Source organism: Heloderma suspectum, chromosome 6 (genome assembly GCF_057233095.1).
Source record: "Heloderma suspectum isolate Gila_16-S chromosome 6, 16-S_ref, whole genome shotgun sequence".
NCBI lineage: Eukaryota > Metazoa > Chordata > Lepidosauria > Squamata > Helodermatidae > Heloderma > Heloderma suspectum.
This window is the reverse complement of record NC_139463.1, coordinates 17,560,439-17,689,701: the sequence shown is the minus strand read 5'-3', so window position 1 is coordinate 17,689,701 and position 129,263 is coordinate 17,560,439. Positions and strand designations below refer to the sequence as shown.

The window sequence follows — 129,263 nt, the reverse complement described above, 5'->3', positions numbered from 1 at the left end:
GAACACAATGACAGAAGGGGCGTGGCCAGCACGCTCCCCCTCCTTGCATGTTAATTATCCTCTGATTTAGAACTCCTAAACAGGGCTATAGAAGCTAGCCATTTCAGGGAACAAACCTAACTTCCCTGGGACGCTGGCTAGAAGGCTTTAGGAAATGGCAGAAGCGCCACTCTGCCAGCAGAGATGGAAGTCATTTTCTGCAGGATGGCATTTCTTCCCCTGGAGCCCTCTGATACACTGGTGGAATGCTCTGCTAGTGCAGATGTCCCACTGACAGTGTCTCCGGCAGTGCGGGGGGAAACTGGGTGCAAGGGTGGTGGGGGCAGGCCTAGGGATGTATGGTCTGTGTAGAAACCTTGCCTGTGTTTCGCGGATTGTCAGGCACCTTTTGTCCCGTCCTCTGCTCACCAATGGATGCGAATATTTTTTTCCATCAAGCAGAAAAGTACGCAAATAATTAGGTAAGAGGTTTCACAAGGATTTACATAATTTACCTTAGTACATAACATTTAGCGTATTGTCCCCCATTCCATTCAACTTTTCCTCAGCAGAAACGTGCATATTTGCCCACGAATGAATATGCATAAATTTGGGGGAAATTAAAAAAAACATCCGAAAGTCCACAGACTCCATGCAGCCTGAGGGGGTCGCTCCACAGTGGATTCTGCAGATCAGATTCTTAGAAATCTGAGCTCCTTTTAGTCTGTCTTGAATTTCTCCAGCATCCCCAGGCAGGCCTGGATGTCCCACATCCATCACCCTATTGTTCCCCTGAAATCGCCATGGAATTGGTGGTGTGCTCCACCAGCCCAAGGGGTAGTTATTTCTTTCCCAGTGTAGTCAGTGGGAGGGAAAAGGAAATGGCTACACCCCCATAACCTGCCTTGGCCATAGCAAAATGGCTGGACCCTGGGTTTGTTGCACTCTCCACCATGGACCTCCCGCCAAACACACCTGTGTGTACATGCAGGTAGGATTGCTCTGTCAGTGAGGTAAATGTTTTCCCTGAGAAATACTTAAATTATATGAATATTTATCTTTTTTCAATCCTGCTGAATAGTCTTGTAGGCCCCTTCCAACCATGCTATACTATTCTATTCTATTATTGTTTCCCCCAACTACTGCTTTGGTGCCATTTTCCCCTCTGGATGCTGCGGCTTCCACTTTCCTGGCTGGATCAGCCCTATCAGGGATCATGTAGTACATGGTATGATATCACTAGCTAAGTAGCCAGTCAGTTTTGCCTATGTGATGATGTCACTGAGGGCAAGTGAGAGCAAGGGCAAGTGAGGGCAAAGTAAACAAACAAACAACTTTCCAAGGATTGCTGAGAAACTGCTGAAAAGGGTTGATTTTTGTTGTTGTTATTATTATCATTATTTTGCTGAGATCTGTTTAAACTACTAAAAAGATGCATCCTGACCAAGGTGCATTTATTTTAGTTTGAACGACTATGGAAATTGTGCAGGTAGCTGGCACACTCCACACCATGACCTGTATTTTGTCAATGGCTTTGCACAAATTCCTAGAATGTTTTTGCTTCTTAGTTTGTTGATTTTTGCACTAAAGCTTTCAACACTGACCTGGATGAAAACGTTGCTCTGTCCTTCTTCCTGGCTCTTGTCCCACTACTGTGGTATTCATTCATTCATTCATTCATTCATTCAATTTGAATCTTTGTGGACTTCCACAATGTCGCCCTCGCAGCATCCTGCGGACTCTCCGCTGGATGCTATCTCAAACAGCTTTTTAAAAGGTTTAAAAACCTTTTCATCTCCCCCCTGGAATTAAAAGGGGGGCAAGGCAGCATCTGGATAACATCTTGGAGAAAAGTACTCCCCACAAGGCAGCGGGGGGGGGGCTGGATTCCAAGATTATCTCCCCAGAGCTTAACCATTGCAAAAAGCTGTTCTGAAACTCCTATTTTATAGGAGAAAACAGGGCTGACGTGTTCCATTGTAATATATGGATTAGGAAATATCAACAACACCTGAGGGATGGTTTAAGAAATATCAACAATATTTGAGAACATCTGAGGACCTGCAAGATTTGTTTGAAGAGAAACATGGCTACAGCGAGGAGAAGAAAGAGGATTGCATTTCCGCCCACTCCTCCCGTTTCTCCTTTTCCAAAAGCTCCAAAAACAGAAGATATAGGGGAAATATTTACTTTGATAAAAACTTTATCTTCACAATTTGCGGAGCAAGCCAAAAGCTTGGATTTAATCCAAAATTCCATCACCACCCTGGAAGGAGCTGTGGATTTAATTAACGCTTCCTGGCAAAAAATGGAGATGAAGGTTAACAAGCTACAAGATCGGGTGGCAGGGAATGAAACTATGAAACAAGCATTTTTCAAAAATGTCTCCGACAGAATTTCCCAACTGGAGGCCTTCATGCACAGATCCAATGTACGTATTATTGGGATTAATAATCTGACTAGTGATTTAAATTTGCCTACTTTTGTGGACAAGCTTTTGCATGAGATACTCCCTGTGCCACCTGATTATTTACTTGATATTGAGCAGGCATTTCATGTGCCAAATGCTATATGATTATAGTCCAATTTGCAAGAGTCTCCACAAATAATTATACCCTGTTTGGCAAGAGAGGCTGGAAGTCTTTTTTGGAAACAAGATAAAGTTATGTTATTTCCAGATTACATCAAAGAGGTGGCGAATAGAAGAAGGCAATTCATCAAGGTGAAAAATATGGCAAAACAAATGAACTTATAATATCACTTAAAATATCCTGCTACATTTTGCGTTGTGTCTGAAGGTCAGATGAAGAAGTTTCTAAATCATGAAATGGCGGAGGCGTAGCTGAATGTAAAAATGCGTGAGATCTCTGTTACAGCCCCATGAACTGTAATCTTTAAACAAGTTTGGTTAACTGTTTATGTTTAGTCTACATGATTCAGGCTAGGTCAGAAGATATCTGATTATACATATATTCGTTTATTTTCTTTCATTTTTCTTCTTTTTTATTTTTCTTTAAATTCTTGTTTTCCAAAATAGATCTGATATGCTGTATTTAAATATATTGTTTGAGGGTGTATTGTGCACATGCATTTATATATCTAGTATAAAATATATTACTGATTGTTGTAAGGTTGCTTTTAACCTTTATTATTATATAACATTATAATTTCATCCTTTTTTAAATCATTATTACTATTATCATTATTATCATTACTATAAGATTACTTCATGAGATTTTTGGTTGGTTGAATTGCTAAGATTTATTATTACTATTATATTTTAACTTAAGGGCAATATATGGTTACTGGGAATGAATTATAGGCCTGTTCCCTTGTTATAAGATTGATGATATGATATTGAAATGTAAGGTTGATTATCAAACTGTAATATTGCTAATGTTATAGGTATAGTTTTTAAAATAGAATGGCATCTGAGGCCCGTGGGTATTGGAGTTTAAATTTAACCCTTTAAAAAGGGGGGGGGAGAGAAGGGGGAAAAAAGGAATTTCTTTTCTTTTCTTTTTTTCTTTTCTTTTCTTTTCCTTTCTTTTTCTTTTCGTCATTGTTGTGTCCTCATAAGAATATTGAATTGCTGGGAAATTGTAGTTATTGATCAGGTTGTTGGTATTGTTTATTTCATTTATAAAGACAAAATAAATAAAAAGTATTCATTAAAAAAAATTGAGCGTTTGTGTCTCTACAACAGGAGTGAGTAACATGCAGCCCATGGGCCCATGGCTTCCCTTGGGACCCTCACTACCTCCGCTGCTGCTGGGCCAAAAAGAACCACTAAAAAACTGGCTCTCATTTACGAGTTTAGCAGCTACACATTTCCTTGTAAGCCTCCATAGTGGTTTGTCATCGAAATTTGGCAGCAAACCGCTATTTTTTGCTGGGGGGGGGTGCCGCTGCAGTGGCGCCAAATTTCAGCAGTATGGCAGCAGCAGTAAGAGTGCAGCCCACTGTGGGGCCCTGGGGGGGGAGTGGCCCCCAGACACACAGACACCCTCAGTTGCTTACCTTTGCTCTACAGCCATATGCCTGGCTAAAACCACCTGCAAATGTTCAAATGAAAGCTGCATTGGATGACTTCAAGCCCAGCTCCTTGATGGTGCTATCTCAAGGTAACTCGTTCTTTTCTGCAAATGGGTTCCATGGAATGAGGCAATGTGCAGGAACAGCTGTCTGTCCAAGGCTATTTTGCTACCTAAGGAGAAGGCGAACACAACAACACCACCCCCATTCCACATACAGAAACCAGCTGGACTGACATCTGAATCTTATTGTGACCCTGGCAATGGGACAGCACCCTCCACCACACCTGAGGGCTGCTGGCTAGCTCAGGGGACACAGGATAGGCTATGTGGCACACACAGCTCTGCCCACCAACACCTTACCACCACTCCCTGCCCCCAGTACTTGCCAGCTGAGGTGGCCACCTGACTTGACCTCACAGTAGGGCCAGCCCAATCACACCCTGCTTCTGAGGTTGCCAGGAGGATCTACCTGGCCACTGCTGGAAACAAAATGCTGGATCTTTGGTCTGATCCAGCTGCGGAACCAGTTCTTATCTTCCTACCCACTGAGCAGTTCCTCCACTTCACTGTTCTTGTGCAAGGTGGGATAATATGATGCAGAACAAGTCCTGCCCACACACACCTCCCTGTCTCTCTCTATTATAGTGCTGATTAATAATGGTCACCATCATACAAATATAATAAACAACACTCCCCCTCTACAATCCTCCATCTGCTGGAGCTTCTCTGACAAAGCTTTAATTAAATTCTCTCTCTCTCACACACACACACACACACACACACACCACAATGTCCTTGCTTGGGAGGGAAACATCATTTGAAATGCAGGATCATTGCCAAAAAAGCAGAAGAATGTTATACCTGAGACAGAAATTGGCATCCTTGTTGGAATGCCATGTGATTGTTCCAGAGGAGTCCAACCAGTGCATTTGGTTCCTTGGTTTATTATCTGGATCAGAGACTGACAATGAGGGAGTACAGACAATCTTTCCCCAACTGCATACAGTACAGTCATGGAAGTGGTTTACTAATGGGAATTGTGGGATCCCACAGGAAAGTCCTGGCCTTTATTGTTAACTATCCAGAGGTAGCAATGTTGTTGTTGTTGTTGTTATTGTCATCATTATCATAATTATTATCCCACTTTTCTGAAAATAATCCAAAACAGTTTACAACTAGAGAAACAATAAAAATGATAAAGATACTCTTACGTGGATTACACTTCTTCAGGAAGTGAGAATTTCTAGGCATGCAGTGCTTAGCCACATTCGGCTTCCTTAGGAAGGAGGGATCCCTGAAAGCTTAGGATATTAATGTAATCTCTGAGGGTTTTTTTTCCAAATATATAAGGGAACAATCCAGTGTCCCCAAGACATTGTCTGAGGGGCCATAGGATAATGGGGATTCCCCCCTCCGATGTCGGAGCATTGTCTCTGATGTCAGAGGGGGGTCAGAAATCTGCCCCCTCTCCCACCCCCTCACAGCCAGCGCAGAAAGAACCACACTGACTTGCATCCGAGGTCAGAAAATCAACCTCAAAGAGGGAGAAAGGGGGATGTTCCAGCGGGCAGGGAAGAGAAGAGACTGGAGAGGCCAGGATATGAGTTATCCTGAGCTTCTTCCAGCCTTGTTCCCTCCCTCCCTGAAGTGCTGTTGCTAGACAGGTAAAAAAAAAAATAGCCTGTCCAGTGAAAATATAATGACAGGAGGACCAGAAGGCGAAGATTTATTTATTACGTTTATATCCCGTCTTTTTACCTCCTTAGGGAACTCAAGGCGGCATACATAATCCTCCTCCTCTCCCTCCATTTTATCCTCACAACAACAACCCTGTGAGGTGGGTTGGGCTGAGAGTCTGTGACTGGCCCAAAGTCACCCAGTGAGCTTCCATGGCCGAGTGGGGACTAGAACCCGGATCTCCTGACTCCCAGTCCAACACCCTAGCCACTCCGCTGTGCCTCCTGCCCTGCCGGCTTCAGCCCGGCAGGGCACTGAATACCTGGAATCCTCCGAGTCCAGGGGCTTCCATCTCACGAGGGCACAAGTGCCCTAAACTGAGCAGACAGCCTAGCATCATGGGTGATAAAGCTATCAATGTCTACTAGTCATGACGGCTACATATTACCTCCAGTATCAGAGGTGGTATGTCTCTGAATACTAGCTGCCTGTGGTGAACATAAGCAGGAGGGTGATATTACTGTCATGTCCTTGGCTTCCCATGGGGGCATCTGTCTGGTCGCTGTGGGAACAGAATGCTGGATTACATTGGCCTTTGGCCTGATACAGCTCTTCTTGTGTTCTTAGTTGCTTACATTCCTAACAAACAGCAGGTCCATTGCCCTACAACAGGTCCCTAGAGAGGCAACCCCAAATAGGTGCTCACCAGAGCTCAAAACTCTCCTCCCCACACACATCTCATTCCACTGCAGATTCTTATTCTCACTGTGTACCCAAAACCTGCTACTATTGTTTTACACACACACACACACTCCTAGCTTACGTCATCCTTAGCAGGGGTGGGGCAGGAAACAGCTTTTACATTCCAGAGACTGCAAGGCGGTCTCTGTTCCGCAGCACCATTCTCTGAGCATCCTGGGCCATTAACAGTCAATTTGCCTGATGAAGGATTTGGTCAGGCCAGCATTCAATAACAATCCAATTGAAGACAAAAGGAGCTCATAAAAGAATGAAATTACTAGCAATAAAACTTAAAGACAGCAGTCATAACAGCAGCACTCACAGATACCCCTTAAAAACAGCAGAAACACAAGGCTGATTGAAATAGAAATATCTTCAATAGATGCTTTTTAAAGAAAAAAAATACCCCTATCCAAATGTAAAAGCTATTCAAAAGAGCAATAAGCTGGGGGAATGAACACATATAGCAGCCAATAAAATAAGATAAAACCAAAAGGCACATTATGCCAGTGTTTTGACATCTTCACTGGTTTCCAGTCTGTTTCTGGACTCAGTTGAAAGTGCTGGTGGTGACCTTTAAAGCCCTAAGGGCACAATCCTATGCATGCTTAGACAGAAAAAAAAGTCCTACAACTCCCAGCAACTCCCATCTGGCTGTGGAATGCTGGGGGTTGTAGGACTTCTTTCTGTGTAAACATGCATAGGTTTGTGCCTTAAATGTCTTGGGCCAGGTTCCCTAGAAGGATCTCTGCTTCCCATATCGTCCTTGAGATCATTGTCAGAAGCCCTTCTCTGAATGCCATCAGCGAGTGAGATCTGGCAGGTGCCTTTGAGAGAGAGGGACTTTTCTGTGGTAGCCTCCAGGGTGTGGAATAGTCTTTCTCCAGAGAGACTTACCTGGCACCTACTTTGTATTTGTTTGGGCACCTGGCAAAGACTATTTTAATTCTCGCGGGCATTTTAGGAGCTGTCTAAGGGCTTCTGAGTGGAGTGTGAGGTTTGGGCTTTTTAAGGTTTTAAGACCTGTCTGCAGCAGTGTACTGACACATTCTGAAGTGCAGGCACTCATCATGATAGCCCCCATAGCCACACCCCAAAGAGAGAAAAATCCAGGCGACTGTGTTGCTTCATATCAACAAACCAGTTCTAGCAGTTTTATCTCTACCAGGAGCAGGTCTTTTGTAAAGCGGATGCATCTTAATTGACCATTCAGGATCAAGCCACCACAAAATACTTTGTATCACAAGAGGGAATAATATGTCGCTGCTGGGAAATTTCATTTGCCCCCAGCTACTGTGAGAATTTCAGCTAAGCTCAGAGGGAACAAGGAATTCTGAGGCGGCTGGCAGATGATGTCAGAGTCCCTGAAAATAAAAAGTGCCAGCCTGGGCTCCCCTACACCATTGCATGTCTGTGTTTTATTGCATTGCTTCATCTTTGTTCCCTGTTTTGTATCGTAATTGCTGGCTGGGGCACGCTGGGAGTTGTAGCCTTTTCTCTGACTAAACATGCATAGGATTGTGCCCTTGGTGTATTTTGACTGGTCATATTGTATTTTAACAACTTTTTATGTATGCCACCCAGAGAACATCAGTTATTGGGTAGCATGGATGTACCACAAATAACAAACAAACAAATGGCAAAGAAGTCTTTAGAACCCATTTACAAGGTCCAAGATTCTGAATCGGACATGCCTCAGCAGGCAGCCGGTTCCATATTTGAAGGGCAACCACTGAGAATGCCCTATTAGTAGTGTTCCCTAACCTAACACATGATGTAATCATCAAAAGTGACCTGTACTGGATCTTAAAGAGGAGGGAGGTATGTAACGGAGAAGACACTCCCTCAAGTAACCCAGACCATAAAGGTCTTTGGAGGTAAGCACCAGTATCTGGCATTTAGCCTGGAAACAAAAATGTATCAGTGGACTTTATACAAAATCTTACATGTTCCTTGCAGCCAACACCAGGATCAGTCTGGCTGCCACATTCTGGACCAACTGCAATTTCTGAAGAACCATCAAGGGCAGCCCCACATAGAGTGCACTGCAGTTGTCCAGCTGGGACAGCACATTACAGAGGTCAGGTTCTTCTCTTCCAGAAATTGGCATAGCTGGTCAAATGTTTCTCTGGTCACTGTTTCAATGTTAGTGCCCTCCAGATGTTTTGTTCTACAATCCTCAACTGCCCCAGCCAGCATAGACAATCATAAGGGATTGTGGACATTGTAGTCCAAAAATCTGGAGTAGGTCAGAATCCAGAAGTGCTCCCAAACTGCAAATCTGATCCTTCTGGGAGAGTGGGACCCCATTCAGGATAGGCACATCCACCACTCCCCTGGAACTGGGGAAGCCCACCAAAAGCAACTGCATTGTTTTGCTAAGTCTGGGGGTTTGGAAAAAGTGCCTTGAACATATTCCCTTTGGTAGGACAAAAGCGGACACATCAGTGTAGCTCTGGAAGGGGCCCAAATTTCAGCCCAGAGCCCCATTTTTGCTATCCAGGCTGCTGCTGCTATTTCTTATGGGTTGCATGGCATGTGATATGTTGGAGGCAAACATCAAAAAGAATGCTGGGGTGCCTGCATGATGAGAATGTGTCTGGTGTTCTTTTGAAAACTTTACCAAGCAACTACCGAAAGGTACTTCTAATTATGAAACTGTGTCAACTGGTTGAAAAGGATGTTTAGGGCGGAGAACTCACCTGAGCAACAGCATCCCTGACCTGCTCCTCCCTTTGCCTATGAATTACGCTCGCATAAACCTGCCTTCTGCAGTTCACACTTGGAGTGTGACCTGGGCAGGATCAACTGGCCTTTGCAAAAGCAGCAGCAAGACAGGTAAGTGCTGTCATGACTTCCTGGAAAGGATGTGTTAGATTTTCTATGTCCTTATGCAGCAGCTATTACGATTTGGCCAAGATTTGGTTGAGGAAAAAGAGGAACAGGTAGACGGAGGCTTAGACAATTCCCCCTGAAGGAACAGATCAATTGCTTTCCAACGTTTGGACTCTTGGCTTCATGCTGTGCCTGTGAGCTTCCCAAAGGTATCTGAGCCAGCATGGTGTAGCGCAGTCTTCCCCAACCTGGTGCCCTCCTGATGTGTCGGACTGCAACTTCCATGACTGTGGTGGAATGGTGGGGGCTGTAGTCCAACACATATGGAGGGTGCCAGGTTGGTGATGGCTGGTGCAGTGTCTAGAGTGCTGGACTAGAGCTAGAGAGACCCAAGTTCAAATCCCCACTCAGGTGTGAAGCTCATTTTGGGCCAGACGCACACTCTCAGCCTAACCCATTTCACAGGGTTGTTGTTCATTTCACAGGGTTGTTCACAGTTCTCTCTACTCTACAAGGGGGAGTAGAGAGAACTGTGTACACCACCCTGAGTTCCTTGGGGGAGGAAGGTCAGATATAAATGTAATCAATGAAATCAATGGATGAAATCCATCAACTGTTGGACACAGAACTCTGGAGTAGACCATTGGTCTCTCATCCAGTAGGGCTTTTCTTATGGCTCTCATGAGAAGCTTGATTAGACCCCAAGAATATATTTTGTTTTGTTTTTAGGAATGCATATACATCAAGGTAGTTCCTATGAAGTTGAATTATTTCCCACCCAAATAGGGTTCTTCTGAGGATTTTCCTTTAGAAGAGTGGATGGATATTTGATGACTGCCCCATACAAAGCATCCTCTCCCCCTGCCCAGCCTGCTCTTCCTTGCCCTCTCACCTCTTCTTGCCTTTCTGATGGAGATGGTGAGCCTTCAGGCCTGGGACTGGGTTACTTGTGTATGCATGGTAGCAAACTCTTGATGCCAAGTAGGAAGGTCCAAGGCCTGTAAAGCTTCCGGCTACCTGGAAACCAAGGATGGAAGCAGATGCCTCTGGCTCCTTGGATATAGCTGGGACAAACAATATGTAGTTAACCTTCAACTATCTCCCACCTGTTTATTTTTAAGTATTTGAATTGAAATTTTGATACCAATGTTTGGAACAGATTTATTTTGTGGCATCCCAAAATGAGCTATATCATCAGGCAGTTGCTTAAAACATGCTATCAACAATGCTGCTGCATCGTGCTACTTTTTCCTTTCCTCTTCAGATGTACTTCTTCACACAGCACCTAGTTAAACTATGGAATTTGCTGCCATAAGATGTAGTGACAACCACCAACTTGGATGGCTTTACAAAGGGACTAGACAAATTCATGAAGGACGATAAGGCAATCAGTGGCAACTAGTCTTGATGGCTATATGCCACCTCCAGTATCAGAGGCAGTATGCTTATGTACACCAGTTGCTGGGGAACATGGGCTGAAGGGTGCAAACCCTAAAGGAAAGGAAGCTTTATACTCCAAGCTTGGAAGGAAAAACACCCACCTCCTATCACTCAGTGGACTGAAGATCTTACTGCTCTCACTATGTTTGAATGTGTCTCCTACAACTGTCAAAGTCGTATGGATGCTTATTTAGATATATGGACTGCTTATATTAATATATACATTTACAATGGAAATGTTACTCTGCCTCCTTGTGTGTGTTTTTCTTTTTTTCCCTTCCCCCTATATCAATGGAGATGTTAATGATTACAATATATTGATATGATATGTGATATGAATCCCCCTTTTTCATTTTTTGTTAGTCTGTTGTTACCGTTGTGTTGCAAATTAAAAAAAAAATGAGTGGGAGGGTGCTGTTGTACTCATGGCCTGCTTTGGGGTATCCCGTGAGCAGCTGGTTGGCCACTGTGTGAACAGAATGCTGAACTAGATGAACCCTTGTCTGATACAGTATGGCTCTTCTTATGTTCTTACGACACATAAGCATCATCTATTACATAAAGCACTGGATTATTTTGGCAATGAGAAAGTGTCAGGATATTTATGTTTGTATGCTATGTTTAAGGCAGGAGTGGGGAACTTCTTGTTCAAGTCCAGCAACCCATCAGCCTCATCTGGGTGATGTGTGTCTCATCAGATGCTGGAAGGTAACTATAGTTTCTCCCATCCATCTGATGTGCTGTGCAAGAGAAAAGGCTTAAGTGGAGTGATCCTATCCAGAGCTGCCATTCTCTCCACGATACTCCTTCTGCATTCTCTTGGTTAACCCAGGACTTGTGCTTACACTGGTCTGTTCGGAGCCTATGTTTATGGTCAGAAGAAATATGAACCATGGCAGCAGGCACTCATGATGAGTCAAGGGACAACCAGTGATGTACTGGTAAATTTTGAAGTGCAGGCGCTCATCGTGACAGTCTCTGTAGTGTCACTCCCCAAAAGAGTAAAAAAATACAGGTAGCTGTGCTGAGCTCTCTCTCTCTCTCTCTCTCTCTCTGTGTGTGTGTGTGTGTGTGTGTGTTGCTGGGAAAATCCATATTCCCCCAGGTATTGTGAGGATTGCAGCTAAACTCAAGAGGCACAGGGAATAGAGTGGCAGAGGACAATCAGGACATGATAATCTCTGCTAATCAAAAAGTCCTAGTGCTTTGATGCAATGAACCCTGGATCCACTACACCACTGGGGACAACAAAGGATGGAAGAGTGGAGGAAAAAACACTGTCCAAAACCAATCTATAACTTTTCTCAGCTGCATTCCTTATCTATCTATCTATCTATCTATCTATCTATCTATCTATCTATCATCTATCTAAAATAGTTATATGCTACCTTCCAGGGCTATGCATATATATATATAAGCTATGCGTGGCTCATTTAGCGTAATCATAATACAATCACATAAACATATGATAAAATACCAAATCAGTATAACAACCACAAACTCATACAATCTAAAAGAAACAGTAAAACAAACAGCAGCTATTTAAAAATATCATTTTAAGAACCTGGGCCAGCTTCAAATGAATCAGTAAAGACAGATATAAACAGCCAGGTCTTTTAACCCTGTTTTAAAAACAAATTTCTTCTTAGCCAATAGCCAGGCCCGGAGGAGAGCCAACATAAGGGGTTGGATTCAGGATCTACCTTCCGCAAGAGGAAGGGCTCTGCTTGTGGAAGGTCCCTCTAGCCAATTTTTGGGGATCCCCCTCCCTCCCCCCACATCACAGCTTGCCCCAGTCAGTGGACTCTCCTGACTTTCTGTGTAGCATTTTTACTGGGCTTGAGGGGCTGCCCTGGGACAGACTGGGTGGGGAAGACCACCTCCACCAGTGTAGTTGATCCAGCTTATACGTGGATTCAGCCCAAGAAGAGTTTTGGTGGCTTGGTCCAAATAGCTCCGTGTTAGAGCACCTGCTTTGCATGCAGAAGCTCCCAGATTCAGTTCCCCAATCAAGTAGCAGGTGATGTGAAAGACCTGTTCCTAAGACACCCTGGAGAGTTACTGCCGATCATGATACACAGTGGACAAATAGTCTGGGTTGGTGTAAGGCAGCATATAATGAGGGGCCATGGCTCAGTGGCAGAAAGTCACTGGTTCAATCCCTGGCATCTCCAGGCGGAGCTGGAAAAATTCCTGCCTGAAACCTTGGAGAGGTGCCACTGATCAGTGTCAACAGTACTGGCCCAGTTGCATCACTGCTCTGACTCAGTATTCCTGTGCTCCTAAAAGTCCGTCTCGTCCAGCCTTCTGCTTCCAACACTGGCCAGAGTGAGAAGACCACTGTTCTCCCTTCTTACGGTTCTTTATCTTTAAACTTGACTTGAATTGAACAGCCTTTTAAACAGAGGCCACTTTTAAAAAGAGGACGGTCCTCCTCTGTATAGTAGGACCCATGGCCACTACCACCCATGGCTTGCCTGTCCCCGGTATTGGGTACTCAGAGGTTCAGTGTTTAATTGACTGTCAATAGACCTATTCTATGTGAAAAGCCACCTTGGGGACTAGCTACATGTTATGTGCAAGAGTGTGTAGGCTCAGGAGAGTTTGATGGTGCATAACTAGTTTCAGAAGAGGCTGAGTTTCAGCGGATGCTTAAGCCTTTCCCTGACTGCCACTTTTCTGCTGTAACTCCTCCCTCCCCAAGCCACTTCCCCCCACTGTGAGAACTTTTGCAAAGCTGAAGTCCAGGAAAGCCTGGATCCAAGGGTGGCAACCCTATATTCCTTTGATCCAGATGCCGTTGGACTGCAACTCTCAACATTCCTTACCATTGGCTATGCTGGCTAGGGCAGATGGAAGTTGCAGTTCAAGAACATCTGGAGGGCCACACGTTCCCTGCTCCTGCTTTAATCTCCTCTTCCCCATCTCAGCCCGTTTCCCCTCTTCTGTAATTATAGAAAGCAGAGTCAAAGATAAGGGGAAAACCAAAGACATTCCAAACACTGGATAGGCCAAAGTGTGCCATGTGATATTTCCTGCCTAAGGCTGAAGGCAGGCTGCCCATCAGCATACAGTGTGGTGTAGTGGCTAGAGTGTTGGACTGGGAGCTGGGAGATCTGGGTTCTAGTCCCCACTCAGCCATGGAAGCTCACTGGGTGACTTTGGGCCAGTCACAGACTCTCAGCCCAGCCTACCTCACAGGGTTGTTGTGAGGATAAAATGGAGAGGAGGAGGATAATGTAAGCCACCTTGGGTTCCTTGCAAGAGGAAAAAAGGTGGGATAGAAATGCAATAAATAAATAAATAAATAAAGCAGGATCTGGTGGAACCTGTTGGCTATTGGTGGAGCCTGGGTGGAATCTGGGAGATTATGGGCAGAGCCTGGAAGATCCAGAAATGTGATCAATGGCAAAACAAACAAACAAACAACTCTCTTTGCCCAGATCTGATTATGTTTGTTCCTTTTTCTGACATTAGTAATGATTACCTACCTGCCAGAACATTGTTTTACAGGTCAGACCAGATCTGCTGCAAGAGATGGACTCACTTTGCAACTTAGATCCTGCAAAAAGCTATTTAGGGCCAAACTACAGGTGACCTCTTTGCATCTTTGCCTATAACAAGCAGCTTTTTAAATGCAACTTGAACTGTGTGTGAGAGAGACAGTGAAGTAACGATAAGTACTGAGTTCAGAGCAGCTGTGAAGCAGGAAAATAACCCGTCCCTCTCTTGCTGGAGCCTTGAGGAAAATCCTTCCTCTGAAGTTGCAGTTTGGGAGGAAATCCCCCACTGGCACCAAGGAAAATACCAGCTCCACAGAAGTGATAATGGATTTCCTAAACAGATCTGTATGTTTGTTTTTTTACACAAGGTATTGATAAGCCACTTTTTAGAGTCTCAAAAGTGGCTTGTAACTATCTTGTATGAATAAACATACAGATCTGTTTAGGAAACCCATTATCACTTTTGTGGAGCTCTAAAATTTAGAACCAAGCCTGTACAAAGTGACATGCACAAAAATGAATGAGACAACAGTACATTTGGCGGATCATGTAAGTCTACAGTAGATACAGCTAGGGATGTCAGAGAATTCCGCAACGGATCTCAGTGAGGCCAAATGCCAGTGCATTCGGCCCCCCGAAATCCATCACAGAACGAAGCCCCCCACACACACGAAAGGTGCGCAAAATGGAGCACTTACCTGTTCCCGTCCACGCTGCTTTGTGAATGGCGGCCGTCCTGCAGCCGCCATTCGCTTCCTCCTCTTCATAGCCGTGATAGGCTACGTAAATACTTATGTAGCCTATCATGGCTAATGCAGGGACGCCATTTGCATCCCTGCGGAGGCCGTGATAGGCTACGTATTTACGTAGCCTATCACGGCAGGGGGGGGAACCCCAGCGTATGCAAATGGCGGCGGCTACCGCCATTTGCGTATGCTGGGTTTTTTTCCCCCCTGCCGTGATAGGCTTCATAAGTATTTACGAAGCCTATCATGGCAGAGGGGGAAAAAAACCATCGTATGCAAATGGCGGCAGCTACCGCCATTTGCGTACGCTGGGGTTTTTCCCCCTGCCGTGATAGGCCACGTAAATATTTATGTAGCCTATCACGGCTCAATACAGGGATGCAAATGGTGGCAGCTACAACAGCCGCCATTTGCATCCCTGCAGGGCTGCCTAGCGGCCGGATGTCCAGCTGCGGGCGGCCAGAGCCAGCCGGCGGCTCCGCGGCTTGGCCACGGAGCGGAGCCGGCCGGGCAGGATTCCGGGGGGAGGGACGGAGCACCTCCCCCCCCATCAAGGATTCCGGGGGAAGGGATGAAACGCCTCCCCCCTACCGCGGATTGCCCGGTGTGGAGCCAGGTAGGTGTTTCATACATCCCTAGATACAGCAAATAGGTATATGAGAAAAACTGCTTTGGATCACTTGTTTTTATGCCATTAATTGTCTTAAGGAAAGGCAGCAGTAAAAAGTACATTTTAAAGGCCATTTTAAAGGCCTGTAGTGAAGAGGCTAATTCAAAAGAACTCTCAGAACCGCTGTCTATTCTCTTTGAGAAATCATGGAGGACAGGGGAAGTGCCAGATGACTGGAGGAGGGCTAATGTTGTCCCTATCTTCAAAAAGGGTAAAAAGGAGGAAACTGGGAACTACAGACCAGTCAGTCTGACATCAATCCCTGGGAAAATTCTGGAGCAGATGATCAAGCAATCCATCTGGAAGCACCTTGAAAACAATGCTGTGATTACTCGAAGCCAACATGGATTTGTCAAAAACAAGTCCTGCCAGACAAATCTGATCTCATTTTTTGATCAAGTAACCTCCCTTGTAGACCGTGGGAACGCTGTAGACATCATATACCTCGACTTCAGCAAAGCTTTCGACAAAGTGCCCCATGATATCCTGATGAGCAAATTAGCTCAAAGTGGGCTAGATGAAACAACGATCTGATGGATCCACAGTTGGCTACAGAATTGGACTCAAAGAGTGCTTATCAATGGGGCCTTCTCAAACTGGGGAGAGGTAATGAGTGGGGTACCACAGGGCTCAGTCCTGGGCCCAGTGCTCTTCAACATTTTTATTAATGTCTTGGAGAAGGAGGTGCAGGGAATGCTGATCAGATTTGCAGATGACACAAAATTGGGTGGGATAGCTAATACTTTGGAAGACAGAAACAAAATTCAAAGTGATCTGGATAGACTGGAGCGCTGGGCAGAAAACAACAGAATGACATTGAATAGGGATAAATGCCAAGTTCTGCACCTAGGAAAAAGAAACCAAATGCACAGTTACAAGATGGGGGATATGTGGCTCAACAACACTACAAGCGAGAAAGATCTTGGAATTGTTGTCGATCACAAGCTGAATATGAGCCAACAATGTGATGGCAAATGCTATTTTGGGCTGCATTAATAGAAGCATAGCTTCCAAATCCTGGGACGTACTAGTTCCCCTCTACTCAGCACTGGTTAGGCCTCATCTGGAGTACTGTGTCCAGTTCTGGGCACCACACTTTAAGAAGGATGCAGACAAACTGGAGAGGGTTCAGAGGAGGGCAACAAAGATGATCAGAGGACTGGAAACAAAGCCCTATGAAGAGAGACTGAAAGAACTGGGCATGTTTAGCCTTGAGAAGAGAAGACTGAGGGGAGATATGATAGCACTCTTCAAGTACTTGAAAGGTTGTCACAGAGAAGAAGGCCAGGATCTCTTCTCAATCATCCCAGAGTGCAGGACACAGAATAATGGGCTCAAGTGATAGGAAGCCAGATTCCGGCTGAACATCAGGAAAAACGTCCTGACTGTTAGAGCAATATGACAATGGAACCAATTCCCTAGGGAGGTGGTGGGCTCTCCCATACTGGAGGCATTCAAGACGAGGCTGGACAGCCATCTGTCAGGGATGCTCTGACTTGGATTCCTGCATTGAGCAGGGGGTTGGACTCGATGGCCTTGTAGGCCCCTTCCAACCCTCCTATTCTATGATTCTATGATTCTGTGATTCTATGAAATGTCAACGAGAAGGGAATTCCATAACTATGGGGTCACTACCAAAAAGGTCCTGTGTCTCATGTTCGTCAGCCTAACTGATTCTACCAGCAACCACACAAGCATGACTTCTGACACAGATCTTAGATAATGGGCAGGGTCCTGCAGGTGAAAGTGGTCCTTAGGATAACCTGATCCCAAACCATTTGGGGCAGCCTTCCCCAACTTGTTGCCCACCAGATGAGTTGGAATACAATTCCCATCACCCAATCATGATGGGAGTTGTAGCACAATACATCTGGAGAGCACCCATGGGGAAAGTTGGTATAGGGCCTTGAAGGTTAACACCAGCACTTTGAATTGGGTCCAGAAATGTACCACAAATTATGCAGTCAAGTTTCCTGCATTTGGGGTAATCACAGGGGTCAGCCAATACCAATACAACTGGTGCAAAAGTGGTGTTGCACAATAAGATGTTTGGGTTCTCCCAGTATCTGGGTAGCCACATCTATTTAAAAATATATATGTCCTTTTATATGACCTTAGTGCTCAGCTCATTATACTGACATGAGAATGTTTGGCTATGCGACTCATTGATGTCAAATGCTGAAGATGCCAAATGCTGGGGAAACAATTGCAAACCCACATGCAGCATGGCTGTGGCGTTGGTTTACACCCAACTAAATTAGCAGGTTGGAAAGGGAGTGTGCCATCCCCCTTGCTACAGCAGTGTTCTTCTCCTTCTGGTATGAAACATCCAGCTTATCCTGTGCTTATCCTAACCATGGACAATTTTCCATTGCCACAACTCTTTGCCTTTAGTTTCCCATTGCCACAGCTCTTGCCCTTCTGCGGATGTCATTCTTCAGATTGCTTTCATATGTAAGATGACTTACAGTGCAACTATAGACATGTTTACCCAGGAATGTACCCTACTGAGTTCAATGGGACTTACCCCCTCCATGGTAGCTGTGTCTGAAATTATAGTCTTAAGGTGTAATCCTATGCATGTTTAGACAGAAGAAAGTCCTACAACTCCCTGCATTCCCCAGCTAGCTTGTAGGACTTCCTTTTGTCTAAACATGCATAGTATTGCGCTCTTACTGTATTTGGTAAATGGGGGAGGGTCCCATTTTAGATTTTACTAAATGGAGGAGCAGGAAGATTTCACTAAGCAGGGGACAAAATGCAACCAGGGTTAAAGGCCCCCTTCTTGGGCGGGGCAGATCAGATGGAAAACATGAAGCTGTTGCTGGTAGCAGGTTCGCTGCCAGGCAGGCAGGCGGTCACCTCAACTCAAGATTAAATTGTACAGAGAATGAGTGTGTTTTAAATGGACTAAGAACCACTGCAGTACCAAGATAAGCCTTAGATTATGTGGAAAACGCCCTTCCTTGAAGCCAGGGCAGTGATGACATGGAGTGGAGGGAACAAGTTTTTAATGACTGTTAAATTGTGGAGGAAGTGACAACCATTACTCGATGAGTAAGTTAGCAACAAAGGCTTGCAAGAGCAGCCTTTGGATCCCATTGCTGTCTTAACTTATATGTATACTTATGTGTACTTATATGTATAATTCAAAGTCAGAAGTTAGTTGGTCATCCCTTTTTGACTGCCTTCCCATTGACCGATTCTCATGAAATGCACTTCTTCGGAAAGCTCGTGACACGCAGATTCCACAAATAACAATGGTTTTCACTATAATTGAAAGTCGGGAGGTTATTTGTGTCCATAAAGCTTTTTTTTTTTTTTTTTAAAGAATTGGGCTATCTTCTATAACAATGTACTATAAAGTTTTATTTTTAATATCAAAAAATGTCAAGTATAATTAAACCAACATAATTAACTACAAATTCGAGCAAAATGAAATATGAACACAGAAAGGTCTCTGTACACCTTTATAAACACCAGTGCAGGCCAAAGTACAATGATATGCCAGTAACATACGGCCTGTAAACAAATCACAAAGGGGTTAAGAGACACAGGTAAAAGCAATCCAGCCAAAGTTGAATGTTCTTACACCAAGAACATTGTATTTAAGGACGTTTTGAAAAGATAAAAGGTGTAACACTTTGAATGTTTCAATAAACACAGTTAGTTAAATTAAACCTTTCATTAGATTTGATTTTTCACAGGGAACCAAGTGGTCAAGGTACATGGTGGTAGCTGGTACATTTCGTTTTCCTTTTTTGTAATCTGCGAATTTTCTACTTTCTACTTTTCTGTGTCTGTTCCTTACATTAGAGCCAGATTTTAACCAACCACATTAACCAACCAACAAACCAACCACTATTCTTATTCACCCTGTTGCTGGTGTCATAGAAAAGGATGTATTGGGCTGTCATTGCTGAAAAGATGACTCTTTTCACAGCCTCAGGTGTATAACAAATGAAGACTTATTCTGTGATTGTGTTTTTGTTGTTTTTAAGGCCCAAGTGCAACAATGCCAAGTTTTGTTGGCAGTGCCCTTCGGGGGAGCTTCTTCCTGATGCTTGGGCTGTGGTGGTCCATTAAGTACCCAGTCAAGTACATTCTTCAAAAGCTGAATGCAGAGAACCAGCCCACCCGGTCAATCCAGTGTATGGATATCATAGAAGGGACAGCCAAGGCATTCTTTGCTCTAGGAGGTACCTTCCTACTCTGTCCTTCTCCCATTCCTTCTTCTGCTAGAGAGATGCTTTCCAACCAAGATAGTGTAATGAGATTTGGGGTGTTCTGGATTAATCTCCAGGAGGTCCCTTCCAAACCTGTGATTGAAATGCTGCAAATCCCCATCTATGCTCAACTTGAATATATGTGTAAACAAACCATGTATCACAAAAATTCCATAAGCCTCCAGTACCTCATTGCAAGGATACTGAAATCCTGGGTAATGCTAATAACCACTGGAGTTTTCACCACTTGGAGAATTGGGGTGCAAGGGCATAACAATATGTATGCCATGACAGCATGGCAACACAAGCATTGTTAAGGATCAGCACTCAGCGGATGAGTTCGCAGTTAATATATAGAATAGAATGCTTCATCTTGCAATGCATCTGATTATGTAGATAGCTGCAACAATCTCACAATGCATCTGATTATGTAGACAGCTAGAGCTATCTATATAGTTATGTAGGAGCAGCAGGACAGAAGGGAAGAGAAACTGGCATGTTGCATCCGTGTGCACGTTTATGTGCATATGTACTTGAGTCGAAATGCATCTGTCTTCCGCTCAGCTATTAAACTTCTGCACACCCTAGGGAGGGAGCTGAACCCTGGAGAATGACAACAACCCTAGCAATTTACACTCATACAATTTCAATTAGGGATACTCTGCAAAGGCAAAAGTAGGGACAAAATTGTTGAAATAAGCAACAGCCATTATTTAAACCCACTGTACGGAGGGGGAAAGAGCTGGCTGAAAAGCCACTCAATAGTTAATGCATGTAGGGAATTGGGATGTTGGTTTTGGCTTCACCTTTGCCTACTTACTTCACCTGCTTTTCTTGTAAAAAGATGCCTGTTAATATTAAGTAAAAGTCCTGTTTAAAGCTTGCAGTTGTGTTCTTTCTCAAGTGTGATCACACAAATGTGCTCTGCAACAAAAATAGGCCCTGTGATTTACCAGGGGCAAGGATCAATAGGGTTCTGTACCTGGTGAATAGCTGGAGTGTGTGTGTTGGGATCCCCTTCATGGATCACTACCTTGTTGTGGCGAAGGGGCTTGCGTAACTCATTGAAGCCATAAGCTATGTCGTGCAGGGCCACCCAAGACGGACAGGTCATGGCAGAGAGTTCTAACAAAATGTGGTCCACTGGAGAAGGAAATGGCAACCCACTCCAGTATTCTTGCCAAGAAAACCCCATGGAACGTATCACAAGGCTAAAAGAGATGACGCCGGAAGATGAGCCCCTCAGGTCGGAAGGTGTCCAATATACTACTGGGGAAGAGCAGAGGGTATTTCCAAGTAGCACCAGAAAGAGTGAAGCGGCTGGGCCAAAGCCGAAAGGACACTCAGCTGTGGATGTGTCTGGTGGTGAAAAGAAAATCCGATGCTGTAAAGAACAATATTGTTTAGGAACCTGGAATGTAAGATCAATGAATCAAGGTAAGCTGGAGGTGGTCAAACATGAGATGGCAAGATTGAACATTGTCATCTTGGGAATCTGCGAACTAAAATGGACAAGCATGGGTGAATTTAATTCAGGTGACCATCATATCTACTACTGTGGGCAAGAATCCCTTAGAAGAAATAGAGTAGCACTCATAGTCAACAAAAGGGTGGGTGTCAAGGGCTCCTTGGAGGCCTCTCTCAGTCTAATCCAGGAGCCAAGTCCAGACACAGACAAAGGGATCCTTTTCAAAGCTTTATTCCTCTTTTACAACTTAACAACTCTACTGTTAGCAACTAGATATGAGCAGCAGAGTACCTATGCCCTAAGTTGGAACAGTTGGTCCCCGTATGAAAGGGAATCACTGGCAGACCCTGAACTTAAGGGCTAGGGAGAGTCCCTCCCCTTTTACCTTGGATCCTCTGGGCACAACCGTTGTTTGCGCGCCAACCAGGCACTACACCTCCTTTCCGCACCCTCCATTTGGCGCCGCTCTCTGCGTCGGCGTCATGCATCCAGCAAGTCTGCTTCTTGCGCTCTGTCACTCCCAGGACGGCTATCTAAGCTAGGAATGCCAGTGGGAAAAATCTCTGTCAGCTGTTGGCCCTGGGAAAGATGAATGCGCTCCTCTCCCAGGAGCGACTCCTCTTCCTCGGAATCAGAACTACTCTGGGATTCTATGGGCTCAGTGTCCACCCTGACAGTGGGAAAAGCAGTACTGGGGTACAATCTCAAAAACAATAGAATGATTTCAGTACAAATCCAAGGCAAACCATTCAACATCACAGTAATTCAAGTCTATGCCCCAACCACTGAGGCCGAAGAAGCTGAGGTTGATCGGTTCTATGAAGACGTACAACACCTTCTAGAACTAACACCAAGTAAAGATGTCCTCTTCATCATAGGGGATTGGAATGCTAAAGTAGGAAGTCAGGAAATAACTGGGATAACAGGCAAGCATGGCCTTGGTGTACAAAATGAAGCAGGACAAAGACTAATACAGTTTTGCCAAGAGAACACGCTGATCATAGCAAACACTATTTTCCAAAAGCACAAGAGGCGACTCTACACATGGATATCACCAGATGGTCAATATCGAAACCAGATTGATTATGTCCTTTGCAGCCAAAGATGGAGAAGCTCTATACAGTCAGTAAAAACAAGGCCTGGAGCTGATTGTGGCTCAGATCATGAGCTGCTTCTTGCAAAATTTCGGCTTAAATTGAAGAACGTAGGGAAAACCACTAAACCATTCAGGTATGACCTAAATCATATCCATTATGAATATACAGTGGAGGTCAGGAATAGATTTCAGGGATTAGACCTGATAGACGGAGTGCCTGAGGAACTATGGACAGAGGTCCGTAACATTGTTCAGGAGGCAGCAACTCAATCCATCCCAAAGAAAAGGAAATGCAAGAAAGCCAAGTGGCTGTCTGATGAGGCTTTACAAGTAGCTGAGGAAAGAAGGGAGGCGAAAAGCATGGGAGAAAGGGGAAGATATATCCAATGGAATGCAGAGTTCCAGAGAATAGCAAGGAGAGACAAGAAGGCCTTCTTAAATGAACAATGCAAAGAAATCAAGGAAAACAACAGAATGGGAAAGACCAGAGATCTCTTCAAGAAAATCGGAGATCTCAAGGGAACGTTTTGTGCAAAGACAGGCATGATAAAGGACAAAGAAGGCAGGGACCTAACAGAAGCAGATGAGATTAAGAAGAGGTGGAAAGAATACACAGAAGAACTATACAGGAAAGATCTGAATGTCCCTGATAGCCATGACAGTGTGGTCACTGAACTTGAGCCGGACATCCTCGAGAGTGAAGTCAAGTGGGCCTTAGGAAGCATTACTAACAACAAAGCTAGCGGAGATGACAGTATTCCAGCTGAGCTATTTAAAATCCTAAAAGATGATGCTGTTAAAGTGCTGCACTCAATATGCCAACAAATTTGGAACACTCAACAGTGCCCACAATACTGGAAAAGGTCAGTTTACATTCCAATTCCAAAGAAGGGCAACGCCAAAGAGTGTTCAAACTACCGCACAATTGCGCTCATTTCACATGCCAGCAAGGTGATGCTCAAAATCCTACAAGCTAGGCTTCAGCAGTATGCGAACCGAGAACTACCGGAAGTACAAGCAGGTTTTCGAAGAGGCAGAGGAACGAGAGATCAAATCGCCAACATTTGCTGGATCATCAGAAAGCAAGAGAATTCCAGAAGAACGTCTATTTCTGCTTCATTGACTATGCTAAAGCCTTTGATTGTGTGGATCAAAACAAACTGTGGCAAATTCTTAAAGAGATGGGAGTACCAGACCAACTTACCTGTCTCCTGAGAAACCTGTATGAGTGTCAAGAAGCAACAGTAAGTACCAGACATGGAACAACGGATTGGTTCAAAATTGGGAAAGGAGTATGGCAAGGCTGCATATTGTCGCCCTGCTTATTTAACTTATATGCAGAGTACATCATGAGAAACGCCAGGTTGGATGAATCACAGGTCGGAATTAAGATTGCCGGGAGAATTATCAACAACCTCTGATATGCAGATGATACCACCCTAATGGCAGAAAGCGAAGAGGATCTAAAGAGCCTCTTGTTGAGGGTGAAAGAGAAGAGTGCAAAAGCTGGTTTGAAACTCAACATTAAGAAAACGAAGATCATGGCATCTGGCCCCATCACTTCCTGGAATATAGAAGGGGAAGAAATGGAAGCAGTGACAGATTTTACTTTCTTGGGCTCCAAGATCACCGCAGACGGTGACTGTAGCCATGAAATTAAAAGACGCTTGCTCCTTGGGAGGAAAGCTATGGCACACCTAGACAGCATAGTAAGAAGCAGAGACATCACCTTGCCGACAAAGGTCCATCTAGTCAAAGCTATGGTTTTCCCAGTAGTAATGTATGGTTGTGAGAGCTGGACTATAAGGAAGGCTGAGCACCGAAAATTGATGCTTTTGAACTGTGGTGCTGGAGAAGACTCTTACGAGTCCCCTGGACTGCAAGGAGGTCCAATCAGTCAATCCTAAAGGAAATCAACCCTGCGTGCTCATTGGAAGGACAGATACTGAAGCTGAAGCTCCAATATTTTGGCCACCTAATGCGAAGAGAACACTCCCTGGAAAAGACCCTGATGCTGGGAAAGACTGAAGGCAAAAGGAGAAGGGGACGGCAGAGGATGAGATGGCTAGATAGCATCACTGATGCAATGAATATGGACCTGAGCACGCTCCGGGAGAGAGCGCAGGACAGGAAGGCCTGGCATGCTATGGTCCATGGGGTCACAAAGAGTCGGACATGACTGAACGACTGAACAACAACAACAACATGTGTTGGGAAGTCCCCCCATTTGAAAAAGTGCCTCCCCATGAAGCAGTCTTGAAAACACAGGGTTTTTTTGGCAAGAAGTTCTATTTCATCAAAAGGGCAAGTTTCAGTGTGAAACCCACAGATATATGGCTCATCCTTATCTGTGTAACTTGCAACGCAGTCCTAAGAACCCCAGTGGGTGCATTATTTGCTAAGCACTTTGATCTATGATGTAAAGTTCATAATGAGTCCTTAATTCATTGCAGTTGCTGAGTTCTCTCTGTTAGGAGTTTTCTTACTTTGCATCCAATAATAGCTTCCTGCCTGCAAACTTCTTCCAGTCTTTTTCTCTATTTGGAGTGTGTGTGGGGGGGGGGAGGTGGAGAGAAGGGGACCTCTGAAATGTTTGTGTCTTACAGGGATACTGGCTGAGCAGTTTGTCCCAGACGGACCCCACCTCTCTCTGTATGATGAAGAGACCCAAAACTGGGTGCAGCTGATGAACTGGCAGCACATGACCATGTACCTGTTCTATGGCTTCTCTGGAGTGGTGGACGTTCTTGCACATACGCCACTCAAGTTACCAGTGGGGCTGGATCGCCTCCTGGTGGCTCTGGCATTGTTTGCAGAAGGTTAGTGATAAATGGGGGCAACAGGCCAAGGCATTAAAATGAATGACTCAAAAGTGTAATGACAGAAATCAGCGGATGATGTACCCACCAAAGAAACTTTTCAGTGCTTATTCTCCAAACTTCCAGCTCCAAGGTTGCTGCCTTATTCATCCAGTGTTTCTATCTGGCCAATTTTAACTAACACGAGTATAATTTTGTCCTCCTGGAAGTTCTTTGTTTACTTAAAAAAAAAAAAATCTCCAGACTTTGTGTTACTCAAGAATAGGGATGTACAGACGGTGTAAAGTCCTCTCCATCTATGTTTCACAGATTGTCAGGTGCCTTTTGTCCCATCGCCCGCTCACGGACGAATGCGGAGATTTTTTCGTCAGGCGGAAAAATACGCACGTAATTACATAAGAAGTTTCATAAGAATTTACATAATTTACCTTAGTACATAACATTTAGTGTATTGTCCCCCATTTCATTCAACTTTTCCTCAGCAGAAGTATTTTCCCATGAATAAATATGTGCAAATTTTGAGAAAGTTAAAAAAAAATCCAAAAGTCCACAGATTCGGCACAGCCTGAGGGGGTCGCTCCACAGCAGATTCCGCAGGTCGCATTCTTAGAAATCCAAGCTCCTTTTAGTCTGTCTTGAATTTCTCCAGCATCCCTACTCAAGAGGCAATTTAAAGATTGCATACTTATAAATGAATTCACACACACACACACAAATGAGCACTTTCTCCACAAATGGAACCAATTACTCATGGGAAGTGGCAGCCCTATTTTGGCCTCTTATTGGCTTGGCAGTTTTCCCAATTCCTACTCCTAGTCCTCAAGTATAGTCAGGTTTCCACCGTTGGGAAATGCCCTCAACTTGAATTGCTTCTACAAGTTTTAAGAAGTGGGGTAGATCCCTGAGTGGGAAACTGCATGCTTATTGTCTGCTTTTCAAAGATCAGAGCCATTCAAAGCCATATGTGTGAAGTTAGATTTAGGGCACAGGCCTCGGATCATGACTTTTTAAAACCATACCACAAGCATACTTTTCTAAGAGAAGCCTCCAAAACTATTCCATCAATCTGAACCCATAAAAGTTATCCATAGAACTTAATATTCCATTTCTAAAGGTTCCCCAGTCGTTTTTAGAACTCAACTGCCTTACCCTAGTTTGCCCAGTAGCCATTCTATGACATCAGTGCAGGTACGCCAATGGCAGCCAGAGGAGCTGTGATACCATTCTCCCCACTAAGTCATATTGCAACATTTGAACAGTTTTAATTAAAGGAAGGTTCTAAAGGAAGCAAAAGCTGAGTGTAGCCAAATGCGTACCCTGGATTTTAGGAAATTTTAATAAACTCAGAACAATGATAAGTAAGGTCCCATGGCAAGCAACCCTAATGAGAAAAGGAGTCCAAGATGGGTGGGAGTTTTTTAAAAAGGAAATTCTAAAGGCACAATTACAAATAATTCCAACAAGAAGAAAAGGTGGAAGATCGCAGAAGAAGCCAATGTGGCTTCACAAAAAGCTTAGAGAAGACATGAAAACAAAAAAGGACACATATAGGAAGTGGAAGGAAGGACAAGCTACAAAGGAAGAGTACAGGCAGGTAGCACAGAATTGCAGGGGTGGCATCAGGAAGGCTCAAACTGAGAACGAGGTGAGGTTAGCGAGGGATGCTAAAAGCAACAAAAAAGCTTTCTTCAGATACAGGCACAGTAAAAGACAGAGGAAAGAAAGGGTGGTTTGACTATTCAATGAGGATGGCAAAATGATAACAGATGACAAAGAAAAGGCAGAAGTGCTCAATTCCTAGTTTGGCTCAGTCTTCTCCTGGAAGAGGGTCTATGATCCCCCTGGCAGAGGCAAAGTACAGGCTGAAGGGGCAGGATTGCAGCTTGAGATCGATAGGCATATGGTCAAGGAACACCCAATTACTCTGAATGAGTTCAAATCTCCAGGGCCAGATGAACTGCATCCTAGAGTAATAAAGGAACTGGCAGAAGAACTCTTGGAACCACTGTCTATTATCTGTGAGAAATCATGGAGGAGGGATAAACTGCTAGATGATTGTTGTTGTTGTTCAGTCATTAAGTCGTGTCCAACTCTTTGTGACCCCATGGACCATAGCACGCCAGGCCTTCCTGTCCTCTACCCTCTCCCGGAGCATGCTCAAGTCCATATTCATTGCATCGGTGATGCTATCTAGCCATCTCATCCTCTGCCGTCCCCTTCTCCTTTTGCCTTCAATCTTTCCCAGCATCAGGGTCTTTTCCAGGGAGTTTTCTCTTCACATTAGGTGGCCAAAATATTTGAGCTTCAGCTTCAGTATCTGTCCTTCCAGTGAGCAGTCAGGGTTGATTTCCTTTAGGATGGACTGATTGGACCTCCTTGCAGTCCAGGCAACTTGTAAGGGTCTTCTCCAGCACCACAGTTCAAAAGCATCAATTCTTCGGTGCTCAGCCTTCCTTATAGTCCAGCTCTCACAGCCATACATTACTACTGGGAAAACCATAGCTTTGACTAGACGGACCTTTGTCGGCAAGGTGATGTCTCTGCTTCTTACTATGCTGTCTAGGTGTGCCATAGCTTTCCTCCCAAGGAGCAAGCGTCTTTTAATTTCATGGCTACAGTTACCGTCTGAGGTGATCTTGGAGCCCAAGAAAGTAAAATCTGTCACTGCTTCCATTTCTTCCCCTTCCATATGCCAGAAAGTGATGGGGCCAGGTGCCATAATCTTTGGTTTTTTTAATGTTGAGTTTCAAACCAGCTTTTGCACTCTGCACTTTCACCCTCAACAAGAGGATCTTTAGATCCTCTTCACTTTCTGCCATTAGGGTGGTATCATCTGCGTATCTGAGGTTGTTGATAATTCTCCCGGCAATCTTAATTCCGACCTGTGATTCATCCAACCCGGCGTTTCTCATGATGTACTCTGCATATAAACTAAATAAGCAGGGTGACAATATACATCCTTGTCATACTCCTTTCCCAATTTTGAACCAATCCATTGTTCCATGTCCGGTTCTTACTGTTGCTTCTTGACCCTCGTACAGGTTTCTCAGGAGACAGGTAAGGTGGTCTAGTACTCCCATCTCTTTAAGAATTTGCCACAGTTTGTTTTGATCCACATAATCAAAGGCTTTAGCATAGTCAATGAAGCAGAAATAGACGTTCTTCTGGAATTCTCTTGCTTTCTCCATGATCCAGCGAATGTTGGCGATTTGATCTCTCGTTCCTCTGCCTCTTCGAAACACTGCTTGTACTTCCGGTAGTTCTCGGTTCGCATGCTGCTGAAGCCTAGCTTGTAGGATTTGGAGCATCACCTTGCTGGCATGTGAAATGAGCGCAATTGTACGGTAGTTTGAACACTCTTTGGCATTGCCCTTCTTTGGAATTGGAATGTAAACTGACCTTTTCCAGTATTGTGGCCACTGTTGAGTGTTCCAAATTTGTTGGAATTTATTGAGTGCAGCACTTTAACAGCATCATCTTTTAGGATTTTAAATAGCTCAGCTGGAATACTGTCATCTCCGCTAGCTTTGTTGTTACTAATGCTTCCTAAGGCCCACTCGACTTCACTCTCGAGGATGTCCGACTCAAGTTCAGTGACCGCACTATCATGGCTATCAGGGACATTCAGATCTTTCCTGTATAGTTCTTCTGTGTATTCTTTCCACCTCTTCTTAATCTCATCTGCTTCTGTTAGGTCCCTGCCTTCTTTGTCCTTTATCATGCCTGTCTTTGCACAAAATGTTCCCTTGAGATTTCCGATTTTCTTGAAGAGATCTCTAGTTTTTCCCAGTCTGTTGTTTTCCTCGATTTCTTTGCATTGTTCATTTAAGAAGGCCTTCTTGTCTCTCCTCGCTATTCTCTGGAACTCTGCATTCAGTTGGATATATCTTCCCCTTTCTCCCTTGCTTTTCGCTTCCCTTCTTTCCTCAGCTACTTGTAAAGCCTCATCAGACAGCCACTTGGCTTTCTTGCATTTCTTTTTCTTTGGGATGGATTGAGTTGCTGCCTCCTGAACAATGTGACAGACCTCTGTCCATAGTTCCTCTGGCACTCTATCAGGTCTAATCCCTTAAATCTATTCCTCACCTCCACTGTATATTCATAAGGGATATGATTTAGGTCATACCTGAATGGTTTAGTGGTTTTCCCTACGTTCTTCCATTTAAGCCAAAATTTTGCAACAAGAATCTCATGATCTGAGCCACAGTCAGCTCCAGGTCTTGTTTTTACTGACTGTATAGAGCTTCTCCATCTTTGGCTGCAAAGTACATAATCAATCTGGTTTCGATATTGACCATCTGGTGATGTCCATGTGTAGAGTCGCCTCTTGTGCTGTTGGAAAAGAGTGTTTGCTATGATCAGTGTGTTCTCTTGGCAAAACTCTATTAGCCTTTGTCCTGCTTCATTTTGTACACCAAGGCCATGCTTGCCTGTTATCCCGGTGATTTCTTGACTTCCTACTTTAGCATTCCAATCCCCTATGATGAAGAGGACATCTTTACTTGGTGTTAGTTCTAGAAGGTGTTGTAGGTCTTCATAGAACCGATCAACCTCAGCTTCTTCGGCCTCAGTGGTTGGGGCATAGACTTGAATTACTGTGATGTTGAATGGTTTGCCTTGGATTTGTACTGAGATCATTCTATCATTTTTGAGATTGTACCTCAGTACTGCTTTTCCCACCCTTTTGTTGACTATGAGTGCTACTCCATTTCTTCTAAGGGATTCTTGCCCACAGTAGTAGATATGATGGTCACCTGAATTAAATTCACCCATGCCTGTCCATTTTAGTTCGCTGATTCCCAAGATGTCGATGTTCAATCTTGCCATCTCATGTTTGGCCACCTCCAGCTTACTTTGATTCATTGATCTTACATTTCAGGTTCCTAAACAAAATTGTTCTTTACAGCATCAAACTTTCTTTTCACTGCCAGACACATCCACAGCTGAGTGTCCTTTCGGCTTTAGCCCAGCTGCTTCACTCTTTCTGGTGCTACTTGGAAATTCCCTCTGCTCTTCCCCAGTAGTATATTGGACACCTTCCAACCTGAGGGGCTCATCTTCCGACATCATATCTTTTAGCCTTGTGATACGTGAAGAGGGCTAATGTTGTCCCTGTCTTCAAAAGGGGTAAAAAGAAGGAACCTGGGAACTACAGACCAGTCAGTCTGACATCAATCCCTGGGAAAATTCTGGACCAGATTATAAAGCAATCAATCTGCAAGCACCTTGAAAACAATGCAGTAATTACTCAACGCCAACATGGATCTGTCAAGAACAAATCCTGCCAGACGAATCTGATCTCATTTTTTGATCAGGTAAACTCCCTTGTGGGCTGTGGGAATGCTGTGGACATCATATATCTCGACAAAGTGCCCCATGATATCCAGATTAGCAAACTAGCTAAAAGTGGGCTAGATGAAACAACTATCAGGTGGATCCACAGTTGGCTACAGGATCAGACTCAAAGAGTGGTTATCAATGAGATCTTCTCAAACTGGGGAGAGGTAACAAGTGGGGTACCGCAGGGCTCAGTCCTGGGCCCAGTGCTCTTCAACATTTTTATTAATCACCTGGATGAGGAGGTGCAGGGAATTCTGATCAAATTTGCAGATGACACAAAATTGTGTGGGATAACTAATACCTTCAAAGACAGAAACAAAATTCAAAGTGATCTTGATAGGCTGGACCACTGGGCCGAAAACAACCGAATGAAATTTAACAGGGATAAATGCCAAGTTCTGCACCTAGGAAAAAGAAACCCAATGCACAGTTATAAGATGGGGGGTACTTGGCTCAAGTGAGAAGGATCTTGGAATAGTTGTAGATCACAAGCTGAATATGAGCCAATAATGTGATGTGGCGGCAAAAAAGGTAAATGCTATTTTGGGCTGCGTTAATAAAAGTATAGCTTCCAAATCCCGGGAAGTACTAGTTCCCTTCTACTCAGCACTGGTTAGGCCTCATCTGGAGTACTGTGTCCAGTTCTGGGCACCACACTTTAAGAAGGATGCAGACAAACTGGAGAGGGTTCAGAGGAGGCAATGAAGATGATCAGGGGACTGGAAACAAAGCCCTATGAGGAGAGACTGAAAGAACTGGGCATGTTTAGCCTTGAGAAGAGAAGACTGAGGGGAGATACGATAGCACTCAAGTACTTGAAAGGTTGTGACAGAAAGGAAGGCCAGGATCTCTTCTCAATCATCCCAGAGTGCAGGACACGGAATAACAGGCTCAAGTTACAGGAAGCCAGATTCCAGCTGAGCATCAAGAAAAACGTCCTGACTGTTAGAGCAATATGACAATGGAACCAATTACCTAGGGAGGTGGTGGGCTCTCCCACCCTGGAGGCATTCAAGATGAAGCTGGACAGCCATCTGTCAGGGATGCTTTGACTTAGATTCCTGCATTGAGCAGGCAGTTGGACTTGAAGGTCTTATAGGCCCCTTCCAATCCTACTATTCTATGGTTCTATGATTCTATATGCCGCCCTATAACAAAACATTTTCAGGACAGCTCACACAATAAAACAGATGAAAAACAAGTACAAAAAAATCTAAAATGCCTGGGAGAAGAGAAATGTATTCACCTGGCATAGACAAGACAGTAGCAAGCCTCCATGGTAAGGCCATCCCATAACATGGTGCCAGAACTGAGACGGCCCTCTCTCTTACAATCACGCACCTTACTTCATTTGGCAGGGCAACCCAGAGGAGGACATCCAAAGACTATCCAAGGGTTTGGGAAGGTGCATATGGGAGGAGACATTCCTTTAGAATCTAGTTTAGCTGCTCTGGCCCCAAGCTGTTTAGGGCTTTCAAGGTCAACACCAACACTTTGAATTGCGCCCCAAAATGGACTGGAATCCCTTGCTGCTGACAAAGCACTAGTTTCACATGATTGTATTGACCAGTCCCAGTTAGAAACCTAGCAGCTCTGTTTTGAACTAGTAGGTTTTTCCAAACTGTATTCAAATGAAGCCCTACACACAGTGCATTGCAGTAATCCATCCAAGAGGATACCAAGGCATAAAGAACTATCACTAGGCTATCTCTGTCCAGATAGGGTCACAGCTGGTACATGACTCTAAGTGGATAGAAAGCTCTCCTAGCCACTGAGGCCAACTGTGCCTCAGGTGTCCATGACAGATCCAGGATCACCCCCACACTTGATCTTTCAGGAGGAGAGCAACCCTCCCTGTACAGGTTGAGCACCACTCAACTAGGCAGGCGAACCACCTACTTATTTGACCACGTGGGGCTCTCAAACACCTTCAGGCACACGGGGCAGGTGAAGTGGGGGAAGAGAGCCACTCATGTGGCACTGGCAGTTGCCCCTACTGAAAACCGAGAACCCACATCACCAGCACTACATCCAGAACCATTTCTGCCAATGACCCAGAACCATTTCTGCCAAGATTCTCATTTATTAATGTGCAAATTACCATCCTTTTGAAAACATAATTCGGGGAAAGTTTTATTTCCACCACCCATCATTTTCAAAAATTCCCAAATGTGGAGCAGTAATCGCTAGCAATTATAAGTACCGACTCAGCGGGATATAAGCACTGAAGCTTAGTAAGACTGTATTGAGTGATCTTGAATATATACAGTCAGGGCCAGAAATACTGGAACAAGGATAACTGTTTTGGCAGTTGGCCTCTGTACACCACCACATTGAAGTTGAAAGGAAGCACACCCAGATGGGAGCGAAGTCAGGACTTTCAGCTGTAATTCAAGGGGTTTGACAAAAGTGCGGCACTAACCATTCAGGAAGGACAGCCAGTGGCAGACACACACCTCCATTGTTGGTGGCTCATAAGTAATGTAACGAATGGCTGACAAGCAGCTGCATGGCCAGGTGTGGCCTGTTTACTGGGTACCCCATGACCAATCAAGCAGATAAAAGACCTGGAGGTGGTTCTGGGTGTTACATTTGCATTTGGTAGCTGTTCACTGGAACTCCCAACATGAAGTCCAAAGAGGTGTCCATGTGAGTGAAGGAGGCCATCATTAGGCTGAGGAAACAACCTAAACCCATCGAAAGAGATAGCAAAAACAGTGGGAGTGGCCAATACAACAGTTTGGAACATCCTGGAAAAGAAGGAATTTACTGGCAAGCTCAGCAGCAGCAAAAGGCCTGGAAGACCATGGAAGACCACTAAAGTGGATGACCGCAGAATTCTGCTCATGATGAAGAGGAACCCTTTCACAACATCTAGCCAGGTCAAGAACGCTCTTGCGGAGGTAGGCATGTCATTGTCAATATCTACAGTCAAGAGATGGCTTTATGAATGTAAATACAGAGGCTTCACAACAAGGTGCAAACCACTGGTAACACTCAAGAACAGACAGGCCAGATTAGCCTTTGCCAGCAAACACCTAAAAAAGCCTGCCCAGTTCTGGAATAAGATTCTTTGGACTGATGAAACCAAGATGAACTTGTACCAGAATCATGGGAAGAGAAAAGTATGGAGAAGGAAAGGAACAGCTCATGATCCAAAGCATACCACCTCATCTGTCAAACATGGTGGAGGCAGTGTTATGGCATGGGCATGTATGGCTGCCAATAGAACTGGGTCACTGCTGTTTATTGATGACCTGCCTGCTGATAAAAGCAGCAGGATGAATTCTGAAGTGTATAGGGCTATACTTTCTGCTCAGATTCAGCCGAATGCTGCCAAACTGATAGGACGCCACTTCATATTGCAGATGGATAATGACCCAAAACATACAGCAAAAGCTACCCCAGAGTTTCTCAAGGCAAAGAAGTGGGATGTTCTTCAATGGCCAAGTCAGTCACCTGATGTCAACCCAACAGAGCATGCTTTTCACTTACTGAAGACAAGACTGAAGGCAGACAGACCCACAAACAAGCAGCAGCTGAAGGCAGCTGCAGTAAAGGCCTGGCAAAGCATCTCGAGGGAGGAAACTCAGCATTTGGTCATGGGCATGGGTTCCAGACTTCAGGCAGTCATTGACTGCAAAGGATTTTCATCCAGGTATTAAAGGCGATCCTTCAGTTTGAAATGATGTTGGTGTGCTCCATTATTTATGAGCCACCAACAATGGGTGTGTGTGTATGCCACTGGCTGTACTTCCTGAATGGGTAGTGCCCCACTTTTGTCACACCCCTTGAATTACAGCTGAAAGTCCTGACTTTGCTCCCATCTGGGTGTGTTTCCTTTCAACTTCAATGTGGTGGTGTACAGAGGCCAACCGCCAAAACAGTTATCCTTGCTCCAGTATTTCTGGCCCTGACTCTGTGTGTGTGTGTGTGTGTGTGTGTGTGTGTGTATCCAGATCACCTAATCACAGTGCATTATTGGCACTGGAGATGTGAGTAATTTTATTTACATATATTATGGCCACTAGGGGGCAATTATAGTTTATGGAAAGGGAGCTTATTCTCCATTATCGTTTATCTCAGCTTTAAACAAAAGGTTTTGAACTTACCCTTGTGTGTTAATTTAGAAATGACCAGGCACATGAGCCGCCTTATATAAGTCACGCCCCTGGGTTCCATCTAGATCAGTGTTGTCTCCTTGAACAAGGTTCTCCAGAATCTGGGTCAGATTTTCTTTCCCCCAGTCCTGCTACCAGAGATCCTTTTAATTTGATGTTCCTGGCCTTGAATCTGGGCTCTCCTGCATGCAAAACATGAGCTTAACCGTTGCACTACTGCAGCCTTGTATTAACAACTCTCCTGGCTGCCATGGGCGAGAAGCAGGTGAGCACCTAGAACTCCATGAGGGCGACGTGAGCAGGACAGCAGAGGAGGGACAGATTTCTCTGCCTTCCCTCTGCTGGTCTGCTTGGCCTCTGTGACAGCTGTGGAGAAAGGGAAGCTCAGCCTTCAGCTCCATGCCTCCTCTGCCATCACTTTTGGTACAATGCAGTTCTTTTTACTAGCCTGCTAAGAGGTTAGAACACTGGAGTTCCGTATTGCGTGCTGAGGTTGTGCTGTGGTCCTAGCTCAACTATCGCTTTTCCATTGGATATCAGCATCAAAAGCTTCCTTTGTTACAGGAACTCAACCTTAAATCAATTGTTATCACGTGAAAGTATTAGCAGCTGGACAGGAAAAGTATTCTTGCCGTGGCTCTTAAAACATCTCACCAGTTTTTGCTCCCAGCATCTAATGCGCACTGGTTTTCTAATCCACTCAGTGTCTAATGCACGACGGTATCTACTGCATATTAATGCAATGTCTAATGTGCATTTTTGGTCCCAAACACCACATGTAATGTGTGGCCAGAGGTCACACATATGTGCGCACACACTCACACATATACATATGCACCTGTGTGTGGCCAGAGGACATACATATGCATGCACACAGTGACACATACACAGATACACAGATACACACACATGCAGCACACACATCCCAGCAATTCTCTATGAGGATTGCTGGAGGAGAGAGGTGGGAGAACAGGCAGTGGGGAAATCGGCTGGGAGAATTTGGCAACAGTGGGGTGGGGTCAGGGTACCCTGGGGGTGTGCCACAATAAAGGTCTTAGAGGGCCACATGCGGCCCCCAGGCTGCAGGTTGCAGGTTGCAGGTTGCAGGTTGCACACCCCTGGTCTAACGGGTACCTGGTAGCTTAGCCCATTCCAAGGTACTTTCCTCTTGAGCCTTAGCCCAATGACAAGCTTCAGCCATTTATTTTAGAGCTTTCTCACGATGTTCTGCACACTTCAGCAACGACAATGACCACCCTGTAGTTTCCCAGTGCTAATCATGACAAACCTCTCTTCAGCTATCCACGGACATTCCCATTCTGTGGCTGAGGGCATTTCAGAGAGCCACAGTGAAAGTCTTCCTCAAGGACCAAAACCACTAGTTCACAGGACAGCCTCACCATGAGGTAACTTGAGGCAGTTGCCTTGGGTGGCAGATGCTGGGGGGTGGGCGGGGGAGACAGCGACAGTAACCCCCTCCCCCAGCTGTTCCTCCTCAGCCCCCACCCCAACATGGATAGAATCAGGCTGAACAAGTAATTATTCCACATGGATAAATGCAGCCAAAGGGCGGCGGGTGTGTGTGTATCTGCATAAACCCGCAGAATGTCCTGTACTTTATAGAAAATCTTTATCCCTGGCCCAGCCATGTCTTTGGCCCTCTGGGAAGAACAGGCAGGTGTCACAGCAGTGTGGTTTGTATTTGCCGCATCTGCTGATCTGATACAAAATGTTTTTTTCGAGCAGCCAATTCTGTCTGCTCCGCCTCCGGCAGCAAAATCTCTTGAGCTGGCCCAGCTAGCTGGCATTGCACAGATAAAGCATGGCAAACCCAGGATATATGGAACGAGGCCCCATACAGAAGTACAGCCAAAACGTTATCTATCGCCACCGCAGTCAGACGCAAAACAGGTCACAGGTTCTCCCCTGCTCTTCTCCCAACACAAAGAAAATTTATGAAAAAGTTATTTGGCCGCACACATAGAAAGCAGAGGGAAACCTCTGTTTAACATGCAGGCTGGCTTCCCCTCTGCTTATTGATTTAAGAATGCCTGAAGGTTCCAATTTTCCTAATGCTTCTGAGTAATCACCAACTGTGGTTTGGATTCTGGCAGGCTTCCTTTTCCATTTCCATGACTACCAAGATGCTGCACTGACTGAACACCTCTACTCCCTCATGAGCAGTGCTATATTTGGAGCTGCCTTTTGTGCCACGCTGGAAGTATTCCTACGAGATCACATCCTCCTGGAGCTCTTCAGAGCCAGCCTTTTCATCCTCCAAGGATCCTGGTTCTGGCAGGTTAGTAGTCTTTCTACCTGAAGAACACAGAAAGGGGGAAAGAAGAAGGATGCTCCCAGCATTAGCATTATACATCCAGGTCCACAATACCCTTACATCAGTAATTCCCAGATTCTGGTCAGAGTGCAGTAATGTGCCTTTAGAAACCTGTTGCCATGAGAAATTCATTAAAATCAAGGCAGCTATTACACCCAATGTAGCCACCCACAGAGGAGGTTGTCCACTGTGAGCCTCTCTGCACGAGGCTTTTATTGTGTGATCATGATTGCTCTCTCACGGTAGTTTGCACGTCCTTTACACAATATCGTCATCATCCAGGGCCTCTCCTGTGCTTTGCAACCATTATGGCAGTTTTTTTTCCTAACAAGGACAGTCTGGTGTCTCAATGGCATTATAGAAGCCTTATGTAATTGCACAATTTCACTATACCACAGTGCCACCTAGTGGTTGTGAAATGGAATGTATAAAAAGGCAGAGAAAGAAACCCTCAGAGAAAAAAACACACACGTAAAGGAGCTGAGCTTGATCCCTCAAAGAATCCAGAAGCACAAACCTCGGTAAAGGCGCTAGTTAAAAGCCTTATGTAGAAAAGCTCTGTGTCCCTGCACAATTACCTCCTCTGAAAGGAGATCAGGCCAATCAGGCTATGCTGAGAGAGTGTAATTCTGTTGTTCTGTTGCATTGGGTGCAATTGGATGACTCAGGGGAGGAAGAAGCTGCCCATTGCATGAATGTGTCAGTCATCTTGACTTGCCTCTGTCCAATGGGGCGGGGGCACTCAAAACAGTGACTCATGCACAAACATAGGAGGGGGGCTCCTCTGAAAGTGGGTAATTCTAACCCTATCACATGCTTAAGGGCAAAACTACATGTGACACTAAATATGCCATGCATGCACTGCAAATAGCAGCCCTGGGGGAACCAGGGTTGGGTCTGCAGCAAACAGGGGAGGGGTTAAATCCTATCCCTTCTGCCACAAACCCAGCATAAGTAAATACCCACATCCCCCTCAAAACTGCCATTTGCATCAGGATTAAAGTTCCCATTGGGACCAATGGGAGCTTCCCTCAGCATGCAAATAGGAGCTTCAGAAGGGGAAGGTTTTGGTGGGACCACAGAAAGGGGAAGAGTTAAGTGTTCCTCCCCATACACCATGGTCCTGATGCTGGTTGGGTCTCCCACCCACCTCAAGGGCAATGGAGAATGATAGCTGTGCCACATTTATCAACATGGACACTACAAGCACTGTTTCAATGGGAGAAAAATGTAGCAAGCTGGCCAGATAGTACAACTGCATTGTATTCATTGTGATATCGTGGGGAATATCCCTTGTGGCAGATAGGGAATTGCTGGCTGCTGCTGTTCGCTTATTGAAGGGTGTGTGAATTCAGAGACAGCCCCTTAGGAAGAAGAGCTATTTCAGCCCAAGGTCTGAATTCAGTGTTGCAGAAGGGGCCACATTCCAGTGATAGGCGGGGCCAACTGCAAAAGGGGGTGGGGCCCAAAATACCTGCATATTTTAGCTTAAAGCTCTTATGGCCAAGAGAGGCATTTCAAACTTTTTAGAATGGGGGGAAAACTGCACAAAACCTGGGATACCGCCAAACAATCAGTGTTTGGGGGAAAGGATGAGACTGGGGAGGGACCGTAGCCATTTGAGGAACCCTGGAAATGTTGGGAATATTGCCACCTCATTGGCATATTACAGGAAGGGGACAGTGTTGCAGTTAGTTCATGGGACTTTGGGCGTAGCTAGCCTTAGGATCTCTATAGCCTACAGTGCAGTTTCCTGCTCCTCCCCTTCCTTTCCCCTCCTTGTCTTTGACCTTTTCCATTGCTGAGAGCACATGGCTTGCTCTCTCCTTCCTGCCTTAGTAAAGGAACACAAAATGGACTGAAGAAACTGTCTTGAAACCCTACGCTGTGCCTGCATTTGTATGTGTAAGAATATTTGTGAGTAAAGCATTTTCTTTCTTTGCTAAAGAAAGGTGTAGTCTCTTTTTTAGCCTTTTGTATCCATGTGGGACAGGTTAAGTGCTCATTCTGTTCTGTCTTTTGTTTTTCCCTTCTAACTGCCTTTCTAACAGGAGGAAGCAGTACAAAATAATTCCCATCAGGAAGGCCAGATTTGGCCCCCAGGTTTGAGTTTGCCCACCTTGCCTTAGGAGCATCCAGTTTACTTTTGTCCCATTTCATGTTAGTTTTAAATTACTTAGGCAGGAGCCAGAACTGGCCCCATCCTGCTACAAATAACATGCTTGCCTTGTTACAATGGGTGCTGGAGGAATTACTTATCATACTCTTGTGACTCTAGGTGATGGACTCATCTCTTTGCTTCTATCAGGTTGGGTTTGTCCTGTACCCACCATGGGGAGGTCCAGGCTGGAATCAAGCGGATCCTGGAAATAAGAACTTCCTCACCATGTGCTTCCTTTGGCACTACGCGGTCGGTCTTCTTGTGATGGCAATCAATGGTTTTGCCAGTCACCGGTGAGTGACTGACATCAGATGGGCAGCGGGCAGCAGGGGTGTTGCTAGGCACTTCAAAGTTCAGGGACCAGACCCATAGGATACAAATCTGCATAGAATGCACTTACGTTGATTTATATTTCTATATGCAAATGTGGAAATAATTACTAGGATGTATTTAAATTTCACAGCAGGCAAAGCCAACCCATTTCTCACCCAAATAATCTCAAATCAAATAAATTCTTCATTTCATTTGCACTCTGCCCCAGATCACCCCATACCAATGAAAAACATTTTTGTTTCTCAGCTTAATTGCTCTGCAGGGAGAGATTTGGAGGGGGTGTTGCTGCATGTGAGGAGGGGAGAATTAACCCTTCCTTCCCCAGTTGCAGTCCCTCTTGAAAAGCACCCCCACCCCCTCACGGTGGCAATTGAGCAAAGAGCAAAGCCTTCTATTGGCACCAATGAAATTCAACCTCTGAGGAATAGATCTGGAGCTCTTGGGATAAAGATTTGGGATAAAGAACCCTATGGACGCAGGCTTAGCAACATCCCTGGTGAGTGGTCCAAGTGTTGCAGTGACTGGAGTGCTTCTTACAGGAGCAGTTAGCCATGGCTGGCTAGTGATAGATACCCAATAGCAATTTGCACATCCATACAGATACGCAATGCATATCTGGTTAGTGTGATTTGCACCAGCGATATCTGGAAATCAGTGTGGCATGCTGATACTGTTCTTAAAGGTATAGTCGTTTGAAGTGCAGGCAGATGTGCTTGCTTTGATTTATATTTTTGAACAAGGTATATGGATTGAAATCCTCCCTATAAGACATACTTTTATTTTTTAAATTCTACCTTCTTTCCCATCCTTTGGGACTTCAAACCAGCTCGCAGCAATATAAAACAGTTCAGTATATTTGTTTTGGCCACTGGCCATCACAAGAACATAACATAACGATAAAAACAAAATAAAATCTCCAGCAGGCATTAGACAGAGAAATGCATACCAAGGAACCCCACAGAGTAATAACAGTTTATTTATTTATTTTATTTATTGCATTTATACCCCGCCTTTCTCCCTCTAGCAAGGAACTCAAGGCGGCTTACATTATCCTCCTCCTCACCGTTGTATCCTCACAACAACAACCCTGTGAGGTAGGTTGGGCTGAGAGTCTGTGACTGGCCCAAAGTCACCCAGTGATCTTCCATGGCCAAGTGGGGACTAGAACCCGGATCTCCCGGCTCCCAGTCCATCACTCTCACCACTACACTACACTGGCTCTCAGTCCAATGTCAAGCAATGTTCAATCAACAGCAAGCATCATAATTACAATCCACAATGTGCAAGTCAAAATTTCTTTGCTGCTGCTTCACAGCCGTCACAGCAGAAGTAGCCATAGTACTAGAATTCTCCTTGATATAAAACAATACAAGAGCCTATAAATCATTTAAAACCATAATAAAAGCTCTCAACTCTCCGATCCAGGTTTATCTTGCCCATCCATGTTGTACAGGGCTGTTGTGGAAATATATAAGTAATCGTGCTGTTGTCACGTGTCACGCGTTGAACTGCATTTGTTTCTATCTGTTGAGTATATCAATATCTTTGGGGTTTGGGTTTCTACAGTTGCAGTAATGAATGTGGAATACACTACGAAAATATTGATGTGGAACTTGACTTAGCGTGTTGCGTATGGAAGAAGAACAGAACCCCAGAACCTGTCCTCCTACCAGAGAACAGCTTAGAAGAAAAATGAAGAGTTGACCCACATTTTTCTTAAGGACATTTTTCCTATTCACATATTTGGAAGCAACAAGATTTCAGTTGTGATTTTACATCAAGTGTACTCTTTATATTAAAAATGAGTACAGCAGTCAACGGTGAAAGGGGAGCATCTATAACTGCCACCTTATATATAATACAAACATACCTTAAGTATATATGTATCATGCATACATATCTTAAGCTGCAAACATATCCCCCTTCCCCGCCCCCCGCATTAAAAATCCCCACTTCATCATTGAAAATTTATTTGGTATCCCTGAGGCTCAAAATGTGCACTGGGAAAGGCCTGACTAATGAACTTATAAATAATAGCCATGAATAAATTCATAGTCTGATTACTTTTTGAATATTTCATGTTTATATTGCATAGGATGATGCCTCGTTAAAACAAGTTGCAAACCCTTTTAGACTGCAATGCAATACACAGTTACTTGGGAGTAAACCCCGTTGAACTCAGAAAGGAATAGACATGTATAGGACTGCATTGCCAGACATGATTAAAAGCATACTCTGGAATTCATTAGAGTTACAGACATAGCTGTAACTGCCAGATCACTGGTATAGAATCATAGAATCATAGAATAGTAGGGTTGGAAGGGGCCTACAAGGCCATCGAGTCCAACCCCCTGCTCAATGCAGGAATCCAAGTCAGAGCATCCCTGACAAATGGCTGTCCAGCCTCGTCTTGAAGGCCTCCAGTGTGGGAGAGCCCACCACCTCCCCAGGTAATTGGTTCCATTGCCGTATTGCTCTGACACTCAGGAAGTTTTTCCTGATGTTCAGTCGGAATCTGGCTTCCTGTAACTTGAGCCCATTATTCCGTGTCCTGCACTCTGGGATGATCAAGAAGAGATCCTGGCCTTCTTCTCTGTGACAACCTTTCAAGTACTTGAAGAGCGCTATCATATCTCCCCTCAGTCTTCTCTTCTCAAGGCTAAACATGCCCAGTTCTTTCAGTCTCTCTTCATAGGGCTTTGTTTCCAGTCCCCTGATCATCTTTGTTGCCCTCCTTTGAACCCTCTCCAGTACATGGTACATTTAACATGTTATTGCATTTTGTGTGTGTGCAGTATAATGGGTCAATGTGTAGGCAATACTGAGCTGGATCAACCAATGGTCTGACATAGGATAAGGCAGCATCCTATATTCCTGAGGGAGCAATGGCTACAAAGGGGGGCAGACGAGTGAATGGAAGAACACCTTCAGAGACAATGAAGGTTGTTTGCTAGTATGCAATACGGCGCAGAGAGTTGAATGCCACACTACAACCCAAAATACAATGAATGAATCCAGAGGTAGGAAAGAAATATACCAAGGTGAAATAATACCAACTAGAGAACAAGGCAGAGTAGTGACCTTACAGGAGGGATACTTCACAGGCTCAATTATCAATAGGCAGCAAAAAATAAAATGCCGATTATTTTTGAGATGTTGCTCTCCTTTGTTTTCCTTTATTGTACCAAAATGTGTATTAAAAAAAGAAGTCATGGATACAGACAGAGAGAGAGAGAGAGAGAGAGAGAGATGAAGAAACATACACTACAAACTTGAACTGGTTTACCCTTTTTTTCAGGGGACTCTAGAACAGGGGTGCAGAATAAATACACATCTGCTGCTCTTTCTGCTGGCTAATAGTTATATGTTATTATTATAGGTTTGTTTGTTTTACTTATTTTGTTAGACTTCCGGAAGGGTTCAAATTTTGAAACAGAATGGTGGGGCAGAAGTACTGTTAATTAATAAATAACATGGCGTCTCATATGCTGAAACAATAATGAGGCTTGTGACACCTTTAGGACTAACACACTTATTATGTCGAGAGCTTTTGTGGACTGTTGTGCACCCCCATCAGATGCACAAAATGTTCTCCTAAATTGGCAACTATGTATAATATACATCATACACTATACACATGTTGAGGGGTAGGGGAAATCACAGTTATCATCCTGACAATTTAACAATCCATCCTCCCACACCTCACACTCTATAGAATAGTATGACACACATATACCTCAGGCTGATCGCATCACGCATGTAACTTAAGATGATTAAGTTGGGCTACTGACTGGGGTTGCTTTTAAATCTTCTTACAGTTGGTGTTTTGGCTTTAATTTGGAATGCGTTGCTTTCAGTGATATTGCAACTTGCCCTGTCTTCTATGAATGCAATGAAATAAAAACCCACTACAACAAACAACCATTCTGTACTTGCGGGGCAAGTTATTAATAATAATTTATTAATTAATTTAGGGGAAATAATGGCACTCCTGTGGTAAGCGCAGCTGCACTTTGACAAGGCAGCTGTATAATACAATGGCCGCACAACCCGCCCTGGCCCCTGGCAAATAAGCTGCACAGTGTGGGTTGTCATCGGAACAACCCACAGTGAGCCCGACAGATGATCGGGCTTACCATGGGTTGTTCTCCCTCTCCTTTCCCCTTGGTTTTCCAACCAGGTCCAGCAGGTATCCCAGGGAACTTGGTGGCAGAACAAGACAAGCTGCCAAGTCCTCACCCCCCCCGGGCCCAACATCTTCATACATGGGGCCAAAAAAAATGTATTTTTTTAAATGCCAGGAACATCTTTTTGTTTTATTGGGGGAGGGGGGTGTCAGAGTTCCGCAGTTGCAGAGAATTCCACTTGTGCATATATAGGCTTTCCTTGTCTACTGCCCTGTATATTTCAGCTGTCAAGCATACATGATAACTGACAAAAGGAGAGTGTATATAAGCTGATATATATAAAGAGAGTGTATATAAGCTGATTGTCCAAACAAGCAAGACGACAGACACTCCGTGTCTCTTTTTAGTAGAGATGCAGCAGAGGCAGTCCAGTTTGCTTGCTTGTTTGTTTCTTTGTTACCTGTCCCTGGTAAATTTCCCTATTTTTGCTTGTTGGTGATGCCTTTTGAAAATCAATCACCATGCTGTCTGGGAATTATGGGAGTTGCAGTCCACACATCTGGCTGCTCTAGACTGTGCTTCTGGTACTGACCCTTGCTAATTCTTAGCTGCTCTGTCTTTGCAACAGTGGAAGCAAGGCAATTTGTTTTCATTGTTGTTAGCGTCTCTGAGTCATGTGTAACCACCAAAAGGTCAGGATATACATTTTATATAAATAAAATATAAACACACACACACATATTTTGTTATTTTTCAGCATTAAAGACTATTTGTATACACAAAGCTAATAAAAACAAAATCATCATGTCCAAGTGCTTAACAAGTGAGGTATCAATGCTTTCAGTAAGGATAAATTATGCAGGGAAATACTGTCCTTATGATGTCACTGTTTACATTTTACATTTTGGTCTATGTTTTAGTAAGTATATTGCGCCCTTCATGTCTTTGTTTCATAACTACAACATCATCTTTAAAGGCCCTCTCATCAGACAGATCTTTGTAAGATTACAGCACTTTTTCTCATTGTTCTCACAATTCTGACATGTATACCAATCAGTGCAGAGCCATGCCAGAACCATGCCAGGAACATCATCCTCACCTGGATGACAGGGAGCCCTGTGACAGATAAGTAGTGCACTGTAGTCACAAACCTGTGAAATGTCAAGGAAGAAGGGCTTCCTGTCATTGCTGTGGGCTACTTTGCACTGATTGGCATATGTGTCATTTGGCTTTCACTTGCTGGTGTTGTCATTTTTCAGGGATCAGCTTCTTCTAGAGCAACATCCCCAAGCTGGTGCCCTCCGGATGAGTCGATCTCATCTGATCTCAGAAGCTAAGCAGGGTCAGCCCTGGTTAGTACTTGGATGGGAGACCGCCTGGGAATCAGGCTTCCCGCATTGAGCAGGGGGTTGGACTTGATGGTCTTGTAGGCCCCTTCCAACCCTATGATTCTATGTCTATCTCCCATAATTCCCACCCACCAACCAAAGTCAGGCGCAAAACAGAGGTGGAAGAGAGGGGAAGTCATACACTTAGAATGAAAGAAAAGGTGCCTTTTTGTTTTCAGTACCAGAACTGAGTTCTTTCACACCAAAATCCACTCCTCATTTTCTTTAGCAGTCTTATTTTAGAGTAAGCCATTATTGTTGTGGCTATTGCTAAACAACTGGGAATCAGAAGCCCATGCTGCTCTCCTGCAAATCACCCAGGGATCTACCAGCTGATCCCAATTTACCTTGTGCCCACCCTTGTCATACAGAACCATTGTGCTTTGTTCCAGTGAAACCAGAGTATACCTTGAGAATGGGATCCTTATAAGGATGTGCCTTTACAAGAAGTTTATTTCTGCTCCTTAGACCTTGGTGGGCTGAGTAATATTGACGCAAGGTCATCAGGCAGAAATCAAAACTCTCTCTGTCCTGTAAAGCTACTGGCAATCTCCATATCTTGCAGCAGTGAATGCCATATAAGAATGATGTCTGTGTTTTCTGGCTTATGATTAGATCTTGCATTACATCAACACAGGTTGCATCTGTGGTGTACTCGATGTGAAGAACCGAGCGGAGACATGAATTATTATGGAAACATCATGTTTGATGCCATGAGCTATTTAATTCCTGTTTTCCGCCCCTTCTTCTATACCAGGAGCGGGAAACATCTGACCCATGGGCCACACACGCTCCCCCCCCCCCCGCTGCCACCGGCATTTTTTTGGGCCTCCTGCTGCTGAATTTTGCACCAGGCACACTCGAAGCAGTTTCTTTGCAGGCAGAATCACTCTCCCAGGAGCACGATTCTGCTTGCAAACAAGGCATACGCTCCCTGCACACCCTGCAAAATTGCTGCAAATTTGGCTGCCATGGTGGCAAATGGGGCAGCAATTTCGACAGTGGCAATTTCGACAGTGGTGCGGGTGGGGTGCACCTCTCCAGTGGTTCTGTGGGGGGGGATGCACCCCCCCCCTGGTAGTTGCCCATCTGTGATCTATGCCAAGAACAGGCCAGAAAGGCATCTTTTTAATGTTATTTATCATGAAACTTTGACTTTAATTAAATATCTAACTGAATTAATCTTTAATTCAAATAAGCCACAAATAATACGAATCCATTTGAAAATGAAGCAGGTTTACCATGTACAAGATACTTATCCTTGCCATCAAGCAAAGCCTTTAGGAGAAACTGATCCAGCTTTGGCCAAGTTTATCTCAGTGCCAGGAGGCAGAACATTCAGCCATTTACTCCCACTCCTGGATCTGAATCTCAAACGAAGCTATGTGGCACTTGCTTTCAACCCAAACCACACGAGGGTTGCTCCACATGACTATCCACTTCATGCTGCTGTTGCCATGTGGATGATTGCCACACAACCTTCAATATATTGTGTCAAACCTCTAAAAAAAACAAAACAGGTTTACAATAGCATAGTGAAATATGTAGATGGGTACAGAGAGCAGTTATACAAATTCTTTTTAAGAGGAGGAGGAGATTATCCATAAAAAAAGACTGTGGGAATAACTTGCAGTAATAAATATCATGAGACGAATCAAATGCAGAACATGACACAAAACTACAACAGATGGTGTGGTGTAGTGAAATAAAAATACAAAAACATTCGCAACAGAATCTGCATAGAATAAGGACTAAGTTTAACTGATCGCTAACACGTAAAGCAAGTATTAGGGCTCTCAAAGTCCACGGAGTGCTTCTTTTGAGTCTGTTAGAAGTATATTGATAATTACCACTAATGTCTCACTTCTCTGTCATCAACACGTAACCATCTTGCTACACAGTCGCTTGTGGGTGTGAACTGAAGATTAATCACTTCAGATAAATCACGGTAACTGTTTGTTCTGAATGATATCTCAGCCTTGTGATGTCAACCTGTTGAGTTGTTCCCTTCTGAGTTGGGTCTGTACAAAGAAGCACTCATGGATTTCAACAATATCCATTTGTTTTCAGCAGCCATTTTAAGAGGGAGAAGAGAAAGTATGGAGACAGGAATTGAACGTGACCCACTCAACCAAGGCATAAAGCAGGGGCGCACAACCCCATGGGCCATGTGCAGTCCCCTATTGGTGCCCTGACCCCCCCACACACACACACTGATGTCCCATGCACTGATTTTCTCTCCATTGCCATTTCTCTTTCATGCTCCAGCAATCCCACTTCCATGATTGCTGTTTCCCCACCACTAGTAGCCACAGAGAAATGGCAGTCTCAGTGAAGATTGCTGGGAGATGGGAGAGGCTTCCATGTATACCCCACTCCAGTGATCCCTAGTTGTCAGTGGGCAGAGAGGTAAGGTTTAAACCTCCTCATTCCTGCGTGCTGAGATCTGTGTGTGTGTAAACGCATGCACATGTGAGGCCTCCAGCCCTGCAACTAACATAGCATGTGGCCCTCAGCACTGAAAACATTATGCACCTCTGGCATAAAAGGTACACCGATTTTTGCTGTAGACTTGATGAAGACTGATGGCTTTGGATCCCACGCAATGGTCCAAGTCTTTGCATATTCCAGGATAAAATTTAACATGGCCTTTTTGAGCAGCAACCAAGATCCAGGACAAGACCGGCACTGTAGAGTTGCAGGAGTAGAGCTGGCCCTCAGTGCTGTTGCGTGCCAACCCCCCGCACCCCACCCCCACCCCGTGTGTGTTTATAGTCAAAAAAAGAAGTCCATCTCTTAGTAAATAGCCTTTATTATGCAAATCAACCAGATCAACACCATTTCAGGTTATAGGCTTTCTCAGCCCCCAGCAACCTAGAGCTAAGATCTCTAATTAGCTTCACACAATACTACATAGACTACCCAAGGATCCCTTAGGTGAGTTGTAATGGAAACTGGCAGTGCCAGCCACCCTCAGGGTCTTCCCCTAGGGACTTGTTTTGATGGTCCAACCTTGTAGAATGCCTTACTTCTTGAAGTTGTTCCTCCCTCTTGACTCAAATCTGATTTGATCTCTTGATCAAATCTGATTCTGGCATCCATCACTCCCAACTCCTCCCCCTGTAAAATCTTGTATTCCTCCCACAGATGGAAAAGTTTATGTTTGGCTTTGAACCAACTGATCAACCAGCATCTGGAAAGACTCCTCTCTTCCACTGTCTCCCTGCTCTGTCTCCTGAAACCTCGGTAACTCCTCCACCACTTCACCCTGGGAACCCATGTGTATGTTTGCCACACCCCTAGCTGATGCACGATTAACATCAGCCTGAAGGGTGGCACTAGACATGTATGATTGAATGGATGTAGGGCTCCATCCATGGGGATGGAAACCCTGGTTGATCACAGGTTGTGTATCTGTGGAGAGAGTCCTACACGCATATACATGGCGGGCCTGGCTAGCATGCTTGTCAGTGTCTGGTGTGCAGGCCCAACTGGCCACATTCTTGGAAGCACCTCCACACATTTGGTACCCAGGGGTAACATAAATCTGACCAAGGCTCCTAGGGTTCCATGGATCAAGTTAATTTTTCCACAACACACTACAGCAATTGCATGAGTGGGTAGCTCAGTATTGGTGAGCATATCCAAGCATTATAGGTGAAGAGTAACCCATCCCTCAGTTAATGTTTTCTACCCCTAAATGCATTAAAGAAAGGAACACTCCTTCCCAATGTATCTCTTTTGTACAGATAGAAATACACTGCGGGTGGGGGTGCATCAGAGAAGTAGTGTAGGTGGTACAGTAGTTTATCACACTACTCGAATGTGATGTCTTCACAAACATGTTATGGAAAATACTGTTATGCATAATATTGTGGGAGATGATCAATCTCTCTTTCACACACACATACACACATGCAGAATGATTGTGTTGATTTTTGTTTCTTGCATCCGGGTATTCACCAAATGTGCTTTGGCGATAGCAACTTTCCGAGGTCATGCCTTGATAGGAGGTTTACCCCTGCTCCTTGGACTTCTCTGGGTTGCAAAATATGCACTGATGTTCTTCAGCCAGAAGTCAAAACATTCTCTGCAGAGAAAAAGATGGTTTGACCATTTGGAGTCTGTGGAATGGGGAGGCATGGCATTCTTCTTTTTCATAGGTGAGAGCGAGACACGTTTTTCATTCTTCTCCAGTACACAATTTACCGAGAAAAGACAAAGAATCTACCGTAGGGTGGCAGCTTAAACATCACAAAAACAGAGGACAAAAGAAGAGGCAGATTTGCACAAAATATAGTATGCATATGCTAATTTATATGCACAGATGCAAATTCAGATCTACAGTTCAGATAGAAATACAACGCATCTCACCTTAGTGGGGAAGACTGTGATCAGGTGTCCACCTGATTGCCTGCTCAGACTACCGTCCAGATGCTAACCCTTGACGGTCTACCTCAAGGCCTCCACTCTCCCTTCTCATGGTTCTTTATCTTCAAACTAGACTTGGACTGGGCAGCCCTATAAATAGAGGGTGTCTTCAAACAGAGGTCCGACTGTCCTTCGACTAGAATACTGTTCTCTGTAAAGTAGGATGCGCGCCCATCTTAACAGCAATCAGCCTAAAGCAGTGGTTTTCATATGTAATACATTCACAGAACCCTTTCCACACCAATGTGTCTCCCAATGAACCTCTGCACATTGTGGGAGATTCTAGAGGATGTCCTAGGGCATGCAAAATTCATGTGGGACCACTGGCTGGCTGCACCTGCTGGACTCCAGTGCTACCCTGCATGAATTGAGAGACTATCGACAAATGCTCCAACCACTTCCCCGTGGCTCTACAAGGTGTTTGTTTTTTGTTTTTTATTATTACATTTGCCAGTTGTGCAGTAAATACATTTAATTAAGGTATAATCCTATGCGTGTTTAGACAGAAAAAAGTCCTACAACTTTCAGCATTCCCCAGCCAACTATGCTGGCTGGGGAATGCTGGGGACTGTAGGACTTATTTCTGTCTAAACATTCATAGGATTGTTCCATTAATTAATTAATTAAATTAAAGATTGGGAATAGAGGACAAGCCATCTTTCAAGCAGGAGTGGAATTCCAACTCAAGAAGAAGGTAGCCCCACAGATGATACGATGTTCTTCTCTCATTATTGAACAACTTGCTTGCTCTGTCTTCATCCAAGCAAATGGACCACCCATTCAGAAATTTAACCCATCACAATCACATTATGTGAAATTGTGGCCAATCAGAGGCATTCATTTTGAATTAAGAAGCCAGGTGAAGAGGTGAGCCAAAGAAACGTATGACCAAAAAATCCCAGACCTTCTATAGGCTATTTATTGGTGGCTGTGTGTGTTTTGATTCTTATACTAGTTAAACGGTGAGACCCCAAGATATTAACAACTAGCTATGCGGAGCCATGTGTCTTAAAGGCCAGGAGAGTGTGGGCCAATCACAATTCTTGAGGGACCACATCTCACAGTTTGAGAGCAACACAGGTGCAACATCCTTTCACGGTTGCCTGACAGCAGGCCCCTGCCAGTATTGAGCCCCTCGAGAGGCATCAAAGTTAACTTGACCTGCTACTTTTGCTCAGATGTGGCTCTGTGTGAGACAGAAAATGTCCGCTTGACTGCTTATCCAGACAAGCATCTCCCCTGCTTATTTCATTAGTACTGTTAGCATCCTACTCGAGTGCTTCAAGCAAAACAAGACCCGTGTTAAATGCAAAACATTTAACATGTAAAATGCAAATTGCATCAGTTGGGGTGGGCACTGAGGCTGATAGTTAATGGGATCAGAGTAAGCATGGAGGGGGAACTTAACCCTTTCTTTCCTGAACAAAACTTCTCTACTGAAGCTGGTAGTTGCTGTGGGTGGGTGGGAAATCCAAGTGGAGACATTTGTCAAGTCTAATTGCTGTATGGAGGTGTAATTTTCAGGTGGGTCAGAGCTGAGAAGGGAAGAGGATGGTGTGTGTGTGTGTGTGTGTGTGTGTGTGTGTGAGAGAGAGAGAGAGAGAGAGAGAGAGAGAATGAATGTGGGGTGTACGAGAGATAGAATGTGGCATGGCCCTGGCTTTGGACCCACTGACCACTGACAAGGGCCCCCGGAATGTTAGCCATGATGGAATGCAGCCCTCAGCATTGCCCACATCTCCTCTAAGCCCATCATCCAGGGGTAGGAAACCTCAGGACTGAGGTCCCAGGCTGGATCTCCTGGGGTCTCTAGATGGCCCCACCCACTCCCTATGGCCCCACCCCTTCCCCCAGCTACCAATCATTTGTCAGTTTCCCAGCTCTTTAGTTTTCTCCCCATTCAAAAAAGCTAAAATACATCTCTTAGTTACTCTCAGTAAGAGCTTTAAGCTGCAACATACCTATTTTGATACCCCCCCCCCCGCCACCCGCTCCCCAGTCATTTGCCTTCAGCCCTGCCCACCACTGGAATGCAGCCCCTGAGAGCTTCTCCAAAACTGGATTTGACCCTCGAGGCTGAAAGAGGTTTTAATCTGTTCATCACAAATTTCACATGGCCTATTAAAGCTTCCCATTCAATTAATCAAACTTGTTTTAACTGACCTGTTTATTAATCCATTACATGTGTATAACTTTGCATATGAGTAAAACAATAGTTCTGAAGAAATTTTTTTTAAACCATTTTTCAAGATGGTGCATTTTTGACACACAGCTGGGGCCACTTCAGAAGAGCCATTCTTTCCTGTGCAACAGTGAAGGGACACCAGTTTTTTCCATCTCCAACTTTTATATGCACTTATATTTAAAATAATTAACTTGCTTTAAAAAATGTGTTTCCTGATAAAATGGGGGTTCCTTTTAGTTGATTAGAAAGGTTATTTTAATTAATCAATTAGGTCAATCAGTTAAAAGTTGCATCTCTAATATTTATTGGGTTGCATCCAGACTTAAGAGTAGACTGACTTAAATCAATGGGGCAAGTTAGTCATGACTAACTTAAGTCCCACTGATTTCAGTGGGTCTACTCTAAGTATGACTAAGTCTGGATCCAACCCACAGTTTCTTTAAAACATAACGTAACTATTGGCATAAAAATAAATGGAAGGAAAATTGAAAATGTTTAAGAGCAAAGAAAGAAGTTCACTGAGTCAGTACAATGTATAGGCTATTTTTAAAAAGTGTAGAATTGTTTTGTTATTATGATCGATCAGGTGCCGTTCTCATTAAAATACTGTACAAATTACCTACATCCTTCAATTGAGTTGAAGGGCATAGAACTATTTTAAGAGAGCCCTGAAGTTAATGACAGTGTATGTCAACTCCTGTCAGGGTTCCTCTGAACTGGGCGGAGAGGAGCGTGAGAAATACTGTTATTGCTTTACTCCATCGGTTTGGAAATATAAACATAATCTCTACACAAAGCTGGAGACATCTCAGAAGCTACAGATTTCATGTGCGTGTCTATTTCAGTTGATGGCTCTCTTGTTGGGATTGATTAGCCTTCTGGCATTGTATATTTGGATTTTATCCCATGTAAGTTACATATGATTGTAATAAAATGTACATATGACTTGTGCATAAACAACAGAGTCTAGTGGTTTATCAGTTGTGTGCTCTTTAGCACTTCTTGGTTGTCCATATTTTCACCACCAACATTACGAACAAGTTCTAAAGTCGTCACTTAAGTTGTCTAGGTGACTAGTTGTGTGGCAAGGAATGGAGTAAGCTTAGTGAAAACATACACACCCAAAAGGTATATTTTAATTGACAGACCACTGAATCTTGTGATCTGTGCACACCGTTACCAGCCAGCCTAACCAATACCAGGGATGATGGGACTTGCAGTCCAACATGTGGAGGGCCAGGCAGTCTTCATCCTTGAGTTTATATGAATCAATATCTTGAGAATTGTGTCTAGAATAGGGAGTCACAGGGCAAATGTCAGAACACCGGTGCAGTGTATTGCTGGTGGCCCTTTTAAAAGGTGGACTGCCATATTTGTGTGACTCACGCCAAGGTCTCCTGGAAGAAGTGGTACATCAGAGTCTTGTGGTGGCAGAAGGTTTAACTTTGCCTGTTCACAGTTGTGTCTCTGTTGCCATTTGGTCTTTGGTTTGTTTTCTGCAACCTTTTTAAGAGACTGGGAAAAAAGCTTTGGAGGAACAGCAACTGAAATCCAGCAGTTCAACCAAGAGGACACAAAAACTTACAGCTTAATGGATCTGATGAAGAATAAGTAGGTTAAGGTTTTGCCTTAAAAATACGTAATTTTAACAGAGAGTCTAAAAGGAAGATTCAACAATAGCCACATATTGATATTTAAGCTATTACTGCCCGGCAGTGCCGACACACGGGGTGTGGGGAAGAGAGCAAGACGTAACAGAATCCTGCCCTTCAGCAAATCCTGCGCTCATCCATCTCTCTCTCTCGCTTAGGGAGAACACAGAAACAAAAAAAGCAAAGGCTAGAATAAAACTAAGGAATTACAAAATAAAGTATCACAAAAATCAGGGGCAAGATTTACATCATACAAACGCCGCACCACAAATAAATCTATTTTCCTCTCCAATGTAGTATCGTCTGTTTTTATTCAAACCTGGATCTAATTCTGTATAAGCCAAGTAACCTTATAATAGAATCTCAGTATAAGAATGATACAGGGCTACCAGCCCAAGGCAATACAATGAGTGGCATGGCTTCTTGATTTGACTGAAACAATCTTACATTGGTTCTGTCACTGAACATAATAAAATAGCAATCCAGATTATTTCTCACCCATTGGGTTTGTGCAATAAAAACACCCTTTTGTACAATAGACAGTGATTATGCTTGTCACCCAATCATAACTGTTTGCATTTTGGAAACTGTTCATAATAGACAATTAGCCCTGATTGAATTTATGTTCACATAAAAAATAACCCAATGGAAATTACATTTCACATTATAAGTCACAGATGTAGCACTTTGGCTGAATGTATCAGTATGTCCTCTTATCAAAATAATGCAACGACACCACACAAAGCAATACCGCCAGATGTGTGTGTTCTCCTTTTAAATAACATTAAACTAATCTCACTAGATATACAATTATGTTCAGAATAAATAACATATTCAATTTATTATATTTCTATACTGCCCAATAGGTGAAGTTCTTTGCATGGTTTGCAACAGTTATATGTGCTGTGGTAAATGGCTGGCTTGTCTAGGATTTGCCAGCTTAAAAGGTAGCCACCACTATTTCCTGATCTGGCTCATCCATTGCAAGAGAAAAAATCCACAAATTCCAGGAATGTCCTGCTTATCTTGCTTCAAAATAAGCATAAGCACTGCATAATGACTGTAATGTGCTTTACAAGGGGCTGCACTTGAAGTTTCTGAAGTGTATTCAATTAGTGCAAACTGCGACTGCCTGGACATTGGTGAGGGCCAGAATGCGGGAACATATCACTGATTTTGCACTAGTTGCAGTGGTTATCAGTGTATATCCCAGCCCAATTCAAAGTGCTGATGTTAACCTTTAAAACATTAAATATCTTAGGACCAGGTTATCTAAAGGACCTTCACCCATATGATCCTGCCTGCACTTTAAGATCAGCTTCAGAGGGCCTGTTTGAATGGTTGCTGGTAAGATCAATTAGGTTGGCAAGAACAGGAGAAAGAGCCTTTTTGGTGGTGGCTCCATGGCTGTGGAACTTGTGCAGCTGGCGTGGTGCAATTCTGAGCTGTTTATTTGTTAGAATTCTTATGGTATCATTTAGATCCATGATGCTAAAGTGCTGTCTCATAGTAATGTATATCAATTTGATGTGGCTAATGCATCTGTATCTTTCGTGTCTTTGTGGACTGATTGAGTGCAGCTCATATTTATCCCATTGCTGAGGAACAAAAGTCAATCCAACAGTTTATGGGCACATTATTTAACTCCAAATGACACATTTAGACTTCAAAATACAAGTCCACTCCCCCAAGCTTCAATATTAAGCAAACTTTGCAAAGCAGAAGTACAGCAAGAGGGCCTCTTCTGTTTTCCCTTCATGGAGACTTACAACTTAATGCTTTCCTAGAGCAGACATCAGAATTAACATGTTGATTGGGAAACCAGGCCATGTGTTTGGGCCATTTATCAGTATTTCAAGGAACACAGAATGTCATGCAAATTCACCATAGTACAATGGCTTAAGAGTAGTAAGTCAACAGGAGGATTTTCTGTGGCAGCATATATTCTTTCCTCCAGACACTTTAAATAACCCACCAAGAAAATACTTCCTGGAGAGCAGTCATATTTATGTTCAGTCATGTTATGTATGTTTCACCTTTCTTCTCTCTCAAATAGTCGCTACCATATATATACACACTGAAAGTGGATGGGCTCAGCTCAAACTACTTGTGAATTGAGCCATTTATCTGGGAGGTAGAAAAGGAAGATTCAAGGCTAAAATTATACTTCTTAAATAGTTTTGAATAAAGAACAATGACAAGAAAATCAATGCTTTCCCTGCATGTAAAGAGCAGCCATACAATGAACTAGCCGAGTCATTTCTTGCAGCCCACATGATGAGTGAAATTTCATGTGCATAATTAGAGCACTCTGAACAGTAACTTCAAGAGAGATGGTAGCTATCCAATAGCTTGCTGTTATCCCTGGGTAAGCTCCCAGTCTCCAACTTTGACAGTAGCATATAGAAAAACACTCTCAGGCAGTTCTGCTATCACACAATTTCACAGCATCTTCCAGATGTAAGGCATCCTTCTCTTTGGATGATTAGTAAACTGACAGAGAGAGGACAGAGCTTATTTGGAGGCAGTTCCAGCCTTGTTAGGGGTATGGGTAAGCTTGTGGTTTTGTGTTTTGCCTTTACATTTGAACACAGTGCTTTCAGTGATGTTTTAACCTATTCTGAGGCCTTTGAATACAGTTTAATAACCCAAGCAACTTTAGCACTCAGCTCAATCTTGGCTGTTGGGCATCTACAGCATTAATCAAACTCTCCTAGAGTGGAGGTTAAAGATGCTTATCTGGAGACTGCAACCGCTGTACATCATTCCACTGCTAGTGGGAGAAAGGAACTTGACAGCAAGGATGTCAGGATGACTTGTATATGTAAATTTTCAGAGTGATACTTGCACCAGTGTGACTTAGGGACCTCATGTCACCTTTTGACCATTACAAAGCACCACATTTCGTATTTCCAAAAGGTCTCGCCAAATGTAATGCATTCTGGAAACAGATACACTTACAGCAGAGCAGTTACAACCTGGCAAGGCATCTATACAATAAACCCAACTGTTTGTTTCCTTATCGCTTTGACAGAAAAGGTTAATCAAAGGGTGGAGACCCTCAAGGCAGAGAGCCTTTCTAAACAGCAAACTGCCCAAGGAGAATTGCAACAGTCCTAAATCCAAGTGGGATTTAGAATTATGGTTTACACCATAGCTTCCCAGAACTCCAGCTAGAACATACGAGAGACCACCAGGCACCTATGGATAGACACAGGAATCAATCTGTAAGTTAAATTGTTTATTGATGTGTTTCCAACTTTTTACATTCCCCACAGAACACACTGAGGAGTTTGCAGGTTAAGTAAATCTGTGCATAGTGGGAAGAGACATGGTAAGGAGTGGAGGATAAAGAAAAGTCACAGAAAATAGAAAAAATACACCACAGGTTACCAGAACCTCCAGAATTTTAAAAAAGCTGTGAGCAGTAACACCAACTATACAAGCATTACAAAGACATGATGGTGAATGGAACAATTTCCCTTGACACTTCAGTGCCCACCGATTCCCTTCTGTTCTCCACATCGTAGGCATTATCCCTTCTACCGCCCTAACCCCACCCAAAACAGAGAGCAAAGCTGCAGTGAATCTTTGGCTCCCCAAATGCTTGATTATTCCCAGTGATTCTGGTTATGCACACATGCCCCAGCGTCAACTCCAGCTTTCTTGCGAAGACATATCAGCCTCCCAAACCTGTAATGATCATGATTTACCATGAAGGGAGGGGGCTTGCGGGCACATTAATAAAGAGGGGTTTGCTTACATTAGGCAAGGTGGTGCTAAAGGAGGCTGGTTCAGGCAGGAAGGACAGGATTTGAATTCAAACTTAAAGGATTTGAACTCTACAGCCAGACTGGGTTCAGAAAGCAAGGCAGGTGTGCAATCCCAACATGCACAAACCATGCCCTAATCTTCCACTAAAAAGGCCCTAAAATGGCAGAAGCGTTTCCCCTCCATACTTCTAGAGGGTCTAGATTTCTGAAAACCAAGCCACATAGCAGCAGAATTGCACAGGTCACTGGCTTCTGAGAATCTATATAAGGTTGCTTTTGTTAGGAATATCCCTGGTTATTTTTCTCCCCTAGTCTCTTTGTGTATGTGAGTGACTTCTGGGGAAGTGATTTCTCTAAAAAGAAAAGAAAAAAGGAATACTGCTTTTATATATAAAAGCCAAAATGACTAAAGAGCCACAAGTGTCTTGTTCATACAATGTGGTTGGTACAAATGACCTTGAATATATAAGTGGTGTATCAGAAATAAAACAACATTTCTCATTTATACAGAGAGCTTGTTATCAGACAATACAACAGCACTGGGATTTCTCTTCATTAGATTAGGTTTCTTAAAAAAGAAAAAAAACTACATCTCAAATATCTGCAATAGATCCATTTTCCCATTTATGGTTTATATATCATATATTGTTATATTATCATTTCCTCACCCATTTAAAAGAATGGAAATTGCAACTCTACAGTAGTAATTAAGTCTTAAATGATCCAGGAGTTCTGAATGTAAGATGAAGTCCTCTTCAAGCAACAATTGGTCAGTAGTTGATCCAAAATGCTGGACCATTTTGGCCCACCCCACCTCACCCTAAACCTTTGCTGGTCAGGGTGCTGCAGTTTCAACATCCTTTAAATCTGCATCTGCTCCAGGTATTTGTATGTTGGGTTCTCATAGCCATGGTTCTGCATCTTGTTCAGATGCCGTTCTTCTGGGGTTAGCATTGGATCAACCTTCAAGAAAAGAAAGTTACCAGTTAGCAGGCCAAGAAGTGATGTGCAAGTATCTTAACTGAATGAAATAATGTGTACTCGTTAATGTACACTAAATGAATTAATGTGTATTAGTCCTTGGCTATCAAGCTGGGATCCTTGTCACAAGAGATTCAGCTTCTACCATCTCAGTCAGGAATGCTGCCCCAGGACAAAATAAACAGCCACTGATTTTCAGTCACTACACTGATTCCAGCTGCTGGGAATTTACGTATTCTGTTCATGTGAGAGACAACAAGCTCAGGAGTTTCTTTTTCCTAAAGTTCATTTCTGCTTTCTATGCTTGCAGAGAACTGCTTTGAACTACATACAGACACTGACTGCTAAATGGTCAAGAGAGCAGAAGTGAGCAAGGCTTCCCATGATCAAGGGGACAGTGCCTCAGGTCCCAAACACAAGCAGCAAGCATTCCATGCCACCCCTCTACCCAGTAGCCTTCTTCAATCCCACTTCCCTCAGTGTTCAGATTATGCATCTCAAGGCCGCTCTCACCTCTACAATTCCATGGCTGATAGTTCCATACTGCCTCTTCCTTAGCATCACCAAGCTGATAACTATGACTGTGGCAATGGCAACTGCTATCACCAGGAGGCCAATGAGAGCACTGCTGCTAAAGCTGAAATCATCACGCAGGGAATTGTCATTTTCCTGTAAGGGCGAGAAGACAATGTGGAGGGACTGATACTTGGAAACTAACACTGGTAAACAAGCCTAGGAGGCACCTTGCTTTGGCCAACTGCTGCAACAAGCATGAGATGCATCTGATTATGATCTTGCCCTGGTCTCTATCATTATGATCTGGATGGCAGAGGGCACCTTTAAAATACCTTCTCAGACACACACCATATGCACATGACCCATTGTACTTACATGTGCCTTATGTGGCCAATAATAGGATGGTTCTCATTGAAAACTTCAGGTCTATTGCTGTTTGTAACATTTACAGTACCTTCAGAACTAAGAGAGGTATACATAGTGACACTCAATACCAAAACAAGGGTTTGAATTTCCCTAACAGCAAGCCCGGGTTGGTGGCCATATACATACCGGCTCATCCACCAGTCCACCGACTCGCTCAGGATTGAAAATCATTTCCTTCACATCAAGGGTTTCATCAATAACCTGAAAACAGTCATGAATGAATTTTACACAAGGACCTAATGACAGAAGGGGGAATACTGGGCATGGATTTGCATAAAAAGCCACCTTTGATTTGCAAAAAGGAGCAACTTCTACTGAGCAAATAGCTAGTTAACGCAACATGGTCATCACACACTTTTCTCATGCTCACTAAAGGAGATTTCATTCATCTAGCAAAATCCCACTTGTTTCCCCAGGCGAAAAGGTGGAAGAACCTTGGAAAGCCAATAAAGGATGGTATCAGGTGTGTTCACACAACTCCCCATAAATTCACTGACTGCATAAGAGACGGAAGGAAATGCCCACTATCCATGCAACAGTGGCTGCATGTTCAGCATCAGTGTGAAGGGCCCCCACTTGCATACAAATGCACACACACATAGGGTCTCCTCCATACAAGCAGGAATCCTGGCTAATCAGAGTTCCCATTCATATGGAAAAGCCCCTACATGCATCTGTATGCATGTGAGGCCCCTTTGAACCGGCACTGAACATTCAGCCATCAAGGGGCCCAGCACACATGCTGGTGTCAGGGATGGGCCTAGCAGGGTACATGCTGGGAGTGGAGCCAGGAAGTGCAGTACTGCTCTGCTCCACATGTAAGTGCAACATATGGAGTGGATTCAAATGGTCTCCTCAGTATGGTGTATTGTTTAAAAACTATCCCTGGCAGTAGAGAATGCTTGTGATTTTATGTAGATGCCAGTTGGCTACACCTATGTGCTTCTTAAGCATAGTTAGATATGTCAAGACATTTCATAGGAGAAACCTGGTTTGGGTTCCATCAACAGTTTAGAGCAATTTGACACTAAATAAGTTAATATTTACTACTTTCAAAGAAGAGCCATACAGGAAATGCAAACACAGTACAGTTCAGCTGTGTCTTGGCATCAACACTAAAAATTACAGAATGCCCATTTCTCTTGCATGTCAAAAGTTGCAGTCACTCAAAATAGCTGACAAAGCTGACAGTAAAACCTGTGCCAGAGCACCAAAGGGTTCTACCTTGTTAACCACATTGACAGGGCTTTCTATAGTGAGGTTGCTGGCTTTGTTTTCTTCACACTCTCATCCTTCTGTCACTGACACATATTGGAAGCCTGCAGTAGCAGTAAGTCAGAAAGCTGCTACTCCCTTGCACCATATGGGATAATGAATATAGTGACTATCAAGCAAGTGGCAAGAGGCATGGAAGCAAGCGACAAAACTGAAGTTAGTCTCAGACTCAAGCTTTTCTGTGCAAGATAAATGCAAAAGATGTACCACATTCTCATCCAGCTTGTTCTTGCTGTTGATTACTTTCTCTTCTGCTCCAATCAATCCATCAAGGTCAGCCATGCCAGACCCTGCACAGAAGGAATTAAGTATAAGATCAGACAAAGGAAAAGACCATTTGTCAGACCCACGTGGCATCCAGGTAGTGCTGTAACCCTAATGTGATTCACAGTATGAACTGCAGTTCATAGTTTCCTTTCTTTGTGAAAGTGATTCATTAGAGGGACATCAAAATGTTATGCTGGTGAGACAGACAATAGGCAATGAGACAGGAGGCCTAGCAAGTGAGGTACACATGATGGAAATGGTGAGATTTTCTGGAAGGTTTGATTACACACGTATCAATTAATACGATATGGCACAAAGCAATGAGAGTCTAGGTGTGCTGTCTCTAGAGGTTGTATCTCCTCCCAGAAGAATCAGTGCCCTATGAAACCAGGACAGAAGTCCTCCATATTAGCCAGTGTACAAGAGGCATTCTTGCCATAGCAGAGTCGGCACCATCCCCTTAGAGAGCCTACATATCAGCAGCTATCTGAGGAACAAGCCTCAAAGTCATTTGAAAAAGTTCATCCCCTGAGCAAACTTAATGAGCTCCTGTCCTATGCCTGGCTCAAGTCCAGAATCAATTTCAAGGGAGGAGCAAATGAATTCTGAATATCGCTCAGCCAGAACCAGATAAAATCTTGCATGTAATAATGGAGAAGGATATCAACAAGACTGTTCTCCACTAGTTGGAACCTGAACTTCCATAAATTGATCCAGATGAATAGTAGAAGTCATTGATGCAACCTTCAAACCACCTGAGACATGGTGAGCATCCGATAATGGAATTCTGCAAAATGCCAGCCTGTATTATGGTTTTGCAGAAGGATACATGGCAGCCACTGGATTCTTCTGAGACTCTATGCATGTCTATGTTTTGCCCCATATTGGCAAAGGAGATGCAACCCCGCCCCCACACTTTATAATAGATTACACATCTTGTCCCATATTTGCAATGCTCGGACACTAGCTAATGCATTGTTACCTAGATTCCTTGAGGATGACAAACTGTTTTGGGGGCAGCTGTCACAGTGACAGTTTTTTTTTAATCAACTGAAAATGTCAAAGCAATCCAGAAAGGAGTTCCTGATTTTACTGCCTCTCCCTATCTCCCCAAATTCCTCAGGAAATGCTATTTTGGATACCAAGCACACTCCAGGTTGTCCATCTTGCTTTCCAAGGCTGCCAGTGCAAATCACATATTATGAAAGGCAATTATTTATGGTTTCTGATGACCTTAGGCAATCTTCTAGAAGCCAGTCTTAGTAAACCAGCTTTTGGCCTTTCTCTAGCTCTTCTAATTCTCAGGAGCCAGCACAGCAAAGGCTCTAGGCTGGGAATTCAGCTGCTGTGACAGGTACCATTAGATAGTTCTGAACTTTTTAACAGCCCTAAGTGGATTGGCACTCAAAGGGAAAGATCTTTACATCTCACATATCTCAGAAAAGGAACATCAGTAGCTTTTATACACTATGCTAAAGAAAGAGCAGGGAGGAGAGGCAGAAACAAAATACACCATAACTCACATCAATGAAAACTTAGCCAAGAATGGACTGCAAAGTATACATTTTCTAGGTTTTAGTCAGCTATGTTGACCCAGTTAGATGAAGTTCACCCCAATACACTTATTAATGAAGATAGTACAAAGATTTTAGGGCTAGGAACAGCACTGTATTCATCCTAATGCTTCAGAGTCCCTAACAAATCTAGAAACAAGGAATGAGTGTAACAGAAGATTTTATACTCTGCCTTTTAATTGTGCAGATGCATCAGAAACATGTTAACAGAACAGGTAGACTGCTGGTCTGCCACAATATACTCAGCTATAATCTTACATTTTGTCTCTTGTCCCAGCTAGGGATGTCAGAGAAATCCACAACGGATTCAAATTAATTTGGATTTCTATGAATATGACCTGCAGCTTCCACAGTGGACTGGCATTTTCCGAATTGCATGGATTCCACAGACTTCCGGACCATTTTAAAAAAGCGTTTTCAGAGGATTGTGCTAGTATGCATTAGTGGTAATGCACATTTGCAAACAGGAACGAAATTCTCGTACATAAAATTCCATTCTGTCAATGACTGGACAACAGAACAAAAGATGCCTGCCAATCTGCAAAACACAGATGGAACGGATTTAACAAAATCCGTACATCCCTAGCCCCACCCCTCATTTACAGCTAATAATCCACAAATTTAACTTCAGCAGTTGTTAAGGTCTTCTCAACAAGCTGAGAACTGACACTTATAAAGCAAAGCCTGGGACATTCTAACGAAGAGCAAAGAGTGCCAATCCTTAATGCAACTATGAGGTCAACCGCTGTGCAGTTGTGTTATTCCTTTTGTTACAGAAGAACTCCATGCAGAAGTCGGTAAAATCATGACCACACACTACAAGAGAAACTGAAGGAGAAAGCAGAAGTATACTACAGATGGCTTTCCCAGATGAACCCCGATGAACCACGAAGAGGGAATTTTTCTAAAAAAACTCTAGACTTTGCAACTGCAGGCATTTTGGCAGATATCACAGAACACTTGGAGGGCTTTTCTCGTTAACTACAGAATATTAAACATCATGTCTTGACAGGTCCCAATTGTCTTCCCTTGCTGCCTCCACCACTACAACTCTTATTGTAGCACTGCAACACTATTTGCCAGCACCTATTGCAAGATAGTTCATACAGAACAGTGTTATATAAATTCTGAACAGAAGAGTACACAGTACTTTATCCTATAGCAGAATTCCTAGAGATCTGTCCAACTCAAGTTATCTGTCTCTCCACATGAAGTCCCTCATTCTAATCAAGTTTACAACATAGAACAGATGGGGGCGGGGGGATCAACTACTATAATAAAATCCTATCTTCATCCAGATATCTCTAAACCAATCTGATCAGCATTTATAGCACTACTCCCAAATTTGCTGCTACAAAACTGGAAAATGTTCTAAGCTCATTTATCTAAAATCATTACATTTCAGTAGCACAAACATCTACCATGACTGGTTAACAAATTAGAGGCAGCCAAACAGACTCATTTTGCATAAACTAATTCATTCCTGAAGCTTTATATGAGCAGAAAGGAGCGAGGTGGCGTTGATGTTATGAAACTCAAAGCAAAATCTATCAGAACTCACTGAAAAGGCAAGGGGCATGATAGAAGGCATTTAGAGGGATCAGCTTAGAACCAACCTTTTTTCACTGGGTGGTACAAATCCGTCTGAGAATCTATAGCAGAAGGAAAAAAACAAGAACAAAAACAAAAAAACAGCAGAGAAAGGAGATTAAGAGGGGAGAAAAGAAAAAAGGCTTGTGTGCGATTTTTGAATTGGATCCTGGGCTGCGTTTAGGTTAGAGATTAAAAGCAAGTTCAGGCTTTTTTTCTCTTATCCCAACATATGAACACCAGAAAGCAAGGAAAGGGCATTTCTAGTAAGCTTGTAACAATGTGAGGTAATGAGATTAAGCTTTGGGTTAAGGGCCCTATGGCTTGAAAGGAACTGGGAATTAATTCATAGTCAAGCTTAAAAAGCATCCATAGGACAGAGCAAGACAAGAAAGTTCTTGAATAGCCATGCACACAAATTAAACTAGAATGCTAAACTCAAATAAGCACTTAAGAATTGGTAGCATTTTAATGTGACAACATCTAACACAACTAGAAACCAGTTGTCTACTTATTCTTACATCACAAGACAAGAAAGTTGCCTAGAACAAAACTGGGGACAAGTGTATTATCCTAGGTACCACAGCAGGACATGATGCCAACTCAGGACTGATATAGCTGCATGCCCTATACCAGCCTTCCCCAACCTGATGCCCTCCAGATTTTCCAAAACATCTGGAGTGCACCAGGTTGGGAAGGCTACACGTTCTCAATTCCACATACCTTCATTTTCTGATGAGGCTGGGAAAGTTTTCACCTGGAATGGACGGAAGGGTTTACCATCAAAGAGGGGAGACTCATCGCTTTCTTCGGAGCTTACACGGACATCCACCTGGGATTCTGAGATAGAAGAAGTAAACTGGTCCATGTCAGCCCGCTGCTCTTGAAGTAGCTCATCTGTAAGAAAAGAGTTAGGATCGGGGAGGGAAAATCATGGATGTGCTGCAAGACTATCACTCTGCAGGAGCATAAGGAGCCTGACTTACTACATAGTGCCATTCAATGAAGCAGCAACGGAACTCTTACCCTAGAGATGCCGTTTCCAAGAACCTCACTCTAAATTATTGCATTCAGGATTAATGTTTTTCCACCTCCGTGGAGAAATACTTTACTTTCTCTAAAAAGAATATGCGTAGGGCAGAACTTTTACAATCAGTTTGTACTGCCATTATCTTTGTAGAGCTCAGATGCCCCAAAAGCTTTGGAGGTTTTGATAAGCTACTTTAAGGATGGTAAAAATAGGTCAAAGATACTAACCAATCTCATTTTGGATTTCTTCAGCCACATAAGGTACCTTGTAGAGCAGGGACAGACTTTGATTCATCCTCTCCTCAATTACATGGAGATGGGTCATCACCTACCAATAGAGAGGGCAGGATTCATGTAATCAGTGTATCTGTACCATTTTTAAAACATGAGGTAGCTTTAGAGCTCAAGAGTGTGGGAATCTGCATTACATTTGCTTTACATAACACAGATAAAACCTCATAAACAGTTAACCTCAAAAGAAATGCTAAGAACATAATTGCTGTAATGGATCAGGCCAAGGTCCATCTAGCCAAGTATTCTGTTACTAACAGTAGCTTCTGGAACAGCAGCTTCTACAGTGCTTCTGGAAGCTCTTAAGTATGGCAGGAAGGGAATGGTGGTCTCTTGTTTGTTCTAAGCACCTGGTATTCAGAGGTATACACTGAAGTTTTATTTAGCTAACATGACCAATAGTCATCTATAGGGTTAGACATGTTCATAGTTCAGTTTTAAGCCACCCAAGCCAGTGGCATCACCAAATCTGAAAGGAGTTACTTAACTAAAAGGAAAGATGCTTTAAAATGCTTTACCTGTAGCAGAGGGCTGGACTAGATTACCTTCAAGGTCCCTTCCAACTCATCATTCTATGTGGATGGTATTGGTTGCCAGCTGGGTACTTGTGATGTGGAATGGTAGTTTCACAGCTGCATAGTTGCACAGACTTCCTGTGTCTATGCCAGTGAATAGACAGATCTGAGACTTAGGTCCACCACTCAGACACTGATAGCAATCCAGCTCCAATATAGTAGAGAAGCTGGAACTAGCCACAGCATAGGAGACCATATCATATCGCCTAAATAACACATAATTTTCCAACATTTTGCAGCTTCAGTGAACACTAAAAGCCCTTAACAAAATATGTTAAATTAACAGATTGTTGTCAATTTAATACTTTTTAAGGTGTGAAAGACTGAAGACTCAATTCTAGAGATAGAGATGATACTAGAGTCAACAAGGCCTGATTTCCCACCAATGTAACACGTTATTTAGTAGCAATAGTATTTCTATACCACCTTTTAGTTAAAAGACTCAAGATATAGTCTTGGAATTCTCCGATGTTTGCCCAGTTGGGCATTAGCTCAATGCTACAGAAGATAATTTGTTTTCTGAAGTAGTGAAAGAAATACTATGCTTATACTTCTACTACAACTGGCATAATTTAACTTATCCACATAATTGGTTATCCTAAGCAGCATATTTTTCAGTATGCTTTATTGCTTTTCAAAGCAGAGGTAGCAAAATCCCATTATGTGGAGAACAAAATTGGCCTTTACTCAGAGATTTGTCTGGACATAATGGCAAGGTGTGGTTTCCTGTCCACACAAACCAGGTTCCTCTTTTTGTACGCAACAACAGTTCAGCCTTTATGACTGGCTTCTTAAACTTAGAGCTACTATGTATTTGACCTGTAGAGGGTGCTGCACATTAAAAGATTATATGGACTTGATAAGGAATGCATTAATATGGATGACCAAACTGAAAGAACACTAATGAACTGAATGGGCCTGCTTTTATAATCTGAAATATATTTGACTTAAACATCAAAGGATGAAATCAACTTAATTTTCTGTGTGGCAGTCTGTCAATGTAGTGTTGGGGTGGGCAATTTGTGGCCCTCCACATTTTTTGGCTTACAACTCCCATCAGCCCTAGCCAGCATAGCTTATGGTGAGGGATCATGGGAGTTGTGGGCCAAAAATTCTGGAGGGCCACAAGTTGTCCACCCCTGGTGGATCAACTGAGGGACTTAAACTGCATCCAAAATTTAAAGCAAATGGGATTGAATGGTATCACCAATATTCCTTGCATGTCAGTTGGTCAGGATACTCTTCAAAGATCAGATCCAGCCCACTTTACTCAAATACCCTCTGCATCATGAATAGTGAAATATGTATCAGTCGAAAGATCAAAAGGAAAACCATTCAGAATACACGCCAGACTTAAAGTGTACAAAATGTGAATACAGTCTCTCTGAGGCAAAGTGGAGATCTCAGCATACAGAACAGTAGACATATTTTCTACTGCTGCTATGGGAAATGGGATTCATGCTCCAGTCCTGCTTCTGAAGCAGACAATGCAGGTTACAGAATTCAGCACAAAGTAACTACTTTGGCAGTTCTTTGCTTTGTAAGAATCTCACTGGGAGAGCAGAGAAGTATACCTACAGTGCTATCTTGCTTCTAGGACTACTAGCAGTGCTGCAACAGTAAGACAAACTTACAGAAAGCTGGCTTCTAGTCAGTTCTACTAGTGACCTTGTGTGACCTTGGTAAAGGCCTTTCCATGCATCCCAGTTTTCTCTTTCCGCTCTTAGTCACGATTGCAAAACAAGTTTCATAATGGCAGTGCAGAAGTGCTCAGAAAGTTATCATCATCCATAGTGAGTCATGTTCAATTTTTTTTTTTAAATGAAAACATCTACATTGAAAGTACTGAGGAATAACTGCTCCTTAGCAATGAAGCCTCAGGTAAGTGAAAATGCCAGAATGCCCTCCCTCAGTACTCAAGCTATGCTGACCCTAAGAAGAATGATGGGTGAATTTTGGCAAGTAACAAAAAAACAAAAACAAAAAGTCACTTCATAAATCCAAGAAACAGACTGCAGTCAACAAGCCAACAGGACAAAGGCACACAGTCAAAATATAAGCACAAGAAAGGCATTGTACCAGAGGCATATGTAGTCAGTTCAAGAAGTGGCCATCTCTCACAAAAGTTCCAGCTGGCACCCAAAAGCAATCCATAACACACAACTAATTCTGCTTAGTGTGACTAAGCACAATTTTTGGTTTAGGTCACATATCCCAGGCTAATATCAAACATACCAAAAGGGCCAGCTTGGCCATCATGATAAACCATGGTTTACTGCGACAGGAACAAGCCACAGTTGCACTGCCTCCTCTTTGTCTGGCACAGCCATGAGAAGATTGTAAGTTTTCATGTCCATTTTTACTAACTGCAGTTTATCATTATGTCTGAGCCCTGCAGATGAACTAATCTAAACTGTTAATCTAAACTGTGGTTTCTTGAAACAATCCATGATTTGAAATTGGCTTGTTTCAAACAAACCATGGTTAAGTTCCACTACCTTTTGTCAGGTTCAGGCAAAAGGAGCTACTGCAGTTTATCAACAATGGAAGTGAAAGCTTCCTATCTCCTCCTCACGATCATGCCAGAGGAGAGGAAAGGGGGAAAGCACATGAGCTCAAGGCTTGCTGCAGCTCATTCCTGTCACAATAAACTGAATCAGTACAAAGTTTGAACATTAAGTTAGAAGAGGAGATAAATTGCGACTCACAGCATTTGGCCACAACACATTCAATACTGGAAGAGAATTGGATGCTTCTCTTCAGTGCACAAATGCTGCAGCACAGTTAAATGAAGTGTTTCAGATATTCTCTTCAATTCCCCATTCAACTGTGATGGATCCTATGAGGCTAGGAATGGCCTTGAATATTAGACAAAATGCTTCCTAGGAATTTTCTCTATACCTGTGATTTCATCTGTGCAGCCTTTTCTGGGTCAACAGCCAAAACGTGCTGATAATGGCGGATCGTGTGCAGACGGTCTTTGTTCTCAGCACGGACATAACGCTTCAAAGCCTGGAGGATGCGGTGGGGCTGCAGAAGTTAAACCGAACTGTGAGCCAGATAAAGAATGGAAGCCTTTCCAATGATTTCAACAGGGCACATTATGATCCAGTCTAATTTACCTACAGAGCATGTCAAAGAACTCTTATTCTAACTCCTCAGATAATATGGTTTCACAGTGAGCATGAGGCACCCGAGCTGCTGCAATGCTACAGGTAAGAACTTGGAGCTAGGCCAAGCAGAAGTATCTCGACAGAATTCACATTTACAGCAAAAATTGGCAGCTATTATACTAATGTGGTGCACCACTTGTTACAGTAATGCTGCACCCAAAATGTCTGCCTCCACAGCATCTCCACTGGTGCCTGCCTCTCCCCACAGCCGTTCTTACAGCACTTGCCAATGCTTGCTCCTCCTCCAGCCCTCATGACATCTCTACTTTATTCATGTATTTGAAACATTTCAGGGGGAACATACCCGTGGAGGGTCAGTCTGTAGAGCAACTAGATAATTTTCCAGGGCAATGCGACGGCGGTCATCCAGCATGGCTTCTACACGAGCTAGGTGAGTCTCCACAAGCTGCTGCTTCTCACTGGCTGCTTCTTTCTCTAGTGATTTAGCCATTGCCTGAAATCGCTGTAGAAGGAAGATGTTGTAATAATCTTTGTTAACTGGTACCAAAGAATTGAATTTATACTATCCTGATTAGCTACTTTTAGATACATTAATCAGACAGTGGCTGCAAAATGCAAGATAGCTTTTGCTTCTCCTACACTCTGTTCAGAAGTTATGACAATGAAGACCATGGACATTTCAGTTTACTGTATTATTCAGTTGCAGCAGTGGTATTTGACACCAAGTCCAAAACTAGTTAAGTATAGCGGATGAATACAGAAAGCCTACTAGCCAGGGCAACAGAATTAGCAGTGGCACTGGATAATCTAGAGTTTAAATTACTCCTAGCATACAGAGATATACAAGCTTGTCTTTAGCAATGGGAACCATAGACCAGCTTTAGAGGCAGCAGGCAGGATGAGGGCTTGCCCAAAGGCTATGTGTCTATGACAAAGCTGGTATGTGAACCCAAGATGCCAAATCCATGGTTCAGTTTCCCAAATGCTTCTTGGAGTTGCAAACTTCAACTTCACACCCCTCCAAAATGGAAGTGTCCAAATTGAGTGACTGGGTATATTTTATAAAGGGATTCAAGGCTGATGACTGGTTTGTTTCTCAGCCTATATGAAAATTGGCATTTTTATAATATTAAATTTTAAAGGCATTGTGTGATTCTCTCCCAGGAACAGAAAACAAGTTTGCTTATTATACAGAAGTTAATTTTAAGACAGTAATAGGAAAAGAAGCCCTATTTGGAATTGGTTTAATTGAAAACCATTCTCTTCCCAAGTTCTTCAGCTGGCATGAACCCACTTCTAAGGCAGCACTACTGAAAAGACACTCCAGCTCTTATTCTCAAAACAGTACTTCTTTACCAGGAGGATGGTTTTTCACCTTGATGGCTTTTCACTAGCTTTACACAAACAGGAACGTTGCATCTTCAAACAAACCACATCTGAGAAGTCTCAGCTAAAGATGACATGGCTGGATGTTTATCATTCTATTTTGGCAAGGGTACTGACATTGCTAAGGACTTGGCTTTCATCTTCTTTTACCAGCCAGAGGATAAGTGAATCCTAAGTATCACCAGTTCAAAGGATGGAGGAATGCCCCCCATAAAACAAGACATCCCCAGAGCAGCAGTTAGTTAATGAAAACATTTGGCTTTGTAGTCCTACTTTGAGTGCAGACAGATTATAGCAAAGGTTCCCCATGTTAGAAATTACAAGAGTGATATCCTCAAGCTCCAAAAATGAACAATCCCCCTCTCTCCAGAGATGCATAGGCTTACCTGCATGAGAGTTTGCCTCTCTGCCTTTGGGAGATTCTTGGCTTGATGCTCTGCTTCTTCCCATTCCTTCTTTACCTAAAGAGTTCAGAAAGACACAAAAAATGGCCAATGCAGTCATGCATGATTGATTCCAATATAGTGCAGCAACTTTATTCAGGATATTTAATACCCTGCTCTTCAATACAATTTCCAGAGTGTCCTTCAGTATGAAATTATGTAACAACAACTGCTAGAGGCTTAAGAGAAAGCTAGAAAGAGAAACCCTATCATGGACACAAATTTCTAATTTAACATCTCAAATTAGCAATTAGAGAGCTTATAGCTTTTATTGTCCAGAGGACAAGCTTAAACTTTAAAAAAGAAGTTGGCTAAACTGAAAAGCAATATATGAATTCAAAGCTGAGTAGAAAGAACAAGATCAGCAACACTGCAGTTTAAAGAAACCTCACCCGGTCCATGCGGCTGTGGTGTCGAACCTCTAGCTGTTCTTTTGCTTTCTGGAAACGGGCATGTTCATTGTCATCAGCTGGTGTTTCAAAGTAGACATCCACATCATCAGTAGGCACAGGAGTAGGAGGAACTGCGAAGACAACAAAATAAGGGACTCACTATGTCAACCACAAAAACATTTTAACTGTCCATCCAGGACTCAATTTTGGCTTCTATCAATAGCCAATTTTCTGCAGCACCTTAAGCCACAGTATCGCAAGCCAAGTAATATGCTCAGGTGTCTCTAAATACTTCCCAGTCTCCAACATGAGGCACGTATTATGCAGGATCAGTAACTGAAGCCATTGCTAAGGATACTGTTTTCTCTTTTCCCAAGGGTTTCTGCTGGGATGCAAGGCTGTGTATATTTGCTGCTCAATGAAACTACCCCCAAATAGCAATGAAATGCCCAGATTTGTTTGACAGTTAAATCCCAAAGAGAGATTACATACTTCAAGCTTCATTTGCCCCCATCAGGCTTATCAGGTTAACAAAAAACAGTTATGCAACGCAGCAAGGAGGCACAGCAAGACAGTCTAATTACGAAGTCACAATTGGACAGTTAGCAGGAAAGCCTTGAGATTTTTGAAAGTGAAAAAGATGAAGTGCATCATATTTGTGCTATTATAGCTCATGACACCTGGCCAAGTTCACACTAATTGCTCTTTCAGTGAAAGGTCATTAAAGATTGCTTACACCTTTGCCAGCTTATGTATGAAGTCATGCATCCTGAACCACTCTGAAATATAGCGCAATTAGCATCAAGAACGACTAAACTGTCTGCGACCAAGATATATAAAGGACCTCCATTTCCCATACAAACCTGCTTCTGTGCTGAGATCAAAGGTCCTGGTCCAGGTGCCCATGCTATCTGAACACAAAGAGCAGTAACCAGGGTCAAGACCGTTTTTGTAGCAGTACCCAAAATCTTGCATACCAAAGTTTGGTTTCCCTTGTCTCTTTTCAGGACTAGACAACAACAATTATATATTTGGGCTCTTGTCCTCTTCCCTCATTTTTAAACAAATATTTTTAAATATATTGTTGTTTAATTGTTTAGCCGCCTCACGTACATGTGGTAAAAAAAGATGGGGTATTAATCTTTTAAGTAAATGACAGCCATTACTAATACCTATATGCAAGCAAAATATTGATTAGAGCTTGAAGAAAGAAGCAGTTCATCACAAATCCAAATCACCTGGATTAATCCTTTTTGAAGTCAACAAATTTAATAGCAAATTGACCTGCCTTCAAGAAGAAGGGACATCTAGCATTGCATTCATAACACTACACACAGCATGTTTTGTAAAACACCTTGTATCAAGCCCTGAATGGGAGTCTTGACCTGGTACTTGAACCTACAACCCTTTACTCCAACATAGAAGAGTTATAAGTAAAACAATGGCAAGGCAGCATACATTGCCCATGTAAAATGGCGTTATCTCTCTGCAGATGAAAGCCAAAACTAGATGTGTTGTATCCTCTTTAGTATTTCTGAATCAGGCTTTGATACAGAGGCCCCCATTTCCACCCCCAAATCCTTCTGGGATGGGATGAACCTTTGTCCCAAAAGCTCTTGACATCTGCATCTTTTATTCCACCACTTCAATCAGATCAACCCAATCAAAAGCATTTGCATGGAACCCATTTTGTAAACAGGATTACTGCTGTATACACTGACTGCCAAGCCCGAGGAAGCACAAAAAGCCTTTCAAAAGGCCCCTGCAACAGCCAAAATGGAAGTGCTGGAATTCAACAATAAGTTAATTTTTGTGGGCGGTTGTATTGTAAGAGCTAGTGAAAATGGTGGCAAAAGCTTCAAACTATCAAATAGAGTCATCAGGCTGTGCCCATATTTCTAATGGTGCAGAAAAAGAAGTAGAATCTTGTTTTTTTTTAAAAAGAACACTAGAGAGAATCTCTATCAGTGGTTACAATATGAAGAAAGTGTTTGAAGAGATGCATGATTCCATGGGAAGGCAGCAAGAAAAGAGGCCAAATGAGGTGAATGAGGTGAATGTTACTGCAGTAACAAAACAAAAACCCAGTCTCTAAAAAAGGATTTACTGAGCCTTGGCCTTGCAAGGGCAAGATGTGTTTGGAGAGGCAGACAAGTGTGTGAGGGAAAGCTAGTCTTCCCTGGCTGCAGAAACGAGCTGGGCCTAAAACCTAAAGCAGCACAGATACAAAGGGAGATTACTGCAGGACAGACACCATTTCAGCGGACACCAGAATCCATAGGACAAGGCTACACACAGCTCTGTCCTTGACTTAGCCAAGGAAGAGAAGACAGACAGGACAACAGCTTGCTGCAAGAGGGCCAGTGGGAGGCAGGACTTACTCATCTTTTTACACACAGCCATACAATATTCCTCTGACTCAAAATTGTTCCTGTTGCCTCCGCAGCCTCCATATATAAAGCGAATGCACTTTTTCTTGTACATGTCGAAGTACCAACGAGGCATCACAGCCCGGCAGGGACCTGTCATCGCCTCCTGGGAGCAGACAGCTGTGTGGGAGATGGTTAAAGCATCAGCTGGTGACAAGCACAGCTTTGCTAAGCTAATTCAACAGCAATGATGGCTCTAGGTCAGTCTTAGCTGAAACATTGACATTTGCCTGGGGCACTGCAGATCTATTATCTACACACTTCCATTTTTCCCACCACTGAAAAAACTATTTGCTTGGGGCTAAGCATAGCACCAGTGACAGCAGACGTATCTCACTCAACTTGACCTGTTCTACTTCCACATAGAGTAGGGTAGAAGTGTAGAGTTTATAGTGCAGCAGCAGCAGCCAGACCACATTGTGCCATACATGCTCCTGTCCATTCAATTCATGAATAAAACTTTTCTTAGGCAGCTTAGGCAAGAGAGTAGGCAAGGGATAGATTCTTGTCAATTCCCAAAAGGGAGGGTGTTGGTGGAAGGAGATTCCCCTTAGTTGCTCAGTTCCTCATATGTAGGCTTTCACTCTCCAAACCAGAGCTAGATGTCTGCTACCAATGTCTCTCAGAAACTGCTTCTTTGAAAACTATGCAAATTGTTTAACCGGGGAGTTGGTGACAATCTTAAGCCACAAATACCATTTTGAGCACACGAAATAAGCATACATTTGTGACAAGTAAGTGTTGTCCTGATTTGGGGGGGTGGGGAGGAGAGATTAGGATATCTTAGTTGCCCAAGTAACTAAGCCCTGTAGTTTGAAAATGTAGGAGAATCATAACAGGGCAGTATTCCTCCACTGACTATGTTGCACACAACAGGAAGCTAGTGTTTCCTAGGCACCCCCAGAAATGAGCCGAAATACTTGTTTCCGGAACAGGGCGGATCAGCGGAGCTTCTGTGAGCTCTACTGACCTGTTTCCAGAAACAAGCATTTCAGCTAATTTCAGAGGTTGCTCTAGGAAGCATTAGCTGCCTGTTGTGCTGGTGGAGGGTCCCGCTCATGCACAGGCAGCACCAGATACTGCCCAGAAAGACTTTCAGTATTGTAGCAGATAGGACAGCATCGAGCTGGGATGTGCCCCACCCCCACCATCAGGGGGCAAAGACATACCAGCAGAGTAATACAGTTTGGGATGTCTTACTATATTAGAAGTTTATGACGGCTGAGGTTCTGGCCTAGTTCTCACTTAGGTGGTAACCCTGTGTACCATTCCTATACAAGAGTGGAGTCATGTGACAATGTTCCTTCATACAAAGAACCTTCCCTATACATAGAACTAGGATTTCAGACAGAAAGGGGGGGGGTTGTAAAGCGGACTAGTCATGGGAGTCCCTGAATGCTGTCTGAAGAGGGTACGCCCAGACAGGACTTAAGACCCCAGTGAGAACTACACTTCTGTGTTTTGTGAAGTGTGGGTTGCAGCAGCAAGGGATCACTGAAAAGGAGTGAGGCTGCAAGCCCCAACAGCTGTGGACCTAGCGGCCTCAGACTGGAGATGGTGGCACCAGGAGAAGATGCATAGGAATCAGTGAGGAGAAGTGACACCTGTATGCAAAGCCAGACAGTGGGGGAGGGGGGGAGAACATGGATACAATGTGTATATTTATAAAAGCTTAGGAAACACACCCAATGACAGGACTGGAGGGGCAGCAGAAGATCAGTACATTTAAGAAGGAAGTTTGAATTTGAGCATTTCCTTCAAGCACTGAAGTATGCAATATGGATAGCATTTGGTACACCAATATATTTGAATGAAGCTTGGAAACTGTTTAACTGTTATAAGGGCAACCTAAAATGAACACTAAACATGTCGGAGAGTATCATTTTAGGATTTAAAGACTGTTAATATTTTAAAAACTTTAGAAGATTGAGATTTCCCCCCTGTACATAGCAACAATGTATTTCTGGCATTAGCAGACAACTTATGGACAATTAGAGAACAGAAACCCACACACATACAACCTAAGCCTCATTTTCAGTAAGTAAAGTTACCTGCCAGATTCTGGAAGCTTATGAACAAGAAGTTGTTAAAAGGAGTGTTACCTGCTGGGTAAAAGAGCTTTGGCATCTATTTAGTAATTTGTAGTGAACTCCATTTTCTGCAGATACCGATATACAAAATAGAGGGCAATGAGGCAGAGATGGTGTCCTGCAAATGCTACTTACCAAAAACCTACAAGCATTTATCCAAAAGCAGCAGAACTGATTGTAATCGGTTTCTCTCTCTTTGGCATGTATGGGCTGACTGATGGATAGATTTTAACGCAGGTAGGATCGTATCAATGACAGGCCATTTTATGTTTCGATATGGTCCTACATTTAAAAGTTCTAGCTCTCCTAAAGGAGAAAACCTGAATAGGTTGTTGCCCTGGTAACCCATATTCAAAAATTAAAATACTCCAATCTGCAATATTTTTTCCAAAGTTAGACTGTACAAATGTATCTCAGTTCTACCCCATCAAAGGGTGCTTATTCTGAGCGCCAGAGACTGTGTTGCTAATGTGATTGTTGGTAAGCAGGCACCATGTCCCAGACTCAAGGGGCCGGGGGGGGAATCACCTCCAATGAGTGGCATAGAAGCTTTTCTCCACTGACCGATTTGGCAACTAAAAACATTCAAAAGGGGAAACTACTGGACTGGAAATGGAACATTCAACATATAGATTGCCAAGATCAATTGACAATTGCTGGAATAGACAGAAGCTGAAAAGCTGCAATGTGGCTGCTTACCTTTCACATCACTCATTATTTCCTTCTCAGACAGAGATTTTTCATTGCTTGGCTCTGTTGGATGCTCCTCATTATAATCTTTATAGCCATCATAATAGTAATCCCGGTCCACCACCACTTCTTCTTCATTTTCCTCTTGCTCCTCGTCTTCATCCTCATCCATCTCCACAACCGCTGCTGTGAAATCCTCTGTATCTGCCGCAGTAGGCAACTCACTAAAAGGTGTAAATTAGAAAGATATGCAAATGCTACTTGCAGACAGTGTTTGAAGTAAAAGGGCAACAATTTGCTTTTTACAATTTTAAAAGCATTGGTGGACAAGAATGGGCATCCTGACTGAAAATCATCTGTTCAACTTCGGCTTTGGGAGCTCCTTTCCTACATCTATGCCTGCTACTGCATACCCCTAGTTTCAAAACAGGCCTTTTATTTTATTGATTATTTGGATCTAAGTTCCATGGACTCATAGCAACTAACAATTTAGTAGTATGTATGTGTCCATATTTCTTAAATGGATGACAAAAACAACAATTTAAATGATCCCAATAAAAAAGAGAAGGAGGAATAGGAGAGAAAAGGAACAAGGGAATAGGAGAGAAAAGACCACAGAATTTTAAAACATTGAACTCAACAATAATAAAAAAACGTATCTTCAGGTAGGCATAAGACAAACACATCAAACAATGCTGACAAGCTAAGAATCATAACAGAGTAGCATTAAACCATGAGAAGGTTTTACTCTTAAATGTGGCCTAAAAATAACTGTAAATGAATAAATTAAATTAAACCATTCAATTTTTCTGCTCTTGATATGGAATCAACTTCTTCAATAGTTCTCAAACTCTTCTCTGCTCCAACCCGAGGGGAAAACGCTGCTGATAAAACATGGATAACAGAGACTAACTGCTACCTTTTGTAACTGTTGTAGTCTTCATCTTCCTCCTCCTCCTCCTCTTCCTCCTCCTCTTTGGAAAGTGCTTCATCAACAATTTTGGTTTGAGGGCAGCACACATACTCAGTGCCATGGAACTGGTCTACTCCACAAGGAAGCAACATGCCATAGCTGTGCAGGATTACTCCCTCAGTCAAACAGGCCTAGAGGTGGCATTTAAGCAATGGGTTAGAATAGCATCCCCGGACTGCTAACATCAAACAATTCATAGATGCTATGCAGGTGTTTATAGTACTGCACCATCTACTTCAGCATAAGATGAAGAAGCACACTAGAATAGTCTGCCATAAATGCTAATTGTTGTAAAGAGGCACTCAGGAAAGGACATTCAATGCCAAGAGCTAAGACAGATCCATGCCAAGGTAGCAGAACTGCACAGTAATATATCTATTGTTGCTCGCTGTGTTGTACTTTTCAGCGGGGCTTGGAGCTTTAGAACTTCAACAAGCTTAGTGCAAAGTTTGAAATGCTCATTTTTGCGTGAAACCAAATTATGCAATTCAGAAAAGGTCCACATATGAAGAGAGCATACTAGCTGAGCATTTTAAAACCAAGGAAATAATTAACATTCCTAGCATTTCAGGAACAAATATCTAGAACCATGTTAGAGGATTCTTAAATAAAAATCTCAAATGTAATAGCTGTACCTTCCAAAGTTTGGATCAAAACATCAAGTATTCCAAATCTAGCAGGTTTCAGCCTCCATTAACCCTTTGGTAACAAAGGCGCCTGATGTGAACAGAACTGCATTGCTATAACATGCTTACAATACTTGCATGGAACTGGCAAAAATGGAGTTCTCAAACTGGTTAACTTAGCGAAACCACAAGTTTTCTTTATGAACTGGGAGAAAATGTGTTATTGTTTTACTTAGTAAATTCAATCAAACATTGATTTAGGCCCATGATCTCGGTTGCTTTGTTTTGATGGCTCAATGATCATCAAACTCAGTAACATGAACGTGTCTTCCAGATTTGGTAGAAGTTGAAAACCCTTCTATTAGGGGAAAAAAGCATTTGTAGTCCTGTATTTCAAGCTCTGCCACAATTGCAATATTATGACATTTCTGGGAGAATATGCATGCATTCCTTCTCTTTCAGCCAGTTACCTCTTTTGCTACAGTGTGCCAGTACTGGTGACTTTTGCACACATCCATTCGCTCCCTGTGAAAGAATCTGCACTTTTCTGGAACCAAGAGAACATCACTGACAAACTCACCCACTGGAAAAAAACAAAAGTATAAGTCAACTGCAAACTCGTATCATACATGAGTCCAAAGCTTTACTTTCTACCTCAAAAAATTACGAAAGTTTTGCATTTCAGAAAACTAGCACTTGTTACTGGACTCATAAAAATGATGAAAATTTCTGTGCTTAGGGCTAAAAAGGTGAAAGGTAAAGGTGTCCCCAACCAGTCGTGTCCGACTCTAGGGTGCGGTGCTCATCCCCGTTTCTAAGCCGAAGAGCCAGCGCTGTCTGAAGACGCTTCCGTGGTCATGTGGCCGGCATGACTGAACACCGAGGTGCACGGAATGCTGTTACCTTTCCCGCCGAGGCGGTACCTATTTATCTACTTGCAATTTCTTGCTTTCGAACTGCTAGGTTGGCAGAAGCTGGGACTGAAGACGGGAGCTCACTCTGTCACGCAGCACTCGGGTCTCGAACTGCTGTCCTGCCGACCTTCCAGTCTGCAGTTCAGCGTCTTAACCACTAAGCCACCACAGCCCTTAGGGCTACTCAACTGTAAATGTTCTACTTTTGATCTGGAAGCTCAGGATGTTAACTTAAACAAGAAGGCAAGAAATATATTATTTGAACATGCATTTCAAGGTGATCAATGAATGGGACTACTTAAGTTTTTTTTTTTCCCCTCATGGACCAGCACGGCTATCTTTGTTTTTAGGAAAAATTAAGTTCACAGTTGAGCAATAGCTTTATTAGGACCAGCCAAGATTCCACAAAAGTGTGTGTAGAGCTTGCACACGCTTTTGTGGCATTTTGGTTGTCCAAGTGTCGGTTTGGGCTTTTTAAAAAAACCTTTCATAGAATACATAATACCATAATAAAGTTTACCAAAAAACCTTTCCCAGAATACATAATACCATAATAAAGTTTACCAGTTCATTTGACAGCAATAAATATTGACCAAATATCGGGTTCTCTAAAAAGAATAGTTACAACTGATGCCTGGCATGCTTCTATTCCACAATTTCCCGTAAGTGCCCAAAATATACATTAGTGTTACTATTAATGTTACCTTATTACACAGAATTAGATTCTGATTTGGGGTTCATTCAAACAAGTTGATCAACTTCATGCATTTGGAAGTGGTACTGTTCCACTGGAACTGTGTACCATGTGCCCCACTAATCTTATGGACTGGTTCTTTGATAAATCAAGTGGAAGGAAAGGACAGGTATTGGTAAGAGTAATAAGAATGGAAGGAGAGACAAACGCAAAAAGGTACAGAACAGATGAGGCTATAGTGGTTCAAAAAATGGTGATTCAGAGTGGTTGCACAACTGCATGGGTGGATTTTTAAAAGAAATAAAGAAGTCAATTCATATACTGCAAGTAAGTGTGCTCAAAGTAGTTCACTGAAACCAGACAATTTAATACAATAATAGCACAACAGCCATAACATGCTATAATACAGCACTGACAGTTCAATTACCAATTTAAACATAGCAAAAGTTTAAATGAACATAAAACATACCAATAGGTTAATTAATATTGCAGACTTCACATTTAAGTTCTACCTCTCAAAACATTCACTTCAAAGTGTTTTTAAAATTACAGTTGGATTGATGAAGATGATCAGCAGAAACAACCATTTGGTTTTCCTAAACAGAGGTTCACAGAGCCCTGTTGATCACAACTTTAACAAATAAGTCAATGTTCTCATCTGCTTTAGGACAAAGATTTATGCCAATAACACCAACATATATACTATTAGAGCTCCATTAAATACAACTTGCTGCAAACTCTAAACAGCTGCAAAGTTTGCTTTGACATGGAATCAAAGCTAAACTCAAGGATCTTCCAATAGTTATTTAGCCAAATTAAATTGCATTTGCACCCTTGGCTTGCAAATCTACCCAGTACCACTGAGCAACTCTGAAGCAAAATTTCTTCAGTACACCGATGCTTGAAGGTCAAATGCAAGATGAATGAATTTTAAAAGGGCACTTACGTTAACTGCATCCCCACTATGTAACTAGAGGGGCATCTGTCATTCCTTTAAGATTCTCTCCTCTACAGTTCTATGGTTCCTAGGGAAGTTACTAGAATTGTGGCATGCATGCATGCCCTTCATTCAAGATAACTGGTAACAGTATAACACTTCACATTTAAGTCAAACTGATTAGGCATTTCCATGTTATAAAGGAAACAGTCATGCAGTCAGTGGTGCCTTTCCATACTTCACCAAGCTTATGTCTACTCTCACTCCAATCATCCTATTGTCTTGCATATTTACAGTTCAGCAAGGGTGCTAATTATGTCTCATTTGCTACTTCTATAAGTACACCTTTTTTCATTGGAGGACTGCACTACAAAATTTGGATCCATGCAAATATCAAAGTCTAACAATGGTTCAGTTCATACATTGGTTTGGGAATTGCGAATTAGGTAAATTCACATTAAAATGTGAACCAAACTAATTTCTCCCCCATCCCTAATGCTTATTTATTCTGTAGAGAATTTCAGAACTCCCCACAAGTGGAGCTCACTTTACTAAAACTGGGTCTTAAGTTCTCTGCTTTTAAACTAGCCTAACCCTGGAATGTTGGCATGATTAATGAAATGGAGAAACCTCTCACAATATGGCCATGTAAAGAGGGAAACTGTCTTTGCATGCTATACTGTGCTGGCATGCCATTGTGTGTATGTGTGTGGTGGAGGGGGCTAATCTGCACTCCTCCAATCCTACTTTTAACAGCAAAATCCCCCTTTTTCCTCTCAGAGACAGTCCATGCTACAAAGAATAAAGCGTGGCATTTTACTTATTTTCACCTTTTCACCATGTTTTACAACCTAGGTCATCTTTCTGACCTAGGCTGTACAACACAGCAAACATGCTAAAACACACACATACACACACCCCTCTCATGCCTGAGTGGAAAAATCTGTGACGCAGCTCTGATCATGTTTTCTTTGTTTGTTTGTTTTAGATTTTTTGCTGTGCTTCTCAAATTTCCAAACAAATCAGGAGCAGCACAACATCATAATTTTTGTGAACTGCCCAGAGAGCTTCAGCTATTGGGAGGTATAGAAATAAATAAATAAATAAATAAATAAATAAGCAAGCAAGCAAGCAAGCAAGCAAGCATCACTTTGATCCTTCCTTTAAGTTGCCATTAGCATAAACACAGCATTGAAAACTAAGACCATGGAATTAGCCCAACCTACTTAGGTACATCGGCTGCACCTAGGTGAGCACAATATTTTCTTTGCTGGCGTTTATTTTACATAATATACAACTGATGAGGTCTCTTCCCACAGAGCTTCCTGGAGTGGTGAAAGTGTATGCTGGGCTCGGCAATGAGTTCTGATACCCACTCTGGAATGATGAAGAATGAAGCGTTTATATCAGTTACAGGACTGATGCACAGGATCTTCTGTGTCTCATCCTCCATTACAAGGGCAAAAATACCTAATCCGCTAAAGGTGCAACCCTATGCATGTTTAGACAGAAATAAATCCTACAGCTCCCAGCATCCCCCAGTGAGCCATGCTGCCTGGTGAAGGACTTATTTCTGTCTAAACATGCATAGGATTGACCCCAAGTGGTGTTGCATACTAAAATTTCTGTTCATGAACTGCTTGGAAATCCTGCAGAAACAATTTACTCTTTTTCTTGTCTCAGCCTTCATGCAACCATTCCCAGATGTGCTTAAACAAACCACTGATGCACAACACAAGCTCTTATAAGATAAGGAACAACTTCTGAATACCCCAGTCACAGGCATGAATACTTTATGGATTAGCACGAAGCATACTGCAAGAACTTCAGCAAAGGCAGTGGCAAAACTAGGATTAAGATTACCGTCTGTCTATGCCTGAGAAGTACCTAGAGTTGCTAAATGGAGATTATTAAGGGCTGTATGATAAACAAGTGATCATCATTCACCCAGGTGGAGATACTCTATAAGTGTCTAGTGCTCCCCTGAATTTTAAAAGCTTTAGATTTTCAGCTGTCAACCATTTATACCTGCTTATTTTGAAATAACCAGGTATGAATACAGTGAACCCAAACTGGAGATGCCTTGCCAATATTAGCACTGAAAATACCTAACATGAGGTTTACAATTCCAAATAAAGATTAGGCCTTAGCCCTTCCCCAGAAAAGTATTCACAATGCACTGGATATAAAAACAGCTTTCTATTCCCAGATGAAGGTGATTGTAGACTGCACCTTTCTTAGACGTAGATTGCAACTTTCTTAGATTGCTGTTAAGAATTAATACAGTGCACACTGTATCAAAGTTTCTGGTTCACCTTATGCCAAAGACTTAGTACAGGTAACAAGTAGCTGCACAAACAACCAGTTAAATCAATGACAGACATCAATGTCAGTCCTACGAGATTAATTTGTCTATGAAGCCAGCCCAAATAAAAAAATAGGGTAAGTGTTGTACATACTTGGTATGTAGATATTTGCAGACATTTGCTAGAGAGAGACACATTCATGCAAAGTCCATTATGTACCACCAATGCTGGCTTGAGGATCCTATATGCAAATGTTGTGGGGGTGGGGGGAGCTGCAGTAACTAAGGGGGATAATAAAAGCTGTAGCAGAAGTATTACCTAAAGTACTTACCAAGACATTTGAAGGGTACAACAATATGGGTATGGCCCTTGCACTGCTTCTTGCCCTCTTTACACCAGTTTTCAATGCTGACTTCTTGGTTGGCTTCCACCACATTTGTAATCTGAAGCTCTGGATAGATCTATTTTTAAAAATAAAAGCATGGAGAATTGATATATTTTTGTCACGAGACAGAAAAGAGTAAGTAAGTATCTTTAAAAATAACTCAATGGAGGACCCAAAATGTGCAAAAAGTCTTTATCGTCTAATCAGAAACTAGATGAACTACTGGGCAGTTCACTTATAATTCCAAACCAGCACTGGCATTACACGAACAAGCTCAATTGCGAATATGCTCCCTCCTCCTCTACTATTTTCTGCTTTAATGAGTTATTTTTGCTTTCACAAAAAAACATAACTTACTGTCACATCTGAACAGACGAACTACAGTTTCTGTGAAGCCTCAAACCAGAATGAACCAAGGTTTGGTATTATTATTATTGGTTTAGTATTACATGTGAACCAGGCCACTACAGGTTTGGTATTACATGTGAACTAGGCCACTGGGTTGTATCACCCCATGGAAACAAATGTTTAAAAGTAAAATCACTGCAGACCATAATCTCAAACCTGACAGCTTCCTGGACAGATGAGGCAATTCCTGAGATGAAAAACAGTTGATTCTGGGAATGAAAATACTCAAAGCCTTGGATGTTCACAGAAAAATAATAATTTCTGCTCAGATAGACTAACTTTAAAGAAATAAACCCCCCAAATTCAAAATTCCTCACACTATGATGTTCCCACTTTAACCTTGAAGGCCAAAAGACAGAACTAGAAATGGCTGCTGTTTGTCACTTTCCTGTGTATTTGGGGACTATCACTAATTTACCCAGGAAACTAGACAAATGCAATCTGCATCCCAACACACATTGGGATAACACAAAATATATGCTGTTCCAAATACTCTAGAACAGCAAAACATGAAGATATTGAATCTTTTGTGCTTTAGGTAAATAATGAAGAGCCATAGATCCCGTGCTTGTAGACTTTCATACACAAGGTAAGTAAGCCCACCAAAGTAGTTCCTCTTGACCTGAACTTGAAGTTGGTAAGGTTTAGCTCAAGTTATGTATCATCACCATCTAAATGATGGTTGAAACTACCTACAAAGAATGATAGCTCACCTCCTGGCAGTACTGCAAAATCTCTTCTTTCTTTCCAAAGCAGCTTTTGGTCCCAGAAGTATCAGGCTCCCATTTTCCAGTCTGGATATTCACATGCATATTCAGCTTTCCACAGAACATGGCAATCTGAGGCTCAGCCACAGCAAATCCTGTGCCAGCATTGGCAGCAAGTGCCTATGAGAAAAGAAATCTTATTTTACACACAAGCAACTGGCATCCACTTGGTGTCTTACACAATTAGAATTGTAAAAGGAACTTAAGAGCAGTATCAAATGGCAGGATCTCTTACTGAAGAAAAAGTTTTGCATTTCATACAACCCCACCCCCCGTTGCATCATAAATATGATGACTCCTCTGACCATTAAAGCTTTCCTCCCACCATACTGCAGCATGCCATTGGCACTTATAAGCTACAGCCACACTCTGATCTGAGTATTGCCTTCCAAGTCCTTTACATGAATACATCAGCTACTGGGTCTCCCAAGACCCTAAATGCACAGCAACCAACTGCATCAAAACCAAGCTAGAAGGTCATCCACAGTACCAAGTTTCCCAAACACCATACAGCTCTCCAATACACTGCAGATAAATGTTTTAAAAACTGGGTATTTGTAATTATTTGCTACAGTGTTTAGTGCTCAACTATAGCACAAAGCGCTAGATGCACTTGATCTCGTAAGCTAAGCAGGGCCAGCCCTGGTTAGTAGTTGGATGGGAGACCGCCTGGGAATCAGGCTTTCTGCACTGAGCAGGGCGTTGGACTCGATGGTCTTGTAGGCCCCTTCCAACCCTATGATTCTATGAAATTAACCTATTACACAGTCATTCATCACTGAACCGGATAAGCCAATACCAGCACTGGGTTAGATAATGGACCAATCAAAATATTTGATCAATTAACCATTAAAATATTGCCAAGCACCTTTAAAACATTAATGTAAATATTACATTAAATTTAAAGGTAGGGAACCTTTTTCCTACCAAGGGCTCATGAACTGCTCTGCCCTAGGAAAGGTATAGGCAGCTTCTGCCAAATGAAATGATGCATCACAGGTTTAAACAGAATGAAGGGGGCTCCTTCCCCCTCCTGCCCACCAGGGGAAGGCAACTAGTCCTTCAAGCTACTTCATTTTCTTCCACCTACAGTGGCTACTGATAATAGGGTGCCTGTTTTCTCCAACATTCTAAAATAGACAAAGGATTCAAACCCATTCCTTCATTAGGAGGGTAACATGTGAGTGAGTACATTTAAGTATATATAGACAAGTCAATTAAAGGCTAAACTAAGCTGGTTCACCATCACTGCCAGAAGGTATAAAATTGCAGACTTAAGGAGCTACACCATAGGCCTGCTGTTCAAGGTAACATAAACACGAGGGTTACAATTTTAGATGACGAAACCATCTCTGGCGTTACTGTTTGCAATTTTCAACCTCTATTACAATTTTAAGCTCCCTTTGAGTCTAATATGAAGAGCAACCAAAGAGAAACGAACAGGTTTATATCAAGAGGGTCTATTTCATCTCCGAGAACTAGCATAGTGATGGCTTATAATTAATGCATAGGAAATATGGTCATTAATTTGACTCAAATATGATCTCTTTTCAAAATGATACTACAGCACTAGCACAATACAGTACTAAACCTGGTACAATTGATGAACTATCCTCATGTATCCAGTCATATTTACACTGTATTCTAAAAGTCGAGGAGCGGGCAAATATTTAGTACCACCAAAAAATAAAAATCATAGAATAGTGGGGTTGGAAGGGGCCTACAAGACCATCGAGTCCAACCCACTGCTCAATGCAGGAATCCAAGTCAGAGCATCCCTGACAGATCACACGCTACTAACTAAAGCCTGAATTGATGTGAACAAAGCCACAGCTCTGGCATTCAGGACACTCACCCACAGGCACAGAAGTTTGTGCACTCAGTATGAACCAGACACTGATAACAGACACCAGCTTAGCCAGTAACCCCAACAGTGATTTACTGCTTTGTTCTCTCAGAGGCCCATTTCTCCCAGATTGCCCAATACCTTGCCTAAATTAGGAAGAAACTCCTCAACAGCAGGAACACCCTCAACTTAACACTTTAGGGAATACATGCATGAATTACCTTTCAGAAGGGAGGGAAGGCACTAGTACAGGAAACAAAGAACGTCAAAGGTACACACAGGAATCAGTTTAGGCTGTTTGAGGCAAGGGACTCTTCTTCAGGGCAACTCAACCTGTGTATTCAGAGGAACTCCTTAAACAGTCCTTCACAATGATAAACAGGCTGACTTTAGCCTTTTATGACTGGATAAAAACTTGCCCTATTCTCTGAGCCCATCGTCAAGGCACTGTAGGCACAAATTACAACAGTGTATGCTGAGGAAGTCTGATTCTTTTAATGGAGTTTTGGCAGGCAAGTCTGAGAATCTGTGACAGATCTATTGTCCTCCACACTTTCCCTAGTTGTGCAGCATTTTATTTGTGTTAAGCAATGCCAAGGGCCAATTTCAACTCTTTACTCCTAGTCACCTTGGCTCCAAGGCAGTCTTTACCAACTGGGAATAAAATGGGTTTTTTTCCCTTCCCTTGACTCAGTCTGAAAACACCTGCTGTAGTCCAGGTATGCTCATTTGACATCTAAGATCTCTCTTGCTCCTTGGAAGGAAAGCTATGGCAAACCTAGACAGCATAGTAAGAAGCAGAGACATCACCTTGCCAACAAAGGTTCGTATAATCAAAGCTATGGTTTTCCCAGTAGTAATGTATGGCTGTGAGAGCTGGACTATAAGGAAGGCTGAGCGCCGAAAAACTGATGCTTTCAAACTGTGGTGCTGGAGAAGACTCCTACGAGTCCCCTGGACTGCAAGGAGGTCAGATCAGTCAATCCTAAAGGAAATCAACCCTGACTGCTCATTGGAAGGACAGATACTGGAGCTGAAGCTCAAATATTTTGGCCACCTAATGCAAAGAGAAAAGTCACTGGAAAAGACCCTGATGCTGGGAAAGATTGAAGGCAAAAGGAGAAGGGGACGGCAGAGGATGAGATGGCTAGATAGCATCACCGATGCAATGAATATGAACTTGAGCACACTCCAGGAGACAGTGGAGGACAGGAAGGCCTGGCATGCTATGGTCCATGGGGTCACGAAGAGTCGGGCACAACTTAACAACTGAACAACAACAACAATCTCCTCCCTAGTTTACAGGATCCAGATATAAAAAAAAAATTAAACAGATTCTGACCTCAATATGGAAATGTAAACTAAAGATTGTACTTCCGTCTGTCTCTTTGTGCAGTTTCTCCATTGGACAGAACCAGCTTACAACTTACAAAACTTGCACCTAAAACAAAATGGGCTGCAGGACACATAGACCTCTGGTTTGGAAGCCTAAATGACGTTTTGGTATTCACATACATGTCTTGAACAACATGGAAGCACTCAAATATCAGGGAAGGACAAGCGCAGATGCCTGTAGCTTGAAGACTAGGTTAGCAAGGAAATTAAACATTTCAGAAAGAGAGGGAGGAACAGCATTCAGTGCCAGCAGAAACAGGAGACAGGGTGTGTCTGGAATGTTAACCTTGGTGTTCACATGCAGTATTGTGCAAAAATAGTCCTGGACTTTGAATTATAACATGTGAAAGATTTATAAGGTCTATTCTAAAGAGCCAAAACTCTGGTTATGTTTCTTTGAAAGTACTTACAAGTGTATAGTGAAACTGAATGAAGGAAGTTGCAAGGTCAGCAGTGCTTATTAGAAATTCCTCCAAAAATATATTCTGAACCAACATAAACCTTGTTCAAACACATATCTTTAAGTACAGATGATACTGTTTAAACATTAATGCTGAAGTGTTTATTTTTGCCATCTTTTCAACTTATCACCACAGATACGAAGGGAAAATTACCACTCGTCTTCAGATTGTTCAAATAGTTTATATAACACTGGAGACAAGTTGCCTTAGCGACATTTTAGATTCTTATTCACAAATTAATACGATAACTTAGTCACTCACCCTCAATATATTTTGTTACCTAAAAAAAGATCAGGTAAATCTGTGAAACACAGAAAAGAAATAGTAAATTAAATGCTGGGATTAGGCAAATTTAATGTCCAGCAGGTCAGTGCTCTAATGTAGTGTTAATGTTTTGCTGTTTTTAATATGGTTTTTATTGTGTTAAGGTTTTATTGTTTTAAATTGTTGTACACCACCCTGATGGCTTTTTAGCAAACACGGCAGTATATAAATGTTAATAATAAATAATACCAGTATCACATACAATATTTAAATATCAGGGTGTTCTAAAGATTAGTTATCTCATCCTAAACATCCAAACTAACACCATGACCAGATTTACATGATCACCACAGCCCACTATGGCTGACTCTAACCATGGCGGGTTGTGGCATGTGCTGGCCATAATTTTGAATATGCAAGCCGCAGCAGGTCCGCACTGTGCCTTGTGTGACTCTGGGCAGCATGGGTTACAAGAGGGTTAAACAATGGGTTGTTCAAGGGTTATCCAAGGGTTATTTAAACCTCGCATAACCCACACCACCCAGGTTCGCATCACACAACAAGCCATGGTGTGCGTGCCCTACAGCTTGTGTATTCAAACTGGCAGCCAGCACGCCCCACAGCTGAATTAACCTATGGTGGCTTACCATGATGTGTGAATTGGCTCACTGAATCCTACAGGAAGTGTGGGCAAAATGAAATTGAAATCAAGACCTGCTTATCAATTATCTTTTCTTAGAAGAGCTTCTCAGTAAGCTTCCAGCACTTAACCAGAGACAAATTTTCCCCTTGCGCAAATGCCAATCCATCTTCTGCCGAAGAGAAGGGTGTACTTGCCCAAAGCAGAAAGGTCCTTAGTAAAGTGATACCATAATCATATCCAAAACAGAAGGGAAACTTACACATAATCTTTGTATGGAATTTTGGGGGAGAAAACTAGACATGTGGTAGAAGAATTTTGTCTAATAAAAATTGGTAAGTTGTAGATTTCTAGCTTTCAAAAGTACACTTTAATCACCAAAATCTGCTAAGAGCTGTACATCCTTTCATAAGACAAAAGAGATCCCCCTAGGAGATAGCTTAAATGGCCTAATAATTGACTGTTCCATTTGCATGCAAAGTTATTAGCATTTCTTTCATATATTTCTATAAACAAACTTGTTCTTCAATTTAGAATTTAAATCTACTCCTTAATGTTCAAATCTAGAACCCACACTGCGGATTAGTTGTGAGAACCTGATCACCTTGTATGAATCCCAGATTTATACATTCCAGTTTATTTTGAGATATATTGACAATTCTAAGGAAGTAGCAGTTCTCAAAGCAAAAGAACGAATGGCCTTCCCTATATCCAGGGGACTGCCTACTTCTCCAATCAATATTTTCAACAGTAAGAAAAAATCCTCTCAAATGATAAAGAGCATATTTTACTCTAATATACAGCTGCAAGTTTCCCACTACATTTGCATTATTCCATATTCCCATCTTACTGGCATTCTAACAGCTTCAATTATTTTTCTTTAGAAAATCTAGGCACTATCGCCCAAGTGCTGATGTACAATTAGGAACATAAGAAGCTATGTTATACTCAGTCTAGCCCAGTATTGTTGACACTGACTGGCAGCATTTCTCCAGGGTTTCAGCCAGGGATTTTTCCAGCCTTACCAAGAGATGCTGGAGATGAACCTGGGACCTTCTGCATGCCAAGCATGTACCCTACCACTGAGCTACAGCCCTTCCTTGCCATTCCAACAGGATGTTCCCCTGTACAAACCCCACTGAAACGAACAGCAATAGCACAGCTCACACTTATCTTCAATCCAGGTCCAGCTTGTATTTTTTTCTTTTGTTGTTCCAAGTGAACTAAAAACAATCTTATTTATGCTTTAAATAATCAAGAACTGACCATACTGTTTACTTATTTTTAATATCTCACACTTGTTAATTCCTCCCCGTACAACTGTGTCTATGATCCAGACAGCCAGTGGAGATGAAGAGACTCTTCACCATATTTCCTGGAATTTAGAGAACTTCAACCAGCCAACAAGCTGCTAGGTTGCCTGTGTGCCTCCTCCAAAATGGCAGCATGTTTTAAGATGTTATTGCATAGCTGAGGCAGGTATCCTGAAATTCTGACACCCGATGGTGGCCTAATGGTCTCTAGGGCTGGGCTGGCACACTTTCATTAGTACTAGGTTCCTACTTCTATGGCAAAAGCTTGACCTTCTGTATGCTGATATGGTGTTTAACACTGTACACAGTACAGTACATATGGCAAGCATGCTTACCTCAATATGCAAGTTAGCTCTGTCATTCAGTCTTAGGAACTAGTAACACCAAGGTCTATAGAATTTACATTAACACAAATAGCATTCATTTGGGGACTTTGCTTTCACTCCCCAAGGCAACTTTCTTCTTATGAGGGAGTGATGTGTGTTCTCAAATTTTTTAAATTGGAAAATGTTCTGATGCCCTATAGAGATTGCAATCTGATTTAGCATGTTTTCATGACTTATTTTTTCAACAGAACAAAAATACACCATAATTTTATATGCTGTATAAGTATCTCAAATATTTTTCCAAAAGTAGTTGAACTAAAATATGAGATCAGAACAGAAAACAGTGAAAGAAATGCATTTAATGTGGCTTAATTGCTATATTCAAATGTATTCAAAGCTTTACTTGGAAATTAATCTTACCAGAATACTTTCTAACATATTAGGACATGACAACTCACTAATACACATTTCCCTTAATTTTTAAGAAATTAAGACAATGAAAAACACTAACATACTTATTTCAGCATGCCCAAAGAACAGAACAGAATATGCCACTGTTGTCCACTCATCTACTGCAACAGAGTTTAACTTTCACTGAGAACACGTTCAATGTCACTGTCTCTAGGATCATTTACACTACTTGTTAATTCCAGTTCAGACTGAGGCAAATCTGATTCAGACCTGCTTGAGTAACAACCACTTTCACTGCAAGTAACCTATGGGGAATATATCATGTTTCACTGGTGCTTGTGACCAATACAACTTTGAAACTGACCAATTTGACTGGTAATGTATGAATCAAGTTTTTGTACTAATTAAAAACTGGAGGGCTGAGGGACTGGAGGGCTGAGGGACTGGAGGGCTGAGGGAGGGGGCTGTTAATAAAGTAAGTTGAGAACAATTATTTGAATTTCCCCAACAGTAGTAAGGGTTTTTTGGGGGTAGGGGGTTTGCTAAGTGTCAAAACTCTAATCTGAGTTTATGAGGTTTTGAGCCTGTGCTTTTAACTGTATTAGTCAGCAGGCCCAGACTGCATTAAACCAGAACTTAAGCAGAGCGAATAGCAGAACTTTGAATGCAGGATGCTGTATGAGCACGTTTTTAGGGTAGACAATAGTAATATGCTCCCGAGATCACTATGCATTGTTTCTGTGTGACATGCACTTCAAACAGAACTTGAATTCAAGTTCACCCATGAGACATCAAAGAGGATTTGTCAAAGCAAACACTTGGTGTCACATCCTGTAATTGTAGCATGAGCTAACTAGAAGATCTAACCAAAAAACTGCATCTATAATAAAAAATGATTTGCTACAGAAAGCTGAAGCTTGACCAAACAATTCAACCTCATAGTTATACAATATTGGAGGGGGCGGGGGGGGGGGATTAGTTGATTTGCCATTATGCCAACATATTTGACATTATTTATAGGCTATCCTGTAATAAGTCCTCTGGGCAGCTCACTAAATAAACAGATTTAAAAGGCAACAAGACAATAAAAAAGACACAACATTAAAAATAACAAATAAGGTAAAACAGATAAAAGAAAATGGAGAACAAAGAATAAAAACCAGAGCATTAAAAACTACATGATCTAAATTTTAAAAGCCTTGGAAAATAAAGAAGATCTTTACCAGGCACCAAAAAGATATTAAAGAAGGTGCTAGGCGACCAGCACTTTCATTTGGGCTCTGAGCCAGTGAAGATGATATAGTAGCATAATATGTTTATAATACATGTCGAATTCATTGTAGTAATGCAAATGGGAAGTTACCAGGATATGGCGCATTGAATCAAGGCTCTTTCTGTCCGGGTGGGATCATAGGTGGTGAACCAGCATAAAAGGTGCTCCAAGCCACAGAGACCAGCTGTACCTCTAGTGACCATAATAGATCAATGAGCACCCCAAAATTGCAAATCTGGTCCTTTATGACAAGAGTAACTACTTCCAGAACAGGTTGAACACCTCTCACCTGGGCAAATGAACCACCAACAAACAGTATTTCTATCTTTTCAGGATCGTGTCTCAATTGGCCATCATCCAGTCCATTACCCTGTCCAAGCCCTGATTCAGAACATCAACTGCCTCACCTGTATTACATGAAAAAGAGAGGTAGAGTTGGGTGTAGTCTACCCTGGATAACTTCTCCCAGATGTTTCATGTAGCTGTTGAAAAGCAAGGGGGATAAAACAGAGCCCTAAGGAACTGCATATAGAACTGCCACAGGTCAGAGGAGTAATTCCCCAGCACTACCTTCTGGAACTGGCCATCCAATACTGTGCCCCCATAACTCAACTCAGACAGCCTATCCAGAAAATTACCATGATCCAGTACCTCCATCTTCTCTGGACTGAGCCTTAGTGCCCTCATCCAGTCCATTACTGCTGCAAGGGACTAATTTAGCACATCTACTACTTCCCCTGGATTTGATGAAAAAGGAAAGTAAAGCTGGGTGTCATTGGCATATTGATGACACTCCATTCTTAATCCCCAGATGATCTCACTCAGCCATTTCATATAAATGTTAAACAACACAGAGTAAGATAGAACACTACAGGTCTCCAAAATGTAGTTGCCATGGAATTGAGCAGAATCTTCTGGAAACATCTATACAGATACAAGGAGAACCACTGAGAAGCAGTGTCACCAACACCCAACTCAGACAGTCTCTCCAGAAGGATACCATAGGTGATAGTACTGAAAGTAACTGAGAGGTCTAGAAGAATCAACAGGGACACATTCCCATCTCTCTCTTGGCAAAGGTCATCCCACAGGGTGGCCACAGCCGTTTCAGTATCAATGCCAGGCCTACATTCAGATTGATATAGATCTAGAAGATCAGTTTCATCCAAGAGTGTCTAGATTTGGCTGGCAAGAACTCACCTGAACATTGCTCAGGTAGGGGATTTTAGCCACTGGTCTACAGCTATTCAGATCGTCTGGGTCCACGGTAGGTTTTTTCAGGAGCTGTCACACCACAGCCTCCTTATGTTTGACAGAGGAGCACTCTTTGGATCCTTCTGTGCCATCTTGGACAATACCATCCAGCATCAAATAAGGAAGATATGAAACTGGGCAGTGTTCCTAGAATGTGGTGACAAAAAACACTTACAACTAAATTAAGATCTTGCCTGATGAAGAGAGCTGAAGATCTTGAAAGCTTGCCCATAAGTGTATGCATATTGTTATTTTATTTTATGCTATTTATATCCCACCCTTCCTTAAAAAAAATCCCAGGGTGGGTAACACTATTAAAACAATGCAAAAAAATAAAAAAATAAAACTACCAGCAGCAGCACAGCTAACCACTCATAAATGTCTGGGAAAACAAATGTGTCTTAGCCTTGCAGCCACTGGCCCTGTTTAGACATAATGGTAAGCCATGATGGTTAAGCGTTTTGAACTAACTATGATGGCTTAGCATGCTGTGTGTAAGGCAGTTTTCTGAACCATGGTGGCCATATTACCATGGTTTAACCATGCTCACTAACTGTGGCTTAATGTGATGTCTGGCAGGCCCCTGTGGTTATCTGAATACTGCTACAGAGTTCTGCAGCAAGAGTGGCCAAAAATGGCCCTGATGTTCCCGCCAGCGCACGAGATCTCCAAGGTCGAAATCTGCCTAGCAACACACGATGCAGCAGCCGAGAGCCAGCTTCTTCACTCTCAGTCCCTACCTGCAGTATGCAACTGGAGGAGCGCACAGGAAACAAAGATGCTTTTGATCCCACTACACCATTGACACAGCAACCTCGAGCTCTTTGCACTCCCAGGAACAAGCATCTATGTCTGCCGCAATAAGAAAGAACATCCCTGCCCATGCGGCCACTGGCCAAGCAGTGCCATCCCTGCCTCTAATGGCATCCCTCCCTACAAAACTGAACCCACCCCCCAGCTCTGCAAAGGCAAGGCCCTACTATGTGAGCAATGTCACCGCCCCACACCGCCACAGGAGGGATGGGCAGGGAGCTAGTGGGCGGCATCTGGCATGGGAAAGACAGATCACCAGCTGCATGTGTGGAGGCAGTGAGACGAGCCCAGTGGGGAGGTGGCAGCTGTGGCACTGAGGCTCTAGTTGCTGCAGCCCTGAGATGACTGCCTGTGGCTGCTGCAGCACCAAGTCCCAAGATGGCTGCCCATGGCCACGTGCTCTGTTGAGGCTGCTGGGATGTGTGGCAGCCCGCCTGGAAGACTGTAGGATTTGGTGGGGCAGAGGGTGGTTAGAGAGTTATTAGGCTAACCACACTATGGCCATGGTTCTGTGCACATGTGGCGGGAGGACGCGGCGTGGTTAGTGGTAATCAACATACGCTGTGATTAGCCTAACCACCCTTCTCTGCAATATGTCTGAAAAGGGCCACTGAAATGATAGCATATATCTTGTGGAAGGACATTCCAAAGTCAGGGCGCCACCACAGAGAAGGCTCTATCTCTTATCAGAATCTGATGTACTTCCCTCAGTGGTGGGATGAGACAGGCCTCCCCCACAGATTTAAGAACATGGGCAGGCTGGTACAGATAGAGACGTTTGTTCAGATAGTTAGGTATGAAGTTTTTTAGGGCTTTGTAGGTCAACACAAGCACCTTGAATTCAGTCTGGAAACAAACAAGCAAGCAGTGTAGTTCCTTCAGGATCCCTGACAGCTGTCCCTGTCAGTATCGTAGCCACCAGTTTTTTTTAAAAAACCTACTGTAACTTCCGAATCATCTTCAAGGGCAGCCTCACATAAAGTGCATTACAATAATCCAAACATGAAGTTACCAGAGCACGGGTATGCATGTGCACTGTGGCTAAACTATCTCTGTCTAGGAATAACTACAGCTGGTGCACTAGTCAATGCTGGGCAAAGGCACTCTGTACCACTGAGGACAACTGGGCCTCCACTGACAAAGCTAGATCAAGGGGTACTCCAAGACTACACACCTGCCATTCCAGGGGGAGTGCAACCCTATACAGAACAGGCTGTCCACCCAATTCCCCAACCCAAGAATTGGTTGGTCCTAATAAAAAAAGAATTGCCTGATAGTGGATTATGGATCTTTCCAGAAGTGTTCCAGAAAACACAATTTCCATTGACAACTTCTGAAAGTAAACCGACTACCCAGTATCACCCACGCTGAAACTTAATCCACCTACTTTGAAGTTTCAGTCTGTCTGTATTTAGGCAACTAGAAAGACTCAAAGTAGGTACAGAATACAGGAAGATCATAGAATCATAGAATAGTAGGGTTGGAAGGGGCCTACAAGGCCATCGAGTCCAACCCCCTGCTCAATGCAGGAATCCAAGTCAGAGCATCCCTGACAAATGGCTGTCCAGCCTCGTCTTGAAGGCCTCCAGTGTGGGAGAGCCCACCACCTCCCCAGGTAATTGGTTCCATTGCCGTATTGCTCTGACACTCAGGAAGTTTTTCCTGATGTTCAGTCGGAATCTGGCTTCCTGTAACTTGAGCCCATTATTCCGTGTCCTGCACTCTGGGATGATCAAGAAGAGATCCTGGCCTTCTTCTCTGTGACAACCTTTCAAGTACTTGAAGAGCGCTATCCTATCTCCCCTCAGTCTTCTCTTCTCAAGGCTAAACATGCCCAGTTCTTTCAATCTCTCTTCATAGGGCTTTGTTTCCAGTCCCCTGATCATCTTTGTTGCCCTCCTTTGAACCCTCTCCAGCTTGTCTGCATCCTTCTTAAAGTGTGGTGCCCAGAACTGGACACAGTACTCCAGATGAGGCCTAACCAGTGCTGAGTAGAGGGGAACTAGTACTTCCCGGGATTTGGAAGCGATGCTTCTATGAATGCAGCCCAAAATAGCATTTGCCTTTTTTGCAGCCACATCACATTGTTGGCTCATATTCAGCTTGTGATCGACGACAATTCCAAGATCCTTCTCGCTCGTAGTGTGGTTGAGCCACGTATCCCCCATCTTGTAACTGTGCATTTGGTTTCTTTTTCCTAGGTGCAGAACTTGGCATTTGTCCCTATTAAATGCCATTCTGTTGTTTTCTGCCCAGCACTCCAGTCTATCCAGATCACTTTGAATTTTGTTTCTGTCTTCCAAAGTATTAGCTATCCCGCCCAATTTTGTGTCATCTGCAAATTTGATCAGCATTCCCTGCACCTCCTCCTCCAAGTCATTAATAAAAATATTGAAGAGCACTGGGCCCAGGACTGAGCCCTGCGGTACCCCACTCGTTACCTCTCCCCAGCTTGAGAAGGTCCCATTGATAAGCACTCTTTGAGTCCGATTCTGTAGCCAACTGTGGATCCACTGGATCGTTGTTTCATCTAGCCCACTTCGAGCTAGTTTGCTCATCAGGATATCATGGGGCACTTTGTCGAAAGCTTTGCTGAAGTCGAGGTATATGATGTCTACAGCATTCCCACGGTCTACAAGGGAGGTGACTTGATCAAAAAATGAGATCAGATTTGTCTGGCAGGACTTGTTTTTGACAAATCCATGTTGGCTTCGAGTAATCACTGCATTGTTGTCAAGGTGCTTCCAGATGGATTGCTTTATGATCTGCTCCAGAATTTTCCCAGGGATTGATGTCAGACTGACTGGTCTGTAGTTCCCAGGTTCCTCCTTTTTACCCTTTTTGAAGATAGGGACAACGTTAGCCCTCCTCCAGTCATCTGGCACTTCCCCGGTCCTCCATGATTTCTCAAAGAGAATAGACAGCGGTTCTGAGAGCTCTTCTGCCAGTTCCTTTATGACTCTAGGATGCAGTTCATCTGGCCCTGGAGATTTGAACTCATTCAAAGTAATGAGGTGTTCCTTGACCATATGCCTGTCGATCTCAAGCTGCAATCCTGCCCCTTCAGCCTGTACTTCGCCTTTGCCAGGGGGGTCATAGACCCTCTTTTGGGAGAAGACTGAGCCAAAGTAGGAATTGAGCACCTCTGCCTTTTCTTTGTCCTCTGTTATCATTTTGCCATCCTTATTTAATAGCTGAACAACCATTTCTTTCCTCTGCCTTTTACTATGTACGTAGCTGAAGAAAGCCTTTTTGTTGTTTTTAGCATCCCTCGCTAACCTCACCTCGTTCTCCGCTTTAGCCTTCCTGACGCCATCCACTTCATCCACGCCATCCATTAGATACTACTAATCATGACAGTGGGTAGACCTTTAATAGACTGAAAATAGCAACAGATGCAGGAACCTATAGTCACAACCATTTCAGCTGCCTCAAGTATTTGGACCAATAAGCATTTGTGATCCATCTTTATTTTAAGCGGCAGGTGGCAGAAATCACCACCACCATTACTTTCAAATTCTCAATCAACAGCTTACTTCTCTGAAGCAATATTGCACATAAATGAGCTAAGGACAATTTGACCCAGACTTCATAGTGTGAGGTACACTTGAATCAGCAAGTTGCTCTACAGGTCCTGAAGAGTAAGCCATGAATTCCTGTTGTAGCCTAGTACTCAATATATGGGAATGTTAGCTCCGGAACCCTCTGGAGGCAAAATAAACTCTCAGTAATACTTCAGATCTCAACTTAACTTCAAAGTACTAGACATTCCAGCAGTTTATTTGGAGCATTTATACAATTCACTCTTCAGCTAGGGTGAAGAGTTTGTTTCAAGGAAAGTGATCCTTGAGGATCACATGCTTAGCATTATAGCCATTTTTAGTCCCATTCTGTAGTAATCATTTAAAGCTGGGTTGGGGAATATGTGGCCCGCCTGTCAGACGGCAACTCCCATCAGCCCTAGCCAGCACAGCCAATAGTGTGGGATGATGGGAGTTGCGGTTCAACACCATCTGCTATCCCTAACTTAAAGGGTCTCATCTGTGTGTATTTCAACAGTGACACTTTTGGCCAGGTTCGCACCATCACAGGGGTAAAAGAAGCCATTGTGGCTACCCCTGCACATACTGCACATGCACTGGCTTTTTACATAATTACCCATGCTGCAGTGCAGGTTGGCGCATCGTCTGATGGTGCGGTAGGGGTGGCTTCGTACCCACTGTACAACGCCTACTGCACATTGTGGGTTGTACTGTAGGTATGAAGCCACCCCTGCTGCACCGTGTGCTGGGTTTGGACAACATGCCAACCTGCACGGCAGTGCAGGTACTTATATAAACTACAGGCACACATGGAAGGGCAGGGGGAGAAGCCACAACGTACAATGTATGCAGGATATACTGCCTGTACATGCTTTTAAAAAAAATTATTTACTCGTAGAACCTGTTCAGACATTGCTACCCCACCATCTTCCCCCTGCCCCACAGAATACAGGAGCTAGTCTCAGACTCACATGCTCCCTTCCCCACTCCCCCTTCAGCAGCAAAAGAGTACTGGAGGAGGGGCACATACAAGACCCAAGCCCGCTCCTGACCCTGGCTCTAAGATTATAGTCTTCTACATTCTAGTCAGATTCATAGAGTCTAATGTTTTACACATATAGTATATCAAGTACCCCCCCCCCCCCAAGAGGCTTACTTGGAACCTACATTGTGGTCTTTTTGGTCCAGGTGAAGATATTTTTATTCTCCCAGGCATTTTACTTCTTCAGTTTTTATTATTTTAAATCCGCTATTGTATTTTTATATCTTTACAATGATGCTGGTTTTTACTTTCATTTTATAATGTAGTTTTAAACTTTTAAAAGTGTAATACTGTGGTTTGTAATGTTGCTGTATTTTATGGTTTTAGCTGTTGTGAATTGCCTCCAAAGCCTCAGTTATTGGAAGGTATAGAAATATAATAAAATAAAAGGTTTATGGCTCACGTCACCTGTGAAGAGTCTCCAGAAGCACCTCTTTTAGGAGGAGACTAGGGAGAGATGAGTAGCATAACCTGCCATATGTTAGCTTTTTGTGTAGTTATTGTTGATGTGGAAAGAATTTTGCATTTGTGCTTCAAGTTCTGTTTCATGCTTTCTTTTTCCTAGCTTCTCTTCCTGCCTTTATTCAAAGGCTAGGTAGCTTGAACTCAGGAAGACTAATTAATGCCTGACACAGCAAGCAATAGATCTACAGATGAGCAGCTCATCCAAGTTTTATTGCTTAATTTTTTTTAATTGCTGATAATTACAATAATGCACATGGGCAGGGGTCCAGGAGAGGAAGAATTATTTCTGGTGAAGGCTGATAATACTAGCTAGGACTTCTTTCTGAATTAAAATGTCACAACCCAGCATGGTTATCTTTGACGTGCTTTAACTCTTTCCCCCTTATGTCTGTTGTGAGATGTATGGCATAGATCCACTTACGACAAAGTTGCATGGCTAACATTAAGGTCCAAAGCAGCTTTGCTGCCACCACCTAAACTTAATATGTTAGAAGGCAGCAAGATCTGCCACATGAAAGCAATTAGTTCTAATATTGAAGCATTGGGCAGCAGTACTGAGCTGGTTATTCTTTGAAGTTTTAATCCATTCTGTCATATAGCCATGTACAGAGAAAGACCTTAGAAGAACCCACCAGCCTTTGGGATTTTTACATTTGAGAATTTGATTACATGAAACTATAGCTGCATTTTTCTCCGACTGATGAGTTTATTACACTGCTCAATGTGAAAACCTAGTAGTGTTGTTAATTATAATTGTTATAATACAAGTTGCTGCACTGTGTTTTGTTTCCTCTTAGCATAGGCATGCTACATCATGTATAGTATTTGATTTCATGGCCTTTTGGCCCAAGTGTTTACAAATTGTTTCTCTATAGCCATATACTTATTTTCATATAAAATTGTGCATGCATGCATGTGCCTATTAAGATTAACCATTAACCTCATGAGGTGTGCTACGGTCCATGAAGGCTTATTTCACAATAAAATGTTAGTTGTTATGGTGCCAGGCTGTTGTTTTAGTATACTGAAGATATTTAGATATTTGTGATAAAGATGTTGTTTTGGGTTCCTCAGTGTTTTGGAATGTGACTGTACCAGGTCATCATGTCCAATACTGAAGTACTAGTCCCACCAATCAAATAATTTAGCTATTGTCTTAAACCACAGTATCTCAGGTAAAATACAATCAAGGTATTGATAATCCTTTACAAACATGCATGCTGCAACTGAAGCTTTATTCTTTTTCTGTCTTGCATCTGGATGCCTCCTGTTTCACTGAAGTGCCATTTACCTTTTAAGATGAACAGACATTAGATAAACAGATCAGTTTTACTGGTTGAATTAACTTAAGCATAAAGTCAGGACATCCAAGGTCATGATGATAATCAGACCAGATTAGTACTCACCCCTTCTCATTCTACTAACCTGTGTAATTAGTCTGTGTCAAAGTATGACAAATTATTGTTTTCCTGCAGGAATTATGGACATTAATTCATGAAGGAAGCTATAGAGGTTGCCTCAGTTTGAGGCACTTGTTTGAAAGAGCCTACAAACACAATCCAATCAAACAGTCATCACTCAAACCAAGCCCCCAACAACACTTTTTATCCCTTAACTCCTTAGACTTCTGGGTATTCCATGCGTCTTACCCAAATTCTGTCAATTGTGGGCAACTGGTTTCATAAACAGAGCCTATTTTAATTCTATCTTGTAGTGTAGGCTTTAAAAAGTAGAATCATTAAGCAGAAAGACAGCATGGGTTGATATTCTATGTGGATACCAAGAGCCAATCTCCAATGGATAGCGCAAGCACTGCCAATTCAACCATGAGATAAAAGTTCACAAATGTTTCTTAGTTGGGGTAAATTTTGGGATTTTCATATATTATGTTTCTCCTGAATGGCAGAACTAGACAAGGAAATTCATCTTCATGCTCACTAAGCAGGACTGATTTGATTTAAACCATGATTTAAATTGCTTCTCTGAAGGACTCAATTTTAATTATTTAAATCACAGTTTAAATCACTAGTGAGGAAGATTCTATTTAATCATCATTTTTAGTAGAATTACATTATTGTTTAATATAACCTTAATACATATTCAGAGATGTAGATTTCATCAGAAGGTAGGTACACAGTGGAGGATACATGAAGCAGAAGTTTCCTCAGGAGTCAAGACTGCATGAATATGTTCTGTTCATTTATGGTTTCACTTTCTATTCCCCTCTCCTATCCCTTTCATTTATATCCAGAGTCATCCTCCTTGTTCAGATCTGCTCAATCTCCCCACATTCTCTATTCATTCACCTTCTCTAACTTTGAACTTAGAGGCAAGGCTGAAGGGGGGGGGGGGGCAAACAAGCAAGCACTTCTATACACCACCTGCAGTGCAGAATAGGACTGTTCAGGTTATATCCCATCTCCATAAACTGCTGTTAACATATTCATATAATAGAATTAGTTGTTGTATAATTAGTATTCATGATGAATACTTTTTTAACCAATTACCTCTCCACCTGCCCCCCCCACCTGTCAGTTAACATTCTGTGGCCACTGAGCATGCTCAATCCTCACTGGGGTGGGGGGAGTGATTCCTCCAAATCAGCTGATACCTCTCTTTTGTGCATGGATTGATCTACACTCATCTCTGAACTGCAGAAATAGATGGGAGTGATGCAATAAACAATACAAAACACAAACTCTGCAGATTGGGTGTAGGTGATATCTTTGTTCTACTCCTACCCGCAGAGTCAGTTTCAGAAGATAGCACTTGGATAGTTCTGCTTAACTCTGTGGCATTTATGCTATGGGTCCCAAAAGAGTCCATCTTATCCTCTCTGCTTTTAATATCTACATGAAGCCACTGGGTATGGCCATCAAGGGCTTTGGAGTGACATGCCATCAATAAGATGAGGTGACGGACTTGACCTTGGGGGAGCTGGGGGTGGCGATGGTCGACAGGAAGCTCTGGTGTGGGCTGGTCCATGAAGTCACGAAGAGTTGGAAGCGACTGAACGAATAAACAACAACGCTCTATTTCTCCATGTCATCTGAGTCATGACAGGCCATACAAATGCTGAACCAGTGCCTGGATTTGGCAATAGGATAGATATTAATAAACTGAAATTGAATCCTGACAAGATGGAGGCCCTCCAGGTAGCTGGCTCTCATGATTGGGAATTAGATGTGCAGCCTGTTCTAAATAGGAGCGTAGTCACCTTGAAAGAGCAGGTGCATAGCTTGGGGATACTCCTTGATCCAGCTTTGTCACTGTAGATGCAGGTGGCCTAGCTTGGGCTAGTTCACCAACTATGACTATTCCTGGATAGGGATGGTCTGGCCACAGTAGTCCATGCTATGGTAACTTCCCAACTGGACTAATGCAGTGCGTTGTGAGTGAGGCTGCCCTTGAAGATGACCTGGAAGCTTTAACTTGTACTGAATACAGGTGCTAGAATGTTAGCAAGTATGGCCAGATGAAATCATATTACACAGATCCTGAGGGAACTGCACTGGTAGCCTATCTGCTTCCAGGTCCAATTCAAGGTGCTTGTGCTTACCTATAAAGCCCTAAACAGCATGGGACTCTGAAGGAATGCTTATTTCTTTAATGCCTGCCTAGGTCTTGAAATCGGCAAGGGAGCTCTTCTCAAGGTAACTTTTATGCGCTGAGCCTGTTTGGACGAGTGTGGGGGGAAAGAAGCCATCGTTTGGCATGCCGTGTGAACCCAGAGCGTGGATACAAAGCCACCTGCACTACAGCATGGGTAATTATGTAAACAAGGGCACACGCGTGGCAGGGGAAGAAGCCACGATGGCTCCCCCTGCCCTTGATTGTCCAAACCCTGACACTGTGTGACAACTAGAGAAAGAACCTTCTGTGTTATGGCACCTGGCTTGTGGAACACTCTCCCCAAGGATATGCAACTGCCACCAACCTTGCTATCATTTCAGTGCCAGGTGAAAACATTTGTTTGCCTAGGCATTTTAAGCTGGCCAGCTTTATTTATTATTTTACTACCTGTTGTGTTATGATTGTATTTTATTGCTTTTATTATAGTCATTGTTTGCCATCCTGATACCGTTTGATGGATGATCTATAAATACCCAATAAATAAATAAGGCAGAAGAATAAAAATGTGGCATCATAAGAGAAACACAGGGGTGAGGGAAGTTGCACTACCCCCCCCCGAACCCACTAGGGGCCGCACCCAACTCCCACCATCACAGAAATTGATGAATTTGCACTGAATTTGCTGTCACAATGGTGGTGGCACAAAGCCTGGTGATTTTGCAAGGAAACAAGGTGCACAGGGAGCAAACAACTTGATTTACAAACAGAATCACACTCCCAGAAGGCTTCTGGGAGCGTGATTCTGTGAATACCTTGGTTGGGAAGTAGAACCGCACTCCTGGAAGCATCCCTGCAGTGTAATTCTGGTTGTGAACAAGGTATGCACCCCCTGCGCTTCTTTGCAAAGTGGTGGTCTCTTTGCAAAACCACTATTTGCAAATTCAGTGGCGGCAGGGCCCCCACAAAAACAGCCCTGGGGACAGCATGCTGCCTGTACAATGTCAGCTTCTAAATGCTTCCCTGAAGAGTCAGGCAGTGACTTCCATAACATTGCCACAACTGAAAACGCCCTGTCTCATGCCCACCTACCCACTAAAGGCACGAGAACAAATAGAAGGCAAGTTGTGAGAATTAAAATGCTTGGCATCATGGGACTTCAAAGCTACTTAGGCCCTCATAGAGCAAAATCAAATCCAAACTAACAAGTTCTGTTATTGCAAAAGTAATAAGATCAAACTACGATGGAACAACAGACAGAAAGCCAGTTCTTGATCTAGCTCCTAGTTTTGAACTAACTGCAAGAAAGTCAGTCATTCTGGATCTCTCTGAGCAACATTTCTAGTGTCTAAAATTCAGTTTTTCATTTGACAACTGCCCTGAAACATGCTGGCATAGCCTGCATTGTAAGAGAACTCAGTCCTCATCCTGCTCTTTTCAGGCAGTTTCCCTATAGGGAGGTTGTGGAGGATATGTTCCCTGGGAATCCCGTCCTAGGCTCAGTTAGTGGCAATACTAAAAAATAATGCATCTATTGCTACCAGTTATGACAATATACAAACAGCACCTTTTCTAGCAGGTCTTTCACTCAGTAGCACAGGCAAGATTACCTAATGTATAATCCCACCCACATCAATGAATGCAAAATTTCTCACTAGTGTAATTCCTATTATCGTTTTGTAAGCCACTTCTAACCTCAAAGGCAGAATATAAATATTTTAAACAGCAAGAGAAGGAGGCATATGGATAGCTTTCTTCACCAAGAATTTAAAAAAATCTGAGAAGTCACAAGAGTAATGCAATGTGGGTTAAAACTCAGAGCCCAGAAGGTAACATTAAGGATATCCTGTGGATAACATAAGCAAAATGGCAACAACCTTAAAATGAAAAAGCATCTCAATAGCAGTAAATGACTTCCCTCAGGTTGGCTCGTGAAATGCCAATTCAGGTTAGAAATAAAATGTGTAAAGCTAATTATGCCTTACAGCACTTATAGAACCAACAAGATGAACAGCAACTCTTGATTTAATATTAAATGATATTCAGAATGTAGTGTGAGGGATGCATGGTGTCAAGTTGCTGGAAACAGTGACCACAACACCGTTAGGCAAGCAGGAACAAGGTACAGATGGAAAGATCATCCTTTTAGGCAGCATAGAGACTATTGCAGAGACCATGTAGAGAGTCAGCATATATCACAAGTTAATTACAGACTTATTTAAGAGGCCAGAACACAGCTAAAGCTGAAATAATGTAGTAAAAAAGAAGAAAGCCTATCCAAAACAAGAATAGAAAAAAGCAGAAGAGGAAAGCAAAAGTAGGGCACGTCATAAAGAACTGTACAGCAACTGTCTGACCTAGCATAACAATTATAGTCTAAAACTTGCAGGAGAGGAAGATACATCATGGTACCCACAACGACCTAAGTCTTCACATTTTACAGACCCAGAATCCACCTCTTCATCAAACAACGTTTGGAGATTCATTTCTTACTTTTTTCTCCATATATATATAATAATATTTATATAATATATATATGGTATTAATGCAATCCACCTTAGATCAGGCTGTGAATTAAAACGGGATCCTGATCCATCACTTGAAGACCAATGAGGTATGGGTGCCCAACTCTTCAACAATTATACATATTTAGTACTAGAATTAGCAACTCCGAATAGTTAAATCTCTTTTCAAGTCACTAATTAGAGCTCTGTGTCTTGTTTCATATCATGCTGAGGTACATGAGATGGTTAGTGGGAAAACATGGTAGGTTTATATTTAAGGAATAATCAATTTGACAATAAAAGATGCAAATGTATCACAAGTGTTCCAAACAAGAGCCTCTCTGGGTTATGAATGATCAGTGAAGATGACATCAGCTTAAACATTTCAACAGCAGACATCCGGAGGAGCACTTCTTTGCTACTGCTGTGTTCACCAAAATTAACGTGTTATCCCCAAAAAGGCCTTAAGAGATTCAGTCTCCAAAGAAGTGCAGAACTTGTATTTCACTCTATCAAGAACAGGTTACCTGTAAAAGTTATAGGTCTACAAGGGATTCCTTTTTGTGATTTAAGTACTGTTTGCATTTCAGAGACAGCAACAGATATACCAAAACCATGACCTAGAACAGCCAGCTTTTCTCTAGCAGGAGTCCTGTTCCTTTAAACAGGTATGTGAAGCAGACATTAATTAGGTGAAGCTTCTTCCAATGTACAGAAATAGTAATACCGTGCCCCTGAATATGTTGCCTCTTAACAGTTTACATGAAAATGTGATTCGCTCTAGACTAAGGGATGTCCCATTTCCACTGCATGAAAAAAAAAATCCTGACTTTAGAAACGGACTGTCATAGAGTGGATATTGCTTAAGAAGCTTCAGGACGGTTACATGAAAACTATAGACTGAACTGCATTCTTACAATTAGAACAATCATGCATTTATTCTCCATTTCACCTTGAGAACATTTTTATAAGCTTTACAACTTCAAATGAAAGATGGATTTTGTCACAAACTGAGGCCTGGGGTCAACATTACAAGTGCATATTAGTTCTTACATCCATTTGCTGGTGTCATCTCCCAAGTTTCATAGCAATAAGTTCTCTTGCATCCAGTATAAAGCCTTACTTTTGCTCTGAATTAACTCATTGAATTATGAGCCTATATCTCTATATTTATTTGCTCACATAGAATAGTGTCTCCACTATCAGTGTAAATGGAATAAAGTTAGCAGCAGGGCAGGGGGAGACATCCATTCCTTTATTAGCCACACTGCATAAAAAAGTAGTCCCTCTGAAGTATGGCATGTTTATTTTGCCTTGAGTACATGGGTCAAAAAGCAACAGTTGCTTGCTGACCCACTGAGTCCTGGCAAAATAAAAAAAATACTATGACACAAGTGATAGGGGACACACTTTTCCTATATAACATGTGGGGAAAAATATCATGTATGAAACAGCCGATATAGCTGATTTTAATGTGCAATCAGGGTGTCAGTGAGTTTTCTGAAATCCCATGCAGAAGCCAACAGGTTTGCTCAAATATATGTAGATCTAATAAACTTGTGTGTTACACTATGAATATTTGCTTTACTCTATTCTTTTTATAAATATGGGCCTTGAGGAGGGAGAAGGCAATAAAGAGAAAAGTGGGAGAGCATAGAAAGCAATATAAGTTTGTCAACAAGGGCAGAGGCACAAGTAGTCATGAGGGTGATAGGGCAATGATATACTCCTTCCGGATTCCTGGAAACCCTGCTTGGCATCTGTGTTCTGATGCTTTCCCACAACTCACATTTTCAAGCTTCTCTGCAATTATTAGGGGCTTTAAAATAATTAAACAGAGACAGTGTATATATTCTATTCAAAGACAAGAGGAACAAATGCAACCCTAATTATAAGGTATTAACAGGGAAATGCAACTGAGTACAGAAGAAAGGGGAAGACATGAAAGTGACACTTTTACTTCAACACAGATCAACATCTGGGAAAGAACATTAACTTTATTAAAGATATTGGATTTGTAGTTCTTAGAACAGCTTGCCAGGCTACTTGAATATGAATATTGCTCATGTGGATGTTCACAACAGGAACTAGTCTATTGAAATGCTTCATCCAATAGCATCTCTGCCCCTATTGCACCACAAAATAAATCTGCTTCTCACTAGAAATGAGAAGTTACATCTTGCTAACTGTTTGACCAATGTAATAAATGAAGAGGACTTGGAAGTTGTTTCCTCCTGAAGAGTCACTTCTGCCAACTCAAGTAGCTGAGGGGAAGAGAGATCTCAACAGCTCTCGAGAGCAATCCTATGGCCCCTAGACAGGGTCTGGGGGGGCCATAGGATACTTCAGACTCCTGGATCTGGGGTCAGAGATAGCACTTTGACCTCAGACCCAGGAGTCTAAGCTCCCCTCCCCCTCACAGCTAGTGTGGAGAGAACCGCCCTGGCTACCTCTCCGAAGTCACAAAGGTGACCTCAGAGAAGACAGAAAGGGGGCATTCCCATGGGCAAGGAGGGGAGAAGACTGGAAAAGTGGGGATACAAGCCATCCCCACCCTCCTTCCCTCCCCCTCCCTGATGCCTCAGTTAGATGGGAACGGGGGGGGGGGTGCACAGAGGAGACGATCACCTTTGCCGCTCCTCCCACTCTGCATTGGATGGTCATAAGCCTCTGAGTTCTGAGACTTATCACAATCCCCATAGGATTGCGCCCTTAGGACATTAACATTTTTACTAAACAAGCCAATTAAGAATCAGCTTTCTGAATAATATATCATTTACTTAAAGCTCCATACTAGGGCTACAACATCCTGAAGCGTAAAGGATAGCATCTCCAAAGGGGAACAAAGACCTCTGCTTAGAAAAACTGCTCAATAGTATTACAAAATTAATCAATAATTTATAGTGCCTGGCAAAGGGGATCTGATCTTTGCCAGCTTAACTGTTTTTGTTTGGCCTTGAAAAAAATTAATTTAAGGACCTTCAGCAAGCACTCTTTGTAATCATTACAAGGCAATTGCAAAGTAAATGTGGTCTAAGCAGTTTATTTCACTGTTGCACTCTAGATGCACACCCCTTCTTTGAGACATCTTAATTTTTTCCACTAGGGCAGATTATGTTGTTTACCAGTGCCATAAACACAAAACGTGAGATCCATACCCTTGAAAAGATTTCAAGCATGTTTTAGCTTCTGTACTGCTACTTATCCAAAGGCCTGGATGTACCTGATCTCATAAGCTAAGCAGGGTCAGCCCTGGTTAGTACTTGGATGGGTGACCGCCTGGGAATTAGGCTTCCTGCACTGAGCAGGGGATTGGACTTGATGGTCTTGTAGGCCCCTTCCATCCCTATGATTCTATGATTACTGGTTCAAGTGGAAAGACAACATTATATAATGCAATTGCCCAGAATTTTCTTTAAATATGTTTTGCCCCTCTAGATTACAGTTCTCTCATTACTGGTATTGTAGTCTATGTGCTTGGCAACAGAAGCCATTAGCATCCACAGATCCCTTAGAACTGGTTAGTCTTAAATCACTGAATTAAAAGACTGATTATTATAAGACAGAATAATGAGGCTCAAGAAAGAGGCAAGGGCAAGGAAATGGCGTTCTAAGACTACCCCAACCATTCAACTAGCAAGGTATTGCAATCTGTAGATGTGCACACATTTGTACACATGTGAACGTCTTCTCATCTACCCCTAGACTGAATAGAGTACATGATGATAGGAAAGTCATTATATGCCAGCATCATTTGCCCTCAGTCTCTATATACACAGGTTTCTCAATTAACAATTAAAAAGATATAATCTAGGAAACTGCTACAGGCCTGCAAGCTGATATACCTGAGCATCCTGACCAAAATATGCTTTCCCACCAAAACAGGAAGCAAAATTAATTGTGGGTCACTTTTAGAAAGAGAATAAAACAGCATACAGCTAGTTTTAATTCTGAAATAGGTTCAGGCATGAGCCAATGTGCTGACTCCACACATTTATCCCATCAATGAGAGCTGATCCAGAAGGCACATTGAATGCAGTACTGATGAACTCTAGGTCTTTCAGCCCATGGGTAGGAAAATGATGAATACTTTTAAAAGATTTCCCCCCCCAAGACAAAGCATGAGGATACTGTACTAAACTGAACAGATTTCCAGTTTAAGGCCAGAGTGAGGGATATGCGTGTCAGATTTGATTAGTTTAGATGTGGGCCACTGAGAAACTCAGATATATACAGTCAGGGCCAGAAATACTGGAACAAGGATAACTGTTTTAGCAATTGGCCTCTGTACACCACTGTCAGGGTGGACACTGAGCGCATAGAATCCCAGAGTAGTTCTGATTCTCTGGAGGAGCGCGCTCATCCTTCCCAGAGCCAACAGCTGGCAGAGATTCCTCCCACCGGCATTCCTGACATAGATCGCGGTCCCGGGAGTGAGAGAGCGCGGGAAGAGGGCTTGCTGGACACGCGACGCCAACGCAGGGAGCAGCGCCAAATGGAGGGCGTGGAAAGGAGGCGCAGTGCCCAGTTGGTGCGCAAGCAACGGTGGCGCCCAGAGGATCCAAGGGAAAAGGGGAGGGACTCTCCCTAGCCCATAAGTTCAGGGTCTGCCAGTGATTCTCCTTCAAACGGGGACCAACTGTTCCAACTGAGGGTATAGGTACTCTGCTGCTCATAGCTAGTCGCTAACTGTAGAGTTGTTAAGTTGTAAAAAAAGGAATAAAGCTTTGAAAAGAATCCCTTTGTCTGTGTCTGGACTTGGCTACTGGATTAGACTGAAAGAGGCCGCCAAGGAGCCCTTGACAACCACCACATTGAAGTTGAAAGGAAACATGCCCAGATGGGAGCAAAGTCAAGACTTTCTGCTGTAATTCAAGGGGTTTGACAAAAGTGGGGCACTAACCATTCAGGAAGGACAGCCAGTGGCATACACACACACCCATCGTTGGTGGCCCATAAGTAATGGAACAAACCAACATCATTTCAAGCTGAAGGATTGCCTTTAATACCTGGATGAAAATTCTTTGCAGTCAATGACTGCCTGCAAAGTCTGGAACCCATGGACACGACCAAATGCTGAGTTTCCTCCCTCGAGATGCTTTGCCAAGCCTTTACTGCAGCTGCATTCAGCTGCTGCTTGTTTGTGGGTCTGTCTGCCTTCAGTCTTGTCTTCAGTAAGTGAAAAGCATGCTCTGTTGGGTTGACATCAGGTGACTGACTTGGCCATTGAAGAACATCCCACTTCTTTGACTTGAGAAACTCTGGGGTAGCTTTTGCTGTATGTTTTGGGTCATTATCCATCTGCAATATGAATTGCTCATCAGTTTGGCAGTCCCATCAGTTTGGCAGCATTCGGCTGAATCTGAGCAGAAAGTATAGCCCTATACACTTCAGAATTCATCCTGCTGCTTTTATCAGCAGTCAGGTCATCAGTAAACACATGCCCATGCCATAACACTGCCTTCACCATGTTTGACAGATGAGGTGGCATGCTTTGGATCATGAGCTGTTCCTTTCCTTCTCCATACTTTTCTCTTCCCATCATTCTGATACAAGTTCATCTTGGTTTCATCAGTCCAAAGAATCTTATTCCAGAACTGGGCAGGCTTTTTTAGGTGTTTGCTGGCAAAGGCTAATCTGGCCTTTCTGTTCTTGAGCATTACCAGTGGTTTGCACCTTGTTGTGAAGCCTCTGTATTTACATTCATAAAGCTGTCTCTTGACTGTAGATGTTGACAATGACACGCCTACCTCCGCAAGAGCGTTCTTGACCTGGCTAGATGTTGTGAAAGGGTTCCTCCACCATGAGCAGAATTCTGCGGTCATCCACTTTAGTTGTCTTCCGTGGTCTGCCAGGCCTTTTGCTGTTGCTGAGCTTGACAGTTAATTCCTTCTTTTCCAGGATGTTCCAAACTGTTGTACTGGCCACTCCCACTGTTTTTGCTATCTCTCTGATGGGTTTATTTTGTTTCCTCAGCCTAGTGATGGCCTCCTTCACACACATGGACACCTCTTTGGACTTCATGTTGGGAGTTCCAGTGAACAGCTACCAAATGCAAATGTAACACCCAGAACCACCTCCAGGCCTTTTATCTGCTTGATTGGTCATGGGGTACCCAGTAAACAGGCCACACCTGGCCATGCAGCTGCTTGTCAGCCATTCGTTCCATTACTTATGGGCCACCAACAATGGGTGTGTGTGTATGCCACTGGCTGTCCTTCCTGAATGGTTAGTGCCACACTTTTGTCAAACCCCTTGAATTACAGCTGAAAGTCCTGACTTTTCTCCCATCTGGGTGTGCTTCCTTTCAACTTCAATGTGGTGGTATACAGAGGCCAACTGCCAAAGCAGTTATCTTGTTCCAGTATTTCTGGCCCTGACTGTATGCATGTGAGCCACCATATAAACTGTCTCAAGTAAATTTCAGCACTCAGTTGGACATGGATTATGCCTAGTTGCTGCACTAGCCAGTTAACAAATGGGCCAAATTAATTTCAATGCAGAAATTCCTAAAGCTTGATGACAGCTGCCTAAGTAATGACAACCCCACTACTTTGTGCATTCCCAGTGCTCCCAAATCTAACAGATTGAGAAGTCATAGCCCTGGTGACAATTTAAGGCTGCAAATGTGAATGCTGATTTATACTTGAGGGTCAGACAATAGAACTGGGAGACAGGGCTGAGCTTTGCAACTGGAATGGAAAACCGTTCAATCCAGATCCTGGTCACATTCCAGTGTTTTCTAGCAAACTCGAAGTGCTACTTCTAGGAATATCAGAATAAAAATAAATCAAATGTGGTGAAGCCCAATTGCTCTCCTATACTCTTTTTTGGATCAGACAACTTTAGCCAATGTGGTATGAGTTTAACATAAAGCAGTGAACAGCATATCTATATCTACAGAGTGAGAGACACAGTCAGACAGAAACACATAACATCCAAACAAAAAGCAATATAGCAATAATGGTTGTCATAAAGACACATAACAAGAGTTATCAACAAATGGTATGTAATATCTGCCTCCTTGAAAGGGGGAAGAGAGGTTGTCAGTTGGTTCACTGGCGTCATCCCTGTTGTGGAACTTCTTTAGCATGTTAACAAAAATTAACAGCTAGCTGAGGCTAAGCCTTACTACTCTTACCAAAATATTTTTTTTTAAATTAATTGCCCCTAACCTATTATACTCAGCAAGAGTTTTGAAACTACAATTTTTCAGTTGTATCTTTGTCTAAGAAATACTGCCAAGATTCTCAAGTTTCCAATTCTAAAAATAAAATCACTATAACCACAAAAACACCATAAATAGTTACATAGATAATACTGGATCAAAGTTGTGATTTTCCAAAGTGGGAACACAAGAGAGTTGGTGGCTAAATATTTTATGTATATTTGGAGCACTGGAACATATCTAAAACCAGTGCTGATTTGTGATTTTGCTTTCTAATTGCGATTTCCAGTAACCTTTACGTCTGCCAGATATAAAACAAACCCCAAATGCAATGCTTTGAACATCTATTCATTTCCTGACTTGTATCTTGAAACAAGAAAAGCAAATCAACACATTTCTATTGCTATGTGGAAAATGTCTTCATAAACTCCATATCACATTTTGAATTTAATTTTGCTGTCTACAAGACATGTTGTATTAAGTATCAGAATGAATGGATAAGATATATTTCTCTGTAAAGATCATAGTGAGCAGCATAAATTTTAGTTAATCAGTGAAACAATACACACAGCCAAATACAAATGCAAATACATCCAAGAAACATACAACCAAAAGTTCTCAAGTTGATCAGGATAAAAACTGCATTAATTTACATCATCCTAGTCCATTCTATGATTACAGAGATTTCAGTACCAGAGCTCTTCTCTTTAGAGAGAGCAGCAGAAGCGCCATCCTGCCTACTATATTCCCATCTCTAAAAGAAGTAGCTGTGTGGTTTTTGGTTTGTGTTTTTTTTTTTAAATCAGAGCCCCCCAGTCAGCTCAACATAGATCTGAACTCCTCCCATTTCCTTTCTAAGCCTGCTCTCTTCTAAAATGTGGACTGCAGTCTTTCACCACTTGACCTCCACAGACTGTGTCATAACTTCTTATCAGTCTTACAAAAACCACAGCACTACATGCCGACCTATAATTTTCACTATTGCAATCAAGGACAAAAATGTGATGAACCTACTACAGAAATCTCATTACTATATGTCAGTCTGTTTAACTTTGGCTTTTGGCCTAGCTCTCTGGTCAGCAACTAAAGTGACTCTCCAAGAAAACTAATAACTATATGAGGGGTGGTGGGCCACAGCTCAGTACCTCAGCACACATGGTCTGAAGTAACCTGCCGGTAAGGTCTAACTCTATAAATACCAAGAACACCACACTACTTTTGCTTCTAGGCTGGAACCTTGAAATCCAGGCTACACAACTTAAGGGCTTCCAGTTTTGATTCCTATGCTAGTTCTTCCAGGCTGTAACAAAATTAGCATAAATTAAAAAAAATAACTTTGCACACTCTAATAGAGCAATCCTATGGTCCCTGGGTGAACATCCCAGGGACCACAGGATGGCGCAGGAAATCCCTCCAAGGTCAGAGACAGTACTTCAAACTCAGAAGAGGGAGTGGGAGATCTGATTCCAGAGCCCTCCCCCTCTCAGTTGGCACGGAAAGAACCATGCCAGCTGCTTCTCTGAGGTTGGGAAAGCGACCTTGGAGGAGACCGAAAGGGGCATTCCAGTGGGTGTGGAAGGGAGGAGACCAGAGAGGCCAGAGTACGAGTTATCCTAGACTTCCTCCAGCCTTTTTCCCTCCCCCTCTGAAGCACCCTCACTAGACAGCCTGAAAAGCCAGTCTAGTGAAAATACAGGAGATCAGAGGGCAAGGAGGTGAAGATCACCTCTGCTGCTGCTCCTGTCTTTCTGGCTTTAACCCAACAGGGCACAGGAATCTTGAAAGCCCATAAATTTGGGGGCTTCTACAGGGCGAGGTGCAGTCCATACGATTACGCCCTAACACAGCCAAGTCCAGACTTGTTAGGGCAACTAGGCCTGTTGTTTTAAGCATAATCTGGGAAGCCATTTCAGAGACAGATAAATGCTTTTAAGCAGATGATAGCACTTTGGGCTACCAACCTGGCCAAAATTAGCCACAACTAGACCAGCTAAAAGCAATGGAATGCAAATAGAGGCATGAAGGCTCAGAAGAAAAAACAGGAGAATTTGGAGAAGAAACATTGTTTCAATTTTTCCCCAAGGGCTGTTTTTTTTTTTTCTGAAAAACTGAACAGTTTGGGTTTATGCTTTTTTTTTTTACTCCGCTAAAATGATTTCAAACGATGTAATATGATGCAATAAAAATGATATAATAAAACTTTCTGGAAATAATGAAGCGGGGGGGGGGGGAAATCCTCTCTGAATGATTCCCAGCATAGTTATTTCTTCCATTCCTTATTAAAATTATTGGTCTAATGTATCTTTTACTACTAGACATTTAGGGATGCTCCAAGTCATACTCAGTTTCCCAAAATGTGAGTACAACCACCATATCATATGGAAGAAAATGTACATTCCTGACAGTTTGGGTTTGGTTCTATAGAGTCCTGTGTTTCTCAGCTTGTTCTGGCTAGATGTTGTAGCAGTCAATTAATGTAGTTGTAATCTAAAACTCCAGATACTGAAGCTGAAGCTCCAATATTTTGGCCACCTAATGCGAAGAGAAAACTCTCTGGAAAAGACCCTGATGCTGGGAAAGACTGAAGGCAAAAGGAGAAGGGGACGACAGAGGATGAGATGGCTAGATAGCATCACCGATGCAATGGATATAAACTTGAGCACGCTCCGGGAGAGAGCGCAGGACAGGAAGGCCTGGCGTGCTATGGTCCATGGGGTCACGAAGAGTCGGACACGACTGAACGACTACAACAAATCTAAAACTCACATGTGAAAGAAATACTGAAGGTTATCCTGCCACTGTCACCAGACGTGACAGAACAGCAGGTGGGTTTCTTCCTTTAAAAAAAAAAAACATTTTTTAAAAATTAATATTTCTTTTTTTAATTAACGTTGGGGCTTATGTCTATGGAACTCACTGCAACCGCTTTTGGTAAAGTAGTATTCCCTCAGCACTAGGGAATACTATGTCAGCTATAGAACCTTTAGCAGCTGCCACTAGAATAAACCCTCTCTATCTAAAAGAAATTTAGTAGCTTGGTTCCTATGGCAAAGGCATGGGATTGATATCACCACTAGATAAAATGAACAAAATATAAGATGTTTATTAATGCAAATTATTTACAGACAAAAACAAAATGTCACTGTTCAAATAGGTTGAGACTGCTTAAAGGTTCTTAAATTAAATATGTTTGCTTATCATCCCTAATAAGTCAGAAAGTCTTTCCTAGAGAAATAAAATTTCGATAGCTTTTCCTTCAGACCAGATTTCCCTAAACTCCACCCAAGAAACAGGAACAGGTTTAGGAATTTCCCTAAACTTCCTTAAGAACAGAAACACATGCTGTTCACCAGTCTTCCTCTGCTGCCAGTTCTTCCTGCCTCTTCTGGTTTCTAGGATGATTCAAATGTTTCAGGGACTACTTGCTGAAGTTCCCTCTGGTCAGACACAAAATAAGAATGTAAAATATATTATGTTTGCTCATAACTTCCTTTGCTCATAAAATTATCACGTTTGTACAATAAATTTAAAAGTATACTTTATTCAGCCCAGAATTACAAATTCACTTAATTTACTTCTTAGGGTTTTTAATTTTAATGATAATTTTATGAGGAAACCAAGTTATATATAATGGGCATGTTTGCACATAATGGTGGCAAATCATGATTAGGCCACAATTTGCTGCAGCATGCGCCATCCACGTTCCACAGCCATCAACCTCTGAATGGGCCAATTCGAGGTTGCTATATGACATGCAAACTCAGAGATTATAATTCTGGGTTAAACTACCCACAGTTAACCCAATTACTAATTGTAGGGGGGGGTTGAGTTTTTAAAACAGACATGCTTAAATTTGAATATATCCATACCAATGAATATATATTAAGTGCACATATATGAGAAAACACAACTTTCTAGCAATTATACATAGGTTTCAACAAAAGTGGACCAGATATCCAAAGTAGTATCCATTTGAAGGTGGCATCTAACCTATAGTCTCCAGGTCTAACCTCTAGTCTTCAGGTCTGGATGTCATGAAACAAATTCCAATCAGAGACTGAATATGCAACTTGGCTGCAGAACACGCCCAGCATGTGCCGTAGCAATTAGGTTAATTAACCCATTATTTGCCGCCATTACATATAAACCAAGTATAATCTTTTCTGTTCCTAAAGCAGCCTTCCCCAATCTGGCACCCTCTTGATGTTTTGGACTCCAACTCAAAGAATTCTTGACCATTGGCTATGCTGCCTGGGGCTGAAGTCCAAAACATTTGGAGGGTACCAGGTTGGGAAAGGCTGTGAAAAAGCAACGAAGTAACTTTACATATCTAACAAGCACTAAAAAAGTAAGTACTGCATATTATTCAATTTTTCAAAAAAACCTACATTTTCCTGAAAAAAAAGGGGGGGGGGAACAACTTCAAAATTTCCTGAACTTTTAAATCTCTTAAATGCAAATCAGCCACACAACTAACCTTGGCCGGACTGCATCCATTGTCTTCAACTGTTCCTTACACAAATGGAGGAAATGCTCACATCAAGCTGGGTGTATAAACTAGAGGATAATTTTAACATACTAGTATGTTACTCTGGGCAACATTTAATTCCTGTGCAGTATGGAATCAATTAAGACCTATAACTGAGTGGCTAAACTGTGGCTTGGGAGCCATACGTGGCTCTTTAGCCAACAAAGGTATCTATACATTTTGTGGCTCCCAGCATTCATGATGAGGCATAGATGGACCAGGCAATTCCTACCATCTGCAACCACTTTGTTTGCATATGCAGGTGTGTGCAAAGGGGAAGCATCTCACATGCAGGAGAGTGAGAAATAATTAAAGAGGCATGGAAAAGAGGGAGGAGCATGCTGAAGAAGCATGGAGGGAGACACATCTGACTAAGAGGGGTGGGCAGCACAGAAAGGAGGAGTCAGTCACCTGCTGCTAAAACAGTGCGAACAGCACCCAGAGCAGATTCAGTCCAAAAGGAATAAACCAAAACCCAAGGCAGGAAGAGACAGGAGACCACCAAGGCTTGGAGAAAGGTGAAAGCAGTTAGTATTGCTCTATTTGGGTATCCTTTATTTATTTATTTCTATACCATCCAATAGCCAGAGTTCTCTGGGCAGTTCACAAAAATTAAAACCATAAAGCACAGCACAAAACAATATAAAATATAAATGCTTAAAACCACACATAACCTAGCGGCAATGCAGAAATTAAAAATACAGATTTAAAACACGAAAGCTAAAGGACTAGGAAGCTAAAATACTAAAATACTGGGAGAATAAAAAGGTCTTCACCTGGTGCCAGAAGGAGTACAACGTAGGTGACAGTCGAACCTCTCTAGGGAGCTCATACCACAGCTGGGGTGCCACAGCAAAAAAGGCCCTTACAGGAGTTAGGCCCAGGACCTCCTGCCCCCACCAAACCTCCCCTCCACCCATGCACCACAGGCCTAACCTAGGAAAGAGATCAATTTGCCATTGCCAAGGCCTTTTCACAGGGTATTACAGGAGCAGAGATTAATCTGCACCTTCCCCAGTTCCTCTCTACCCATGCTCTGCAGGCCTCGCCCTGGAAAAGGGGATCACTCTGCTTCCACCAAGTCAGAAATAGTGTGGCAGTGCTTGCTTGTAGCGGCTCAGGACTTGCTGGCCGCCATGATAACTATGCGGGGGGGGGGGGTCCTCAACACCTTATCAGCCCAACATATTTAGGAGAACACACACTTGATTTGGCTTTCTCACCTGGACAGGAGGATGGTGGTCTGAAGGTGGGGGAACTAACATCTATCCCCTTGTCATGTTCAGATCACTTCCTATTGAATTTTAGACCCTCAGCGGCCTCTCCCCTCTACAACATTGGGGCCTTATTAAGGTGGTCTGCCCACAAAGTCTAATGAATTTTAAAGGGCTCTGAGGGATTTTTCTGTTGGTACGACTGGTACTCCTGCCAAAGCCCTGATTATTCTGTGGAATGCAGAGATGACTTGGGCAGTTGACATGATCATGCCCAAGCATCCTCTCCCTCTGAGCAGAGCCTAGACAGCTCCTTGGCATTCATCTGAACTGGGAGAGATGGCTCAAATACAGGTACAGGAATATTCATGCTGAGCTCGACCAAAACCAGAGCTCATTATTGAGCCTACTCTATGGTGGTGATGCTGGCAAAGAAGTTCCTTACTACCGGTATTGCAACTTCTCAGTTTTGTCCAGCAGAGCTCTTCCAAGTGGTTCATAGCCTATTGCAATCTGGGCCAGGAAGAGAGATACTGAAACCCTCAGCAGCATGCGGTGACAGGTTTGCGTGACTTAGATGATCACTGCTTGCATTCCTTATGATTTGGACACCACAGCTAATGCAATCCCTTTAGTAGAGGAGTCCAGAGTACGGATTTTTCTAGTTTTATTGGATGACTTTCAGTTGTTGAAGGCTGAGGATGCAGAAAAGATGCTGGGCCAAGTCCAGTCAACTACCTGTGTGCTTTGGCTTATTACATCTAACGGAGACAGAGGATGTCTGACTGGATTCAAGACATTGTAAATTCCTCCTTGAGAGATTGGGTAGTTCCAGCCTCTTTAAAGGCGGCAGTAATTAGGGCACTCCTGAAAAAGCCTAACCTGGACCTGGGAAGATGTTGACAATTATAGGCCAATTACCACCATCCCCTTTCTGGGCAAGGTGCTTGAACAGGTGGTTGTTAGTCAACTCCAGACACTGGTGAATGAAACTGATTACCTAGATCCATTTCAATTGGTCTTCAAGCCTGGTTTGGGAATAGAAATTGCCTTGCACTGTGGGATGACTTTTGCCCAGAGAGGAACAGGGGAAGTACAACCCTGCTGATTGTCTTGGAACTCTCAGTGGCTTTCGATACCACTGACCATGGTATCCTTCTGAATAGGTTATCTGGGATGGGTGTTGGAGGTACTGCACTGTGGTGGTTCTGCTCCTACTTCAACAGCAGATTCCAGAAGGTGGTGCTGGGAATTATTGCTCTGTCCCTTGGAAGCTATGCTAAGGGGTTCTACAGAAGTCTATTTTATCCCCTATGCTGTTCAACATCTACATGAAATTGCTGGGGAAGGTTATCTAGAGAAGTGGACTCAGGTGTCATCAATATGTGGATGATACCCAGCTCTGTCTCTTTTTTATCAAAACCAGGTGAGTCAGTGTGTGTCCTGAATCAGTGCCTGGGTACAGTAATGGACTTGATGAATGTCATTAACTGAGACTCAATCCAGAGAAGGAAGAGGTGCTGATAGTGTGTGGTTTGTCTGCCCGTCTGAGTGATATTCAACTTGTTCTGGGTGGGGGTTACACTCTCCCTAAAGGATAAGGTTCACAGTTTGGGGTTCTTGGATCCAGCATTGTCACTGGAGGTATGGATGACCTCTGTGGCTCTGAGTGTCTTTTATCAGCTTAGGCTGATATAAGGTCTACGACACTATCTGGACAGATATAGCCTGGCTACAGTTATCTATGCTCTGGTAACCCCTTATTTGGATTACTGCAATACATTATACATGTGGCAGGAGGACTGGTAATGGGCTGGTCACTCTGATAATACTCACTGGCTTCCAGTCTGCTTCTGGGCCTAATTCAAAGTGCTAATATTAACTTTTAAAGTACTAAGCGGCTTGGGTACTGGTTAGCTGAAAGATGGTCTCCTCCCATATACCCACATGAAAGATGGTCTCCCTGGACCTTAAACGCATTTTCAGAAGGTCTCCTCTGGGTGCCCCCATCAAATGAGATGAGGCAGGTGGCTACTTAAGGAAAGGCATCCCGGTCGTGGAATGCCCTCCCCAGAGAGGCTCGCCTTGTTCCTGCATTATGGCCTTTTCGATGCCAAGTGAAGACCTTTTTTATTGTCCTAGGTGCTTTAGTCCTTCATAGAGATGTAAAATTTCCAGAAATTTTGAGGCCATGGGGAAAAAATGTGTTTTTTTCCTAGAAAAATGGGATATTTTAGAAAAATTGAAAAATAAGCAATACTTTGTTTTAGCGCGCTTTACATATCTAAAGTCACTTTGTTGCTTTAAGACAGCCTTCCCAACATGATGCCCTCCAGATATTTTGGACTTCAGCTCCTATCAGCCTCAGGCCTCATGGCCAATGGTCAGGAATGCTGGGTACTGTAGTCCAAAAGATCCGGAGAATACGAGGTCGGGGTGGGCTGCTTTAGGAACATAGAGCAGCTTTTCTGTTTCTAAAGTTATTTTATGTATGACTTAGTTTGCTCATAAAATTATCATTATATTTTAAAACTTTTAGAAGTAAACTCAGTTATTAAATTTGAAATTATTGTCTGAATAGGTTAGAACTACATTAAATGACGGCTACAGCATCAGAAACACAGGACTCTACAGAACAAAACCCAAGCTGTCAAGAATGCACATTTACTGTCAAGAATGCACAATGGTAACGCTACTCACATGTTGGGAAACTGAGCATAAATGTCTATCAATAAAATATACTTTAAACCAATAATTTTAATAAGGAATGAAAGTACTAGCTATGCTAGGAATCTTACAGAGAGGATTAAAAAATATTTTCCCCCATGGCTTCATTATTTCCAGACACCTTACATCTCTAATCTTTCTATAAAAGTGCTCTTATTATACAGTTTTTAGAAATCATTTGGAGGGGAGTAAAGGCTGGGTAATAATATAGAAATACTTAGCCTTAAATTCTAAAATAAAATATTTCATAATCCAAAACTGTTCATTTTTTCAGAACAAAAAAACTTTTTTTCTGAAATTTTCTGGGCCTTCCCATCTCTAGTCCTTCAGGTTTGTTTGTTTTTTTTTTTTTTAAGTGCTAGCATGTTTAAGATCTCTGCACTACTACTGGCCTTTACCTAATTTTTAAGTCTAGTTTTATTCTGGTGTTAACCTATTAGTATTTTATAGTTTTTAATCTTGTTTTGTCAACTGCCAAAAGGATGTCAGCCACTGAGTGGTAGAGAAATGTAACAGGTGTTCAAAAAGGATAATTTTTGATAAATATGTGCAAACAATGGCTGTGTTCAGACGACCAGTGGAGGGAACGAAGCCACCGTGGATTCCATCCCTTGCCCCGCATGTGCTGCTCACACACCCACCATTTCCCTGATTACCCTTGCCACAGTGTGGGTTGCCATGTTGTCCAAACTCAATAAAGTGTGTGGCAGGCGTGGCTTCCAAAACACCCAACAACCCATGGCTTGTTATAGGGGCTGCGGGGTGATTTGGAAGCCACCCCTGCTGCACACCTTGCTGGGTTTGGACAAAATGCAACCCATGCTGCTGCAAGGGTAATTAGGAAAATGATGGGCATGTGAGCGTCATGCACATGGCAAGGAAAAGAAACCACGGTGGCTTTCCTCCACTGATCATCCGAACCCAGCCAATGAGTAGGACATCTCACTACCTGCAGTGCACCCTTTCTAATCTTAAACTAGAGTTTGCTATGGCATCTAATCCCACATCTAATTATATCTTCTGTTTATGGTAGGGTTCTGTGAAACCACATGACACCATCAAGTCATTAAGAAAACCAAGTACAAAAATGTCAGTGTTTTAAGCCAAAATGGGAAGATTTTTGTATTCATTGTTAAAAGGAGGAAAACTTATGAGCCTTATGTGTGATGAATCACTCATTCACTACAGAGCAAGCAACTTGAAACATCAACTTTGAAACAAATCACAAAAACTTTTAATCTCAATACCTCCTACCTAGTGTTTCCTGGAGCAGAATTAAGGAAAAATAGTCTAACTACTTTAAAATCACACCCAAGCACTCAAACACAAGATTCAAAATATTTATTCAACAAACTGGTGCTAGCTTGTCAACTATTTTTGCATTAATAATGTGAAATAATAGTATTTAATGTATGCATAAAGGTTATGCACATGTTGTGGCTCTTGAACATTGGAAGGTTGCTGAATGTGGCCCAGAAGGATTGAAACTTTGGCTACCCCGACCCATAATTTAACCTTATCAGTGAGTATCTTTTTGTCTCTACTAAGAGCTGCAGTTATGGGCAGGTGGAAAAAGCACTGGAGATTTGACCTGCAGCACTGGAAATACAGCTCCTCCTACCTAGTGTTTCACTGCACTACACTGAAGCAGAATGGAATATCGGGTAAGCAAGCAAAAATATTGATAGGTGAAGGTCTATTCAGGACCTTTTCTGCTCCATGACTTCAGAGAGATGTGCTGAGATAAAAAATGTGAAAGAAAATATTTTAAGAATGGGGGATAAAGTTAATGCACACATAAAAATGGAACTAATGATGCAGTACATAGCAACTATATGCTGCATATAAGACTTCAAGGGTAAAGTTATTGGTTCAAAACATATTCAACAATTGAGCAGAATGAGCTGTGTGCTATAAAAGAGGTTGAATGCATAAAGTGTATAGCTGACGGCTATAAGCAAATTGCAAGTTCTGATTTAGAAGACACTATTAAAGTTGGGAAGTTGCCATTTTAAGAGAATACTGTATGGGATCAAAACTATATTTTGGTATGACATCCATTTTCTGCGCTTATATCTCAAGAATATCTTCCAAAAGCCAGCACATCTTTAAATACAAGACTTTCTGTTCAGTAAGTTGGTATGTTAATAATATGATAGTATTAATTTTATTAGAATGAGTAACAGCAACTAAGGGCACAATCCTATCGACTGAACCCTCAAAATCGGAAGCCCTAAAACCTAGAAGCTTCTGATCATCCAATGCAGGGTGGGAGAAACAGCAGAGGCGATCTTCACCACCCTGTTCTCCCACCCTGCATATTTCGCTAGACTTGGCTTTTTAGCCCGTCTAGCGATGGTACTTCAGAGGGAGTGAGAAGGAGTCTGGCGGAGGCTCAGGATAACTTGTATCCTGGCCTCTCCGGTCTCTTCCCCTCCCCGCTCACCAGAATGCCCCCTTTTCCCACTCTCCAAGGTCAAGTTTCCAACCTTGGAGGGCAGCTGGTGCAGTTCTTTCAGTTCTGGCTGTGAGGGGGCAGGGCAGGGGGGTGGGATCTCCAACTCACCCTTCTGAGGGAAGTACACTGTCCCCAACCTTGGAGGGGGGGAATCCCCAGTAACCTATGCCCCCTCAGACAATGTCTAGGGGCCACAGGATTGTGCCCTAAGTGTTTAAGTATGCAAAAGCAATTTCCACAGAGACCTCCAACAGGGTCAAATTATAATTCCAAACTATTCCAACTATTATTCAGAGCTGAGTGGAACCAGTTCTAGTCCTTTCATAGAAGTTGATCTCCAGTGAAGCCAGGTTAAGTGCTTGCATCCTGCAGCAAGGACTGTCAAAGTAAGCCACGTCGAGTAGTTTCTATGTTCTATGTATATTTGATTCTTGAGCTGTTATACCTAATTTGGAACCTGATAATTTTGCTCTTTAGCTTGTGTGTGATCTTGCAGACATCAGAAACCATGTGTTAAATTAAATAAAGCAGGCCCTTTGATAAAGCATGCACAGAAAGCGATGTATTCAAAGCAATTGCAGCTCTTATTCAACTATTTGAATGTGACCTCTTTAAAGGCACATTTAATGGAGTGATTTGTTTCAGTGCAGCCAGACTCGACTGCAGGACAGCTCTAAAATGTAAGTATAGCCCAGATGGTAAACATCAGGTTTTAGTCCATTTATCCTTTTCCTGAATATCAGTTTGCAACAATAGCCACCTGTTACAGAGTTTTCCCCTTTTGTATTAATGTTAATAAATAAATAAAGTAAAGGCAACATTACAATTTGAATTCTAGGGAAATCAGATTCTTCATTACCTGACACATCAAACCAGGAGTGGTAACTGGCTTGGACCAGCTTACGTGCAAGACTGCCTTATCTACCTGCGCCTGCCTGTCCACTCCATTCATCATTGGTGCCCTTGCTCCACATGTCAAGCTCCCTACTTCAAAAAGCCTGCTGGTTTCCCTCTTCTCTGGCTTTTAAAACTTGCCCAAAGACCCCTTCCCCTGTTATTTCAGTTTCTCTGCATTGTTGTAGTTCTATTATCAATTGTACGTTACTGTATTTTATTACTGATTTATTTACTGTATTTTGTTTTTAATTGTAAACTGCTATGGAGTCCGTGCTCGAAAGGTAGAGTAGAACTGTCTAAATAAATAAAAGTCAGGGGATCATCATCTGAATAGGAAGAAGCAGTGACATAGCAGTGGTTAATTTATTTTTGCTATTTCAACTAGCAGCCTGTGAATACCATACTCAATGTTAAGCTTCACATACATGCACTTCCAAATAGGAGGGACAAACTGGAAATGGACATGTCATGGAAGTTAAACAGATTAATGGGTGTCCTGGGGACAAGGACTGGTTAGCTGAGATAATCAAGTGAAAGAAAATCCACCTAACAGGCATATGCCAAATCAACTGATTTGTTTTGTAATCTCTCAGCGATAGAACTAAACTTTGTTGAACACTATCAAGGAAACCTTTCATCTTTTCCTGATTCAATGAATCAGGAAAGGTTATTGTCTCTTAATACATCTTCCTAAATAAATGGTCATTTCTCGCTTCGTTCTCATGATTAAAATAGCAATGTGTAAGGCTAGAGCTTAGGCAGCACAGTCAGTTGCTAACTTGCACACAAAGCAGTGAGCTTAGACAGCAGCATTTTGACTACACTACAGCTTCCACTCCAACTATTACCATGCAATCAATACTAGACATTTTGCCTTGCCTTTATCTAGAATGCACTGGGAGAAAGAAGGCAGGCTAATTCATAAGGATGATGTAGCTTCCAGACAGGATACACACAAGCAGCTGAACGTATCTCAGATATGAGAAAGGAAGTGCCCTATGGCTGGGAGAGATTTTAACAGGTGCAGGGGATTAATCCCATCATCACGTAGCAATACTACAGTTCTCCACCAGCACAGCCATGCCAAGTAATCCAATAGGGGCTTTAGCTGGAATCCCGCACCCTAGTCTCATTGAGCCTTATTATCAACCTGGCAGAACAATTTCAGACAGGCTATTCAAGATTTATTGTCACTATGCTGCCATCATATTACAAATAACTGTTGATGAATCTGAATAGCTACAATATGATTTGCAGAATATGTTCTCCTCAAAATAACTGACAGAAAGCACAAGCACAGCATTTACACAAAATACTGAAAGACAAAATACATAAAGTTTGTCTAACATTTTTGCTCAAGGCTGCTAAATTCTATAGCATGCTAATATGTTGAATAAGGCAATTTCCAGATAGACTGTTCTTGTAAGAAGATGATGCCATCTATTTGTAATATATGAAGAATTAGCCTTACAGGGCATGAGGACTGGGATAACGAGAGAAACATGTTTCTACACACTTTGAAGAACTATGTTAATGACAGGTGCATATGCCTCAATTTGTACAACGTGGATTTAGTTCTGAGAATTTCTCTCCCCTCACCCTAAACAGCTTAGCAAAGTAATGCTGAAGAACATTCTACACTGCAAGAATTTATTATGCTTTAATGTAGACTTAACTTAAAACAGCGTTAAAAGGAAGTCAGGCATTCTGTCTCAATTAAGAGTAAACAAGTAAGTACTTCATCTACACCCATTATATGCTGATAAAACTGTAATCAGAAAGACAATGCAATAGGCAACTGAACCCAAAAAATTTACTCAGGATCAAGTGGATAACACAGCCCTGATAAAGTAATTGTTTTCCCTACAGAATTGCCCTCTAATCTAAGCTTCTAGAACAGCCTTCCCCAGCCTGCCTCCCCAATGCTTTGGACTGCAAGTCCCATCAGCCTCAGTCAGCACAGACAATACTTGGGGAGTTGCAGTAAACACAAATGGAGGGCACCAGGTTGGGGATGACTGTTCTAGACCAATCTGACACATTTCTTGTTACTGTGCCAAGAATGCAGAGGTCAGTTCTCATAGATATGCACGCACACACATGCAAGGTAAAACAGAAGGCTCAGTTGATTAACTCTGAAACTCATCTCAAGATAGCGATCCAAATTCTTAGCCTACCACTGCAGCATCACTTCTTGAACTCCAATTGAAAGATTTGGCAGAAACCCATCTTGTTTTAAGCACACAGTGCCAAACCTTTTCCAGACACGCAGAAAGAAGCCTTCCATGTATAAGAGCCTTAAACTGGCAAAAACAGGAGTCTACTAGATATAAAAATCTTCATATAAAATAACCGCAACAGCAAATTAGATGTAAAATTCATCTACAATGTTTCACTGTTTTACTAAGGTGTCACCTTTGGGCAACAATACTTCAAGCACAAGCAAAAAAACACACCGGTCACTTTCATAACAAACACAGGCAAGATTGTTGAAGCAAGCAGATAGGAAAAAGCTCAGTTTGCAGATCAACAGAATTGAAACTAAGCCTCAAGGAAAGTGGAAAACTACAGTACCCAAGGAGGTTAATATGACACACCCGCAGTGGTTTTCAACAGTTTTGCTCAGAACTAAGAGCATTAAAAATTACAGAAGCACAGTAATTCCAATGCAAAAAAATTGCATAAGCAATTAACCCAAGGCTGAAAATGAGGAAGTGGGCCATTAACTTGGACATTTTGCCACCATACTGCAAAAATCCCAGCATGGGATGTGTCTGCGTCTGGGCCTTCCCCCCACCCCCATTTATCTATCATCATGACAGCCAGGTATGCTAGGAAAATAGATAAAGGATTATGGGGGGGAAATGCACTCCTCCTCCAGCTCTTTTGCTACTATTATTATTGAAGAAGAGGGAAATCAAACTCCACAGCCTTAAAATTTCTGATCAAAGGATGTGTTGCTAAAGAAAGACTGCAAGAAGGGAGGGGAAAATGCTCAAGGTATGTGCTGGGGGGAGGAGATGGCTGTAAGCAAATGGAGGACACAGGGGCAGGGCGGGCAAGTGAGGGAAGATTCCTGGAGGATCCAAGTCGGTTGGAAAAAGCAAGCCAAAGGAACTGAAGGGTGGGCTAAGTTACAGAATGTGGGGAGGGGAGGAGGAAAAGAAAACAATGTTTTAAAAAATATTAGTTCAAGCATCCTAACTGGATATACACCCAGTCATTAGAGGATTTGAGCGCAGGCTGCTTTGTGGCACACGTCTGAAAAACAACATATCAGGTTAAAAAAAAAAACAGGTATCCATATTGACAAATTTATTAAACACCCCTTTGTCCAACGGGCACTCAAGGCGATATACAAATAAGAAAATGTAATAACACAATACAACGCTAAGACGTCAAAAAAAAAAAAGCAAACCCCCCCACTAAAGACAGGAGCAGAGATCTGCAGGACAGATCAGGTCTGCACCGTCAGGCTGCCTTCCCTGATCAAAACGTTGCGCAGGGTGGTATCCTGCCCAAAGCGCAGGATCAAGGCCTCGCGACGATTTCCCACACCTGGGAGACCGGGGGGGGGGGGCGGGAGGCAGTGATACAGGCCTGCCTTACAGGGCCGTTGGAGCGGGACGGCTGAGGATGTCACGGTCCGGAAAACGCCGCGAGCCGGACCCCGCCGCGAGCCACGCTTGCGAGCGGGCCCGCCGGAACCCACGGGCCGTCGCCATGAATAACTCGCCCCGCTGATTGTCGACGGCCCTAGCGCCTGTTTGAGCAGGGATCCGACCCTATACGAACGAGAATGCTGCTGCTGCTGCAGGTGCTGTTGTTGTTATTAATAATAATAATAGTAACAACAGTATTCCGGAACGGCCCGTGCGAATGCCAGTAACGATTCCTAGCCGGGAGGCTCCGAAGCCGGGCTCGGCGGGGGGGCGAAGGGGTCCGGCCGCCGCCAGCGCCCCCAGCCCGGGCCGCCCTCTGCGCCACAGCGGGCGGGAGCGCGGGAGGAGAAGGCGAGGGCGCGGGGCGCTCCTCTCTCCCTCAGGAGCGGGACTTGCCGCCGCCGCCTCAGCCGCCAGCCGGACGGAGCGGGTCGTACCTCAATGTAGCCGGCCAGCGTCGCCGCCGGGCCGGTGAGCCCCAAGAGCAGCAGCAGCAGCGACCATCCCAGCCGCTCCGTGGCGCCCGTCCTCGTCGTCGTCCTCCTCACAGCCGCCGCCGCCGCCGCCATCCTCCCTCCCTCCCGCGCTCCCACCGTCCTCTTCTGCCGCCGCCCAGGAGCAACTGCCGCTCGGGCGGCGGCGGCGGCGGCGGCGGCGATTTCGTCACTGAACAGGCAGGGCTGTGTGGGCGGGGCCTGAGCGGGGAGGAGGAGGAGCTTCTCCGAGCCCCGCCTCACCCCATCCGCGCGAAGGCTTGGAAGGCGGAGACAAAGACCGCGCGCGCGCGCGCGCGCAAACGTGTAGAGAAAACCGAGCGAAGAAAGAGGCGGCGCTCCCGACCAATAACAAGGAGAAAGCGGAGATTGACGCTCTCGCGCGCTCTTTCCCTGCAGCCGCCCCCCCAGCACCAACCAATCGGAGGCAAGAGAAATAAGAGCGGCGTTCGGGAGGGGGGGTGTCTCTTGCCCTCGCACGTTGCAGGCAGAGTGTTCGGGAGGGCGGACGGGGTTGGAGGGAGATGTTGGCGCGCTGCTGCGCCGGATGAAGAGTCTGCACGAGGTATATAATCCAAGGGTGGGGTTGTTCGTTTAGTGTTTTTCTGCAGGTGTAGAAATGTGTCGTTACGTCAACATGTCATTTGGCAGAGAAGCCGCGTTCTTTTTCTCGGTTTGACCCGCAGAGGAACACGATAGCCTACCTCATAGGGTTGTTGTGAGACTGCGTTAGATAAGGCCTGTTGTAAAGCTCTTTAAAATGCAGTTCAAGCACAATGGAAATACAATGTTTAGTATTTAATTAGGTCCCCCTT

At 42.8% G+C, this 129,263-nt stretch overlaps 2 protein-coding genes across 6 annotated transcripts; one reads left to right on the top strand and one right to left on the bottom strand.

Moving 5' to 3' along the window:
• Nucleotides 1-19,643: 19,643 nt before the first annotated feature.
• On the top strand, nucleotides 19,644-41,223 carry LOC146340504 (transmembrane protein 45B-like). The gene is made up of 5 exons (XM_084807267.1): nucleotides 19,644-19,827; nucleotides 25,025-25,237; nucleotides 36,813-36,997; nucleotides 39,342-39,486; nucleotides 41,078-41,223. The coding sequence occupies exons 1-5, from the start codon at nucleotides 19,644-19,646 to the stop codon at nucleotides 41,221-41,223; spliced, it is 873 nt and encodes a 290-aa protein (XP_084663393.1).
• A 15,313-nt stretch (nucleotides 41,224-56,536) lies between these two features.
• APLP2 (amyloid beta precursor like protein 2) lies at nucleotides 56,537-128,574 on the bottom strand. 5 transcript variants are annotated; one of them, XM_084803690.1, is made up of 20 exons: nucleotides 128,392-128,574; nucleotides 93,311-93,511; nucleotides 92,400-92,517; nucleotides 84,128-84,301; nucleotides 82,953-83,082; nucleotides 78,241-78,353; nucleotides 77,091-77,275; nucleotides 76,181-76,395; nucleotides 73,344-73,511; nucleotides 70,963-71,093; nucleotides 70,514-70,588; nucleotides 69,085-69,243; nucleotides 68,509-68,637; nucleotides 64,970-65,069; nucleotides 64,436-64,609; nucleotides 63,739-63,774; nucleotides 60,489-60,571; nucleotides 59,133-59,207; nucleotides 58,578-58,733; nucleotides 56,537-58,046 (listed from the first exon to the last, which is right to left on the bottom strand). In XM_084803690.1, exons 4-20 carry the CDS (start codon nucleotides 84,245-84,247, stop codon nucleotides 57,945-57,947), a joined length of 2,151 nt encoding a protein of 716 aa, XP_084659816.1. In that variant the 5' UTR covers nucleotides 84,248-84,301; nucleotides 92,400-92,517; nucleotides 93,311-93,511; nucleotides 128,392-128,574; the 3' UTR covers nucleotides 56,537-57,944. The 5 variants fall into 5 exon arrangements, with proteins under 5 accessions (XP_084659816.1, XP_084659812.1, XP_084659814.1 ...); XM_084803686.1 differs by lacking the exons at nucleotides 92,400-92,517; nucleotides 93,311-93,511; XM_084803688.1 differs by lacking the exons at nucleotides 63,739-63,774; nucleotides 92,400-92,517; nucleotides 93,311-93,511.
• Nucleotides 128,575-129,263: the final 689 nt, after the last annotated feature.

What these genes read in the sequence shown, in the direction of transcription:
- APLP2 (XM_084803686.1), bottom strand. Translation starts at nt 128,523, where the DNA reads ATGGCGGCGGCGGCGGCGGCTGTGAGGAGGACGACGACGAGGACGGGC. An exon ending in GACTACAACAGTTACAAAAG is followed by an intron (nt 76,396 to 77,090) that starts GTAGCAGTTAGT and finishes TACACCTTTTAG; the next exon opens with TGAGTTGCCTACTGCGGCAG. An exon ending in GGCTGTGTGTAAAAAGATGA is followed by an intron (nt 71,094 to 73,343) that starts GTAAGTCCTGCC and finishes TTGTCTTCGCAG; the next exon opens with TTCCTCCTACTCCTGTGCCT.
- LOC146340504 (XM_084807267.1), top strand. Translation starts at nt 19,644, where the DNA reads ATGCCAAGTTTTGTTGGCAGTGCCCTTCGGGGGAGCTTCTTCCTGATG. An exon ending in TCTGGCATTGTTTGCAGAAG is followed by an intron (nt 25,238 to 36,812) that starts GTTAGTGATAAA and finishes GGATTCTGGCAG; the next exon opens with GCTTCCTTTTCCATTTCCAT. An exon ending in CAATGGTTTTGCCAGTCACC is followed by an intron (nt 39,487 to 41,077) that starts GGTGAGTGACTG and finishes AATATCTTTGGG; the next exon opens with GTTTGGGTTTCTACAGTTGC.